This window comes from Capra hircus, chromosome 11 (genome assembly GCF_001704415.2).
Source record: "Capra hircus breed San Clemente chromosome 11, ASM170441v1, whole genome shotgun sequence".
NCBI lineage: Eukaryota > Metazoa > Chordata > Mammalia > Artiodactyla > Bovidae > Capra > Capra hircus.
Window position 1 is genome coordinate 105964040 of NC_030818.1, and position 129659 is coordinate 106093698.

The 129659-nt window shown below is 62.6% G+C and overlaps 16 protein-coding genes across 38 annotated transcripts in view; 7 read left to right on the plus strand and 9 right to left on the minus strand.

Annotated features, from left to right (window-relative positions):
• TOR4A (torsin family 4 member A) lies at positions 30683-33209 on the minus strand. Of its 2 annotated transcripts, XM_018056235.1 has the most exons (2): positions 32782-33209; positions 30683-32066 (listed from the first exon to the last, which is right to left on the minus strand). In XM_018056235.1, the coding sequence occupies exon 2, from the start codon at positions 32027-32029 to the stop codon at positions 30809-30811; it is 1221 nt and encodes a 406-aa protein (XP_017911724.1). In that variant the 5' UTR covers positions 32030-32066; positions 32782-33209; the 3' UTR covers positions 30683-30808. The 2 variants fall into 2 exon arrangements, with proteins under 2 accessions (XP_017911724.1, XP_017911723.1); XM_018056234.1 differs by lacking the exon at positions 32782-33209 and having other exon boundaries at positions 30683-32343.
• NELFB (negative elongation factor complex member B) lies at positions 35585-44850 on the minus strand. Its single transcript, XM_018054752.1, has 14 exons — positions 44772-44850; positions 43156-43760; positions 42718-42881; positions 42448-42547; positions 41882-42112; positions 41071-41256; positions 40360-40472; positions 39725-39827; positions 39464-39559; positions 39062-39204; positions 38882-38988; positions 36852-36993; positions 36624-36732; positions 35585-36442 (listed from the first exon to the last, which is right to left on the minus strand). The coding sequence occupies exons 1-14, from the start codon at positions 44848-44850 to the stop codon at positions 36296-36298; spliced, it is 2325 nt and encodes a 774-aa protein (XP_017910241.1). The 3' UTR covers positions 35585-36295.
• STPG3 (sperm-tail PG-rich repeat containing 3) lies at positions 45832-47198 on the minus strand. Its single transcript, XM_018054753.1, has 6 exons — positions 47092-47198; positions 46847-47001; positions 46610-46744; positions 46426-46514; positions 46052-46346; positions 45832-45965 (listed from the first exon to the last, which is right to left on the minus strand). The coding sequence occupies exons 1-6, from the start codon at positions 47196-47198 to the stop codon at positions 45832-45834; spliced, it is 915 nt and encodes a 304-aa protein (XP_017910242.1).
• FAM166A (family with sequence similarity 166 member A) lies at positions 49044-52641 on the plus strand. Its single transcript, XM_005701758.3, has 7 exons — positions 49044-49099; positions 50689-50903; positions 50994-51256; positions 51352-51478; positions 51649-51743; positions 52018-52135; positions 52503-52641. The coding sequence occupies exons 1-7, from the start codon at positions 49044-49046 to the stop codon at positions 52589-52591; spliced, it is 963 nt and encodes a 320-aa protein (XP_005701815.2). The 3' UTR covers positions 52592-52641.
• TUBB4B (tubulin beta 4B class IVb) lies at positions 52581-55045 on the minus strand. The gene is made up of 4 exons (XM_018056236.1): positions 54886-55045; positions 54497-54605; positions 54310-54420; positions 52581-53790 (listed from the first exon to the last, which is right to left on the minus strand). The coding sequence occupies exons 1-4, from the start codon at positions 54940-54942 to the stop codon at positions 52730-52732; spliced, it is 1338 nt and encodes a 445-aa protein (XP_017911725.1). The 5' UTR covers positions 54943-55045; the 3' UTR covers positions 52581-52729.
• SLC34A3 (solute carrier family 34 member 3) lies at positions 58984-68541 on the minus strand. Of its 6 annotated transcripts, none has more exons than XM_018056239.1 (14): positions 64661-66215; positions 64113-64208; positions 63897-64020; positions 63583-63672; positions 63080-63208; positions 62856-62999; positions 62676-62787; positions 62392-62587; positions 62119-62208; positions 61936-62023; positions 61224-61391; positions 61030-61146; positions 60745-60869; positions 58984-59571 (listed from the first exon to the last, which is right to left on the minus strand). In XM_018056239.1, exons 3-14 carry the CDS (start codon positions 63979-63981, stop codon positions 59107-59109), a joined length of 1809 nt encoding a protein of 602 aa, XP_017911728.1. In that variant the 5' UTR covers positions 63982-64020; positions 64113-64208; positions 64661-66215; the 3' UTR covers positions 58984-59106. The 6 variants fall into 6 exon arrangements, 5 of the variants coding, with proteins under 5 accessions (XP_017911728.1, XP_017911727.1, XP_017911729.1 ...); XM_018056238.1 differs by having other exon boundaries at positions 64113-64349; XM_018056241.1 differs by lacking the exon at positions 58984-59571 and adding an exon at positions 59778-60206 and having other exon boundaries at positions 64113-64349.
• CYSRT1 (cysteine rich tail 1) lies at positions 68631-70868 on the minus strand. Of its 2 annotated transcripts, none has more exons than XM_018056243.1 (2): positions 69595-70868; positions 68631-69301 (listed from the first exon to the last, which is right to left on the minus strand). In XM_018056243.1, the coding sequence occupies exon 2, from the start codon at positions 69295-69297 to the stop codon at positions 68899-68901; it is 399 nt and encodes a 132-aa protein (XP_017911732.1). In that variant the 5' UTR covers positions 69298-69301; positions 69595-70868; the 3' UTR covers positions 68631-68898. The 2 variants fall into 2 exon arrangements, with proteins under 2 accessions (XP_017911732.1, XP_013832751.2); XM_013977297.2 differs by having other exon boundaries at positions 68631-69304.
• RNF208 (ring finger protein 208) lies at positions 72312-74147 on the plus strand. The gene is made up of 2 exons (XM_018056245.1): positions 72312-72470; positions 72677-74147. Exon 2 carries the CDS (start codon positions 73176-73178, stop codon positions 73974-73976), a length of 801 nt encoding a protein of 266 aa, XP_017911734.1. The 5' UTR covers positions 72312-72470; positions 72677-73175; the 3' UTR covers positions 73977-74147.
• Positions 74669-85074, minus strand: NDOR1 (NADPH dependent diflavin oxidoreductase 1). The gene is given in 16 exon segments (XM_018054754.1): positions 74669-75603; positions 75606-76433; positions 76986-77124; positions 77209-77303; positions 77409-77527; positions 77617-77763; positions 77841-77955; positions 78056-78299; positions 78724-78943; positions 79043-79164; positions 79420-79629; positions 79707-79808; positions 79895-79993; positions 80957-81054; positions 84435-84512; positions 84850-85074. Coding segments are annotated over 16 exon segments (3063 nt in total). The 5' UTR covers positions 84985-85074; the 3' UTR covers positions 74669-75291.
• TMEM203 (transmembrane protein 203) lies at positions 85112-86636 on the plus strand. Its single transcript, XM_005687362.3, has one exon. It carries the CDS (start codon positions 85355-85357, stop codon positions 85763-85765), a length of 411 nt encoding a protein of 136 aa, XP_005687419.2. The 5' UTR covers positions 85112-85354; the 3' UTR covers positions 85766-86636.
• TPRN (taperin) lies at positions 88784-96156 on the plus strand. The gene is made up of 4 exons (XM_005687357.3): positions 88784-90723; positions 95237-95468; positions 95559-95665; positions 95766-96156. Exons 1-4 carry the CDS (start codon positions 88801-88803, stop codon positions 95826-95828), a joined length of 2325 nt encoding a protein of 774 aa, XP_005687414.3. The 5' UTR covers positions 88784-88800; the 3' UTR covers positions 95829-96156.
• Positions 97448-98998, minus strand: SSNA1 (SS nuclear autoantigen 1). The gene is made up of 3 exons (XM_018056262.1): positions 98891-98998; positions 98305-98504; positions 97448-97974 (listed from the first exon to the last, which is right to left on the minus strand). The coding sequence occupies exons 1-3, from the start codon at positions 98940-98942 to the stop codon at positions 97867-97869; spliced, it is 360 nt and encodes a 119-aa protein (XP_017911751.1). The 5' UTR covers positions 98943-98998; the 3' UTR covers positions 97448-97866.
• Positions 98917-108620, plus strand: ANAPC2 (anaphase promoting complex subunit 2). 2 transcript variants are annotated; one of them, XM_018056256.1, is made up of 13 exons: positions 98917-99255; positions 99503-100125; positions 101272-101404; positions 102212-102386; positions 102731-102850; positions 103073-103190; positions 103786-103967; positions 104341-104482; positions 104977-105052; positions 105126-105329; positions 107635-107764; positions 107972-108207; positions 108350-108620. In XM_018056256.1, exons 1-13 carry the CDS (start codon positions 98941-98943, stop codon positions 108560-108562), a joined length of 2667 nt encoding a protein of 888 aa, XP_017911745.1. In that variant the 5' UTR covers positions 98917-98940; the 3' UTR covers positions 108563-108620. The 2 variants fall into 2 exon arrangements, with proteins under 2 accessions (XP_017911745.1, XP_017911747.1); XM_018056258.1 differs by lacking the exon at positions 108350-108620 and having other exon boundaries at positions 107976-108109.
• Positions 110012-111813, plus strand: TMEM210 (transmembrane protein 210). Of its 2 annotated transcripts, XM_018056261.1 has the most exons (4): positions 110881-110968; positions 111073-111208; positions 111426-111455; positions 111592-111813. In XM_018056261.1, the coding sequence occupies exons 1-4, from the start codon at positions 110881-110883 to the stop codon at positions 111767-111769; spliced, it is 432 nt and encodes a 143-aa protein (XP_017911750.1). In that variant the 3' UTR covers positions 111770-111813. The 2 variants fall into 2 exon arrangements, with proteins under 2 accessions (XP_017911749.1, XP_017911750.1); XM_018056260.1 differs by having other exon boundaries at positions 110012-111208.
• Positions 111900-113901, plus strand: LRRC26 (leucine rich repeat containing 26). Its single transcript, XM_018056259.1, has 2 exons — positions 111900-113427; positions 113506-113901. Exons 1-2 carry the CDS (start codon positions 112737-112739, stop codon positions 113814-113816), a joined length of 1002 nt encoding a protein of 333 aa, XP_017911748.1. The 5' UTR covers positions 111900-112736; the 3' UTR covers positions 113817-113901.
• The window catches only part of GRIN1 (glutamate ionotropic receptor NMDA type subunit 1), a 28406-nt gene continuing 12645 nt past the window's right edge, over positions 113899-129659 (minus strand). For 2 of the 14 annotated variants that reach the window (XM_018056251.1, XM_018056253.1), the window contains 16 exons: positions 125259-125380; positions 125014-125188; positions 123410-123554; positions 123230-123313; positions 121034-121175; positions 120808-120935; positions 120460-120624; positions 120267-120385; positions 120042-120154; positions 119821-119969; positions 119553-119710; positions 118840-119001; positions 118615-118724; positions 118348-118493; positions 117074-117184; positions 113899-114723 (listed from right to left, as the gene is read on the minus strand). In XM_018056251.1, coding sequence (XP_017911740.1) covers positions 114655-114723; positions 117074-117184; positions 118348-118493; positions 118615-118724; positions 118840-119001; positions 119553-119710; positions 119821-119969; positions 120042-120154; positions 120267-120385; positions 120460-120624; positions 120808-120935; positions 121034-121175; positions 123230-123313; positions 123410-123554; positions 125014-125188; positions 125259-125380 — 2098 coding nt within the window. In that variant the 3' untranslated portion in view covers positions 113899-114654. The other 12 variants (XM_018056254.1, XM_018056255.1, XR_001918902.1 and 9 more) reach the window with 10 other exon arrangements.

Genomic DNA, 129659 nt, shown 5'->3' on the forward strand with positions numbered 1-129659 from the left:
TTGAATCTATTTCTCACTTCCACTGTATAATCATAAGGGATTTGACTTAGGTCATGCCTGAATGGGCTAGTGGTTTTCCCTACTTTCTTCAATTTAAGTCTGATTTGACAATAAGGATTTCATGATCTGAGCCACAGTCAGCTCCCAGTCTTGTTGTGTTTTTTTAATTAATTTATTTTTAATGCAGGATAATTGCTTTATAGAATTTTGTTGTTTTCTGTCAAACCTCAACACGAATCAGCCACAGGTGTACATATATCCCCTCCCTTTTGCACCTTCTTCCATGTCCCACCCAATCCCACCCCTCTAGGTTGATACAGAGCCCCTCTTTGAGCTTCCTGCGCCGTACAGCAAATTCCCATTGGCTATCATTTTGCATAAGATAATGTAAGTTTCCGTATTACTCTCCACACAGCTCACCCTCTCCTCCGCTCTCCCCGTGTCCATGAGTCTATTCTCTACGTCTGTTTCTCCATTGCTGCCCTGCAAATAAATTCTTCAGGACCATTTTTCTAGATTCCTATATATGCGATAGTGTATGATATTTCTCTTCCTCTTTCTGGCTCGCTTCATTCTGCATAGCAGGCGCTAGGTTCACCCACCTCATCAGAACTGTCTCAGATGCATCCCTTTCTATGACTGCGTAATAGCCCACTGTGTCTGTGCACCGCAGCCTCTTTACCGTACGTCTCTCGGCGGACGCCTAGGTGGCTTCTGTGCTCTGGCTGTTGTATATGGCGCTGCAGTGAACAGCAGGATACATGCATCTTTTTCAGCTTTGGTTTCCTCGGGCTGTATGCCTAGGAGTGGGACTGCTGGGTCATGCGGTGGTTTTATTCCTCGTTTTTAGAGGAATCTCCATACCGCCTCCCACAGTGGGCTGTATCAGTTTACATTCCCACCAACAGTGCAAGAGCGTTCCCTTCTCTCCACACCCTCTCCAGCGTTTACTGTTTGTAGACTTTTTGATGATGCCCATCTGACTGGTGTGAGGTGACATCTCATTGTAGTTTTGATTTGCATCTCTCTAATAATGAGCAGCGTTGAGCATCTTTTCATGTGTTTGTTAGCCATCTGAATGTCTTCTTGGATAAATGTCTGTTTAGGTCTTTTGCCCGCTTTTTGATTGGGTTGTTTGTTTCTCTGGTATCGAGTTGTATGAGCTGCTTGTATATTTTGGAAATTAATGCTTTGTCAGTTGTTTCATTTGCTATTATTTTCTCCCCTTCTGAGGGCTGTCTTTTCACCTTGCTTATAGTTTCCTTTGCTGTGCAGAAGCTCTTAAGTTTAATCAGGTCCACTTGTTTATTTTCATTTTGTCTCCATTACTCTGGGAGGCGGGTCATAGACGATCTTGCTTTCTGTCATCGAGCGTTCTGCCTATGTTTTCCTCTGAGAGTTTTATAGTTTCTGGTCTCACGTTTCGGCCTTTAATCCATTTTGAGTTTATCTTTGTGTTGGTGTTAGGAAGTGTTCTAATTTCGTTCTTTACAGGTAGCTGGCCAGCGTTCCCAGCACCATTCACTGAAGAGGCTGTCTCTGCCCCGTTGAGTCTTCTTGCCGCCTTTGTCGGAAAGAAGGCACCCACAGGGGCATGGGCTTGTTTCTGGGCGCCTGTCTTGCTCGTTGGTCTGTATTTCTGTCTTTGCGCCAGTGCCATGCTGTCTTGATGACTGTAGCTTTGTGTCGAATCTGAAGTCAGGAAGGTTGATTCTTCCAGCTCCATTTTTCTTTCTCAAGATTGCTTTGGCTATTTGGGGTCTCTTGTGTTTCCATATGAATTGTGAAAGTTTTGTTCTAGTTCTGTGGAAAATGCCGTTGGTAATTTGGCAGGGGTCACACTGAATGTAGATGGCGTTTGGTGGCACGGTCATTTCCGCAGGAACGTGGACTCTCTCTCCATCCGTCTGCCATCTTTGATTTCTCTCATCAGTGTCTCATGATTTTCTGCGCAGCTGTTTTGTCCCTCAGGTAAGTTCATTCCTAGATATTTCGTTCTTTTTGTGGCAGTGATGAACAGGACTTATTCCTTGCTTTCTCTTCTGACTTTTTGTTGTTAGTATATAGAAATGAAAGTGATTTATGTGTATCGACTTTGTATCCTGTGACTTTGCTGAATTCACTGATCAGCGCCAGTAATTTTCTGATCGTGTCTTTAGGATTTTCCCTGTGCAGAACCATGTCATCTGCAAGCAGGGATAGCTTTACCTCTTCTTTTCCAACATGGATCCCTTCCATTTCTTTTTATTCTCTGATTCCTGTAGCTAGGACTTCCAGAACTAAGTTGAATAATAGTGGTGAATGGGGACACCCTTGTCTTGCTCCTGATCTTAGAGGGAATGCTTTCGGTTTTTCGTCATTGAGAATAATGTTTGCTGTGGGCTTATCATATATGGCTTTTATTATGTTGAGGTAGGTTCCTTCTATGCCCATGTTTTGAAGGGTTTTAATCATAGATGGGCGCTGAATCTTGTCAAAGGCTTTTTTCTGCATCTACCGAGATTATCAGACGGCTTTTACCTTTCAGTTTGGTAATATGGTGATCACACTGATTGAGCCGCATATGCTGACTCCCTGCAGCCCTGGATACCCTCCCTGGCCAGGGTGCATGAGCTGCTGCTGGGCTGTTGCTCCCTGCTTTCCACCGTTCCCCTGGGGGCTCTGCGTCTCTGTTCATCGGTGACGTTGGCCTGCAGTTCTCCTCTGTGTGTCTTCACCTGGCTTTGGTGTCAGGGTGCTGGTGGCCTCACAGAATGAGTTTGGAGGTGCTCCATCCTCTGCAGTGTTTGTGAAGAGTTTTAGAGGGACAGCCATTAGCTCTTCTCTAAACGTTTGATAGAATTCTCCTGTGAAGCCATCCGGTCCTGGCCTTTTGTTTCTTGGGAGGTTTTTTTAATCACAGCTTCAATTTCAGTGCTTGTAATTGGGTTGCTCATGATTTCTATTTCTTCCTGGTTCATTCTTGAAAGACTGACCTTTTCTAAGGATCTGCCCATTTCTCCCAGATCATCCACTCACAGCCTCGCACAAGCCTTGGCATTTCGCACTGTCTGCTGCAGCCTCTCCTTTTCATTTCTAATTTTGTTGATTTGATTCTTGTCTCCTTTTTTATTGATGAGTTTGGCTAAAGGTTTGTCAATTTTGGTTGTCTTCTCAAAGAACCCGCTTCTAGTTTTATTAATCTTTGCTGTTATTTCCTTCATTTCCTTTCCCATTTGTTTCTGTTTTTATGATCTCCTTCCTTCTGCTATTGGTGGGAGGAGGGGGTTGTTCTCTTTCCAGTTGTTTTAGCTGTAAAGGCAGGCTGTCTATTCAGCGTCTTTCTCGTTTCTTGGCGCAGCGTCGCGTCGCTATCGATCCCCCTCTTAGAGCTGCTTTTGCTGCACCAGTAAGTTTTCAGTTGTCATGTTTTCTCTATCATTCTAGAAATTTATTTCCCTTTTGATTTCTTCAGTAACCTGCTATTTATTTAGAAATGTATTGTTTAATATTCATGTGTTTGTGTTTCTACAGGTTTTTTCTTGTAATTGATATCTAGTCTCATAGCACTGTGGTTGGAGAAGACGCTGGATCCGATTTCAATTTTCTTAAATTTACTGAGGTTTGGTTTGTGCCCCAAGATGTGGTCTAGCCTGGAGAATGTTTCACGTGCCCTTGAGAAGGTGTGTTCCACATTTGGACGGAATGCCCTGAAGATATCGACGAGATCCACCTCACCTAATGTGTCATTTAAGGCCTGTGTTCCCTTGCTGACTTTCTGCTTGATGGTCCGCTCGTCGGTGCGAGTGGGGCATGAAGGTCCCCTGCTGTCACTGTGTCCCTGTCAGTTTCCCCTTTGACGTCGGCCAGTGTTTGTCTTATGTACCGAGCTGCTCCCGTGTTGGGTGCGTGGTATTTATGATTGTTCTGTCTTCCTCTTGGGCTGATCCCTTGATCACTATGTAGTGTCCTTATCTCCTGGACTCTTCTTTATTTTAAGGTCTATTTTGTCAGATATGAGGATTGCTACTCCAGCTTTCTTTGGCTTCCCATTTGCATGGAAGATATTTTTCCATCCTCTTGCTTTCAGTCTGTATGTGTCTTTAGGTCTGAAGTGGGTTTCCTGTAGTCAGCGTATATGTGGGTCTTGTTTCTGTATCCATTCAGCCAGTCTGTGTCTTTGGGTTGGAGCATTGAATCCGTTCACATTTAAAGTTATTATTGAGGTACACGTTCCTACTAGCATTGTCTTAACTGTTTGGGGTTTGATTGTGTAACTCTTTTTCTTCTCTTGTATTTCTTGACTCTAAGTCCCTCTAACATTTGTTGTAAAACTGGTTTGGTGGTACTGAATTCTCTTAACTTTTGCTTGTCTGAAAAGCTTTTGATTTCTCCATCAGTTTTGAATGAGATCCTTGCCGGGTAGAGTAATCATGGTTGCCGAATTTTCCCTTTCAGTACTTTAAATATATCCTGCCATTCCCCTCTGGCCTGCGGAGTCTCTGCTGAAAGATCGGCTGCTAAATGCGTGGGGTTTCCCTTGAATGTGGCTTGTTGATTCTTGCTGCTGCTAATATTCTTTGTGTTGAGTCTTTGTTAGTTTGATCGGTGTCTTGGCGTGCTTCTCCTTGGGTTTATCCTGGATGGGACTCTGTGCCTTTGGGACTTGATTGACTATTTCCTTTTCCATGTTGGGGACGTTTTCAACTATAATCTCTTCAAATATTTTCTCATGCCCTTTCATTTCCTCTTCTTATTCTGAGACCCCCTATAATACAAATGTTGGTGTGTTCGATATTGTCCCGAAGGTCTCTGAGACTCCTCAGCTCTTTTCGCTCTTTTTACTTTACTCTGATCTGCAGAAGTTATTTCCACCATTTAATCTTCCAGCTCACACATCCGTTCTCCTGCTTCAGATAGTCTGCTATTGATTCCTTCTGGAATGGCACCCACTCCAGTGCTCTTGCCTGGAGAATCCCATGGACGGAGGAGCCTGGTGGGCTGCAGTCCATGGGGTCGCTAGGAGTCGGACACGACTGAGCGACTTCACTTTCACTTTTCACTTTCATGCACTGGAGAAGGAAATGGCAACCCACTCCAGTGTTCCTGCCTGGAGAATCCCGGGGACGGGGGAGCCTGGTGGGCTGCCGTCTATGGGGTCGCACAGGGTCGGACACGACTGCACCGACTCAGCAGAGCAGAGTGTCTTTAATTTCAGTGATTGCGTTGTTTGCCTCTGTGAGTTTATTCTTTAGTTTTCCTAGGTCTTTGTTAATTGATTCTTGCATTTTACCCATTCTGTTTTGGAGGTTTTTATCATCTTTCTTATCATTATTCTGAATTATTTTTCAAATCGTTTGCCCACTTCCTCTTCATTTATCTGGACTTCTGCGTTTCTAGTTTGTTACTTCCTCTGTGCAGTCTTTCTCTGCCTTTTCATCACTTTCTATTATTGTGTTTGAGGTCTCCTTTTCCCAGGCTTCAAGGCTGGATTCTTTCTTCCTTTTGAAGAAAGATTGGTGCAGTGGTTTGTGTAGGCTCCTTATGGAGTGAGATTTGAGCTGAGTTTTTTTTCCCCTCCGATGGGCAGGGCTGAGTGAGGGGGTGATCCTGTCTGCTGATGACTGGGTTTGTATTTTTGCTTTGCTTGCTGTTTGGATGAGACGTCCTGCACAGGGTGCTGCTGGTGGTTGGGTGGTGCTGCGTCTTGTGTTCAGGTGGCTTCCTTGGTGTGAGTTCTCACTGCTGATACCCCCAGGGTTAGCTCTCTGGTAGTCTGGGGCTTAGAGTCAGTGTTTCCACTCCAAAGGCTCAGGGCTCGATCTCGGGTCAGAAACAAAGATTCCACAAGTGGTTTGTTATGGCTTCAAGTGAGAGTAAAGCAGATATTCAGAACCAAGCAACCAAAGATAAACCCCAGACAAATGGCAGCTACAAAATCAGTCAAATAATGATGGAATATACATGTATGCATATACACGTATGCATATACACGTATGCATATATACCTATAAGCAAAACCAAAAGAGTCCAACAAAAATAAAGTACAATAGATTGACCTGGTGAACAAAGGGAACCAAAAGTTATATCTACCAGTTAAGAACAAAACCAACCAACACACAAACTGGAAAATATCCTACAGCGAGGCGCCAAGCAGGGAATAGAGCTATGAAAACAAGAACTGGAAAATATGTTGAGAGGAAAGGAAAGAAAGAAAAGAAAGAAAGAACAGATAGGCAAAGTTAAATAGAGGTAGATAAGATTTATAGGCATTAAAGATTAGCTTCAAGGAGAAAAGAACAGTAGGAAAGGCAAACAAGGGAATAAACATAGAAAAAATAATAATAAGTTTGAAAAAAAATTTTTTAAGAGGAAGAGGAAAGAAAAAAAAAAGGAAAACTCCACAGAGCTCCAACAGCCTAACGCACAGGCAGAGATTTATAACGACAATAAAAAGTGTGATTGAAAAGAAAAAAAGAAACTCTAAAGCTTACTTAAATTTCATAGTGCCAATAAAATTGACAACTACAAGAGGGGGGAAAGAAAAAAGGAAAGAAAAAGGATAAAAATCAAAAAGAAACTACAGAACAAGTCAAGACGTAAGAATAATAAATGTTTCTCTCGAGTCACTGCTGTCAGCGTCCTTTCCCTCGCTGGCAGTCACAGTCCACCCCAGCTCCCCAGGATGCCCTCCAGCGCTGTGCTGGTCTCTGGACCTGCTGTGCGGCAGCTCAGATTCTAATCCGGTCCTATTCCTGTGCGTTCTTGCCTCCAATGTCCGCAGCCATCAGAACTAGTGCGTTTTCTTTTGTGGGAGCTCTCAGTGGCCTTTTATATGTTCCGTAGACACAGAGTCTGCCTAGTTGATGGTGTGGATTAAATCTGCAGCTTGTACAGCTGGTGGGAAAGTTTGGGATCTTTGTCCTTAGCCACACTGCCCCCGGGTTTCACCTGTGGTTTCATTTCCCCCTCTGCACATGGGTCGTCCTCTGGGCTTCGCTCCTGCGGCCGCCCTGGAGGGCTTGGGTCTTCCCCTGTGAGGGCCAGATGCGGAGGTGGCGCGGCTGCCTGGGTCTCAGGGGCTCTGGCAGCACCAGGGACTCAGGGGAGTTGGCGGCGAGGGCAGCAGGAAATACAGAGCTCTAGACGGGCGTGGCAACCAGTATCGGCCAACACGCTCCAGTATTCTTGCCTGGAGAACCCCCTTCTCCCTGACAGGTGCCTGGCAGGCCACAATCCACAGGGCAGCAAAGAGTTGGACACAACTGAAGTGACCCCGTGTGAACACATGCAAGACGGTTTTTGCCTGTGGCACCCTGCCCCAGTGAGGGCTGAGCGTGAAGGTGGCATGGCTGCTTGGGTCGCAGGGCCCCTGGCGGTGCCAAGACAGCAGCGGCATGGGCTGCCTCCACTGCAGGAGTTACAGGCCGATCTTTCTTCGAGCCTCTTGTAGCTGGCGATCAGAAGGCCTCTTTGGCCAGTTTTTCTCCACAGCTCTGCCTGTTCAGGCACGTGGGGGGCTCCCTCGCCTGGGGTCCTTCTCTGTTGTTTGGCATGTCAGGCACATAGAGGGCCCCCCGGGTGGGGTCCTGCTCCGCAGTTCAGTGCGTCAGGGGTTTGGCGGGCCAGCCTCTCTGCTGCTCAGCTGCAGGTGCCGGCTGTGGGGAGAGGCTCTGGTGCTGGCTGCACCTCCTGCCCCTGAGTCAGCAGCGTCGCCTGGCTCCACGGCTGCCTGGCTCTCCTCCACAGGCGTTTCCCACCACGATCTCCTCCCTCACATCCCCTCGACCCATCTCTCCGCAGTCAGCAGCAGCCCTCGCCCTGGGGTTGCTCCACGATCCCTAAGCTCCAGCTCCCAGCCGCCGCACCTTCCAAGGGGCCTGCAAAGCTGTCCGGGGTGTGTGGCTGCAGCAAGGACTGCTGATCTCATTCCGCTTCGGCTGCCACAGACCAGCGGCTTCACTCTCAGCCTTCAGTGTTTCTCCTCCGACTCAGACAACTGCCCTGATGTGGGGATCGGACCCCCGCTTCAGTCCCCCCACCCGCCGAGGGCAGGTCCGGTCCTAGCAACACTCCTGTTCTCCCTCACCCCGCCGAGTTTTGCAAGGTTCTGTGCACTCTCTCCTGCTGGTCAGGCCCTCGGTCGGCTCTCGGCTGGTGTCCCACTTGCACTTCTGGGTCTGAAGCCGCGTCCCTGATGTGTCCACGGAGAGAGACGTGCTCCACATCCAGCTGCTCCTCCGCCATCTTGCACAGCCTGGTCTGCTTTTGCTGACTGTATGGAGCGTCTCCACCTTTGGCTGCAAAGAGTACAATCAGTCTGATTTTGGTGTTGACCATCGGGTGATGTCTATGTGTAGTCTTCTCTTGTGTTGTTGGAAGAAGGTGTTTGGTGGCTCAGACGGTAAAGCGTCTGCCTGCAATGCGGGAGACCCAGGTTCAATTCCTGGGTCGGGAAGATCCCCTGGAGAAGGAAATGGCAATCCACTCCAGCACTCTTGCCTGGAAAATCCCATGGACGGAGGAGCCCGATAGGCTACAGTCCATGGGGTCACAGAGTTGGACACGACTGAGCGACCTCACTTCACTTTCACAGTGCAGTCTCTTGGCAAAACTCTGTTGGCCTTTGCCCTGCTCCATTCTGTACGCCGAGGCCAAACTTGCCTGTTACTCCAGGTACCTCTTGACTTCCTACTTTTGCATTCCAGTCCCCTGTGATGAAAAGGACATCTTTTCTGGGTGTTAGTTCTAGAAGGCCTGGTAGGTCTTCACAGAACCGTTCAGCTTCAGTTTCTTCAGCATTACTGGTTGGAGCATAGACTTGGACTACTGTGATATTGAATGGTTTGCCTTGGAAACGAACAGAGATCATTCTGTGGTTTTTGAGATTGCACCCAAGTACTGCATTTCAGACTCTATTGTTGACTATGATGGCTACTCCATTTCTTCTAAGGGATTCTTGCCCACTGCTGCTGCTAAGTCGCTTCAGTCATGTCTGATTCTGTGCGACCCCAGAGACAGCAGCCCACCAGGCTCCCCCGTCCCTGGGACTCTCCAGGCAAGAACACTGGAGTGGGTTGCCATTGCCTTCTCCACAGCAGGAGATATAATGGCCGTCTGCCTCCAGTCCATCTTAGTTCACTGATTCCTAAGATGTTGATGTTCACTCTTCTGTTACTATAGTCCATAATATTCTTGAAATATTAAACATATGAGGAAACAATGATTATCAAGTGTTTAAGCAACAGCAGCAGCCACACTGCGTCATACGGGCAGACATTTGTTTGCTTTTACCCTGGAAAATACACACCAAGACGCAAAAAAGACTATAACATAAATGATTTAGAAATAAATATTTTTTTAAAATGTGTGAACTCTCTACATATGAAACAAGAAATCACTGCAGAGGAGTTTTTTAAAGATGCAGACTCACAGACGCTAAGCCGAGCTCAGAGGAGAGAAGATTCGATATTACAGTTATTCACAGGTTCCATGAAACCCTAATCAGAATCCTCAGAGTTCAGGAGGAGCTTGACAGGCTGACTCTAAAATTGTTGTGAAAAATACAAAGGACCGAGAACAGGTGGGGACTTGGTGGGAGTAGGTGCTGCCCGAGACCCCAGACTCAGCACTGCCCACAGTGGGCCTGAGAGGTGGCCCAGGGTCGGCGAGACCCGGCTGATGCCAGAAGCCGCCTGGCTCAGGGCACACTGAAGAACACATCGAAATTACAACAAAATTCAACCCCACATCACATGACACACAAAACTCAATTGGTCAGGGGAGGTTTGCAGGCCAAGCAACTCTCATTCTTGAGCATAATATGGGTGCCTGCCTTCCTGCCTTCAGGGGTAAAAAGGGATTTCTTAAAAAGGACACAGAAAGCCAAAAAAAAGAAAAAAGTAATATACATGAAAACATTAAAATCCGGGAACATCTGTTCATCAGCTACAGGAGAGGAAAGACAAGGAGGAACATACCATCAGCAACAGGCTCGTCTCCAGAACCCACGAACGTGTGAAAAGCGGAAGCGTTCATGGTTCATTCGTGTCTGACTCTGTGACCCCATGGACTGTAGCCCGCCAAGCTCCTCTGTCCGTGGGACTCTCCAGGCAAGAACACTGGAGTGGGTTGCCATTTCCTTCTCCAGGGGATCTTCCTGACCCAGGGATCAAGCCTGGGTCTCCTGCATTGCAGGCAGATTCTTTACTGTCCAGGCCACCAGGGAAGCCCCCCAGAATCTGTGAGGCATTTAGAAAACAGGAGGAAAAAGACAGCCTCCTGTATAGCGCGGGGGGCCGCACTCAGCACCTGGCGATAGCCCGCGATGGGAGAGGGCACGTGTCCACACACAGGCTGCTGCCCGCCGGATGCCGACACGGCTTTGCAAATCAACAAGGTTTTAACAAGAAAAATGTTTTACGAAAGAAGACGACAACCGACTTCAAAATGTTTAAGAAACTTGAACAGCCACTTGATAAAAGTCATCCAGGAAATGCAAGCTAAAACCTCCAGGCGACGCCTCTACAACACCGACTGTCGACAGTCGGTCGGTGCGGCTGTGGCTCGAGAGGGACTCTCCCGGGTGCTGCGGTGACGCCGCGTCTCTGGGGACAGTGCAGCTTAGTGACTGAGACCCCAAATCCACCCCAAGGTATACACACAGTTCTCCTCCCTAGGGCTTCCCTGACAGCGCCCCAGGCTGCGTGACTTACACAGCATAAGCGTGTTACCTCTCGGCCCTGGAGGCCCGGCGTCCGGACGCCGCTGCGGATGGCCGGCTTCCCCCCCGCCTCCCTGCTGTGCACGAGCTTTGCAAGTAGCACAGTGGTGAAGAGCCCACTTGCCAGCGCAGGAGACACAAGAGACACGGGTTCAATCCCTGGGTCAGGAAGCTCCCCTGAAGGAGGAAATGGCCACCCACTCCAGTGTTCTTGCCTGGAGAATCCCATGGACAGAGGAGCCTGGCGGGCTACAGTCCGTGGGGTCACAGAGAGCAGGACACTCTGAGCACTCCCCTCTGTGCATGTCTGCCTGGGTCTAAACTTCCCATTTTTATAAGGACACCAGTCACGCTGGATGAGGGCCCACCTCAAAGTCCTCAACTTAATTCGATTACCTCTGGAAAGACCTTTTCTCCAAATAAGGTCATATTCTGAGGTGCTGGGATTTATATCAACATATTAATTTTGGGGGGACACAGTTCAAGGCGTAAGAGCACCCAAACCGCTGCGTATGCCCGTACGCAGAGATGTGTGCAGAAACACTTAGGGTGGCGTTACAGTAGCAGAAATACTGCAAACGCCACGTACCGGCAGCGTGGCGGATAAAGAAGATGCCTACAACGAGCTGCTTGCAGTGACGGAAATGGAAACTCGGCTGCACGTCGCAACAGGGGCGCGTCTCCCAAGCACTGTGCTGATCCGGGCCCAGACACAATAAACACACCGCGTGGCCCCATGGGTGCGGAGCTCCGCCCACAGGCAGAGCGAAGCAGAGGTGGAGAGGCATCCAGAGCGGAGGACTAAGGAGCTCAGAAAGCCTTTCCCGAGGAACCTAGCACACAAGCAGAAACTTCAGGACCTTGGGAACTGATCAAAGGCATCGGGAATGCTTATGCAAGAAATACGGTGGGGGCTCAGAGAGCACCCATGGGAACCTACAGCAACTTTGCCGGGGTCGTCCTGCCACACCTCCCCCCAACTGTCCTCACACGGGAGAGGCAGCTGGACAGGCCACAGGCGCAGCTGCCCCACTGCTGGGGCTGACCTGCCAGGGAGTGACCCGAGAAGATCTGTTACCAGCCAGGTTGGCCGCGGCAAGACTAAAGCCAGGAGACACGCAAACGGGAAAGCGTAACACACACACAAGGGGGACAGTCACTAAAAGCTGTCTCTGAGGGAGCCCCCTGCAGCCTACTGGTTAAGGGTTCCGGGCTCCCACCGTCACGGCCCAGGTTCAATCCCTAGGCAGAGGCCTAAGATCCAAGCCATGTGACTCGGCCAAACAAAGGAAACTATGTTTAAAAAAAAACCCAAACCTGTTTCTGACGGAGGGTGGATGCTGGACTCAGCACAAAGGGACTTCAAAGCAGGTATTTTAAGTATTTTCAAAAACATAAATGATGAAAGAAGAATTATATTTACATTTCTGAGTGTGTGTGTGTTGGGGGGGGGGGGTTGCTTCCCTGTGGCTCAGCAAGTAAAGAACCTGCCTGCAGTGCAGGAGACTTGGGAGATTCAGGTTTGACTCCTGGGTCAGGAAGATCTCTTGGAGGAGGAAATGGAAACCCACTCCAGTATTCCTGGCTGCAGAATCCATGGACAGGGGCGCCTGACAGGTTACAGTCGATGAGGTCGCAGAGGCAGACACAACTTAGCAGCTAAAGCAACAACAACAATATGGACTGCAGATTATTAACAAGTGCAAAGAAGCGCTGAAAAGGGCACCTGGTCTCTTCCTGCCGCCAGTCTGAGACTCAGAATGTCAACGTGGGATTAAAAGCTACAGCACAAAGGTGACTTCCCTGTGGCCCAGTGGTTAAGACACTGTGATTCCAACGCAGGGGTTGCAGGTTTAACCCCTGGTCAGGGACCTAAGATCCCACGTGCCATGCAAGCCAAAAGTAAAATAGAGAGTAATTTCTGAAAGGCTGCAGCGCACAGTGGAGGCCGGGACGCAGAGCAGACCGCGCTCCCGCTTCTGACACCTTGGGCACACCCCAGTGAGGCCGAAGCCCGAGACCTGGAACCACTTCAAGACCCACCTGGACGTCAGCCCCATAACTGGACAACTTGAATCCCAAATGGGTCGCCAGACTTGCCCTCAGCGACTGTGGGCTATTTCAAGACCTGCAAAAGGAGACGTTCATTTCGAGAAAAACTCTATGCATTTTGTACATTCCGGAAAACGTATCCCCACAATGCTCTTGTGGGTGCATAATCCCATCACTTCTAGAAAAAAAATTGAGGAACCCTATAGCCACCCAGTAGCCTCCAAAGGCGAGAGGGTGAAGACCACCAGTTCACACCCCCGGACAGTCACCAGGCGCTGGGCTAGTCTCCCTCCCGCTCCTCTGGCACATCGTGTAGCAGAAACGCTGCCGAAGGTCACGGACGAGCCCCAGAGCAGCACGCGGGGGGCGCGTGTTCACCTACGGCTGAAGCTGCACAGCTTTGAGCGCGGAGGAATGCGGCTGCGGGCGCTTCTCTCCCGAGCTGTACTGACCCCTTCTGGAGGCTCTGAGTACTGCAGCTGCGCCGCTGGCTGCAGTTCGTCCGTCGAGGCTCCAGGGGACCCAAGCCCTCCCTCCGGCTGCCGTCTTCGCCGGCAGTCAGGGTCTGTGTGCGGAGCTTCACACCGGAAAGACCCAGGTGTGTCCGCAGCTTCCACTGCGGGCTCCATCGTTTTGGCTTTGATTCATCCTTGTGCAGCAAGAGCTGACTCCCAGCTCGGCATTCTAAAGAAAACGTCCCTGTGCGACCCTTCATCTCAGCCACTGACGCTTCCGGAGCAAGTCTGAGGCTTCGCTCCTGGATCTTCAAAATGCTTTCGTGGACTTCCATCATTTTCCACTGTTTGCAAACATTTCTTCAGTAAGAGAAGGTGCTTTGGTTCTAAAACTTTCAAGACTGAAAATAATATTTCTTTGTAATAAGTGATTCAAAGACAGAAGAAAGTAAATGGGAATCTGGAGATAAAAGACAAACTGAAATGAAAAATCCACAAGATTCTGTCAAGAACGACGGGACATCCCCATGAAAAAAAGGTAATCTAGACCTAAAACGCACCCTTCATAAAAAGTAACTGATAATGGATCAGACCCCAAGGTAAAACGCAAAACTACAAAACTACTTCCAGGTAACACAGGAGGAAATCTAGATGACCTTTAGTTGGGCGATGACTTTTGATATACAAAACCAAAGGCACAATCCATGAAAGAAAGAATTGATAAACTCATTACTTCATTAAAATTAGCACCTTCTGTTCTGGGAAAAACACTGTCCAGATAATAAAAAGACGAGCCACAGACAGAGAATATCAGCAGAAGACTTACCTGATAAAGAACTGTTATTAGAAAAACCCTGCTATCCAAAACATACCGAGAGGGACATCCTTCGTGGTCCAGTGGTTAAGAACCCGCCTGCCGATGCAGGGACACAAGTTCAGTTCCTGGCTGGGGAGGAGTCCACGTGCTCTGGAGCAGCTAAGCCCACGTGCTTCAGCTAGAGAACCCGTGAGCCAGGATGGAAGGCCCTACATAACACAACACAGGTCTTGCCTGCCACGACTAAGACCCAAATCGGCCCCAGAAAAGAAAAGACAAGAGAGGGCCGTTATCCCCAACCTGCTCTCTAGACTCACTGTGATTTCCATCAAGACCTGGAAACTTTTTTTCATTTCCCCAGAAATTGACAAGCGAAGTGAAAGTCACTCAACGTGTCCGATTCTTTGCGACCCCATGGACTATAGTTCTCCAGGCCAGAACACTGGAGCAGATAGCCGTTCCCTTGGCCAGGGGATCTTCCCAACCCAGGGATCGAACCCAGGTCTCCTGCACTGCAGACAGATTCTTTACCAGCTAAGCCACTAGGGATGCCCAGAAATTGACAAGCTGACCTTAAAACTGGGCTCCTCGGGTGGCGCTAGTGATAAAGAACCCGCCTGCCAATGCAAGAGACATGAGAGGCCTGGGCTTGATCCCTGGGTGGGGAGGATCCCCTGGAGGAGAGCACGGCAACCCACTCCAGTATTTTTGCCTGGAGAATCCCGGGGACAGAGGAGCCTGGCAGGTTATACTCCATAGAGTTGCACAGAGTCAGACACGACGGAAGTGACTTAGCACACACAACCTTAAAATTACAGAGAAAGGCAAAGGACCCAGAACAACAGCAACAACAACAAAAGTCTTGAAAAGGAAGAGCACCGTGGGAGGACTCACATCTCCCAACTGGAAAACTGACCACAAACTTAAAGATTCGAACAAATGTCTTCCGGCGTAAGGTCAGACATACGGATCAATGGGAAAGAACTGAAATTCCAAAACCAAGCCTGTACGTTAACGGCCAGTTAACTTTTTACGAAAGTATCCTGACAGTCTGGTTTCCGTTTCTGGTTACTTTTCTGGTGGGGGCGCCACACCGCTTGGTGTGCCGATCCTTCTTCCCAGAGCAGGGGTCCAGCCCACGCCCCCTGCAAGGGGCGTGTGCAGCCGTAACCACTAGACCACCAGGTGTCCCAGGAGGCACAGTTTTGTGTCAGCTTGCTGGGGTACAACCCCCAGTTATTCAGTCAAAACATACCATAGGTGTTGCTGTAAAGTGCGGGGGACTGCCCGTGAAGGGTTAAGTCTTGGGAGCTGCTCGTTATGCAGAGCCTTAGGCACGTCCCTAAGCTCCCTGTCCCGCCCCCCTGAAGAATTTACTACCCTTAAGGCTCCGGGACATCTCGGTCTTGCAACATTTCATAGAAGATAGATTAGCTTATTGATAGAAGATAGATTATCTATTTGTGATCTGCACACAATGGTAAGGGTCTTGTGATTGTATCTGGAGATTAATATACAATCTTGTGAATGTCAGAAGTCACGTACTTTATCCTATATATACTGCAGCACAATAAAGGAAGGCATCAGCCATTTTGGTCTGATCCTCTCAACCCCATCTTTTGTCTCTCTCTTATTTTTCTTAGCGGGGACGCTCCGTTCTCTCCCTGTGCAGGTGCGACTCTTGCTTGTGCTGGCCGCGGCAGTAAAGTCCATAATCAGTTGATTCCAGGTAAAGCAAAGGGTCCTACATGACCTGCTACTGTTTAGTCACCCAGTCGTGTCTGACTCAGCTGTGACCTCCATGAACTGTACCCACGAGGCTTCTTGGTCCGTAGGATTTCCCAGGCGAGAATACTGGAGTGGGTTGGAATGGGTCTAATTCAGTTCTTTAAAAGCCCCTAAGAGAACAGCTGAGGCTTCCCTGAAGAATAAGAAATTCTCTCCACGGATGACTCATGCCAGAGGTTCAGCCTGCCATTTCCAACACCTGCTCTAAGTCTTTTTAACTCGCCTGGATAGCCATCTTGTCGATTCCTAGAAACTAATTCCTTCACACATATCCCCCACTGTCTCTTTTTCTCTGGTTGAACCGTAAGTGACACAGGTGTCAAGAGAGCTCGATGAAGAAAGCATACTCTTTTCAAAGAATGGTGCTGGGAAAATTGGATATCAACAGGGAAAAAGATTAATTTAGACTCTCATCTCACAGTTCAGTTCAGTCGCTCAGTCATGTCCGACTCTTTGCAACCCCATGGACTGCAGTGTGCCAGGCCTCCCTGTCCATCACCGACTCCCGGAGCTTGCTCAAACTCATGTCCATTGACTCGGTGATGCCATCCAACCATTTCATCCTCTGTTGTCCCCTTCTCCTCCTGCCTTCAATCTTTCCCAGCATCAGGGCCTTTACAAATGAGTCAGTTCTTCGCATCAGGTGATTAAAGTATTGGAGTTTCAGCTTCAGCATCAGTCCTTCCAATGAATATTCAGGACTGTTTTCCTTTAGGATGGACTGGTTGGATCTCCTTGCAGTCCAAGGGACTCTCAACAGTCTTCTCCAACACCACAGTTCAAAAGCATCAATTCTTCAGTGCTCAGTTTTCTTCACAGTCCAACTCTCACATCCATACATGACCACAGGAAAAACCATAGGCTTGACTAGACGGACCTTTGTTGGCAAAGGAATGTCTCTGCTTTTTAATAAGCTGTCTAGGTTGGCCATAGCTTTTCTTCCAAGGAGTAAGCGTCTTTTAATTTCATGGCTGCAATCACCATCTGCAGTGATTTTGGAGCCCCCAAAAATAAAGTCAGCCACTGTTTCCACTTTTTCCCCATCTGTTTGCCATGAAGTGATGGGACCAGATGCCATGATTTTAGTTTTCTGAATGTTGAGCTTTAAGCCAACTTTTTCACTCTCCTCTTTCACTTTCATCAAGAGGCTCTTTAGTTCTTCTCTGCTTTCTGCCATGAGGGTGGTGTCATCTGCATATCTGAGGTTACTGATATTTCTTCCGGCAATCTTAATTCCAGCTTGTGCTTCATCCAGCCTAGCATTTCTCGTGACGTAATCTGCATATAAGTTAAATAAGCAGGGTGACAATATACAACCTTGACATACTCCTTTCCCTATTTGGAACCAGTCTGTTATTCCATGTCCAGTTCTAACTGTTGCTTCCTGACCTGCATACAGGTTTCTCAAAAGGCAGTTCAGGTGGTCTAGTATTCCCATCTCTTTAAGAATTTGCCACAGTTTGTTGTGATCCACACAGTCAAAAGCCTTGGCATAGTCAATAAAGCAGAAAATAGATGTTTTTCTGGAACTCTCTTGCTTTTTTGATGATCCAGTGGATGTTGGCAATTTGATCTCTGGTTCTTCTGCCTTTTCTAAATCCAGCTTGAACATTTGGAAGTTCATGGTTCACGTACTCTTGAAGCCTGGCTTGGAGAATTTTGAGCATGACTTTGCTAGTGTGTGAGATGAGTGCAATTGTGCGGTAGTTTGAGCATTCTTTGGCATTGCCTTTCTTTGGATTGGAATGAAAACTGACCTTTTCCAGTCCTGTGGCCACTGCTGAGTTTTCCAAGTTTGCTGGCATATTGAGTGCAGCACTTTCACAGCATCATCTTTTAGGATTCGAAGTAGGTCAACTGGAATTCCATCACCTCCACTAGCTTTGTTCATAGTGATGATTCCTAAGGGCCACTTGACTTCATACTCCTGGATGTCTGGCTCTAGGTGAGTGATCACACCATTGTGGTTATCTGGGTCATGAAGATCTTTTTTGTACAGTTCTTCTGTGTATTCTTGCCACTACTTCTTAATATCTTTTGCTTCTGTTAGGTCCATACCATTTCTATTCTTTATCGATTCCATCTTTGCATGAAATGTTCCCTTGGTATCTCTAATTTTTTTGAAGAGATCTCTAGTCTTTCCCATTCTATTGTTTTCCTCTATTTCTTTGCATTGACCGTTGAGGAAGGCTTTCTTATCGCTCCTTGCTGTTCTTTGGAACTCTGCATTCAGATCCTTATATCTTTCCTTTACTCCTTTGCCTTTCACTTCTCTTCTTTTCTCAGCTATTTGTAAAGGCCTCCTCAACCATTTTGCCTTTCTGCATTTCTTTCTTGAGGATGGTCTTGATCCCTGCCTCCTGTACGTCACTAAACTCCCTCATAGTTCATCGGGCACTCTGTCTATCAGATCTAATCCCTTGAATGTATTTCTTACTTCCTCTGTATAATCATAAGGGATTTGATTTAGGTCATACCTGAATGGTCTAGCGGTTTTCCCTACTTTCTTCAATTTAAGTCTGAGTTTGGCAATAAGGAGTTCATGATCTGAGCCACAGTCAGCTCCCGGTCTTGTTTTTGCTGACTGTACAGAGCTTCTCCGTCTTTGGCTGCAAAGAACATAATCAATCTGATTTTGGTGTTGGCCATGTGGTGATGTCCATGCGCAGACTCATCTCTTGTGCTGTTCAAAGAGGGTGTTTGCTGTGACCAGTGTGTCCTCTTGGCAAAACTCTATTAGCCTTTGCCCTGCTTCATTCTTTAGTCCAAGGTCAAGTTTGCCTGTTACTCTCAGTATCTCTTGACTTCCTGCTTTTGCACTCCAGGCCCCTTTAATGGAAAGGACATCTTTCTGGAGTGTTAGTTCCAGAAGGTCTTGTAGGTCTTCTTATATCTTCATATAACCGTTCAACTTCAGCTTCTTCACCATTCAGGGCATAGACTTGGATTACTCACCTCACAGTTTATACAAAAATTAGTACAGAATTGATTCACAGACCTAAATGTAAGAGCTAAAACCATAAAGCCACATGGAATAAAACATAGCAAATCTTTATGATCCTGGATTAAGCAAAGACTTAGCTACAACAACAAAGGCATGATCCAACATAGAAACAAATTAATAAATATCACTTTATAAAAATTAAACACTTCTGTACTCCAAAAGACATTTTTAAGGGCACTACCCAGTATCTTGTAATAACCTTTAATGGGAGAGAATTTTTAAAAAGAGTATACATATGTTGAATCACTTTGCTGTCCATCTGAAACTAACACAACATTGTAAATCAACTATATTTCAATAAAAATCTAAGAAACAAAACACTTTTAAATTATTTAAAAAACTGAGAGAAAATATTTACAAATTATGTAGCTGGTAAAGAGACAGCTAAACTACATAAAGGCCTCTTGCAACTCAAGAGTGAGGCAAACAACTCAAATAATAGAAACGGCTGATAAGGACATGGAAAGATGCTCAGCACCGCTGGTTATTAGGGATGCAAATTGAAACCACACACTAGTATCACTGTAAGAAAAAAGACTGGCAGTAGCAAGCGCTGGCAAGGATTCAGGGAAACCGTCACCCTCACACACTGCTGGTGGAATGGGAAACGGCAGTCACTCTGGAAAGCAGTTAGGAAGTTTCTTCAAAAATTACACCCACAAAAATTTATGTGACTCAGCAATTCCACTCCTTGATATTGGTTCAAGATAAATGAAAACCCATGTCCACACAAAGGAATTTTTGGCTACTGTTCGTTGCACCATTTATGCGTAAAAGCCAAAGAATGGAAACAGTGCCAATGTCCATTAAATGGTGAGTGAGCAAAGGCAGTGCCTTTGATCCATTTAATGGAACCCTATCTAGCAACAGAAAGAAAGACACCATCTGCCAATACGTCCTAGGGCACGGGTGAACCTCAAAAACGTGCTAAGTGAAAGAAATCAGACAAAAAACCACAGAAGATTCCATTTGCATGAAATGCGTTTTCAAAAGGGCAGCCTATAGAGACAGGAGGAGGATGGGTGGTTTTCAGAGAAACAGGTGGAGACAGGGACTCGTGGAGAGTGAGCAGGACGGCTCTTTCTGGATGACGGGAACGCTCTAAGCCTGAATCGCAGTGATATTTGCACAGTTCTCACACTCACCAAGAACCAGTTCCTTCTGCTCAGGCGCTAGTCATGTCCGACTCTTTGACGCCAAGACCGCAGCTCGCCGGGCTTCCTTGTGGTCCACCATCTCCCGGAGCTTGCTCAAACTCACGTCCGTCTAGCTGGTGCTGCCAACCAAGCTTATCTCATCCTCTGTCGTCCCCTTCTCCTCCTGCCTTCAATCTTTCCCAGCATCAGGATCTTTTCTATGAGTCAGTTCTTCGCATCAGGTGGCCAGAGTATTGCAGCTTCAGCTTCAGCATCAGTCCTTCCAATGAATATTCAGGACTGATTTCCTTTAGGATGGACTGGTTGGATCTCCTTGCAGTCCAAGGGACTCTCAAGAGTCTTTTCCAGCACCACAGTTTGAAAGCATCAATTCTTTGGTGCTCAGCTTTCTTTATGGTCCAACTCTTACATCCATACATGACCACTGGAAAAACCATAGCTTTGACTAGATGGACCTTTGTTGGCAAAGGAATGTCTCTGCTTTTTAATATGCTGTCTAGGTTGGTCATAACTTTCCTTCCAAGGAGTAAGCGTCTTTTCATTTCATGGCTGCAGTCACCATCTGCAGTGATTTTGGAGCCCAAGATAATAAAATATCTCACTGTTTCCACTGTCTCCCCATCTATTTGCCGTGAAAACGGGCCTGGATGCCATGATCTTAGTTTTCTGAATATTGAGTTTAAGCCAGCTTTTTCACTGTCCTGTTCCACCTTCATCAAGAGGCTCTTTAGTTCTTCTTCACTTTCTGCCATAAGGGTGCTGTCATCTGCATATCTGAGGTTATTGATATTTCTCCCGGCAATCTTGATTCCAGTTTGTGTTTCTTCCAGTCCAGCGTTTCTCATGATGTACTCTGCATAGAAGTTAAATAAGCAGGGTGACAATATACAGCCTTGACGTACTTCTTTCCTCATTTGGAACCAGTCTGTTGTTCCATGTCCAGTTCTAACTGTTGCTTCTTGACCTGCATACTGGTTTCTCAGGAGGCAGGGAAGGTGGTCTGGTATTCCCATCTCTTTCAGAATTTTCCAGTTTATTGTGATCCACACAGTCAAAGGTTTTAGCATAGTCAATAAAGCAGAAATAGATGTGTTTCTGGAAGTCTCTTGCTTTTTCCATGATCCAGTGGGTGTTGGCAATTAGATCTCTGGTTCCTCTGCCTTTTCTAAATCCAGCTTGAATACCTGAAAGTTCTTAGTTCATGTACTTTTGAAGCCTGGCTTGGAGAATTTTGAGCATTACTTTATTAGCGTGTGAGATGAGTGCAATTGTGCGGTAGTTTGAGCATTCTTTGGCATTGCCTTTCTTTGGGATTGGAATGAAAACTGACCTTTTCCAGTCCTGTGGCCACTGCTGAGTTTTCCAAATTTGCTGGCATATTGAGTGCAGCATTTTAACAGTGTCGTCTTTTATGATTTAAAACAGCTCAACTGGAATTCCATCTCCTCCCCTAACTTTGCAGTGATGCTTCCTAAGGCCCACTTGACTTCACACTCCAGGATGCCTGGCTCTAGGGGAGTGGTCACACCACTGTGCTTATCAGGGTCGTGAAGCTCTTTTTTGTTCAGTTTTTCTGTGTATTCTTGCCACCTCTTCTTTAGCGTCTTCTGCTTCTGTCAGGTCCAGACCGTTTCTGTCCTTCATTGCAGCCATCGTGGCGTGAAATATTCCCTTGGTATCTCTAATTTTCTTGAAGAGATCTCTAGTCTTGCCCATTTTATTGTTAAAAATCAATTAATTTTCCACTTAAAATGGGTAAATTTTGTGGTATGGAAATGATACCGCATTCAAACTGCTTTTTTTTTTTTTTTTTTTAATAAACAGACAAGAAAACTACAGCATAAAATAGAAGCTCAACCGGGCTGACTGAGGCTGTGACCTTAGGGGCTGAAGCACGAAGAAACGAGGTGGTGATCATCCTGAGAGGTGGGCGTTAGGGAGCAGGGTGGGAGAGGGCGCGGGGCGAGTCAGTGAGTAGAGGGGAGGCCAGCAGGTCCAGGAGCCTCTGTCCTATTTCCTGACCTGGGTGGTGAGCACACGAGAGTTTGCTTTACAGCAAAGCTTTATTTCATTCCATTTCTGGCCACACTGTGTGGTTTTGCGGGATCTTAGCTCCCCAGCGATGACTGAACCGGGGCCATGGCCGGCGGAGCACTGGGGCCTGTGCACTGGGCTGCCCAGACAGCACGCACTTCGCTTCACACACGTTTCTTGATGTGTGTTATGTTACACAACAATACCAATCAAAGATGTATTGGTTCTGAGAATAAGTCAAGCAAAATGAGCAAGGCCTGTCTTCAGCAAAGTAGAGACTCTACTGAAAGACATTCAGTCAGGCCTTAATAAGTGCCAAATAGTGTAAAGGGATCGTCATTTCCCAAATTGATTTGCAGAGTCAATGCAATTCTGATCAAATCCTAAAAGGCTTTTCAAAGAATCTGAGAACTTCCCTGGAGGCGCAGCGGCTAAGGCCCTACACTCTGCGCTCTGCTTGGGCTCTGCAGTGCCGAGGGCGCGGGCTCTGTCCCCGGCCGGGGAAGTTGCTCTGCCACGCCTCCAGATGGCCCCTTGGTTGTCACGGCCCCTGCCAACCTGCCCTGCTCCCTGTGAAGTCGAGCTCCCCGTAGAGTCGAGCTCCCTGTCCTGTTCTCTGGATTTGCCTTTGGTCTGACACTTCTTATACCCTGAATTGCAACTCCTCCGCTATTTTCAAATAGACTTGCCTTTGCTGGTAAAGTGACTGGCTATCACTTATCAAGGTTGATCTATATGGCGTCAGAAGTGGGCTCTGAAGGAGGTGAGCCCCAGGAGACTATGGACCTTGGAACTGAGAGAGCTCCTCGTGCTCAGCACTCCCCTGGGTCTCGTCCTGGACTCCACTCTCCACTCTGTCTGCGTCTTGAGCTCTCTGACTTGTTCGGGCTCTGGAACGGCTTTGTCCTCTCACGGGGAGGCTTCATCCTTTCTGGGTCAAGGCGCCATCCTTGGTGAGGACTGGGCTGTCTTCTGGATAGTGCAGTAGTAACATTATGGGGGGATGAGCTAACTGGAATCCAGTGATTTGTCTTATTCCTTTTGGAATCTGGTCTAGGACTCCAGCAACTTTCTTGGGCTTCCAGAACTTAGGGGAAAAGATCCTGGGCATCCAATCCCTCTGAGGGCAGCCCTCCCTCAGGGGTTCTGGCAGGTCCATGTTTAAAAGCTTGGACCCTGACAGGCTCTCCCCCCGCAACATGTTCATTTTTTATAAAGTGGGCCAAACAAACTAAAAGTAATCTGGAGTTAAGATGGCCATTCCAGGGAACTTCTGATCTTCCCAAACTCATTTTTCTTAAGATTCAGTTGGAGCGCTGTGGTTCTAAAATTAAACAAAAGGAATGGGATATTTATTTTCATTGGTACCTGGAAATTTCCAAATCTGCGCAAAAGTCTTAATTGCTTGTTTGCAAGATAACATTTCTAAATTGCCTGAGCAGCTGAAACACTTGGAAAGAAGAAAAGAGTTTCCGAAGCCTCGGGCTCCTTGAGACCCTCCTCCCGCAGCGGGTTTGTCTCTGGCGCCCTCTTGTGTCGTCTCCACTTCCTTCTTCTCAGACTCCACCCCTTTGTCTCAGACTCCACCCCTTTGTCTCAGACTCCACCCCTTTGTCTCAGACTCCACCTCTTTGTCTCAGACTCCACCTCTTTGTCTCAGACTCCACCCCTTTGTCTCAGACTCCGCCCCTTTGTATCTGACCCCACCCCCTTAGTTTCGTCCTCTCCCCTCCGCTGTGGAAACCTGCCCCTTTAAAATCAATCTTCTTAGGATCCTACTGCTAAACCCCTAACTATGGAGCAAATAAATAACCAGAAAGAAACATTAAAATAGCAAATACCTCGATTTCTTCTAATACACAAATATACTCCAAAACTCCTAGGAGAAAACTCGCTTTCTGTTACTGTTTGTTGAAATCTCGATAAGTGATGAATCATGTTGTAAAGGGGAATTTTGTTTTAAGTTAGTCCACCTTAAGGGGCGCCATTAAAATGGATTCCAAACGTCCTGATGGACCTCACCAGATGGTCAACACTGAAATCAGATTGATTACATTCTTTGCAGCCAAAGATGGAGAAGCTCTGTACAGTCAGCAGAAACCAGACCGGGAGCTGACTGTGGCTCAGATCGTGAACTCCTTATTGCTAAATTCAGACTTAAATTGAAGAAAGTAGGGAAAATCACTAGACCATTCGGATACGACCTAAATCAAATCCCTTATGATTATACAGTGGAAGTGAGAAATAGATTCAAGGGACTAGATCTGGTAGACAGAGTGCCCAATGAACTATGGACGGAGAGGTAAGAACGCCTTCTCGGGCCGCCGCAGTCACCCTCTGCGATGGCCCACGCTGTCTGTGGAGCGTGCTTCTCTTGGTATCTGATTGAATTCACTTCTTACCAAAAGAAACAAGAAAAAAAAGAAAGCCTTCCTCGGCGATCAATGCAAAGAAATAGAGGAAAACAACAGAATGGGAAAGACTAGAGACCTCTTCAAGAAGATTAGAGATACCAAGGGACATTTCACGCAAAGATGGGCTCGATAAAGGACAGAAATGGTATGGACCTAACAGAAGCAGAAGAGATTAAGAAGAGGTGGCAAGAATACACAGAAGAACTGTACAAAAAAGATCTTCACGACCAAGATAATCATGATGGTGTGATCACTCACCTAGAGCCAGACATCCTGGAATGTGAAGTCAAGTGGGCCTTAGAAAGCATCACTATGAACAAAGCTAGTGGAGGTGATGGGATTCCAGTGGAGCTATTTCGAATCCTAAAAGAGGATGCTGTGAAAGTGCTGCACTCAATATGCCAGCAAACTTGGAAAACTCAGCAGTGGCCACAGGACTGGAAAAGGTCGGTTTTCATTCCAATCCCAAAGAAACGCAATGCCAAAGAATGCTCAAACTACCGCACAATTTGCACTCATCTCGCACACTAGCAAAGTAATGCTCAAAATTCTCCAAGCCAGGCTTCAAGAGTATGTGAACCGTGAACTTTCAGATTTAACTGGATTTAGAAAAGGCAGAGGAACCAGGGATCAAATTGCCAACATCCTCTGGATCATCGAAAAGGCAAGTGAGTTCCAGAAAAAACACCTACTTTTGCTTTATTGACTATGTCAAGGCCTTTGACTGTGTGAATCACAACAAACTGTGGACAATTCTGAAAGAGATGGGAATACCAGACCACCTGACCTGCCTCCTGAGAAACCTGTATGCAGGTCAGGAAGCAACAATTAGAACTGGACATGGAACAACAGACTGGTTCCAAATGAGGAAAGAAGTACGTCAAGGATGTATATTGTCACCCTGATTATTTAACTTATATGCAGAGTACATCACAAGAAATACCAGGCTGGATGAAGCACAAGCTGGAATCAAGATTGCCGGGAGAAATATCAATCACCTCAGATATGCAGATGACACCACCCTTATGGCAGAAAGTGAAGAACTAAAGAGCCTCTTGATGAAAGTGAAAGAAGAGAGTGAAAAAGTTGGCTTAAAGCTCAACATTCAGAAAGTGAAGATCATGGCATCCAGTCCCATCACTTCATGGCAAATAGATGGGAAAACAGTGGAAACAGTGTCAGACTTGATTTTTGGGGGCTCCAAAATCACTGCATATGGTGACTGCAGCCATGAAACTAAAAGACGCTTACCTCTTGGAAGGAAAGTTATCACCAACCTAGACAGCATATTAAAAAGCAGAGACATTACTTTGCCAACAAAGGTCCGTCTAGTCAAGGCTATGGTTTTTGCAGTGGTCATGTATGGATGTGAGAGTTGGACTATAAAGAAAGGTGAGCACCGAAGAATCGATGCTTTTGAATTGTGGTGTGGAAGAAGACTCTTGAGAGTCCCTTGGACTGCAAGGAGATCCAACCTATCCATCCTGAAGGAAATCAGTCCTGGATATTCATTGGAAGGACTGATGCTGAAGCTGAAACTCCAATACTTTGGCTACCTGGTTTGAAGAGCTGACCTTTGAAAAGACCTGATGCTGGGAAAGATTGAAGGCAGGAGGAGAAGGGGATGACAGAGAATGAGATGGTTGGATGGCATCACTGAGTCGATGGACATGAGTTTAAGTAAACTCCGGGAGTGGGTAATGGACAGGGAGGCCTGGTGTGTTGCAGTCCCTGGGGTCGCAAAGAGTCGGACACGACTGAGCAGCTGAAATGAGCTGAACTGAATTCATATGAGTGAACTGCTTAAGTATTTGTAAAACTCTCACGGAAAACCAACTGCTTCTATGCTTCGCTCTCCAGACACAATGGGCCCCTTTTCTCCTCCCCTTTAGGCCGTCATATGTGCCTGTGCGCCAAGCCGCGCAGTCGTGTCCCACTCTCTGCGACCCCATGGACTGTAGCCCGCCCGGCCCCTCTGTCCATGGGACTCTCTAGGCAAGAAGACTGGAGAGGATTGCCAAGCCCCCCTCCTGGGGCTCTTCCCGACGCCGGGACTGAACCCGAGTCCCCTGCGTCCCCTGCACTTGGCGGGCAGATTCTTTACCACTCGTGCTGCCTGGGACGCCTAAGCAGTCTGCGCCCCACGGTTTGGTAAAGTGCATCTTTCCATCAGAGGTTGGCATTTACGTTTTTCTCCCTACCTGGCCCCTCGAGAGTTCTGAAACTGTCACTGAATATTAGCTCTTCATGACAGTGGACATATTCGCACAGGTTTGCTGGGGTCTGTTCCCCCTGGAACAGAATACCCAGTGCACGTGGCTCCTGCCTCTCTGACCCACGGCTGAGAAAGGGAGAAGCGGTTCCGCGCTGCTTCTATTGAAAATAGCTGGCGGGGGTATGGCCTGGTGGTCCAGTGCTTAGAACTCCCCATTCTTGCTGCCAAGGGCCTGGGTTCGACCGCTTGCTGGGGAACTAAGATCCCACATGCCGTGTGGTGAGGCAAAAACATAAAAAGTTTAAGAAGATAACCAGTTGGAATTAACATATACACACTACCGCACAGAAAACAGATCGCCAGCAAGGACCTCCTCGGTAGCACAGAGGGCTGTACTTCGCTGTACATCTGAAACTAACGGATCATTGTAAATCAATCATATGTCAATCAACTTGTTTTAAAACTCAAAGGAAAAAAAATCACTGGGCTCTGGCAGAGCACCCCTTTTGCTGTGCACTCTCGGAAGATCAAGACCCCCACACAATGCCCCAGAGGCTGGAGGTCCTAGAAAACGTACCCCTAAAAGGACCCCCTCTGGCCTCGCCTGAAGGGCACTGCCAGGGCCTGGTCACTAACTGCTGTGCCACCCAACTCCAGGCTCCAGGTCGTGTCCCCAAATCCCAGCTGGACCTGCACGCCGTCTGCAGACTTGAGGATGAACGCCCATCAGGACCCGAGGCAGGGGACACCAGCTGCCCCGCAATGTCCGGACCCAGCCTGTGCACAGCCCCACCACTCCCCTCCTCGGAAGGACAACTCCCTCGTCCGTACTTCCCAATCCCTGGAGAAAGGGGGCTTCCCTGGCGGCTCAGACGGTAAAGAATCCGTCTACAATGCAGGAGACCTGAGTTCGATCCCTGGGTTGGGAAGACCCACCCAGAGAAAGGAATGGCTACTCACTCCAGTATTCTTGCCTGGATAATCCCATGGACAGAGGAGCCTGATGGGCTACAGTCCATGGGGTCACAAAGAGCTGGACATGACTGAGTGACTAACACTTTCCTTTCTGGAGAAGGGGGCCACCTGTCTGATTGCCCGATTTGCCGTCGGAAGTCTCAGCCCACCCAACGAAGCAAGGACTCTTTGGTTCAGTCTCTAGGTCATTTCACTGGAGCTCCAGACGCTGCTGTCTGTCCAGACTGCTCCTTGGGCCCACGTGATACAGCTAGGAAGCCAAGCCTGCCTAAATGTATCCTGATAGAGCTAGGGAGTTGAGCCCACCTAAATATTCCTTGCTTCAATGTGACCTGACTCTGGGATGGGGAAATAAGATCTTCTGAATGCCTGCTTGGAAAGTTCTATGGAGCTGCCCATGCAAGGTGAGTCACCTGTAGATTTGCTGACCCACCGGCATATCTAAGGAACTTTCTGGTGTGTAACCACATCTCTGAGCCTCGGGGAAGTGACGTCAGTGCCTCTGACTGGTGAAGGGATTCAGGTTCCACCACGCTTGTCGAAGTTTTGTGTACATACACTCCATGCGTGCGCCCTCTCCTGTGGCAGTTTGGGGGAGAGCCATTACGCCTGGGCAGCCTCCTGTCTTAATGGCTGGAAAACGGAACGGTGTGCCCTGCTGTGCCCACTGTTCTGTTCACCCTGCATAACTGAACGGAAGCCTCACGTGGACCCATCCCGTTAAACGTCTGTAACTGCTTTAAGCAGGAATCTGCAGGAGGCCCAAGGACTGCAAGGAGATCCAACCAGTCCATCCTAAAGATCTGTCCTGGGTGTTCATTGGAAGGACTGATGCTGACGCTGAAACTCCAGATGCGACGAGCTGACTCACTGGAAAAGACCCTGATGCTGGGAGGGATTGGGGGCAGGAGGAGAAGGGGACGACAGAGGATGAGACGGTTGGATGGCATCACCGACTCAACGGACATGGGTTTGGGTGAACTCTGGGAGTTGGCGATGGACAGGGACGCCTGGCTTGCTGTGGTTCACGGGGCACAGAGTCGGAAACAACTGAGCGCCTGGACGGAGCTGAGATTCTGCCTCTGCCTCTGTAGGACGACCCTCCCTCCCATGGACGGAAGTGAGCACCAGTGAACGTGTGTGTGACTGATCCACGTTGCTGTACACCTTTCCCTGTCAGACGGTAAAGCATCCGCCTGCAATGTGGGAGACCCAGGCTTGATCCCTGGGTCGGGAAGAACCCCTGGAGAAGGAAATGGCACCCCTCTCCAGTGCTCCTGCCTGGGAAACCCCATGGACGGAGGGGCCTGGTAGGCTACAGTCCATGGGGCCGCAGAGTCAGACGTGACTGAGCGACTTCCCTTTCCGTTTCCCTCTGTAGGCAGACCCTTCCTCCCGTGGACAGGAGTGAGCACCAGCAAACGTATGATCAGGAATCCCTCCTGGACGCTAGGACAGTTAGCCGACTCCAAGGCAGTCTCGGCTCAGCCGCGGTCAGTAACCCATCGGCCACAGTGGTTTTGGATGAACGCGTGCCTGTGATCACTACCTGCTGAGCAACAGGTGTCTGCAACGGCAAACTCCTCTTCCTGAAATGGTTGAAAGCCTCTGGGGAAGTAGAGACCCAGAGAGAAAATCAGAGCAAGCACGGCGGCCACAGCACCGTCACCTGGCAGCCCGCCCTTCCGGGTGTGTCCAACTGGATGCCTGCAGGTCCGGCTCCGGTTTAGAACCAGCTTGCAGTCTGGGCGTCCCCGGGAGCCCCGGAGCTGGGAGGAGGGGCCTTTCGGGGCAGGACGTGCTCCCTCCCCATCCCTTCCTGCTGGGGCCCAGGGTCTGCGTGCTGGCTGGACAGGCCAGCCACTTCCCTCTGCCTGGAGGGTCCCCATCCCCTCCTGGACAGACGGCTCACCGTCTGCAGCTGACCACCACGAAGAGGGCGGGTGAAGGAAGGGGCTCTGACCCTGGGGGACCCTCAGGGAGGGGCCTGTCAGGGGCTCTAGAGGTATCAGCCCCTATGGGCCTTGAGGTCTCATGAGGGCAGGGGCCAGGCTGAGTACGGAGGTGGGGTCTGGAGCCCCTGGCACAGCCCGCTTCCTGCTGGCAGCACCCCCGCCCCCTCCCCGGCCCCCTTCTTGGGTCGTTGCTGCTCCCAAGTTGCATTCCAGGCCCCCTGCCTCCCGGGTTGCACCTTCCTCCCAGTGGGCTGCTCCAGGCTGACCCTGTGCCCATCAAGGAGCAGCGCTGGAACCACCACGCCGGCCCCCTTGGGAACCCAGCATAGGAGGTGGCCCAAAGCTCAGCGCTCACCGCCCCCTCCCCTAGGAGCCACCGAGGCTCCTGCGGTCTTGCCCCTGCTCCGAGGCCGGAGCCTGGAGGGCCTGAGGCTGGGGAGGCGCCAGGCTGGCAGCAGCCAGGACGGCAGGCATGAGGCCCGGCCCCAGGCCTGGGGCACACTGGGGACCAGGGAGGGGGCCCTGTTAGAGGCCTCCCAGGAGTCCCGCACCCTGGAGCCGGCGGGGCGGCGAGGCGGGCAGGACCTCCCACGTGGGCCCCCAGCCTACTTGGGTCACCCCCCTTCTGGAGCATTCAGGGGGCTCCCCTGGATCAGCTCATTGGGTGGCACGCCCACCCAGCCCTTTTCCTCTCGGGGAGCCCCTGGGCCCAGGAGGCCATAAGTCCAGGCCGGCCCAGGTGGTCCTGCCAGGGAAGTGGCCAGGAAGGCGAGGTGGGGTGGGGTGGGGGGGTCCGTGCGAGAGAGTGCGGGTGTGGCCACTGCAGGTGCTCTGGAGTCGTGCTCATATCCAGCTCTGCGGGGACCACTGTGAGACCCCTGGGGGGCTGCTCGCTGTCTGTGGCCATCCGTCCACTAGACCACAGGGACAGACAGCCCACTCCTGGGGTGTGGGCCTCAGGGGACACACTGGCGTTGGAGATGCAGGCTGAGTTACGGACCAGCAGGTGGCAGATGGGGGCTGAGGGGCTCGGCACTGGCAGAAGAGGTCAGAACTGACCCGGCCCAGCCCCCCCACTCCAGGTCCCAGCGTGAGCCGGTGGCAGGCCGCTGCGGACAGATTTATTCGGGCCTCACAGGCCACAGCAAACCAACCCGCAGTGCCCCCCCCTCCAACGACCACGGCCACAGCGATGTCCCGTGGTGCCCGCCGTGAGCCACCGTGTCCAGGCGCGCCTGCGCTACAAGAGGTTGACCGCGGCCACCACCTGCTTGCAGCCGGTGACGGCGAACTCGCGGCCGGCCACGCGGTAGTAGCTGAGCTGTGCGGCCAGCAGCTCGGCGCGGGCCTGCTCGGGGAAGAAGCCCTCCCCGGCCATCTCGTCCCGGAAGCAGTTGACCACGTCCCGCTTGTCCAGCAGCAGGAAGGGCACGATGGCCGCGGCCTCCCACAGCGGGTGCTGGCGGACCAGCAGTGTGTGCAGGCTGGAGCGCAGCTCCTCCTCGGCCGCGCGCAGCTCCTCCGCCCCGTCGGCGCGCCCCGCGCGGGACGCGTTCTGCAGCACGAAGCGCGTGACCTCAGCGCCGCCCGCGCCGCTGAGCAGCACGTAGACGGCGTTGTGGAAGCGCGGCGGCCGCTGCGGCTGCAGGAGGCCGTGCAGCTCATCCAGCAGCGCCGGCGGCAGCAGCTCCGCGTCGTCCAGCACCAGGAGCGGGGTCTTCTCCTCCGCCTCGGCCCGCGCCAGCACGTCGGCCACGCGCCGCGCCAGCTCCTGGCGGCAGCCGGCGGCGGCGCGCGGCTCGGGGCAGTGGTGGCGCGCGTGGTACTGCAGCACCAGCGCGCCGTCCTCCAGCACCGCGCGGAAGTGGCGCGCCAGCAGACGGCCCACGTGGCTCTTGCCCACGCCGCTGGGCCCGTGCAGCGCCAGGAGCAGCGGGCGGCTGTGCACGTGCGTGGCCAGGTAGTCTCGCAGCAGAGCCACGAGGCGGCCCACGGCCGCCGGCTGCCCGAACACGGCGCGCTGCAGCGTCTTCTCCAGCCCGTCGAGGTCATAGCGCAGCGCGTTGTCGTCCAGGTTCTCAATGGCGTTGAGCACCTGGAAGCCCACGATGGCCACAAGCAACAGCAGGCAGCGCTGGGCGCGGCTCTGGCGCTCGGCGCGCGGCCCGAACTTGCGCGAGGTCTCGGGGTAGAGCACCAGGCGACTGCGCCGGCGCCGCTTCCGCGCGGGTCTCGACGCCCGCTCGACCGGCCCGTCGAAGGTGAAGAACTGCGGCTGCTCCTGGTGGACGCGCGGCGCCGCAGCCCCGGGGTCCGGCGCCACGGCCGGCGGGGGCGGCCGCCGCTTGCGCAAGAGGCGCACTTGGTGGCGCAGGCGGACGACGGCGCGCACCGGGGCGATCACGCTCGGGCTGGGGGCGACCGGGGCCGGGGGCTCCGGGCTGGACTGGCCGCGGTCCATGGTGCAGGGGCGGCGCTTGGCATGCAGGTCGCCCTCCCTGCAACAGGAAGGCGGGATGGTCTGCAGACTTCCGCCTGGCCGACTGGGACCCTCCCTCGGGATATCACCCCCGCTGCGAGGCCCCCGGAGGGCGGCCCGCTGCCTGGAGACCGGGACCAGCCTCAGCCCAGGAAACGCCTCCCCGCGGGGCCCCAATGCAAATCTCTCGGGTCCTCGCATAAACAGCCTCGGGCCTTGAGGAAGTGCCTGCGCGCGGTGGGGGTGGGGGGCACAGTTTATCGGCCGGCAGGCCGCCCGGGCTTCCTGGAGGAGGAGTTCGTGCCGGCCAGGCGCCAACTAGGGGTAAAGCAAGGTCAAGGCCGGCCCCGCCCCTGCCGCCGCTCGCCTGCCGGGCGCCTAGAAGGGGGCCAAGGCGAGCAGAGGTCTGAGACCCCGGAGCTCGTTGGTGTCCCGCACAAGAACCCTGGGCTCCGGGGGTGTGGGGGGGATTTCTCTCCAGATTGCTCTCGAGCTCCGTTCCCGAGCTGAGCCCAGGCTTCCCAGCCCCAAACGAGGATCCTCCCAACATCCCTCCCGTGGACACACGAATGGAGGGGGCGGGGGCGGGGTGGGGTGGGGTGGGGGGAGCTCCTAAAGCGTGGTGGTCGGGGGGTGGTGAAAAGATGGACAGAAAGACAAAACTGGAGAAGGAGAGATGGTCCATGAGGAGACAGCTGGAGAACGGCGGGGGATGCCCTGGCCCACCCCAGTACCTGCAGCTGCGTCAGATCAGGCTCTCACTGGCCCCCAGACCGGCACGCCTGCCCACGCCCGAGGCTGGGGCCTGCCACTCAGGGAGCGGACTGCGCCGGCTTCCCTGCGCAGGTCAGGGCGGGGTGAGGGGCCTCACCCGGTCAGCGACACCTGCGGGCACCCTGGGAGCGTCCGGACTGGAGAAAGCCCTGGGGAGGTTTCCGCTTCTTTGCAAAGGAAGTGAGTCAGGGGTGCGGCGCGGGCGGGACTTAGGCTGGACGGCGGCGCCAGAGGGGAGGCCTGGCAGGCTTGCCCAGGTCCCCCGCCGGCGGGTCACCTACCCTCCTCAGCCCTGCAGCCCTCCCAGACCACCTCACTCTGCCCAACCCAGGACACCCCCAGGATGCACCTCCCCTCCCCTGGGGCCATGGACCCCAAGCTCCCCAGGGACACCTCCTGCATCTGACACCCCAGGGCCCATGGTGAGGGGGATGGGTGTGTCCAGGCCGCCTGTTCGCACGAGCGGAGGGGGTGGGGGGGTCCTCTCCCTCTTCTGCTCCCCCAAGCCCAGTCCAGGGGCCCCGCAAAACAGGGTTCATTCCCTTTCTTCCCCGTCTTCTGCCAGGACCCGAGCTCCATTGTCCCCACTCATCTCTGCCTTCGTGCCCTGTACCCCAGCCTAGAGTACCCCCCGCCCCGAGACAGGGCAGCACAGACTGGGACAGAAGCCCTAGGACTGGGGAGAAAGCCCCGCACTGGCTCAGGCCCCAGCAAGAGAGCAGATTCAGCAAGAACTTGGGCCAAGAGTTGGCAGGTGGAGACTGGGTCCTTCCCCAGCCACCAGCTTCACGCGGCCCCACCAGAGCAGGCTGGCCAGCCTGGAGCGCCCTCTGCTCAGGAGCTTGTGTCTGCAGGCCACCCGGGGCAGGTCTGCTAACCAGTAGTGCCCCCTAACCCTAACCCAGCTGTGTACCACGGGCGCTGGCGGACCTGAGCCCCCCATCCTGTCCTGCCCACAGCCCCTCATCCTCCCTGTCTTTGCTCCTTCACACGGGTCCCTCTGCCCAGCGCACCCCCCCCCCCCCCCCCCCCCCCCCGCCTCCCTAGCTTCCCTCCACCTCTTTGCACAACCTGCATTCAGGGAAGTGTCGGTCGTGGGCTGGGGGTTCCGCCGGGCCCAGAAGACGGGGCCCTGCATGTCTGCGTGTCTGCGCCCTCAGGCAGCCTCACTGAGAAGCCAGGGCTGCTCCACACCCTGCCCCCAGCCTCGGACCTGCCCGTCCCCAGCCTGCTGCCTCCGCGCTGAGCCAGGGGCCCGGGCACCCCTTGGGCGTCCCCCGTGTGGCCCCCACTCAGGGGGACAGGACGGAAGGGTGTTTGTGGTCCGTTCGGGCCTCTGCTGGGCGTGGGGCCCTTCGGGATCTTCAGGCTTCCTGTAGTCCCCACACTTCTGCCTGAGGGGAGGGCAGGAGGCTTGAAGGGCAGATGCAGAAAAAGATTGGGGGGGGGTAGGGAGGAGTGCGGCCAGGTCTGCCAAAACTTCTGGGGTCCAGAACCCCCCCTCGGGGGTAAGGAGGGGGTATGGGGTCTGGCAGAAGTCAAGTCAGGCCTCGGAGGGCCCACCGCGGCCGGGTCAAGGGTGAACCTGAGCCCTTAAGGCCTCTCCCCTCTCCCCCCTGCACTCTGCCCCGCCTCCATGGGGACGTCTCCCCTTCACCCCCCACCCCACACCACTGCACCCTCCCTAGGAGGTACTCCCACCCCCACTCCAGCCCACGCCCCACCCAGCCCAGAATTCGGGTCCTCGTCTCTAACCTGGTCTCCGCAGACCCCTCCTCACCTTGCTGCCCACCCCGATCCCTCTGCCAGTCCAGTGTGGCGCTAAGATTCCCAAACGGCTGGCCTGGAAGTGGGCAGAGCCCCCACCTCTCACGTGCTCCTCTCCTCCCCGAGTTTCTGCGTGGACACTCCCTTCCTCAGACCAGACTTCCCAGCCCCCAGCCTCCCGCCGCCCTGCCCGGTCCAGCCTCAGGAGCCTCGCAGCCCTGAGGGTCCCTGAGCTCAGCTGTGCCCTCCCACCTGCCCACTTGGGCCTCCTCCTTCCTGCAGCCCCCCACCCAGTCCTTGCAGCTCGTGCCCTCTACCCACCAAGCCCCCAGCCAGCAGGACACCACCCACTCTTGTCCGGCCCCTGGTCCCTGTTGGGGCAGGAGCCTGGCCCTGCTGGCCTGTCTGTCCACACTGACCGCGAGCCTCAGGTGGGTCACGTGGGCCCCGCCTGGGCGCTCGCCCCTCCCCGGGCCTAGTTCCTTCCCTTCCCTCCTCGGTGACCTGTCCTGACTTCCTGCCCAGGACCTGGCTCCCTGCTTCCTGCGGGAAAAGCCACAGCCGGAATGGATCCGGTGCCCGAAGCCCAGACCTTCCTCCTCCCTGAGAACCCTGCACCTGTGAGGGGCGCCTGGCACGGCCCCCCACTCCCACTCGGTGACACCCCAGCCTGTCCCTCCCACACCCCTTCCCCATTCACTCACTAGACACGCGGGCTCCTCCTGACCCCCAGGCCTTGCCTCCCCGCCCCACAGAGCACACCTATCAACATCACAGTGGCCTCCACACAGCCTGACCCTCAGCAACGGGCCTCCAGGGCCAACCCTCTCGAGTCCTGTGGCCCCCAGTGCCACCGAGCCCCGGCCCCACCATCCATAGCTGCTGTCCCCCGGGGGCCAGGCATCACGGCCGTCCCCAGGGAGACAAACACGCCAGGAAAGCTCTCACTGGCCCTCGCTGCCGCCACACCTGTGTGCACAGGAACCGCTCAGCTGCTGGATTTACCAAAACACCTTTTATTTACAAAAGTGAACTCGCACTGTGAGCCACAGCTGACCCTCGCCTGGCCATGTGCTCCAAGGGCAAACGGAGGCTGCGGGGTGGGGGCGGCGCTGGGTCTTCCTCCCTAATGCCTGTTCCCCGGGGCTGGGGGAAGGGGCAGGAGCTCCTTAGAGAGAGCTAGGCTTTGTCTGCAGACGCCCCTGCCAGCAAATTGTGTGATTCTGCCAATCGGTGGTGCCAACCATCCTGGCCTGCCCTCTTCCCCATGGGGCTCAGGCCCCACCCCACCCCTGGGAAAACAGGTCACTTTTTCCCAGTCCCAGCTATGGCCTGGCCCGTCTGTCTGCCCAACAGCAGCGGAAGCCTCCGACTCGAGGAGGCAGCTCTCCGAGGCATGGGAGCAGGAGGGCCGGGGAGGCCTGGAGCAGGGCTGGGGACCGGAGAGCAGCGGGAACGTGGGGCCCCACACAGGAGGTGTACACCACCCAGGACCCAGTTCAGGGCAAGGCTGAGGTGCAGAGCAGGGATGCCCTGCCCACAGGAGGCCCCAGGGTCTCGCTCAGCCCACACCCCATCCCAGGAATGGCCGACGCGCCTCCAGGAGAGGGTCTGCTCGGGCAGGAATGCGGAGCCTCCTCTCCAGAACGACTGGGGCCACACCCCCACCAGGGGCCCTGCCCGCCCTGAGCGGCCCTAAGCAGAGCCTCAGAGCACAGCGGGGGCAGGCACAGTGGGCAGGGGCAGCTCCAGGGCTGGCGTCTCTGGGGCCTGGGCTGGGCTAGGCTTCCGGTGGTCCAGCTGCTCGAGCTTCTCTCCAAGCTGGGAATACAGCTCCTTCACTGCCTCTCCACTCTGCGGGGGAGGCCCAGGGCACGTGTGTGTGTATGTGCGTGTGCACGCGCGCACGCACGCGCGCGCACACACACACACACACACACACACGGGCAGGCCAGCACGGGGACACGCGCACGCGCAGGGTCGGGCCAGCACAGGCAGCGCAACCCGTGGGTGCAGGCAGGTGTGGGGGGCGCACCTGGCCCGTGGGCTCCAGCGCCTTCTGCAGCGCCTCCAGCTTGGACGGGGCCACTCGGTGGTGCAGGTGCAGCAAGAGCCGCAGGACATGCCGCTGCACGCTCTCCTTCCTGGGGGAGGAGCAGGCGGCTGCAGGCTGCCCTCGGGCCCCGCCCCCGGCCCAGAGGCCCCGCCCCACCCCCACCCCACCCCTCTTCCAGCTACCGAGGACAGGACCGCGAGAACGCACCTTGGGGAGGCGGTGAGGAGGAAGCCGTCGAAGAGGCTGCTGCAGAAGTCCTCCAGAGCGAACTCGTCAGCCAGCAGGGCCAGGCTGCCCGTGAGCAGGTGCAGGAAAATGTCCCCGAACGCCAGGTCGCCGAAGGTCCCCACTGCAAGCACAGCAGGCGTCCCCCAGCCGCCCCAGCCTCCCCGGCCGGGCCTGAGCCTGAACCGACCCAGGCAGGCAGGCAAGTGCCGGGGGCGTCCGGCGGGCCTGGGCCTAACAGGGAAGGTCCCAGGGTGAGGTGGGGAGGGGACAAGATCCTGTCGCTGGGGTTCCGCCCAGCGGCCAAGGGGACTGGGGTGAAGTGGGCTCCAGCAGACACACAGTGCCGAGGCAGACCCCCCCACGCCACCCGCCACAGCTGACGCAGGTCTGCACAGCCTCGCCTGGCTCACAAGACACTGAGCTGGGCATGTCGTTAGTGTGCCGAGGGACGTGGCCAGCAAAGCCACCGCCGGGGAACAGGTGCCCTGGATCCCCCGACACGCCCCATGAAGCCCTGCAGACCCCAAGACCTGAGGGGCAGCAGAAGTGAGCTGAAGGAAGGCCCCTGTCTGACTCCTGATCCGAACAGACCATCTGCACGAAAACATCACGCGACAACGGGGGAAACCATCAGGGCCTGGACCCCGACTAACCGCGCCCCAGTCACGGCTGTGAGAGTCCACGTCCCATCAGGACACCTGCTGGGCTATTCCGATCTGGTCTGCTGGGGTCCAGGCTCTGTCCCGCCCGTCACTGAGGGGACGGAAGCCACACACAGAGCCCCCTGCAGGTGGGCAATGGGCCTTGGGCTTCACTAGCCTGCACTGGAGTTCATAAAAGACTCCCACCAAAAAACGCTTAAAAGCAAAGAGAATTTTTAAAAACCGACACCCATTTTTACTAGAACCTCGCAGTAACAACAAAGGAGCAGCTTCCTCTCCAGAACGGAGACCCGCACCCGCCCAGTGCGTGGGATCAGACCTGCACCCGGTCCATCAGGTGGGCGATGCTGAGACTCCACCTCCAGGATATCCCACATCCACACACACGCGATTCAACAAGAAAGACACAACAGTTCCCAAATGAGCAGGAAGAATTTGGTCAACCCAAGTGCCTAGAACTGTGCTCCTGGAAGGCTCCCAGCCGAGAACTCCCCTGCCCCAGAGAACTCCCCATGCTGATCCTGGAGCCGGCAAACCTGCCCCCCTGGGGTATGGGCCCCGCGGGGAAAGTTGGTCCGCCGTGCCCCAGGCAGGCCCCTTAAGAGAGAGAGGTGGACGGCGAGAGGGCCAGGTCAGAGCCAAAGATACGGGAACGGGAGAAGCTGGGCGGATGAGCTGCAAAGGGGCCAGGGCCAAGGACGGGGTTTCTGGGAGCTGGAGGGGACAAGAAGGGTCTTCTCCAGGGCCTCCAAGAGGAGCAAGCCCCACCCACACCTGCTTTAGCCCTGAGAGACCCAGTGTAGACAGCCGGCTCCCAGAAGCGTAAGAGTTAATTAAGTTCCCGTTCATCAGTTGGGTGGTGGCTGTATAGAAACTAACACCCACGACAGGTAGTCTCCTCCATAAAGAAAAGCCTGGAAGCAACTCGCAGCATTAGACCCGCCAGTAGCCATGTGCACGCTGAGCGCGCAGTGTCACGCCCTCTCTAGAAGCCGCAACACCCCGACAGGACTGAGCCAGCAGAGGCCCTGCATCTGTTGTGTGCTGGGCAGGCTGGGTGCCCCCGACTGGCGCCCGCACCCTGGCTCAGCCTGCAGCTGGCTCCTGAAGGGCCCCCGGATGCCCCCAGCCTTCCTGGCTTGCAGGGCCCCTCCAGCGTGCAGAGCGAGGTTCCCAGGAGCCTCTCCGCCACCTCAGTGGGGAGCTCTCACGCTGGTCTAAGGGCTTGGGAGGCTCCGGGCCCCTAGCCCGTTGGGAAAGACGGCACCGGCTCTTGGGGAACGCAGGCTGTGGCGGGGGCAGAGGGCGCCTGGGGAGGACGGCGGCGTCCCGCGCCCGCACACTCACCGAGCCCCGGCAGCAGGCGCAGCAGCGCGTTCTTGTTCCTCTGCTTGGTGATGTGCAGCACGTAGTACAGCCCCACCTCGCAGGCCATGCGCTGCTCCTGCAGGAACCTGCGCCCCAGAGCCGTCAGCCCCCGAGCGGCCCCGCGGGCCAGCGCCCTCCCCGCCACGCCCGCAGCCGTACTTGGTGAAGCTCTCCGGCAGCGTGTTTGGGTACGTGACCGGGGCCTTCTCCTCGGCCGGGAGCTTCTGATCCACGTTGAACGTGTGGTCGTCCACCACGAAGGACATGAGCATGGGCAGGAACCTGGTGACGAGCTCCACCTCCTGGGGCGCAGGCCCTGGAGCTGTCGCACGGCACGCCCGCCCCGGACCCCAGCCTCCGGCCACCCCCCAGCCCACCCCAGGACATGAGCATGGGCAGGAACCTGGTGACCAGCTCCACCTCCTGGGGCGCAGGCCCTGGAGCTGTCGCACGGCACGCCCGCCCCGGACCCCAGCCTCCGGCCACCCCCCAGCCGCAGGCCCAGCGCCCCCAAGCCCCACGCCAGGGCCCCTCACGCAGGAGCCCGCCCGACCCTGTTACCATCTTGGGCTCCTTGAAGACCTGGCTGTCGATCATGTCCCACGCGCCCTGGCCCAGCGCCAGCAGCCGGAGCAGCAAGAGGAGGTCCGGGCTGTCCTGCAGGGAAACGCAGGCCTCGGCAGCTCGCCCAGCGTCCTGCCCTGACCACACGCCCCCAGGGCTCAGGCCCACGCGCCGTCTGCCTGGAAGGGGTGTGGGCTCGCCCCAGGGTCACCCCCACACACGCCCCGAGGCAGCGTGCGGCTGGCCGGGCGCACTCACCCTGGGCAGCACCTCCTGGCCCACCAGCTCCTGCAGGTGCTTGACGGTACTCAGGGACAGGGTGTTGATGGCAAAGGGGTCGCACAGGATCATGGACAGGTCCCTGTGAGGACACGCCCACAGCGTCAGCCAGGGCGGCTTGCGGCCCGCACAGCCACTGGCCCGGGAGCCAGCCCTCCCTGCGGACCACGTCACCCCACGCCGGCCCCCTCTCTAAAAGCTCACAGCTCCCAGCTTTCCTTTAACGTGCTCAATAAGCTGAAAGACCAGAGTTTTTTAAAAAAATTAAGGTCTCATTTTGGTCAAGGCTCTGATCCAGGCTCCACAAATTCAGTCAGGTTCTCTCAAGCGCGATCCCAGACCCGGGACAGGGGCCACCCAGACAGCACCTTGCTGCTAGCCAGACTGCCACCTCTGGATGCAGCAGGCCTGTCTGCTCACAGGCAGGCCAGCTCAGGTGCGCGGCCCGGCTGAGGCACCACAGCCTCACCCCAGCAGCCAGACCTCTCAGTCACGGGCTAGGACACCAGACGATCCCCCTAAAACGCATGGGAAAAAACACCGCTCCCGATGGCGGCCACGGCGGGCTCGGGTGGACGCCCGCGGACAGGCACCCACCCCAAGCGGACCCTCACCCCAGGACTTGCTCGTGCCCCTTCTTCACTCCGTCAAGGAAGCCCTGCAGCTCGCGGGCCCTCTTGCTGTCCACAAACCGCTCTCGGATGCAAGCGTCCAGGCACCAGGTGAACTGTGGGAAGAAGGCAGGGTCAGGGCTCAGCCAGAGACTGCGCCTGCACGCAGCTCTCCCCACTGCCTGAGCGCTCAAGCCTGGGCTGAGCCAGGGACCCCCACCTCGTGTCGCCAAGGACCCACTTGGCGTGAGGAACAGGACTGCACAAAGCAAACAGGCCCAAGGACCCACGTCTCCAGGGGCCAGGCAGTGCGAGAAAGAGGCCAGGTGTGTGTGTTCTGAAACGGGCCTTCCCGGGGTCCCCACTGCACGGTGGGCAGTGCCAGGTCAGAGTGTATAACACCACGAAGCCCCTAGGGACGCCGTGGGGGGGTCACACCGCGTCCACGTCAGGACAGGGCAGTGCGGAAAGCCCTGTTCCAGAACACAGAGCTCACCACCAGGGCTCTGAAGCAGGGGGAAGACAGACCCCAGGAAGAGCAAGGCGGTGGGGCTGGCCCGGATGCTGCGGACAGACAGACCCTGCAGCCGGTGGGGGGGGAGGGGGTGGCGCCGCAGGGCAGTGGGCCCGGGGTCGAGGGCCCCGCCACTGGGTCCCCCCGCTGGGGGCCGGGACCACAGCGCCCCAGGGGAGGAGAGGGCCCGGGGCGCCCACCTTGTGGCAGGGGTCCACGGAGCAGATGTCGCCGACGTCCAGGTCGTGCAGCGACATCAGCAGCTCGGCGCGCAGCGTGCAGTAGTGCACGTTGCGGGTGCGCAGGAAGAGCGTGCGCAGGAACTGCAGGACCATGTCGTACAGCTTCACGTTGCGCCCCACCATCCGCGTCAGCCTCTGCACCACCTGCCGGGACGCCAGGCCTCACACCCCGCCTGTCCCCTGGCCCCCGACCCACAGGACACCGGCTAACGCTGGGCGCAGGGACTCTGGTTTGGAGGACGGTGAACCGTCAGGCCCCGAGGCTCCTCTGAGAGGGCGTCAGCCCGGGCCCCAGACTCCACGTCGGGTCAGGCCTGCTGCGGCCGCCCTGCTCCCGCCTTCTCTCTGTGACTGACGTGTGACATCTAATGTGTGGGGTCCACCCCTCGGGAGCCTGAGGAGCCCAGGAGGTGCCCTGATCTCTGGGGTCACTGAAGGGTCCAGGCACCCGTGGCAATGAGTCAGTGCCCAAAACACATTCGTGCAGCAACAAGCGAATCAGAAACAGACACAGGGAGAGCTCAGGGCTGAGGGCAGAGGCAGAGCTCAGGGCTGAGGGCAGACAGAGAGCTGGCCGAAAAGGTCAGCCAAGCCACCCAGTGCAAAGTACACAGGAAAGACAGAAAAATCCACGTGTAGGGAGGCTGCTGCGATGCCCCTTGCCAGCCCCACAGACGAGCCCAGGCCTCCAAGAGCAGACAGGCGGGCATTCATGGGGGCGGGAGGGGGCTGGCCAGGGAGGCCCGCTCACAGCCCTGGCCCGCCTCACCTCACCCTGGCGCCGGGTCTTGGGGGAAGGGCTGAAAAAGTTGTGCAGGACAGAGAGCTCCGTGCTGAAGAGCGCGCTCTCCTTCTCCACGATGTACTGCTTCAGCAGCGGGGAGACTTCGTCGCCGAAGAGCGCCTGGTTGTCCTGCCAGATCTGCCGCTTGACCTCCACCGCGCAGGCCCGGTACAGCTCCTTGTCGGCCATCACCAGCTTCAGCTTCTTCTCAGGAACCTACAGGATCGACAGGCCACCGTCAGCAGCACCCTGCCCTGGCAGTCTCCCTCAAGACAACCAGCAGGCCTCAGCACCCCCCACGGCAGAGACCACATCCATCCCAGCCCAACTGATGGGGACACCTGGGACCGGGCCCCCATGCCATGGCGTGGGCAGGAACCACAGACAGCTTTTCCCCAGAAAGGGCTCCACACCCCGGAGCACATGCCAAGCTTCAGGGTCAGCTTGGCTCAGGGACAAGCCAGCGCAGGGAACCGTGCTCCGAAGCTGTCTCTACAGGGACAGGCAGCTCAGGAGCCCTCCCCGGAGGGAGCCAGCCAGGCAGCTGTTACCTTGGGCAAGTGTTTCATGACACACATCACCACCGGCTGCAGAGACGGCATCTTCACCAGAGAAAAGCTCTTCTCCAGCAGGTCCTCCAGTTTCTTATACCTGGGAAAACTCACATTACTGAGGAAGCAGCCACCTGCGGGTCCCCAGACTGGCAGTGCCACCGGCGTCACCGGCGGCCCCCTTTTTCAGGATGGCTGTGTAGCCATGGGGAGGTGAGCGCTGCTAACTGGGGGTTCCTGGCTGGGGAGGGGGCTGCCTGTCTCACTGACCTTTCCTCGGCCTTCCCCTCTGAAGCGATGGCTGACACACGCTCCAGCAGCTTGTCCCGAAGCTCATCAAAAACCGACTGGTGGAACTCCAGCCGCGGCGTCCCGTGCAGGTCCAAGAAAGGCAAGGCCGACTGCAGGGAGGGCAGCAGCACGCCGTTCTCTGTCTAAGGAAGCAGAGGTCGGCGTTGCTTCCTCGGCGCGGCAAGAGAGACCTCAGCCGCGGCCGCTCGTGGTCAGGCGCCCTGGCTGACCCGAGCGCTCGAAGAGGCAGACAGAAGGGTGTCTGCGCCGCGCCGGCTGTAGCAGCAGACGCTGGGAGCCGCCCGCCGGCCGTCGAAGCGGCCCGAGCTCGGCGTGTCCGGCCCCTCTGGGCCGCGGAGCAGACGGATACGCCCGCTTCACACGCGCGCCTGCCCCCGGCCCCTCGCGCAGCCCCACCTGGAACTGCTCGATGGCCTTGAGCGGCTCCGTGCAGTTGGTCAGCGTCTCCTTTAGGTCCTCGCCGTTGGCCACACCCAGGTCCTGCAGCCCCGCAAACAGGGCCGAGGCCCCGGTCCCCACCCGGCCCGGCGCCCCATCCCCGCCGCGCTCCCCCGGCGCTGCCGCGCTCGCCACGGGCCCTGCAGCGGTCCTCTCGCCCGGGCCTCGGGGGCCGCCGGCGCTCCGCTCCCCGGCGCCCTCCAGCTCGGCCAGGTCCGCCCGCAGCGCCGCTCCGCTCGCCCTGCAGCCGCCCACTTCCGCTCCGCGCAGCCAGGTCCGCCCGCCAACGGGCTCCCCGGAAACGCCGCCGACGTCGCGCAGGGGTTCCCGGGAGGAGCGCCGCGTCCCGCGCCCGGCAGAGACAGCGCGAAGGCGGGGCCCGGGTGACGCACGGGTCGCCGGCGAAGCGCCGCCCCCCGGGCCCGCCGCGCCCTCCTGCGCGGCCCCGCCCAGCCCCCCGGGCCCGGCTTCCTCTCGCCGAGCAGGACGCCGGAGCGGCCCCGGGGAAGCGGGCGCCAGCGCTGGGCTCGATCGCCGGGGGCCCGTGCCACCGGCGGGTTGGCCTGCTCCAGGAGATTCAGGACTGATGCTTTCGCCGGGTGCGTTTTGCTTAAGAAATCTTTGGCCGCGCGCCGGGGAGTTAAACTCGCACCCCTCTGCGTTAGAAGTGTGGAGTCTTAACCACTGTACCGCCAAGTGCCTTTTATTTTTTTTAATACTGATTTGGTTGTGCCGGGTCTTTGCGGCTCGCAGGATCTGCGTTTTAATAATCATGAAAAACCCTTTTGCTGACCTTAGCGCCCACAGGACCCTCTCATCCTGGAATTTGGTTTCCTCCCTGTCCAACCTGATGAAGCCCGCGCCACAGAACTGCCGCGAAGACCAAACTAACGGGAAGTGCGTCAAAGCAGGACGTGCCTAGCAGAGGCCTGGGCACACAGTGACAGTGGCAGTGGTGGCTGTCCTCCCATTGCCTTGAGCATCTGAGCCCCTGGCTAACCCAAAGCGCCAGGCCCTCAGGCTAAGGTCCAGCCCCACTCAACAGCCCCCCTGGCAACACAAGAAGCCCATAGCGGGGGGAGACACTGCCTGCTCTGCACCCTCCGCGGGCTCCCGTACTGAGCGTGCAACCCGCGGGCTCCCTTACTGAGTGTGCAAGCCCCTGGACTCCCACACAGCCCTCTGCAGCTTCTCGATCCCGCCAGCCCCCTCCTGTCCCATCAGCCTTGCGCCCTCCCAAGCTTGGCCGCGCCAAATGTAACATCTGCTCCATTTCCATGTGCCTTTGCTTCCAAGGTTTGCTCTGCCAGAAATCCCCTTCCTGCCGCCCAGCAAACTCTGGCTCATCCTCAAAAGCCTTGCCCCAGAAGCCCGCCCTCCCCAGCCCAGCTGGGGCGTTGCTCCGTCCTCCCTGCTGGTCCCTCTCCTGGCTTGGAGTCCTAGGAGCTGCTGGCGGCGCACCTGTGAGCAGGGCTCCTTGGGCCTGACCTCGGGCCAGGCGCCACTGCTCTGACTCTGTTGCCCTCTGGCCCGCTGGTCAGCCCAGGGCTCAGTGCCACAGCCTGCAGTCCCACCGTTCTGATTCCCAGGGTGCTGAGGCTCGACCCACAGCTGGTTTGGTGCTGGGGGAGGTCCCAGGTGCATGGCGCTCATGCTCCCTTGTTCTTGGCTTCCCTGTGGAGAGGGATGATGCCAGCACCGTGGGAGTAGCTCTCGCGGTGCCTGTTGAAAGGGTTGAGCTTGGACAGAAGAGACAGAGGAGGGGTCTGGCCAAGGGCTTCGCGGACACGGGGAGGCCCCTGGAGGAGCTGGTACAGGGACAGGAGGCACCGCAAACTGCAGGAGGCCCCTGCAGGGAGGCAGGCTTGGGGCCGACCCCTGGGCAGGAGGGCAGGGTGGTGGCGATGCGAGCCCATGCCAGGCCACTGCTATGGGTGAGGCAGGGCCTCACGGTGAAGCCCAGGGCATCTGTTGGCTGCAGCCTGGTCTACACAACCCTGGCTGAGCTCACAGGGTCTTTGGGCAGCTGCAGGGAGAAGTGGAGCCAGGCCCTAATGAGCAGGTCCTCTGGGCCTTACCTGGCTGGGGAGCAGGCTGACCCCACCTCAGGACAGCAGCTGACTCCCACCTCCACCCCAACAGTTGACTCCTCAGCTCGGCAAGCAGCCCGACCCTTAGGAAGACCAGCAGCTGGATCCCTCCGCTGGCTGGCACAGCTAGGTGGGGGCGTCCACATGGCCCAGAGACCCCTCCCACCAGGCTCAGGCTGCAACCCCAGCCACTCTAGAGAAGAGACCACTGAAGGGAAAGAGAAGGGGACCTGGCCAGGGGACAGCAGACGCAGCAGGCCCGCTGCGGGCCACTCTGCAGGACGGCTCAGGGGAAGGGCCAGTGGTCGCCAAGCACACACAACTCGGGCAAACCAACAGCACCTCGGTATATAGCAAGGGGATGGGCCCTCCTCGTCCACAGCTCAGAGGGGTTGGCTGCTCAGGAGAGTGGATCGGAAGTGCCCAGAGAGTCAGAAGGCCAGGCCGGGGGTGGGGGCACTGAGTTCCAGAGGGAGGCCCAGCAAGGCCCCGGGGGGCAGGGTTTCACGTGCTGACCCAGCAGGCCGGGTGGACCCCGCGGGCTCTAGAGCGCACAGAAGGGGCCAGTGTCATGGCGCTTGGGCCTCCGCACGCCTTGGATGACCACCCCAGGTGCCGAGGGGAACCGTGAGCTATAGCAGTCCTCCACGTCGTAGGCGGCCGGGCCTGGGGTGCAGGCTGCAGAGGGGAGGCGGGTGCAGTCACTGCGCCCACCCCTCCCACCCAGGCCCACCCCCCCGCCCCCCGCCTCCCCCCCGCCTTACAGGAGCCCAGCCAGGAGGCCAGCAGGGGTGAGCGGCCCATGGAGAAGGCGGGTGGGCACGGGCCCTTCAGACGGCAGCCCGGAAGGATGTTGTAGGTGCTGGGGCCAGGGCCCGTCTCTTCCCCTGTGGGCAGAGGGGCCTGCAGGAGGGGCTGGGTCCGGGGCCCTGCGCCCCAGCCCTGCAGCACCCCCTGGCAGGCTCGGGCCTCAGGTGGCCTGGAGGCAGGGCGGCCCCTGAAGCTGAAGGCTGGGCAGGCAGGCGGGCTGGGCAGCTGATAGTCAGCAGGTGATGGCCACTGTGGGGAGATGCGGCTGATGCAGGCCTGCCCCTCCGGGGGGTCCACCCAGCCCAGGACCTGCCAGGCCAGCCCCCACCTTCTGCTCTCGGTTGAAGTCAGCTTTCTGGGTGAAGGGGCTTTCACTCTGGAACCACACAGTCTGCCACGCCCTGCGGCCACCGCCCTCTGCAGTGGGGACAGGGTCACAGGGGTGCCTATGGCCAGGGGTCCCTCTCCAGGTGAGAGGGCGGGCGGTGGGGGGCGGGGGGAGGGGCACGCACCATGGGTAGGGTGCCTGCGGCCAATGCTGAAGTGGGGGTGTGGGGAGCACTCTCGCAGGGATGCATCTGGCACCTGATACTTGGTGGGGCCGGGAACATGCAGGTCGGTCAGGATAGGCGGGCGTTGCTCCAGCACTGGTGGAACAAGCCCTGGGCCTGGGTCCTCCCAGTGGCCCCCACCCGCCCCGCCTGCTCCCCCGACCGGCCCGGGGCTGGGGAGCCCGAGCCCTCACTTACACAGCTCCCTCAGGTTCCAAGTGAGGGGCTCCGGGAGGGGGCTGGTTTGCGTCCTGAGCCCCACCTGGAGCTCCTGCACCGCTGGGGGCCACATCTCCTCCCAGGCAGCCCCCAGCCCTAGCTCCAGGCCTGACAACAGCACAGCAGCATCGAGCCTGCGGGAGACACGAGCAGCCACCGTCCACGCAGCCGGAGGGCCGCCCAGGCCACTGCCCCCCCAGCCAGCCCACCGCGCGGGCAGTTACTGGGAAGTCACAGGTGGTTTCTGCTTCAGGGAGCCATGGGTCCAGTGTCTGCCTCCATTGATGTGAAAATTTGCCAGGAATTTCACCGCCTTCTGGTCAAAATTCATTATCAGGGCCTCTGGCTCCCCTCCCCTAGGGACATCACAGGGCTCTGTGACCTCACTGACTGGACATGGGTCCCCCGTTGCCAGGGACTCCCTGGGAAGCACTGTCCAGCCCAGAAGTGACCCCTCCGCTGACCCGCACGGTGGGTTGGCCTGGGATCAGCCACGGCCAGCAGGCCCCAGTGACTCTCAACTCCGCTGCCCTCTCTCCCTCCTCCCCTTTCTTGTTCCAACCCGTCTGATCTCCTGGACTTCGGGTATCCTGGGGCTCTAGGGCCCACTCTAATAGTGCTCAGGAAGGACTGAGGCCCTGGCAGAGGGTGGAGAGGGAGGCGGGGGCTGTGGGCTGCTGAGCCTGCAGGGCCAGCCGAAGGAGACGTGGGGGAGGGCAGAGGGGACTCCCCAGGGAAGGGGGAGGCAGGCCTGGCGGCTCAGGTGAGGCTGGGGGACACTGAGCCTGGACGTCATCACAGACACAAGGGCTGCTGAGGCTGAAACGCGAAGGCACGATGAGGCCGGGTGAGCGGGAGTCCAGGTGGGCGCCAGGCCCCCGCAGTGCCTTTCGGAGCCGACCAGCCGACCCGGCCTTGGCCTCACCCGGGCAGCGCAGCCAAGGATGTCCCATCCCCCAGTCCCCCACGCGCCCGTCTCTCCCTCTCCAAGGCCCCCCCATCCGGCGGCGCCGGGCCTGCCTGGCGCTCCTGTCGGTAGCGGTAGCGACTCGCTTGCGGAAACACACCTTTAATCAGGGCGAGGGGCTCCCTGCCTGCTCCAAGGTCGCTCCCTGGGGAGCAGCTCGGGTTCCCCGAGACGAACCCTGCCGCGGCGGATGACACGCACACCTGTGCTCCGCGGGCCGTCTCCTCGGGACCGAGTGGAAGCCGCGGGTCAAAGCCCGGCCGCCGGCGGCCCCACGTGAGAGGTGGTCTCTGTGCTGGTGAGGTCAGGCCGCCAGCGCCCTCACTCGTTTAACTGAGGCTCTGTCCTCACTGTGGGCACGCTTCAGGGGCTTTTCTGTTGGGTGTTAACTTCTCATGGGTTTGCTTTGGCAGCTTGTTTCTACCGATACCGTATCTGCACGCAGCACTCACTGCAGACACTTCCCCGGCTCTGTCACCTGTCTCGGCGTTGATTATTCTGTTGTTTGACATGTGCTTGAACCTGCTAACTGTCCCCTTTATGCTACCTGTCTTCATTTTTATGCTTAGAAAGCCCTCCCTACACACACACACACCCGAAAAAATCAGGATTTGTTTTAAATGGAAAATGGTGACAGATCAGGAGACATGGGTTCGACCCCTGGCTCGGGAAGACCCCCTGGAGAAGGAAATGACAACCCTTTCCAGTCCTCTTGCCTGAGGAAGTCCCACGGACAGGGGAGCCTGTGGGCTACAGTTCCTGGGGTCGCAAAGAATTGGACTTGGTGACTTAAAGAGCAGTGCCAGCTCCAGAGCAAAGACCCCCGAGGACAGGGTCCCAGTGGCCCCCTGGCTCAGGAGGCTTGCTTGCTGAACCTCGCGGCGGTGCCTCCAGAGTGGCCAGCGCCTCGTGCACGAGGAGGGGGCTCACTTAGCCTCACCCCGAGGGGCTGCTTTTCACCGGGCTCCCAGCCTCCTGCGGGTTGTGAGCGTCCTGGCCGGGGCCTGCCCCTCTCTACCCAGGGGGCTCCCCAGTGTGACAGCCCCAGCCTGTGGCCCCGCCTTGACGCGGGAGTGCTCACCAGTGCTGCAGGCAGGGCGACTCAGCAGTCAGTCCTCCTCACAATGGTTGCCAGGCAACAGGGCTCCTCTCTGGAAGGTGGCAGGCGCAGGCGCGGGGCTGGAGGCAGCCCCACAGAACGGAGGCGTGATGACAGCCACTCAGAAGCACAACCTCTTCTCGCCAGAACCTCACTACATCCCTGGGTAAGCACCACAGCCCTGGGGCGGGCCTGGGGTCCCGGGGTCAGCGGAGCACGGCTGGGGCGTCAGGGGACCCCAGAGCTGTCTCTAGGAAGCTGAGGCCAGAGCAGGGGTGGGGGGGGCGGGGGTTGGTCCTTGAGCAGGAGCTGGGAACCGGGGTGCCCGGGGAGTGGGGTGAGGCTGCAGGCCAGTCAGGAAAGCCGGGGCAGGTTTGCAGGGGCCTGGCCAGCCCGCCCTACCGATGCAGCCTTGCCAGGTGGGCGCACGTCTGCGGAGAGCAGAGGCTGGGGACGGCATGACAGCTGGGCGCACTGGCCTCTCCCTCCAGAGTGTGTCCCGCTTTAAAGAGCTGAGCTGGGACAGCCCTGGCCGTCCAGGGGTTAGACTCTGCTTCCACCACAGGGAGCAAGGATTCGACCCCTGGCCTGGAAACTAGGACCTTGCATGCCCTGTGCCCCCAAAACATGAAAAAATAAAAAGATAAAGAGGAGATGAGCACCTGGGGTGAACTGACGGGCATGGCCTTCAGGCCGCCTTGCTAGTGTCCCCACATCAAAAACGGAAACGGGGAGTTCTCTGGGGGCCCAGCGGTTAAGACACTGAGCTGCCACTGCAGGGGGCACAGGTTCGATCCCTGGTTGGGGAACGAGGATCCTGCCTGCCACGCAGCGTGACCAAAGGTAAACAGAAGTGGGCCTCCTCGCTGACGCACACTGACACACACTCAGACCACACGCCAAAAAAGGCCAGTAAGACAGAGGCAACCCCGGGGACGCTGAAGAGGCCCTGACCGTCAGGCTCAGCTCGCTCAGCTCGCTGACTGACCTGCATCCACGTGAGCAGGTGTTTTGATAGATTTTATTCTATATATGTATGTTGGCATCTGCTACCTGTGGCGCGCTGGGTCTCTGGGCACGGGCTCTCCCTGGCCGTGGCGAGCGGAGGCCCCGCTCGGCGGCAGTGCCCGGCTGCTCAGCGCAGTGCTGTCTGGCAGAGCACGGGCTCCAGGCGCACAGCCTTCAGGAGCTGCAGCAGGCAGGCTCCGTGCCTGTGGTTGCTCCGTGGCGCGTGGAATCTTCCCAGACCAGGGGTTGAGCCCGTGCCCCTGCACTGTGCCCCCAGGCAAGTTTTAAAAAGAAACACACACCCCTTGCTGGCACACAGGCCACTCCTCGGGGCTTAGCCGTGGCGCCCACGCCACTTCCCCACAGGCCTGAACCTCCCCCACCGGCAGCGCCCTCCCACGCCTTCCCGGGATCCTGCCGGCTCCCATGTGCCTCAGCCCAAGGCCCAGCCCGTCTCCTCCCTGCGACGCTTTGGCGGGCAGAGCTCCCTATTCTCTCTTTCCGCCCCTTGTTGGAAAATGGGTGGCGGATGGCCCGCAGACGGTGGGGAGGACGACGCAGCTCCCCTCCCGCGGGCCAGGCCTATTCTTGGTGCTTGGCCTGAGCGGCCCACTCAAGCCCCAGGAGCCCCAGGTGGCAGGGCTGCCGTGACCCCGCTCCGCAGGCGGGTGGAGGCTCTCGTCTGAGGCCAGCAGGCCAGACCCACACATGCTGGCGGGGCCCGGCCTCGCCCTCTCGCCTCTGCAGCTATGCCGGCTTCTACCCGCAGCTGCGCTACCGGGTGGGGGACACCTACGGGCGCACCACGGCGCAGCTGCTCACAGACCCCAGCGTGCAGAAGAGCCCCTGCTCCGTGCTGGCCCCCGTCGCCAAGCCCCGGTTCATCGAGGACTTCAGCGAGCCCAAGCCACCGTCTGTGCCCTGCCGTGACCTGACCGAGCCCTACGTACCCCACTACACTGGTGAGCCGCCCACGCCCCCAGCCCCGGCCCCGCCATGCCCCAGGATGCTCTCCTGCCTGCTGTGGCTCAAGGCTGCCCTGTCCCACACAGGTCTGAAGCCCTACAAGAACTTTGAGATGCTGGGCCGGTTCCCACCCCAGGAGGCGGATGCCCAGGGGTCCCTGGGGGGTGAGAATGTATCCAGGCAAGTCCCACTGCCTGCAGGCTTCATGCCCTATCCCCCCTACGCCCCCTGCCCCCCGGGCAGGAAGGGGGACTCCAGGGACCTTGGACACCCAGGGCTGCGGCTGGCATTAGGGGAAGAGGTCTGGAAGAGCACCGCCCCTGCCTGCGAGGCCCCCAGGCAGTACCAGGTAACTGAGGGACACCCCGGGAACATGGGCACCAGGCCCCACCCCAGCCAGACCTGGGCGGGGGCTGGGCGGTGACCTGCGCCTCCCCATTTCAGCTGTACCACTGCAGGAGGGATGAGTCCCCACCCCTCGCCCACTGGCAGGAGACACTCGACGTGGGCAGGTTCCACAGGCTGCCCCAGCTAGACCACCCCCAGCTGATCCAGCGCAAGTCCATCTCAGGTGCGTGCCCTCCCCACCAAGGCCCCAAGGGCCTGGGGGAGAGCAAGTGAGGCTGCCCGTGGGCCTTTCCCAAGGGTGGGCGCTCTGAGGGCCCAAGCCTACACAGACTGCCTTGAGACCCCCGGGGCAAGTGGGGACCTGCAGGGGACCCTGATCTCCTCCTTCCCCAGGTTACGCAGGCTTTGTCCCTCGGTTTGCCTGGGTGATGGGGATGAATTATCGCGATGGGGTCACACAGGCTATGGATGAGTTCGACAAGAGCCAGGTGTGTGGACACCACCCCTGGGTGAGCAAGGCCGTGTCCACCCTCTGGCTTCCCTGGAGGAAGCTCTGCCCAGAGAGGCTATCCCCTCCGCTCCGCGCCCCTCCCAAGCCATCTCCTTCTGACTAGGTCTTGGCTCCCAGGTCTGGAGTGTTGTGGGAAGGGAAGACCCGAGCCACTCACTTCCCAGAATGCCAGCCACACGCCCGCGGGACGTTCTGCTCCGTGGTTTCCAGCTGGGGAGGCAGGACACGGCAGCGCTGACCTGTCTCCCCAGTTTCTGCTCAGAAATCCCATCTGTGCCCTGGGCGAGAGGCTGCCCAGCACACACTGGCCCAGCAACGCCGTCTACAGAAGCCAGGGCCTGATCCCTTTCTACATGGGCTTCATACCATGTGAGTGCCGGGGGCGCCTCCTGGAAGACGTCGTGGCAACAGGCGTCGTGGCGACAGGCCACTGTGGGGCGGGGCCAGGGGCTGGGCCCTCTTAGCCAGGCCTAACCTCAGGCAAGGTTCCCTTGGGACAGGATAACCCAAAATTCCCTCAGTGCCTCCGCTTCCCCAGTGCGGAAGGGGCTCACTGACAACCCTGACTAAAAGCCAAAAGGCCAAGTGCCTGCAGACCACACGCTGGCCTCCTGGGGGTTTCCTGTGCACAGGCTGGGCCCACCTCTGGGAGGCAGCCCCAGCCCCCGCAGCAGCCCCGCGTGTTCCCCATGTGTGCAGTGAGCCCAGGGGCTCAGAGGCAGCATCCCCCTCACAGCCATGCAGGACAACTACGCACTGACCTTCGGCAACAGCACCCGCAGGGCCTATCGGAAGGAACTGGAGAGGCGCGGCCAAACACTATGAAAACGCTTTAATGGTGGTGGCTGTACAGCACGTGATGTCGAGACAGGAAAGAACACACACACAGTGAGACAGACTATCAGAGCGGGCTGTGAGTGAATAAAGAGTTCCCACGGCCTCAGCCTTCTGGCTCCGGCCGCTCTAGGCCACCTCCTCCTCCGCCTCCTCCTCGAACTCGCCCTCCTCCTCGGCCGTGGCGTCCTGGTACTGCTGGTACTCAGACACCAGGTCGTTCATGTTGCTCTCGGCCTCGGTGAACTCCATCTCGTCCATGCCCTCGCCCGTGTACCAGTGCAGGAAGGCCTTGCGCCGGAACATGGCCGTGAACTGCTCCGAGATGCGCTTGAACAGCTCCTGGATGGCCGTGCTGTTGCCGATGAACGTGGCCGACATCTTCAGGCCGCGGGGCGGGATGTCGCACACGGCCGTCTTCACGTTGTTGGGGATCCACTCCACGAAGTAGCTGCTGTTCTTGTTCTGCACGTTGAGCATCTGCTCGTCCACCTCCTTCATGGACATGCGGCCCCGGAAGACAGCGGCCACGGTCAGGTAGCGGCCGTGGCGCGGGTCGCAGGCGGCCATCATGTTCTTGGCGTCGAACATCTGCTGGGTGAGCTCAGGCACCGTCAGCGCCCGGTACTGCTGGCTGCCCCGGCTTGTTAGCGGGGCAAAGCCGGGCATGAAGAAGTGCAGGCGGGGGAAGGGGACCATGTTGACAGCCAGCTTCCGCAGGTCGGCATTGAGCTGGCCCGGGAAGCGCAGGCAGGTGGTGACCCCGCTCATGGTGGCCGACACCAGGTGGTTCAGGTCCCCGTAGGTGGGGGTGGTCAGCTTCAGGGTGCGGAAGCAGATGTCATACAGCGCCTCGTTGTCAATGCAGTAGGTCTCATCTGTGTTCTCTACGAGCTGGTGGACTGAGAGGGTGGCGTTGTAGGGCTCCACGACGGTGTCCGACACTTTGGGCGAGGGCACCACGCTGAAGGTGTTCATGATCCTGTCTGGATACTCCTCCCGAATCTTGCTGATGAGGAGGGTGCCCATCCCAGACCCAGTCCCCCCACCCAAGGAGTGGGTCAGCTGGAAGCCCTGCAGGCAGTCACAGCTCTCCGCCTCCTTCCTCACGACATCCAGCACCGAGTCGACGAGCTCCGCCCCTTCCGTGTAGTGTCCCTTGGCCCAGTTGTTCCCGGCACCGCTCTGACCTGCAAGAGAGGGCAGCTGGTTGCTACTCAGCCAGGCGTGTGCTCACCACTGATCACTCGTGCCAGAAAGGCCAAACAACACACCGTGTGGATGACACACAAAACCCACCCCGCAGGTGTAGCAGACAGGCCCCCAGACGGATACGGTAGCGACGTAGCGAGAAAACACCAAGGTGTCACGCTAACACGGTTCAACAACAAACCAGCCCCTCCCACGGGCAGCCTCTGCCAACTCCCAAGAGCAGACGAGCTGCCACTGCCTCCAGCTCAGCCTTCCCGGCAGGGAGATTACATCTGCCTGCTCCTTCCCGGCAGGCAGACAGCTGGGCCTTCTCGGCAAAGCCGCTTTGGGTGAGGGGATTGAATGGAGGAGGGCGTCCTGGAACCCAGCTTCTACTGAGGATACAGAGTGGATCAGAACTTCGGCTCTGCGAGTCCTGAAAATGACGACACTGGGCACCCCCTGACCATTGCGCCGTCCTGTCTATCGGCCGCCACCCACCCCGATCCGCGGCTCACCGAAGACAAAGTTGTCCGGCCTGAAGATCTGCCCGAAAGGCCCCGAGCGCACAGAGTCCATGGTGCCCGGCTCCAGGTCCACGAGCACAGCGCGGGGCACATACTTGCCACCTGGGGGGCGGGAGGGCGTCAGCGAGGGCAGGGCCGCGGGGCGGCACGGGGGAGGGGAAGGTGCGCGGGGCCTCACCGGTGGCCTCGTTGTAGTACACGTTGATTCGCTCCAGCTGCAGGTCGCTGTCCCCGTGGTAGGTGCCGGTGGGGTCGATGCCATGCTCGTCGCTGATCACCTCCCAAAACTACGGGAGACGCGGGCGGGCCGGTCCAGGGCTGAGTCACGCCGGAGGTGCCCGGAGCCGACCCCGCCCCGGACGGCGCGGCGCGGCGCGGCCCGGCCTTCCCTTCCCCCGCCGCCCGGCCGTCCCCACAGACCCCAGCCGCTGCCCGCCGCCCTGACCCCGGTTGCGGCGCCGCGAGGGGCCGCAATGCGGGGGCGCCGCCCGCCGGATGCCGCCATCTTTCCAGCCGCCAGTCCGCCCCGCCCGGAGGACCCGCGCCGGCCCAGACGTCCCCGCTCACCTTGGCGCCGATCTGGTTGCCGCACTGGCCGGCCTGCAGGTGCACGATCTCCCTCATGGCGGCGGCGGCGGCTGCAGCGGGGGCGGCTGCGGAGGAAAGAGCCGAACGAGAGCCGAAATGCGGGAGCGCAGAGTCCTACAACCGACGCTGCGCCGGCGCTTATATACCCGCCGCGCCCGCCCCCGCCAGCCTCTTATTGGGCGTCCAGAGCGAGGCTGGCAGGCGGCCTCGTTTGATTGGCTGTAACCCCGTCAATCGGGCTGCCCAGGGCCCGCCTTCGCGGCGCCGCTCGCCCTTTATTGGTCCGTCGCGGCCTCTGCACTCCCTATCCAAGTCCCCCCCCTCGCTCTGCGGTCTTCTGACCATTGGCTGTTTCAAATGATTGATTTGTGCTCCCATTGGCTGGCTCCGCAGAGCACGCCGACAGCCTTCCGCTATTGGCTGGCGGGGAGGGCGTCCTGGTAACCGCCGCAGTGCCGCGGGGACCGGCGCAGGCGGGGCGCGGGCGCGGGCGCGGGCTCGGGCGGGGCGCTGCGGGGGCCGGCCGAGCCCCGGGCAGGCGGGCGGGGCGCGCCCCGTGGCCCTCGCGCGGGCCCAGGCCTCGCTGTGCGCCTTTTAGAGGGCGGCCAGGCTCATCTTGCGGAGTCTTGGAGCGGAGGAGGGGCTCGGCGCCGTTCACACGGACTCCCTCGGGGATCGGGGGCCGAGGGGCAGCGGCGCCTGGCCCGCCCCCTGAGCTTTGGAGGCCGCCTGCCCCCTTCCTCGGTCCTCAGGCCCGCACGGGTCGTGGGCAGGTGGGCGAGCGCGTGGGGCCGCGGCGCCCGGCCGGAGAGAGGTGGGCGCGGGGCGGGCGGGGCAGGACGGGGCCCTGCCCGGCAGCGGCTTGCGGCTTGTTGTGGAGACCGCGCTGGCCTGGCGCCTGTTGCCTTGGTGCCTTGGCCCCAGGAGCTCACAGACCCGCGTGGAGACACGAGGGCCGCGCCCAGGTCTCTGGGCAACCACAGATAGGTACACCTGGCTGAACAAATGCTTGTACTTTTCCTTGAATTTTGTTTGGAGGGGAAATAAAAAACAACTTATGAAAAAAAAAACAGTTAACTTGCATGTAGTCACACTTTTAATCAATCATTTTAAAAACAGTACGCTTGCGTTACGTTTTCGTAATGTTCGCCATGGACAGTCTCGCTGTGGCCACGGGTCCTCTCTCGATTCTGGTTTTCTCGGTGAGGTTCTTACCCTCCTTTGCTCTCCAGCCCGTGGATGTTGTAGGCAACCCCTGGTCATTTCTACCTAGAGAGATTGTGCTTGCTCTTCACCGTGTACTTGATGACACCGCCGTTTCCTGGCGTGCTGCAGCATTAGGGCACTTCACGGTATACTTAATCTGGGGGTGAAACGGTTGGGAGATAGCACCCTGGCATAGGGTCTTTCCATACCCTGAGAGTGGTCTGCAGCTGCAGTCCTGAACCTGACCTGAAGCGTGAGTCAGCATGTCAAAGTAATAGTTCCTGAAGGGCCTAGGGGACCAGCCCCTTCCCCTGCACCAGTCCAGGAAGGTGGGCCCGGCTGGTGCTGGCCACAGGCAGTGGCTTGTCGTGTGTGCAGGGTCCCTGCCTGGCATCTAGCTCTGCAAAGTAGCTTAGCTGCCCAAGCAGGCCTGCGAGGCCCTGCGCTGCAGCAGGGAGGCTGCACCGAGTCGTCACGGATCAGCAAGAAAGGGAAAAGCTCAGACTTTGCTCCAAGCGAGCCAGTGAGCTGGGGCCCTTTGAAATGTCTGTCAGAGCCTGCCCTCCTCGCCCCCCACCCTGGGCTGAGACCCCCACTGGCAGAAGTCTCTGCTTCCTGTGACCAGTGCCCGCAAGGCCGGGAGTTCAGCGTGGCACCCCTGCTTTACAGGTAACAAAACAGTTGTGTCACCCCCCAGGTGTGAGCCCCAGGGCCCCTCTTGGCACCAGGTTGCCCACCTCACTCTCCTAAAGTGAACACTGGCCGGAAACGAGGCAGCAGGCCTACCCGTGGCCCTCGGCCAAGGACCACAGTTGGCACTGCTGCACAGGGCAGGTGGGGGGGGAGGCCCTGCAGGTCCCCACCCTTGACCAAGGGCGTGCCTGCCGCAGGGTGGAGGTGGGCTCCAGTGAGCCACCGGGTCCAGGCTGGGGGAGGTCTGGGCCCAGTGGGGCTCTGTGGCCCAGCGGGACGCAAGGCAGAGTGGGCGGGGGCTGTGGGAGTGCCGGGCACCTGGCCCTCCCGCCCGAGCCTGCAGCTGTTGAAGGCGTCCTCAACGACAGCTCTGTTTACCGGTGGCCATGGTCCCAGCGGGAGGCTGCATTACCGCCTGGTTCATGGCCTCAAAGGACCCAGCAGTCAGCCTTTGTGGGCGGCCTCACCCGCCCCCGGAAGGAGAGGTGCACGCACTGGGTACTTGCTTCCCTTCTCACTGCCTTCCCACCACGGGGAGGGCGAGCCCCCTCCCCCACCGTGTCCCTGGGGAAACAGCCAGGCCCAGCCCCTCCTCAGGGACTTCCATGGGAGTCAGGCTGATGTCAGAAGGGCAGCTGTGTCCTGAGGTCACAAAAGTGGGAGGAAGTCAAAAACAGGTACATGGACCTGCCCCAGGGGTCTTGTTCCCACGAGGCCCCTTGTGGGTCTCAGAGCAGGCGGCTCGCTCCTCCAGAGGCCAGGGTGAGCCCCAGGCTCAGGAGACCTAGAGGCCTGTTGGGAGGACAGGAGACATGGAGCTGAGAGGGGCTGGGGGACACGGGAAGGGGGGGGTCTGTGAGAACCCGAGTGAGAGGACGCCACTGGGGACAGGAATTGGTTCTGGGGTCCCGGTCTCATCTTCCTGAACATTCACACCTGTCCCCCTATCGGGTTTGGCTAGGCACACCTGGGGGGCTGGGAAGGAAGGTGGCCCCCATCTTCAGGGCAGCATCCCTGGATCAGAAGGTGATCACTGGTCGCAGCTGCAAACGGAGAAACAGGCAACCCACCCCCGCCCCCCCACCCCCGCCCCCACGCGGGTCCGAGCTGCCCAGCCGTCTGCACATGGGCACACCAAGGCGCCCGAGTTCTGGGGGAGAGACTGGATCTGCCAACGCTCTCCTCTCAGGGCTGTGGCGGCACGGGGTCCGGCTGGTGTTGGGGGCAGCCCTGAACCGGAGCGGGGTCAGGTTACCAGCGCCGGGCTCCAGACAAAAGCCTTCCTATGTGGAAACCCGCGGCGCGGGCAGGGGGAGGGCGGGGGGAGGGGGAGGGGAGTCAGCCCCGGGTGGGCACCTGGCCCAGAGACGTTTTACCTAGGTGCTGCCTCCAGGGGCGACCTGCGCAGGGCGTAGCGGGCAGGACCCACTTCCTGGGGTGGGGGCACTGAGCACCTGCTCTGCCCAGAACGGCGGGGTGGCGCCCCTGGCCGCCCCGGTGCAGGCCGGCGGACATGGGTAACCGCGCACTGACCCGCCGGCTCTGCGCCCCCGACCCGCAGTCCCGCGCCGCCCCCGCATCCCCCGTGCCCCGCAGCGGTGGGCGCCGCGCCGCGGGAGGAGAGCGGGGACGCGGGGGAGCGGGGCGCCTCGGGGCCACCCGGTCCTCACCCGTGCCCCCCCCCCTACTCCGCGACGCACCTGCGGAATTCGGGGCCCCGCAGCGGCCACGTGACGCCCTCCAGGCCGACCGCCGACAGGGGCTGCAGGGCGCCGGAGCTGCCCGCGCGTCCGCCCTCCCTCCCTGCACCACAGGGAAGGCCCCGGGCGCGTCCAGCCTCCCTGGACCCCGAGCTTCTTGCTGCGGGGTCTCCCCGCTCCGGATCGGCCACACTCAGGGCCTTCTGCCGCCGGCGGCCGTGGAGAGAGAGTCACAGCTCGGGCTTCGGCTGTTTGGCCGCACCTCCGGGGACTTCCAGCTCCTACTCGGGCTCGGCGCTGGCCCCCCGAGTGTCCGCTGGGGGGCGGCAAAGGCACTGCCCCACCCCCAGCTCTCTACCGGGCGGGGTGGGGGTGGGGTGGGGAAAGTTTGGGGTCGAAGGTGGGGTGGAGGGAAGTTGGGTGTCGAGGGGGGCCCTCCCCATGCAGCCCCGGATTGGGGAGAGAAGACGGCCCACACTTGGGTACAGGCTTTTTTTATTTGCAAAGAAGGCGACCCAGGTGACTGAGAAGTCCGCAGCTCCTGGGATCCCCCTGGGCCGCCAGAGGCCAGTGGGGCGAGAGGGTGAGGCACGTCCACCCTTCACAACTGCTGGGAGGCCAGAACCTGGGGGTTCTCGTAACAGTGGGCCTCCTTGGCCACAGCCTGAGGGGGGCTGCAGGCCTTGCAGGGGCAGCAGCGTCTCACCAGGAGGTCCCAGGGCTCCAGAGAGCGGAGCCAGAGGGGCAGCCAGGCCCAGGAGCGCAGGCGGCGGGGCAGCCAGGCGGGCCGGTGCCGCTGCAGGACGGTGACCAGGGCGAAGAGGAGCAGCAGCACTACCGGGGGCGCCCCGACTGCAGCCAGCACTGCGCCCCCCGCCAGGGAGAGCCCAAAGGCGGCCAGTGGCAGCAGCAGGAAGCAGAGCAGCAAGTAGGCGACGGCCACCCAGCGGTAGCTGGCGGTCAGGTTCCCAAAGTGCTTGGCCAGCGGGATGGGCAGCCGGAGGAAGGGCACCAGGTACCACAGCAGGATGCCCGCCAGGTTGAAGAAGAAGTGGATGAGAGCGACCTGGAGGGAGGGAGGACGGGCGGGTGGGACTCAGGAGCCTGGGCTCCGTGGGAGCCATGCTCCTCCCCGTCCTGGCAGAAAGGGGAGGCGTCCAGGCCTGTCTGAGATGGCCACGCTCTGTGGTGGTGGGCACGCTCTCCCCACACCCCGCTGTGCCTTGCAGGTTGGGAGCCCAGTGCGGCGTTGCCATGTGGTGACTGTGTCTCTGACAGCCCTGCGGACTCCACCTTCCCCTGAGCCGGCTTCACTCGCCCATGCTTCATCCACGGCGACCCTACTCATGCTCATTCCTCAGTGGGCTTGGCCACTCAGCCCCAGGCTCTGGCCTGGCTCCTGCGAGGAGGAGTTGCAGGGCTACACATGGAGGGAACACAACTCTCTCCACGGGTTGCTGGAGAAGTCGAGGAGTCGCTGTGGTGGGTGCATTCCGGAGGGCTTCCTGGAGGAGGGGGATCAGGGCCCTGCACTGGGAGGTTCTAAATGGACAGAGATGGAGCCAGGCAAGAGAGCAGGTGGGAGTTGGGGAGCGCTGAGGTTCATCTCTTCTTGTGGGCAGCAGCCCAGTGAGATCCAGGCCTTCTAGAGCCGCACCTATGAGGGCGCTGGGATGGAGGCAGTGGGGCCCAAGGGGCAACCTGTAGAGAATCAGGGGGACTGGATGGGACTGGGCGTGGGGCTCAGAGCTGGGGGGCTGGCGGGAGGTGTCCTGGAGGCAGAATTGGGACTGGGTAGGAGTGCACGGAGGGAGATGGGGAGTTGTCCAAGTGGGGACCTGTGCCGTTTAGGCCGCTGCGGGGTGGAGGGCATCCCAGAGGTGGTGAGATGGAGGGGCTTGAGGCCACAGCGGCCCCTCAGGAGAGCCGCCAGCTGGAACCGGGAAGAAGGCCTGGGGCTACAGGGTCCTGGAAATGACGAGGTTGCAGGGGAAGAGGGGAAGGCCTGGGACCCCGAGGAGTCCCACAGGGCCCTTGGGGTCCCAGGAGGCGAGGCTGTGGGCTTGAGTGGGCAGCCAGAGGTGGAGTCCAGGAGAGCCGAGGCCTGAGGCCCCAGGACACACGTCCCACCACCAGCCTACAGGACTGGACAGGAGGGGGTCTGACCCAGAGCGGAAGCCCCAGCCCACACTGGGAGTGGAGGGGCCTGCAGGCCGGGGAGGGTGCAGGAGGGCGGTACCTGGACGGCGCTGAGCAGCATGTCCGAGGGGCTGGCCAGAGCTGCCAGCAGGGCCGTGGTGGTGGTGCCAGTGTTGGAACCCAGGAAGAGAGGGTACGCTCGCTCCAGGCTGATCACCCCGACCCCTGGGGGAGCCAGGGGTCATCACAGGCTCTGAGCCCCACCCACCACCCACCGGGGAAGAGAGGGTACGCTCGCTCCAGGCTGGTCACCCCGACCTCTGGGGGAGCCGGGGGTCATCACGGGCTCTGAGCCCACCCCTCAGGTGCTGCGGGCTCTGCTCACCGATGAGCGGCACGATGGCTGCAGTGAAGACGCTGCTGCTCTGGAGCACGAAGGTCAGGCCGGCGCCCACGAGCATGGCCAGGTAGCCGCTGAGCCAGCCAAATGGGCGGGGGAAGTCTGCGAAGCGAGACCCATTGACCCCGAGCCCCGCTTCCCCGCCCCCACCTCCGCGGCGGCCCCGCTTCCCGCCGCACCAGCGTTGATGACCGTCCTCACGGCCTGGGCGACGCGGCCCCGCAGAGTGGAGTTGAGCAGCTTGACAATGAGGACGAGGCAGGAGCAGAGCACGAGCAGGGAGGCGGCCAGCAGGATGAGGCCCACGGCCAGGTCCGCGAGCGCCGTGCCGGCGAACAGGTGGCGGCCTGGGGCAGGGCGGGGGCAGGTGAGCCGCGGCCAGCGCGGGGCGGGCGGGGAAGGGCGGGGGCGCGCGGGGCGGGGGGGGCGCGCGGGCGGCGGGCGCCGGGGCGGCGGGGGCGCGCGGGGCGGGGGGGGGACGCGCGGGGCGGCGGGGCTCGCGGGGGCGCGCGGGGCGGCGGGCGGGGGGCGCGCGGGCGGCGGGGGCGCGCGGGGCGGGCGGGGACGCGCGGGGCGGGGGGGACGCGCGGGGCGGGGGGGACGCGCGGGGGCGGGGGCGCGCGGGGCGGCGGGGGCGCGCGGGGCGGGCGGGGACGCGCGGGGCGGGGGGGACGCGCGGGGGCGGGGGCTCGCGGGGGCGCGCGGGGCGGGGGGGGCGCGCGGGGCGGGCGGGGACGCGCGGGGCGGGGGGGGACGCGCGGGGGCGGGGGCTCGCGGGGGCGCGCGGGGGCGGGGGCGCGCGGGGGCGCGCGGGGCGGGCGGGGGCGCGCGGGGGGGCGGGGGCTCGCTGGGGCGCGCGGGGCGGCGGGGGCGCGCGGGGCCGGGCCTCACAGGGCACGGGCCCCTCAGACGCAGAGCCGTTCTTCCCAGGGCAGGGGCCCCCCGCCGCCGCTCCGCAGTGGCTGCTGTTCCCCGCGGCCTGGGAAGACACGGTGGTGGGGCTGAGGACGGGCTCAGAGTAGGCGGGGCCGGGTAATTCAGCGGGTCTGGGGTCAGGGATCAGCGGCGCCTCACCGTCTGCTCCCTGGTGCCGCACCATCGCTTAATAAGGCTCCGGTTGGTGGCGTTGCCGGTAGCACTGCCCATAAGGACATCAGCGTCCAGCTGGGAACAGAGGATCCGGGACTGGCGTCAGTTCCTCAGGACTGGCCTGGGGCTCGGACGACTGCAGCCAGGTCCACCGTGCTTGCCCCACCCGACCCTGGGCCCAGACTGGTCTCCCCAGCAAAGCCCTTCCAGCAAGGCCCTGGCCTGTGGGTCCTGCCAGAAAGGAGCGAGCCGCCTCACCTGCACGATGAGGTGTGTGAGCGGCTGGGTCAGCACCTTGAGGATGTCGGGCGCGTGCCCCCCGGGCTGCAGGTTGGCGGCACCCAGGATCAGCGCGCTGAGCCTCTCCAGGGGGGCTGCAGCACTCTCCAGCGGCAGCAGAACCAGCGCCGTGAGCCAGTTGAAGATGCCGTGCACAGCCGAGCCGCCGAAGGCTCTGGGGTCACACAGAGGCAGCTGGGTGCCGGCCTTGGCCACCACCCGGATTGCCACCCCGGGCCCTGCCTGCCCCTTACCCCGCTCACCTCCGAAACTCGTCCCGGTCCCCCGACTGTGCCATCGAGACCAGGGTGCTGGTGATGGATGTGCCCACGTTGACACCCATGATGATGGGCACAGAGGCCCGGACGGTCAGCACTGTGGGGGCACTGCGTCAGCTAGCCGCCGCCACCCCCCCACCATCCCGGGAGGGGAGGGGCACTCACGCTTGGAGGCCACCATGCTGACCACGATGGAAGAGGATGTGCTGGAGCTCTGCACCAAGACAGTGACCAGCACACCAATGACCAGTCCCGCTACAGGGTTGGACAGCACCACGTTATCCTTGAAGATGTCTCCGGTTACTTTGCCTGCGCCCGGGAGACAGGTGTCCTGAGGCTGGGGAGGCCGGGCTGGCCACCAGCCCGCAGCCACCTGGCGGGTCACTCACTGCCTAGCAGCTGGAAGGCGGAGCTGAGGATGTCCAGGGAGCAGATGAAGAGGTAGAGGCCGCCCAGCAGCCCGCAGGCCTTGAGGAAGCCGGTGAGCACCCGCAGCGCCCTGCCGGCTGCACTGAGCTCTGAGGACACAGGGCAGGGCGGTCCTTGGCGGGTCCCGCCCTCCCGTGCACCCCTCCCAGGCCCCTTCCTTTTCTCCCTATTCCCAGGGCAGGGCCTCAATCCCCCTTGTCTGTCCCTTGGCAGAATGCTTAGGCTGACAGCCCTATGGGGTCTCCTGGGAGCCTGACTGCCCACAGGACGGAGGAGGAGGGCCAGCGCAGTGGGCAGCCGTCCTGCTGAAGGGCCGGGTGCCCTGGTTGGGGTCTGCGGTGCGCTTCCGTGGGGCCTGTTGGAGCAAAGCCCCTCCTCGCTCTCTCCTTAAGAACCCTCTCCAGACTCACACCCGGCAAGGTGGAGCCGTGCTGGATCGACTACCCGCTACCTCCAAACCTACCTGTCCAGGCCTGTCCGGGGTCCTTCAGCTGAGGGAGGGCCCAGGGGTCCATGTCTCTGTCTTCCAGTATGGAGGCAGAACCAGAGATCCCTGCAGGGGTCGGGGTCAGCTAGGGCCAGGGACCTTCTGGACACCTTCAGCCCCGAAGCACAGGGGCTTGGGGTGAGGGATGACAGCGGGAAGGAAGGGTCTGGCCATGGGCTCTCCTGGGGACCGGCTGGTACCCCTCTCCCAGCTTCCCCAGTGTGATGAGTCAGGGGCCAGGAGGGTGGGCAGGGACGCCGGTGGAGGTTGGGACCCTGGGTCTCTGGTACCTGCGTTTCCCAGCCTCTGGTCCACCAGGCCAACTGTGTCCAGAGGGGCGGGAGGGGCCGGGCCACCGGTGAGGGGATGCGGCATGGATTTCAAGCAGGAACAGACCCAGGCCCAAACCCAGATCTGCCGGGGAGAAGGGCAGTTCACCGCTGCCCCCTGCCCGCCAGCTCTTGGGGTGTCCTGGCCTGAGACCTTCCCACCGTCCCCCTTCCCACCTGCTGTTGGCCTCAGCGGTCGGTCTCCCCCTTCCTCCTTCTGCAGGGGGATGGCTACAGTGACCCCAGGTGGCTGTTAGGTGAGCTCAGTCCGGTCTGGGGGGACAGAGTGGAGGAAGCCCTGGCTCGCTGCTGATTCTGGCTGGAGGAAGGGCTGGTGGGTGATCCAGGGTGCTATGGCGTAGCCTGAAGTGGCCGGGACTCTGGGGCGTCTCCGATTGGGTGTCACAGAGACCACTGCAGACGGTCACAGCTTAGACTTTGGCATTTGGTACCAAACAGCAACGTCTCCACTTGATAAGGGCCCATTCCCAGTGATGGGGAGCAGGACAAGAGGCTTGACGTCCCACCCCACCTCAAGGCTCCCTCCTCAGCCTGCTGGGCCTGGACCCCCAGGGTCTGGGTCCTGGGGAGCCTGTGGTAACCCCTCCCTCTGGCTGCCCCCAAACTGGTCTCTCAACCTCAGCTGCTGGAGAGTGAGGTGGGCGCTAAGCCCTGGGCCCTGACCCCAGTGTCCTGGGCCCCCGCCTGGTTCTAGAAGCTCCTACCTGTGTGGGCAGTGAGGGGCACCTTCGGGGAGGAGACACGGGCCGAGAGCAGCTGCAGGTCAAAGATCGGCTGGGCGCGCACATGACCTGCCGTGTACCGAGCCCATTAATGTTTACCCAGGAGCCAAGGGCCCCCCAGGGGTACCATCGCAGCCCTGGGTGCCGGCCTCTTCCAGGCCCCACCGTCATCCAGGGGTGAGCAGGGCTGGGCAGCCGGCCCCCAGAGCTGGGCTCCCGCACGGGGACGCCTGAGGGACATGGCAGGATGCTGCATGCTGGCCGCCTGTGGCAGGCAGGATGCTGGCACTCTGGCCGGCCGTCCTGGGACCCCCGGGAAGGCTGCTCTCATCTCTGCAGGCCTTCTCGTGCCTGTCCTGCCACGGTCACGTGGCCAGAAGGAAGCTCTTTGCACCAGGTGGGCGGGGAGGGCAGCAACCCCGAGGTCACCCAGTTCAGGGCTGGGCCTGGCAGAGCTCCCACCCAGCGGCGCAGCCCCAGAGGGGGCCAGCAACGGTCACAGTCACAGGCGTCCCTGCCTTCTCCCACTCCAGGCCACACTGCTGCTCAGCCCAGCACCCGAGCCCACCCGGTTCTCTCCCCAGCTGGTCCGGCCCCCTCATTCACAGGTGCCTCTTTCTGGAGTCGGGCCCCTTCTCACTCCGGGTATGTGGGGAGGGTGAGCAGCCCCACGGGGGCCAGCCCCGCCCCAGCCGGCTGCTGCCTCAAGCCCCTGCCTGCTGTCCACCAACCACCGGGGCTGGGGGACTTTGTCCCCAGGAAGGAGGAACTTTCCGACTGTCCTCTCAGCACATTCTCTGGCCTGTCCCTCCCATCCTGCCCCCCACGGCTGGGGCGGGCCCCTCGGCCCTTCCAGGGGTCCTGAGCGACAGCCCCTTCCCGCGGGGGGGAGGTGGGCGTGTGGCAGTCAGACCGGTGGGGTCTGTCTCTGGTCCCTCTGAGGGTCTGTGTGGCCACCCCCAGGAGGCAGAGGATGCCACAGGCCCGGGGAGGGGCCGGCTGTCATGAGCGCCCCTCAGCAGTCAGCCCCTGGCCTGGAGTACCTTGCACACCTACAGCAGCAGCAGCCACCGTGCTTGTCCTCCCCAAACAGCACCTGACACACCGGGAGCTGGGGGCAGTGAGCGGGTGGGCTTCACAGAGGGTGAAGGCAGAGATCCTCCAGCTGGGCTCAGGGCTCTGTAAGGAGGGGCCCTCCTCCAGCAGGCCAGGAGCGGCCTCTGCTGGGCCTGCCCCCCAGCCTGCAGCCCCGGCCCGGACACTGGCCCCCAGACAGTTGCAGGAGCTGCCTCTGAGCTGCGTCCAGACCTGCCCTGGGCTCGTGGGACTCTGACAGCAGCGCCCCCGCAGGGCACACAGACCCCCATGGGGCCTGGGGCCTGGCCTGGATTCCAGCTCCTGCAGGGGTGCACAGCGCTGTGGGCACAGCTCACCACCTTAGACGGTGGCCCCAGGGCAAGAACACGGGGCTGTTTCGGGAAGCCTGTGCCTCGTGCTGCAGGCCAAGGCTCCCTTCCGAGGGGCGGCGCCGAGCAACGCTCAGAGCTGGGGGCTGCCTGGGGGATCCCAGCAGAGGCTGTGGCAGGCCAGGCAGCAGCCTCCGGGCTGGGGGAAGCGGGGCAGGGGGTCCGACGCGGGGAGGAGCCTGGCCGGTTGCTGAGTAACAGTGGGGCTGCCCTTGCAGGGCCCGGGAGGATGCGGCTCCAGGCGAGACGGCCCCCGCCCGGCCCTGATGGCCAGGAAGGCGGCCAGGTCGAGGTCCAGCATGGCCACCCCTCCACGGGGCACGGGCGTGCTCTGGCGGCACTGCGGGCAGGGGACCCAGCGCTGCTCGGGGGCCGGTGCAGCCAGCCGCCGCACGCACGCCTGGCAGACAGTGTGGCCGCAATAGAGGCGGCGGGGCAGGTGCCCGGCGAGGTCATAGGCCGAGTAGCAGACGACGCAGTCACCGCGCTGGGGCCCAGTGGCCGTGGCCTCTTCAGAGGCTGAGTGCCCCTCTGGCAGCAGCATCCTGGGGAGGGATACGGAGCGGGTAAGGTACGGCCTCTGCAAGCATCTCTCGGGTTTGGGCTCAGCAGGGGAAGTGCTCCCCCAGCCCCAGAGGACCGGAATCCAGGCCTCTGCAGGCCTGAGAGGTGGGCAGTGGCCCGTGGGGCTGGCCGACACCGGGGCCTGGGCACAGCCTCAGTCCTCGTGACTGCCGGTCGGGCAGCGCCCTGGCCTGCGGCCCGGTCTCGGTGGCCCTTGGGCACCCTCCCAGGCTCATACCCACCCCCCAGCCACTTGCTCGAGCCCCAGATCTGTCTTACCTGCATCTGCTCTGCCAGGTGGCTGTGTCCAGAACGAGGGTGGCCAGGGGCAGGCTGGGGGGACCTGGGGCGCCTGGGGCTCCCTTCCTGGGGCTCACGTTACTGGCTGAACATGGACCAGTCAGCGAGGAGGCAGGTGGTGGCTGCGGGCTGTGTGGGCTCCCCTTTCAGCCTCAAAGCGCTTGCAACTGGATCCACCAACACCGCCAACTGGGCTGGAGACGCCCCCGCTCCACCCCCCGACGCTGCGCAGCACTGCCCAGCTTCCTGCCTCGAGACCCGGCCCTGTGCCCACTCACACTCGACCGCCACTCACCACAGGAAAGCTTTCTGGCTCCCACCTGGGTGCTGCGGGCTCTTCAGCACTCGGTTCCTCCAGGAAACCTGCCAGGACCCCCACAAGCTCAGAGCCCCGAGGGGCCCCGCACTCCGTGGCTCAGCCACTGCGTGTGTGTCCGTGCTGAACTGTCACAGTGCCTTTTTGTCCCCTCGGCGTTTCCATCACAAGCTAGCCCCACGAGGAGGCCCGCAAGCACAGGCGTGGAGAGACCACCCAGAAACTCCCAGGCGCAGAGTGCTGTGGAAAGCCCCTGGCGCCCCTTCAGAGGCCACCTCCCCCTGGCATACACCTGGCCAAGGCCTCAGGGCCAGCCCGGTGGCATAGCAGGATGGGGTGTGTCAGGGAGGGCTGGGAGGGGGTCAGACCCCAGAACCTCCCCCACTGGAGGAGGCCAAGGGCCAAAAGGCCCCTCCTCACTCCCACCACCCTGGCAGTCCTTGGCCTCCTGGGCTGGTTGGATGGGTTTCTGTGGCCGCCCCGGGTGGGGTCATCTTCCTGTGGGGGCCAGCCAGGGGCAGGGGCCGGGAACCTGGCATGTCTGAGTCCCCATGTAGTCAGGCCAATGACATGTCTACCCACACCCAGAGACCGGTCCTGCCACACGGCCAGTCACCAGGGGTCAGGGGAGGGCTGTCACCGGGACCCGTCCATCCTGCGAGGCCAGCTCGCCTCCTCCAGCTGTCTGCCCCATCCTGGAAACATCAAGGCACCTGGTGCTGGCCCGGACGCTCCCCCTGCACACGCGCTTTCCTGCCTCACCCCAGGCCCGAGGGGCTCAGCACCCCCGGCCTCCCACGCAGGCGTGCCGTGCTGCCCAGACAGCTGGGAGACTGGTCTGGCCCAGCACTGTCTGCCCACCTCTACAGAGCCCGGGCCCCAGAGGCAGGACAGTGGGGAACAGCACATGGCAGACGCCAGGGACCAGGGTGATCTGTGGGAAACCAGAAAGACACAGAGGCAGGGCGCCGACTCGCGGGCGGGCCGGGCCAGGTGCTGGGCCCCGGGCTCCCACCCCCGGAAACCTGCCCGCGCTGGTCCCACCCGCCACAGTGCTGCCAACCGGGCCCTCCGCCGGGAGGCTTGTCTTGGGCTCAGCACCCTGTTCCACGCACAGCATCCTCCTGCTGTCTAACTTGCCCCCAACTGGCCTTCCTGTCCAGCCCACGGGCCAAGCTGAGGCCGCAGGTCAGGTTGTCCTGAGGCTGCCCCGCCCATGACTGTCCCGCAGAGGCTGGCGGTCTCTGGCGGCATTTAGCCCGGGACCCTCCCCAAGGGGACAGTGGCAAGGAAGCAGTGTCCAGGATGGAGCTCACACAGCTTTATTGCTTGGGCCTGGGCCTCGAAGAGGCGGTCAAGGGTGCCCCCAGCACGGGCAGTGCCCAGGGCTCCATTCCAGGGGCCTGGGCCGATGTCAGCCTTCCCGGTGGGTTGGGTGCAGCTGTCCAGGCAGCGGAGCGGCCAGTGCCCGTGACGACGCCACAGTGGCGGTCCCAACTGTCCAGGCCCTGGCCACGGCCGCCTGAGCGGAGGCCGGCTGGCGGCGCCAGGCCCCGGGGCCAGCGGGGGCCGGGCTAGGAGACGACGCAGCAGCAGCTGTGGCAGCGGCAGAAGCGGGGGCAGTGGCAGCAGGGGCAGCAGGGGCAGCACCAGCAGTGATGGGCAATGTCGTCGCCGCGCCCCACGGGCGGCGGGCCGGCGTAGGCCAGTCCTGCCGGGCGCTGCCCGCTGCCACAGGGCTTGCAGGGCTGCTGACAGGCCGGCTGGCCCCGGACGGAGGCAGCCTCCTTGGCGCCCTTGGGCCCTGGGGCCTCCTCCAGAGGCTCCCGGGTGCAGGAGCTCACCGGCAGAGGCTGCGACTCTGCGGAGGATGAGCCCGCCTTCAGCTGCTGCCCCAGCTCAGGCCGCAGGTGAGCCCTCGGGATGCTTATGTGGGCATACGGGTTCTTGACGAGTGTCTCATGGGGGTCCATGGCCCTGCTGGCAAAGGTGAGCAAAGGAGACAAAGTCAGCTCCGGGGAGGGCAGCAGCTGCATCCCCAGGTAAGCCAGGTTGTGGAAGCGCCTGAGTGTGCAAGGCCTGTGTGTGTGTGTGCAAGATGGCAGAGTATAGGGGCCATGAGGGCCAGCATCTCTCAGCTGTCCCCAGGTGTCCGCCACCCTCCCTGAGTGGCAGGGCCCTGTGATGGAGCTGGAAGTGGGGCGGGGGCTGGGAGACACAGCTATGCTGGTCTGACCGCGGGTGGGGAAGTCCCTCAGCCCAGGACCCACCTGGAGCTGTGGTGGCGGCGAGCTGTCCTCTTGCCCAGGTCCTTGCGCCTGTGAGCTGAGCCTCCAGTAGCTGACTTTTTCCTCCTGGGGAGGGGCGGGGCCTCGGGCGGTGCTCAAAGACAGGGTTCACAAGATGCCAGGAGGCCCCAATCCTGCAGCACAGCGGCCACCCACCTTTCCTTTCCTGGATGGGCGGTGGCCAGGCCTGGGCTCCCGGGGACCCTGCCAGCCTGGCTGATTCAGCCTTGACCCATCTGGGGCATGTCCAGGCCCTCCGGGAGCCGGCAGGTCAACGCAGTGCAGGACAGGAGCCTGGGTCAGGCCCGCAGATGACCTGGGGCCTGGCCGTCACCCACAGCCTCAAAGCCACTGCTTTGAAGCAGAGGGAGAGGGCTGCACGGTGACCTGAGCCTCTCGCCCGCAGGCAGAGACCAGGGCATTACTGAGCACGCTGCTCTGCTCGGAGGCTTACTGTGTTTCTAACTGATGAAAGATGTTTGGTTTGCATACCTTTGCCGATAAAACTTACTTATCTCACTACTGGCAACATGAGTTTCATACACAAGTGGCGTTTCCTGCTCATTTCTGAAACTAGTTTTGCTCTGGTCGGGCGGGGGTCGGGGGGCCCTGTGGACAACCCCCCGTCTCTCAGGGGCCGCATCCTCGGCCCTCCCACCTCCCCCAGCTTCACGTCCTAGGCGGCGCCTGGCGCCTGCCACGCCCTGGGGTCGCTGTGTGCGGGGTCACAGCGGACGTGCGCTCTCGGCGCAGGGCCTGGCACTGGCGAGCTCCGCCTGGGGCGGCCGGGCCCGCACCCCTCGTCCTTCGCGCTCGGGGGCAGGGGGCGCCTCCGGGAAGGGCGGGGTCCAATCAGACGTGGTCCAGAGGCCAGCTGACCCGCGCGGCCGGTGTGGGGCCAGTCAGACCGGTCTGGGCACAAACTCTACCGACGCGGCACGGGATGCGGCGGGAACGGGGCCAGAGCCGGACTCGGGGGGCCGACGGCGCAGGCCCACCGCGCAGCTCAGGGCCCACCGCGCAGGCTCCGCGGGCTCCGCCCGCCGCCCCACAGCGTCCGCCGCGGCGGAGGGGCGGGGGCCGGCGCGTGCGCAAACCTGGCCTGGAAGGACGCGGGCGGCTGGTGCGGACTGTAGTCCCCAGAAGCCTCCGCGCTCGAGGGTTTGCCCAAAGACCAGGCTCGGGGTCAGCGGGCCCCTTCCCGCCGGACCCGGGCTTGGGCCGCCCCGGCGCTGAGCTTCCGGGCCCGGGCGGGGCGGGGGCTCGGGCACGGGGCGGGGCCTCCAGATGGGGCGGGAGGGGCCTGAGTAGAGCAGCTCCCCGGGCTGGACCCCGAGCCCTCCCCCGGCCGAGGCTGCCTCAGTTTCCCGGCCTTCGGGCCAGGGCCCCTCGCTGCCCCTCCCTTGGGCACCTGCTCACGTGCACAGCTCTCACACTCGAGTGGTGGGTGACACTGAAGGGCAGGCACTAGACTGAGGCCTCAGAGAGAGCAAAGTTGGGCCTGTGGGCCCAGAACGCCTTTCCAGCCTCCTGCCCACGTGGGGCCCTTCATCAGGAATGCCGACCGCGCTGGGCTCTGCTGCCCTGCAGGAGCTGGACTTAGGTCTATAGCCAGGGGCAATCTGGCCTGTAACAGAGCAGAGCAGCTGTGGCTAGAGGGGCTGGGTCTGTCCAGGGTCAGAAGCAGGGCCCAGTGCTGGTCAAAGGAACGCCGGCAAGCCACGTCGTGGCTACGGCAGGTTAAGGAAAGGCACTCTGGAGGCCCAGGCCGCTCCAGTTCCCTGCCCTCCCTCTCACCTGACAGCTCCTCACAGGCAGAGGGTGTGTCCTGGGGGGGCAGGGAAGTCTGACGAGGAAGCAGCTGAAAGGAATGGGGCCTTGCTGGGTGGGGTCGGGTTAGCCCACAGCTGTCTGATGGCCTGGCACCTGCTGACCTGCTAGGGTGCCGGAAAGGCCTCCCCGCCCATCCATGTAGTGCATGTCCTCCGTGAGCTGCCCCGTGGGGCCTGTCCTGCCATCGGTCTGACCTGCTGCGCACCCCTCACACCACCCATGTGTCCCAGCGTCCTGTCCTTGGAGCACTCTCCCAGCCAGAGTTCCTCCATCGTCCACGCCTTCGATGCACACTTGCCCACCCCTGCTCACCCTCTTCTGCCCTCAGCCGGCCTGAGCTGGGCACCTGTGAGCCGGAACAGCCCGGAGGCATTCTCTAGGGGCCGAGGGGAAGGCAGTCCTCCAGAGACTCTGCCTGACGGTGGGGCCCCGGGGCCTGCTTTTCTGGGACCACCCTAGGGCTCCCTCTCCCCTTCCTCCCTCTGGTATTGTGAGATCTCAGAGTACTCCTTCCCTTCCAGAATCGGGGCAGGGGGCTTGACCAGGACCCAGGGTCAGCAGGCGGGGCCGGAGGTGGGGAAGACGGGAGGCGGCCTGCCGTGGGGATCCCGACTCCCACGGGGCCAGCGGGGGGAGGGGGAGGACGACCCCCAGAGCGGGCGCCAGGCCCGCGGCGGCTCGAGGGGCGGCAGAGAGACTGGCCCCGCCCCGCGGACCCCGCGCGGGTCCCCAGACGGGGGGTGGCGCTGCGGGCGCCGCGCGCACTGCGGTCCCCGCGCCTCCGCCGCAGAGCGCGCCACGCTCCGCACGCACCTGCCGCCGCCGCCGCCGCCGCCGCGCCGAGCCCCGCGCCCGCGCCCCACGCCCCCGGGAGCCGCCGCGGCCCGGCCATCGCCCGAGGTCGCCGCCGGAGCCTTCGGAGCCGCCGAGCCAAGGCTCGGGCGCCGCATCCAGGCCTGCCTTTGAGACAACCTCTGCGGAGGCGGCGGCGCGCGGCCCGGCCCGGGAACGCCAGGCTGGGGCAGGTGAGTGCGGGCGGGGCGGGACAGCGCGGGGTCTTCGCTCGCCTGCCTCCACTCCTGGGCAGAGGTCGGGCCTCGGGCGCGAGGGGCTACGGAAGGGGCTGGGTTCCGAGTCTGTCGAGGGTCGGGGTCAGAGGTCGGGCGCCCTGTCTTTTGTGCGCGGTGAGGGTGGGCCCAGGTGCTGACCTCACGCCGTCTCTCACCTGCAGCTCCGGCCCAGCCCCGGCCTCTCCTGTGCTTCCGCCGCCAACCCCGAGCTTGCCGCCCGGGTCCTTTGGCGGCCAGCGCTCAGGCTAGCTGCCTTCCCTGGGCGCCCTGTCCTGGAGCCATGGGGCCCACCTAGCCCCTGCCTGCCCGGATGTCCGGGCCCCGGGACGGCTGATCTCGGCTACAGGGGGACCTCCTGCAACGCCCCCTGGCCAGCCTCAGAGGCCAGAGACCCTGGGTGAGCCCCTGGGCCCGACCCCCGGCCCAGGGCAACCGCCCACACCCCCCTGCCCCTCTCCTCCTCCCCCACCCCTTCCTCCTCCCCCCGCGGACCGGACCTGAGAAGCCACTGTGGCCGCTGGGGGGGGCCCTTCCCCCCAAGCTTTTGCCCGCCTCCTCCAGGAGTCCACAGGGCAGCCAGGATGCTGTCCCCTCGCTGCCCCCCGGCCCCACCCAACTCCCCCCGTCCCCCGAGCACCCAGTCTGACTGGAGACAGCCGGATGCCGGCTGACCCGGGGCCTGAGGCGGGCGGTGGCTGGCCGGGCTTCCTCATGTCCTGCCTGAAGGGCCCGCATGTCATCCTCAAGATGGAGGCCATGAAGATGGTCCACCCTGAGAAGTTCCCTGAGCTGCAGGCGGCCACCCCCTGCTTCCCGCCCGCGCCCCGGCCCGCCCCGGCCCTCGCGCCCAAGCGAGCCTGGCCCTCAGACACAGAGATCATCGTCAACCAGGCCTGTGGGGGGGACATGCCTGCCCTGGAAGGGGCGCCCTGCACCCCGCCCCTGCCACGGCGGCCCCCCAAGGGCAGCGCTGAGCTGGGCTTCCCCCGGGGGGCGCCGGCGGACGAGGTCATCGTGAACCAGTACGTGATGCGGCCCGGCCCTGCGGCCCCAGGGGCCCCTGCGGCAGCGGTGGCCGCGACCCCGGGGGAGCCTCTGGAGTGCCCGACGTGCGGGCACACGTACAACGCCACGCAGCGGCGGCCCCGCGTGCTGTCCTGCCTGCACTCCGTGTGCGAGCAGTGCCTGCAGATCCTCTATGAGTCCTGCCCCAAGTACAAGTTCATCTCCTGTCCCACCTGCCGCCGTGAGACTGTGCTCTTCACTGACTACGGCCTGGCTGCGCTGGCCATCAACACGTCCATCCTGAGCCGCCTGCCGCCCGAGGCGCTGACCGCCCCGTCGGGTGGCCAGTGGGGTGGCGAGCCCGAGGGCAGCTGCTACCAGACCTTCCGGCAGTACTGCGGGGCTGCGTGCACGTGCCATGCGCGGAACCCGCTGTCTGCCTGCTCCATCATGTAGCGCCCGCCCGCCCGCCACCGCCCGCCGGTCCCTGCTCGCGGCTGCTTCAGGGATCTGGCCCTGCCCTGTTGCCCGCTAACCCCTTGCCCACCGCAGCTTCTGGCCCCACCCGCGTGGCATTGTCGCTGTGGCCAACTCTGCCATTAAAACTGTTTGCCAAAGCCTGCACCTCGTGCCCTGCGCCGGAGCCGAGGCCTGCTCACAGGCCCGGGCCGGGGGTGGAGTGGGCACCCAGAGCGGCAGCCCTGGTGGGGTCCAGGCTGAGCAACCAGAGTGAGGCCAGATACTGGGGCCTGTTCTGCTCAGTGGGGCCCAGGCGCGGCCTGCGTGTGCGTGTGTAAGCCACCTGTGTGCTCCGGGCAGGCCTGTGGGAGCAGCTGGGCGGAGCAGGGCCGGCTGGACAAAGGGAGGGCACGGGAGGGCACCTTCTCTGCGCTGGGCCCTGGGTGTGAGTGCAGCCGGGGGCATGAGGCAGCCCACCTGGGCCGCGGAACCCGCCTGACTCCCTGAGGCGCTGTGGACACAGCCCGAGGGCCCGTCTGAGCTGGGGCTGGGACAAAAGCTGGCTGCAACCACAGTGGGGTGCAGGGCCTGAGGGCCTCCTGTCCGGTACTGGGCGACTGCATCTGAAGAAGGGACTGTCGCCCAGCTGGTGAAGGAAGGGTAGAGGGGAGGGGGTGCAGAACAACAGCCTCAGTACCAGTGTCTTTTTATTGAGAGCTGCCCCTTGTACCGACGAGCCCGCGAGGCAGGGCTGTGACAGTGTCCCTCAGGCGCAGGCTGCAGGCTCAGGGAGGAGCAGTGCGGCAGGGTCGGGAGGACAGCGCCCGGCTGGTGGGGCCCTGGGCCCTTGAAGTGGAGGGGTGTGTGCTGACACCCAGCCTGCTAGGGGCCGCTGGGCTCCTGAGGCGGCCCTTTGTGGGCTGGGCCTGTGTGGCAGGGGCCCCCCAGGCTGCCTGACCTTCAGGGAACACTCGGGTCCATGGTGCCCCCTCCTGCAGAACGGCCGGGTGGGAGGCCCAGCAGCGGGGTGGGGCCTGTCCGGCGAGGGGCTCTCAGAGCCCTGGCCAGGGCCCTCCTCCAGTGCTGTGCTGGGCACAGGCGGCTCGTGTCTGGGCAGTAGGTGACTCGGGCTAGGTCAGGATGAACGCAGGTTCCAGGGCGGCCCTGTCCAGGCCCCGGGATGAAGGCTAGCGCCCTGGTCAGCCCTGGGTCCTTCAGTCGTGGTCATCGGGCCTCGGCACCTAGGCCTCCTGTCGGTCGGCAGCCGTGGCTGGCTCAGGCCCGGGCCGTGCCGGCCACAGGCGCGTGTCCGTCAGCGGCGGGAGCCGCCCAGCAGCACAAAGAGCAGCCCCAGCAGCATGAGCGGGGCGAAGACGAGCAGCAGGCCGAGCGCCTCGAGTGCCAGCAGGCTCAGCAGTGCCAGGCGGCGGGCGCAGGGCCCGTGTCCCCGCAGGGCCCAGAGCCAGGCACCCAGGCGGGGCGGGCAGGGCAGGAAGGGCAGGCAGCCGCGGCCACCCAGGGCCTCTGGCAGGAAGCGCAGCTGGTAGCGGTGCTCCAGGGCGGCCCAGGGCCCGCGGCCGCGGCGGGCGGGCAGGGGCGGGGTGGGGGCGCGGGGCGCGGGGCCCTGTCCGCCCGCAGCAGCTCCTCCTGCAGCCGGCAGATCTCCCACTCGAGCACGGGGGTTTTCTGGCGACACAGCGGGCAGCGTGCGTGGCCCAGGCCGCCGGGGGCGGCGCCCAGCAGCCGGTGCAGACAGCCAGTGCAGAGGCCGTGGCCACAGTTCAGCAGGGCCCGGCGCTGCTGCCCCAGCCCGTAGGGCTCCGTGCAGACAGGGCACTCCTCAGCCTCCTGCTGCGCCTCCTCGTCCTCTGTGCGGCTGGCCCAGGGCGGGGCCGCGGCCCCCAGCAGGGGCTCACTGTCCGGAGTCCTGGCACCCTCGGGCTCCCCAAGGGCCCCACTGCCCGGCCCATCCTCTACCAGCACTTGGTGCAGTGGGTCCACGTGCTCGGGGCCCAGAGGCCGACTGGCGAACCCAGAGCTGCGGCCAGCAGGGCCACCAGCAGGGACCCCAGGGCACAGTTCAGGGGCGGTGCCTCCAGGGCAGGGCCCGGGATGGGTGGGTGGGGACCCCAGGGTGGCAGAGGGGTGGCTGGGGCCTTGAAGGTCAGCGTGGCCCTCCACAGCCGGGGCAGGCTCTGGCACTGACCTTGCAGCAACCGCCGCCTCCTTCTGGCTCCGGGCCCCACTCGAGGAAACTTCACTTGGGTCCCCGTGCCCCTGCTGGCTCCTGGGCCCGGCGTGCCGTCTCTGACAGGATCTGCCCAAGCCCAGCCGTGGGCAAGGCAGTCCCTGTGTCAGCCAGGGACGGCCAGCTGGATTCCAGGCGGTGGCCTTGTGGGCAGGCCAGTCCAACTCCTCCAACAGGAATTCCCCTCCCAGGGGTGGGGACGCCAGTCAGACCTCCCTCCCCACCAGCCTGAGCCACACCCCTTCCCTCCAACCCAGGCCACACCCCCTCCTTCCCTCCTGAGGGCCCTGGGCAGCTGTACCCTGAGCTGGTAAGGGATGGTCACACCAGCCTGGCCAGGTGCCTTTCCTGCTTGGCCCTACCTCAGGGCAAGGGCAGAGTCTACACAAGGTGGGCAAATGGCCGGCACCCTCATCATCAGACTCACGCACCGGAGTGTGGGCTGAGCCACGGTGCCCGTGCCCAGTGGAGCGGGCTGTTCCATCCAGACCCGCTCTGGACCACCCACCGCCCGAGGCCCACTCCCACACAAGGAAGAGCAGGTAGGAAGTGGCCACCAAGAGCCCGGCATTTATTGCTGAGGCTTTCCTGGAACTGAGCAGGCAGGTGTGTGCTGCCCAGGGCCTCCTCCCTCTGCTGGGGTCTGTGCAGGCGAGTTGACCACCCTCCCAGCTGGGAGACAGGGCGAGAGCCAACAACGGCCTCCAGAGAGCGTCGGGCAGGGTGGCTGCGGCCAACAGCAGGATGGCCCTTCAGGCCCACGTCTCAGTCTGGAAACGCCGTGTCCGCTGCAGCTGGGCGAGGTAGGCGGTCGCATCGGGGCCAGAGAGCCCGCCCTCCTCCCGGAAGATGGACAGCAAGGTGTCGCACACATCGGCCGGCATGTACTTGGCGTTGCTGGAAGGGCAGGCAGGACAGCGCTCAGCACAGCCGGCGTCCCCACGGGGCCCGTCCCTCCAACCACCCGCGGCCCAGGCTCACCCTGCCAGGTAGAAGTGGGCGCCCCGGCCGTCCAGCAGCTCCCACACCAGCGGCCCGAGTGCCCGGAGCCGGTGCTGCACGTACAGCTTCTGCTCCTGCGGGGCGGGGGGCGGGGGGCGCTCTGAGCCTGCACCCTGGGCGCCCCGAGCCTGCACCCTGGGCGCCCCGGCCCGTGCCGCTCCCCGGCCCTGCACACACACCTGCTCCCGGGAGAAGGCCGTGACCAGAGTCAGGCAGCCCCTCGCCTGCAGCTGCTCCCACTCGGCCTCCCAGTAGAAGTCCTGGTCCCGCCGGCGGCAGCCGAAGAATAGCACGTTTCCTGGGGGGAGGGGGCGGGAGCAGGGCCTGAGCCTGGGCCTGCACCCACGGAGCTCAGCTGGCCGCCTCCCCACCCCAGACTCTGCTCACCAGTCTCGCCCTGGGCCACTCGCTCCTGGATGACTGCTCGGAAGGGGGCTACGCCGGTGCCAGGCCCCACCATGATCACAGGTACGTCTGGAGTCTTTGGGAACGTCAGGCCCCCAGACCGCACCCACAGGGGCACCCGGACAGGTCCTATGGCGTGAAGGAGGCGGCTTGAAGAGGCTCCCAGGCCCAGGGCCCAACCCCCCACCCCAAAGAGCCAGGGTCACCTTGCACAGGGTCCAGGGACGCCAGCCAGCTGGAGCAGAGGCCGCGGCGGGGCTCCCGGAGGCGGGTCCGGTACTGCACCACGGCCACCAGGATCTGCAGCCGCGAGGGGTGGGCCTGGGGGACGGGACAGTAGGCAGCCTGCCCCGTGGGACCCCTGCCTGGCTCCCTGCCACCCCCCCCCCGCCCCCACCGCTGAGACTGGCCCTCCTCTCACCCGCAGAGAGGAGGCGATGGAGAAGGCCCGGGGCCGGATCAGGGGCAGCAGGTCCAGCAGGTAGTCTGGGGGGATGGCAGCAGCCGTGTGGGGGAAGTCGCATAGCACCTGGGGGGGCAGTGGCAGGGCAGCCTCGGCTGGCAGGGCCACACGCACTGCAGCAAGGCGCCCAGGCCCGCTTGCCAGCCCCTGCCCACCTCCAGGCCCGTCCCGTGGGGCCAGGCCCTCCCCGGCCCCTGCCCACCTCCAGGGCCATCCTGCGGGTCCAGGCCCTCCCCTGGCCCCTGCCCTCCCCCGGCCCCTGCCCACCTCCAAGCCCCTCCCCGGCCCCTGCCCACCTCCAGGCCCGTCCCGTGGGGCCAGGCCCTTCCCAGGCCCCTACCCTCCCCCGGCCCCTGCCCACCTCCAAGCCCCTCCCCGGCCCCTGCCCACCTCCAGGCCCGTCCCGTGGGGCCAGGCCCTTCCCCGGCCCCTACCCTCCCCCGGCCCCTGCCCACCTCCAGGCCCGTCCCGTGGGGCCAGGCCCTTCCCCGGCCCCTACCCTCCCCCGGCCCCTGCCCACCTCCAAGCCCCTCCCCGGCCCCTGCCCACCTCCAGGGCCGTCCTGCAGGTCCAGGCCCTCCCCCGGCCCCTGCCCACCTCCAAGCCCCTCCCCGGCCCCTGCCCACCTCCAGGCCGTCCTGCGGGGCCGGGTGCAGTACTCGCAAAGCTCCTCCTGGCCCCGTGCAGAGCTGAACTCCCGCAGCTTCTCCCGCTCCAGCTCGTGGGGGGAGAGACAGGCCAGGAGTTCAAAGAAGGAGCGGCGGGGGACACTGGCAATGTCCAGGTACTGGGACACGAGGCGCCGCATGGAGCAGGGCTGGGGCAGCCGCGCGGGGCAGGTGACGCCTGCAGGGGATGGGACACTGTGGGGGGCGGGCACGGGGGACCGGGCACCGGGGGGCGTGGGGGAGACACAGTGCGAGTGCCGCGGCCTCGGGGGCTCACCCGGCTCCCGGGGCTGCAGTGTGAAGTGCTGCTCGGGGTCCAGGCCCAGCACCTGGCAGAACTGCTGGACGTGGCTGGCCGTGTTCTCGGGCTGGATCAGCACCACGTCGCCGGCTACAAAGCTGTGGGGGAGGGACAGCCAGGGCCTGGGGAGGGGCCCGCCTGCGGGGTGAGGACACTGGGGGCTCCGGGAAGCTGCAGAGGAAGGAGGCAAGCGGCCAGGGAGGCTAGGGGCCCCTGGACAGAGGGGTTCTGCCTCCCCAGCTGTCGTCCCTGCTCTCGGCCCTGACGTGCACCCACTTCAGGAGAAGAGCAGCTCAACCCTGGACTGGGGCTCCCGCGCAGCCCCTCCACGGGCCCCCGGCGCTGACCCGCACCTCATCCCAGAGCCCGAGATGTCGAACTCAATCAGCCGCACGTCCTGAAAGTGCGAGGGCCCCGTGACCCTCTGATTGCTGACCATGGGTGCCAGGAACGGCTGGAGCTCTGAAGGGGGCCCCTGAGGGTCTGTTCCGGCCACACACAGCTCCTCAGGGCCCGAGGTGGGGGTGTCCTTGAGGAACTGCAGGGTGAACTTGGAGGGCCAACTGTGAAAGGGCAGACACTCTCAGACCGCTGGCCAGGTCTGCTGTGCGGGTGGGTGCCACCCCAAGGCCACACTTACGGGACTCCAGGAGGGCTCAGGTCGAGGTTCAGAGGCACAGGGTGCGGCCCCAGCACCTTCTCCCACAGATCCTGCAGCCAGGGGTCGATGGCGGCGTCGGGCCTGCAGACAGCAGGTACACACCCCTCTGGCGACCCTGCTCCCAGCTGGGCCCGCAGGAGGGCACCCCCACCCCGCAACCCACTCACCCCAGCTCGTGCTGGTCATCGCCCAGGCACACGGGCAGGAGAGCGCTGCCCCCGAGCTGCAGCAGCCGGCGGTGCAGCTTCTTGGCCACAAAGTTGAACCTACAGAGAAGACAGAGCTGGTGCTGGCCCCGGCCCTGCACAGGCGGGAGGCACACGCCCAGTGGGCTGCACAGGGTGGGGGCTCCCAAGGCCCCGCAGGCTCCTTTGCTGGCTCCCTGAAGGACAGAAGGGTCTCTCACCCGCCCCGTGGGTGTGCCCGGCAGTGGGAACAGACGTCTACGTTTTGCAGTAAACAAAGCCCCCAGACCCTTCCCAGGCGAGGGTCACAGGCCACCCACTTTCCGTCCTTTTCACCCGGACAGCTCCGGGCCCCGGGCTGCGTTTGACTCTGGAGGCGTCTATACCCAGCGACCCCTCCCTCAGCTCCGAGCTGGAGAGTTAGGAGCTGTAATGTTGCAGGAGCCCCACGCCGTGTGTACCCCTGAACACAAAGCCCTCAGTACTTCCCTGGGAAATAGTGCAAAGCAATAGCACTCTGCTCAGGACACAGACGTGTCGTGAAAATGGTGAGAGAAGGCAAAGCGGAGGCAAGCAGCGGTGGCCACGGACGGCTCCCGGGGCTGGGCTCTTTGCACCCTGCCTGCTCTCACCTCGCTGCTCTCCATGCTCGCCGTAAGCTCAAACCCCTCCCCGAAGGCTGCTTATGAAGGCGGGGTGAGCCAGGCTCCCTTGTTGCCCTACGTCACATGTTGACAGAGGACGCTGGCTCAGGCCCTGGGGGCTGGCTCTGGACACCAGTTCCTGCCTGGACCGTGTCTCAGGTGTGGCCCCAGCCAGCCCCCTCCCCGCCCCAGCTGTCCTGCTCACTTTCTGCATGAACCAGCCTATCCTTCACGCCCAGGGCTTCTGGCCACGGAGGAGGTGTCACCAAGGAGTGTCTGTGGGGCCAGGAAGCGTGGCCAGGGCCACAGCCTCAAGGGGGTGCCCTGGGGGCTAGGTCACGCACCCCTCCGCCAGGCCACTGTGTGGACGCAGGGGACAGGCCCACCCTCCCTCACTCACTTGGCGTAAGACGAGTCCCCGAGACCCAGCACAGCAAAGTCCATCTGACGGAGGGCGGTAGACGGCAGGCTCCTCCGGAAGATGAACCTCCAGAAACTCTGCAGTGGGAGAGGGGCGCTCAGGGCCTCTCCCGGCCACGGGGCCAGGCCTCCCCAGGGCCCAGGCTTCCCCAGGGCTCTGCTCTCCTAAGCAACGCTTTTGTTATAAGACCGCTTCTCGTTCTACCGTAGCAGTGAACAAGTTGGGCAAAGGCAGAAAATGGTAAAGAGGAAGAAAGCCGCCCTGGCAGCAGTGCCGGAGCTGGGCTAAAGTGCTCCCTGCATAGGGCCGGGGGCGCCAGGTGGGGCTGTCACCAGCAGGGCAGCTGTCGGCCCGCCGCCCCCCACCCCCCCAGCATGCGGGCAGCACGGCCCTGGCAGCTCTCAGCCCCGCCTCGGGCCTCACAGCCACAAAGAGGCTCTGGGCCAGCACGGCAGACCCTGAGGCCCCTCTCTGGTCTGGTTTCCCCACTCAGTGGAATCTTCCCTCCTGGGCCTGGAGCTACCGGCCATCAGGCTGCTCCGTGTCCGTTCCCTGACCCCGTGCAGCCAGCCTAGGTCCCACGCTGTTCCCCTCCCCTGGGGCACCCTCGCTTCCATGCGGCCACTCATCCCAGGTGGCCCCCAGGTCGGAGCCCGAGTCCCTCTCCTTCCCTGACCACAGGGTCACCACCGGGCAGCTTGTGCGGGAGCGCCTCCCATTCCAGGTCTTGGCCTGGCCTTCCCGCAGGCCCAGAGGCGCTTCTGAGATCTCCTGCTTAGACCTTGTCTCCTGAAGGCTATGGAAAGCCTCAGGTACTTCCTGAGAAAGGGTCCAGGGAAGATGCGATTCTCACAGCTTCGGTGTGAAAACACCAGGCTTCCCCTTGCACCGCTGGCAGACAGTGGGGCTCACTTCAGGCTGAAGCTGTCTTCTCCAGGCCCCTGAAAGTTTGCTCTGAGATGGTCCAGCTGGGTGGTCGTGGCTGGGAAGCCAGTGTCCCTCTGTGGCCTGCTCTGATCCCAGATGCCTGGGCACTCTGCATGCCCAACAGCTGAAACCCACACGAGTCAGGTGTCAGTAGGGGCCCGGTTCACGCCCTGCCAGCCCTTCCTGGGCACATGGTGGGCTTGTTGGCCCGGGATCCAGCCTTCAGCCCTGTTGACACTTTCCGCGGTGATTCTCTCACTGGTCTCCTTCCTGCTGCGGGGCTGCTGGGAAAATCTCGGGCTCCTGATGTCATCTTTCTTGTTCCCTAACTTTGCTATGGTTTCTGGGAGAATTTCTCAGCATTATCTTCTGATCTGGGATCATTTTAAGGTGGTCTCCTCAGCTCCTGCTCTGCCCAGGCTTGCGTTTCTGGCCCCAGGGCGCTGGCTCGCCCACCCCCCACAGATGGGAGCTCTGCTCTGCCTGTTCCTCTGGCTCCGCGTGTGCTCCTCCTGGTCCCCGTCCTTCACGGGGGTCTTTCCTCGAGCACGTGGTCGTTTTTTGTGGCCTATCTGTGCTTCAGAAGATGACAGAAAACCTCAAGCTCAGGCCTGTCACCAGTGGGTTTCTTGGCCAAGAGAGGGGCCTGTCCGGCCAGTGTCTGATGGCGACCAGGAGGCTGGGGTCCCCTGCTCCTGTGCCGTGCTGGGTCGGGAGGCCCCCATCCTGACTGCCTCCGTGGTGTCCATCCTGGCATCTGGCCCTCCGGTAACCACCCTCATCCTGGTGTGACCGTCTCCACGCTCATGCTATTATTTCTGGGGCAAAGTCAGGACCTCTGCCCAGCTGGCCCCACGGGGGTCTCTATCCCCCACCCCTTCCACACCCTGGTCTCTGGCACCCACCACACGCCTCCTGCCCTGATCTCCCCAGACCTGCCTCCTCTCCTGCGCCGCCTCCTGTAATGGTGTGCCCACTCCAAGCCTATTCTCAATTTTCTGCTTTTTTCACCTACCAGCATTTATACAGGCCTGGTTTCTCTCTCACAGCTATTCGGTTTAATCCCTTAACCCCTCACAGCATAAGCGTTTTTGAGTTGTCTCACGTGCAGACGTCCTTAAACGCTTCTGTGCCTGAGGCTGCCAGCCGTCCCTTTGCTGACCTCACTTCATCTCCTTGCAGCTTTGGGCACCAGAGACCACCCTCTGGAGACAGTCACCCTTCTGCCCTCGGCCCTGGAGATGGTCCACTCCCCCTTCTCGCTGGCGGGGCCTCTTTCCTGCTCCTCCCTGGCTTTGTGTTTAAGGGCAGCCCGTCCTGGGGGAGGGAGGCACCTCCTTCCTCTCGCCTCCATGTTTTGGCCACTGCAAAACGTGCCTCCACTAAGGATTCTCATTGGAGCTCCAGGCCGACTGTGCATCTCCACCTGGACAACATCCGGGCACCTGACCCTCCTGATTCTCTTGCTTCTGTGCGTGGAACCGTCATCCATCCTAGTAGCTAGGCTCAAATCCCTGTCTTAACTCTACCTTCTTTCTCATCTTTGAAATCGATTCCACGATTGCACATTCAATCAACTCTACCTTCTTAGCACCTCTGGAGGGCGTCTGCCCCTCTCTGCTCTGCCACCATCCTGCCCCAAGCCTCAGGCTCTTGGCTGCACTGTGCCCACCTCCCACCACCACCACCCCTGTTCCGGCTCTCCTGCAGCCTGCTCCCCCTGCAGACAAGGGCTGGTTTTGCTGGAATACACACATGACTGCATCACCCCATGGGTTCCACGGCCCTTCATTTCAAACCCTTCTGCCTCCCCATGGCTGTTGACCTCTTTGGGATCCAGCCTGGCTGCCCGCTCTGTTTCCCTCCAAGCCTGATTCATTCCTTGGCTCGACCGTCCTGAACCGCTTTCCACTCTTCCATGGCTGGGCTCTTTTTCTCCTCTGCAGAGGCTGCTCCCTCGTGCCTGGTGCCTGGCTAGCCCCCACTTATCCTTCAAGACTTAGCCTAGCCTCTTTTCTTCTAGAACGCTCTCTCTGAACCTCCAGATTGAGGGGGCAGCCCTTATTAATGCTCCCATCAACATCAAGCACTTTCTCTTGCAGCGTGCATTTTTTTGACATTGTAACTGCCCGTTAAACATTTGCTTTTGCTGTTTTGAGTTTCACGAGGGTAGAAACGTGACTACTGGGTTCATAGCTGGATTCACAGCATGAGATTATGCTTGGAATACAATGTGTGCCCAAAACATGGTCAAAGAATGGAAGAATGTTCCCTGAAGCTGAGCTTTGAAATACACACAAGACCCATACCAGATTTATAAAAAGCCCTGGAAAAAATACGAAAAATTAAAGGGGTCCAGAGTTTATTAGGAAGGACACCCAGAGCTCCCCGCTCCACCCAGAGATCTCCTCCCATATCCACAGGAGAACAATTATCCACTGTGCTTCTCAAGTCTTCCCAGGCAACGAAACCAGGGTGCGGGGCAAGGGCAGGGAGCTGAGCTCCTGAGCGCACCTCAGGTCAGCCTTACCTTCATGTTGTCCGGGGGGTCTCCTTGGCCTGCAGTTGCACAAACAAATATCACCACGGGCTCATTAATCAGATTCACCTCAACAAAAAGACACACATGTAAGGCCTCGGGCTGTAATGGCCAGGCATCCTCCCAGCAGCCTGGCTCCCCCTCCTTCTCTCAGAGGAATGGGGCAAAGGGACTCAGCGCTCGCGAGCGGCCGGCCTGCCTGCCTTCTCTTTCAGGCTCCTCGGCTACCGCTCCCCTGTCTCCATGCGTTAAACTGGCCGCTGCTCCCAAGCGTTCCCGGCCCCTAAATCTGCCGTAATGGAAGGGCCCGCTCTCAGACGAAACGCAGCCCCCTGGGGTCGAGCGCTTCGGGGGCCGGCGCCCCAAGCCCGCCGGGTACCCCCGCCGAGGTCCGAGGAGCCCTCACCACGGGGTAGGAGTCCAGGGCTTCCACCCGGCAGCTGAGCTGCCGGCGCCTGGCCTCGCGGCCCAGCCTCTCCGACACATCCTGGGCTGTGCCCGTTTGGCTGCCGAAGAGCACCAGGAGTCGCGCGCTCGGCATGGGCTGACCCCGGGGAACCCCGCAATCCTGACGTGACCCGCAGCACTCGCCGCCAGCCCGGGCCCCCGCGCCCGGCTCCAACTTCCGGCTTCTGGCGTCGGCCGGAAGTGACGCCCTAGGGCCGCGCCCGGCGGGGCATGGCGTCCGAGCGTGGCGGGCGTCGGCGGGTGGTCTGTGAGGGGTCCCGGGTCGGGGCCGGGGGGGTCGGCCGCGCGACGGGGCCGAGGGCCGGGGCAGGTGGGGCCGCTTGCTGCCTCTCGTTGGCCGCGGCGGCGGCAGCGGCAGGCGCCAGCGAGGCTAGGAGGGCGCGGCCGCGTAGCTCGGCAGCTGGGACGCTCGGCCGGGCCCCGGCCCGCGCCCAACCGGCGCGATGCTCTTCTCGCTCCGGGAGCTGGTGCAGTGGCTGGGCTTCGCCACTTTCGAGATCTTCGTGCACCTGCTGGCCCTGTTGGTGTTCTCTGTGCTGCTAGCCCTGCGTGTGGACGGCCTGGCTCCTGGCCTCTCCTGGTGGAACGTCTTTGTGCCCTTCTTCGCTGCTGACGGGCTCAGCACCTACTTCACCACCATCGTCTCCGTGCGACTCTTCCAGGATGGAGAGAAGCGGCTGGCCGTGCTCCGCCTTTTCTGGGTCCTCACAGTTCTCAGCCTCAAGTTCGTCTTCGAGATGCTGTTGTGCCAGAAGTTGGTGGAGCAAACGCGAGAGCTTTGGTTCGGCCTGATCACGTCTCCGGCCTTCATTCTCCTGCAGCTGCTCATGATCCGCGCCTGCCGGGTCAACTAGCCTCGCAGAAGATAGGCTGGAGTGCTGGGGCCCACACGGAGTCCCCGTGTCTGCCGCACCAGAGAAATCCTGAGTCTGAGGGCCAGCTTGTGCCCTGCTGCGTGCCTGGTTTTCGATCAGTCGTGTCTGAAATTGTTCTCTCAGCTGGGCTAAAAAGAGAAGCCTTGATTCTTAAAGTGTATTTTCTCTTACTTCATGCTTTGAATAGCTAATCTTGAACTGAGATCCCGAGAAGGATCCTGAGAAGGCCAGACAATCCTGAACTCCTGACAGAAACTGCATATAAGTAAAATATCCTCATGGGCTCTTGAGTATTTTCATGGATCCTGGCAAAGTACGCCGTGTGCAAAGGCTGCAAAGCTGGACTTGGGATATGCCCTGGCGAGCAGTGCTGACCTGAGCGCTTGCTGTCCCCATCTCCCCAGACAAGACTTTCTTAGATGCTTGAGCTCTAGCAAGTGTAAACCGGCTTGTGTCTTCTCCCCAGTGGCGCTGCGGAGGGTAGCTTTTTCTTCATTCCAACCCAGGCAGACAGGAGGATGTTAAATAAGCGTGACCCGGACCCTATCCAGAGATCTGTCGCCTGAGAAAAGAACTTGCTTTCAAGGCACTGCTTGGCTTCCTGTCCCAGCTTTTCCACCACCTTGTGGCCGGCAGTGTTAGTGCACCTGAGACGTTTAGGCCACTCTGAGGGACCAGAGAGGAACAGGTGTTCTGATGCGAATGGGCATTGAGACCTACACATGGGAAGTTTGCAGTTGGTCTCAGCCCACGCTTGTCACCCTGAGGGCTTTGATTTGATGCCAGTTAGGTGCCAAATGAGAACATTTGCTGAGATGAAAATAAAGTAAGAGAGTGTTTTGCTGAAACACACAGTGGTTGCCTGACCTTTCGAGGATCAGTGCTGAGCCACTCCCCGCTGTGTGGTGTCTGCGGTCTCAGAGCTGAGGTGGTGAGAGGGGGCTGGAAGTTGGCTCGAGCCTCCTGGTTGGATGGCGGCGTAGCTCCCGCGGAGCATCCCTGCTCCCTGCCTGGGAGCCAGAGGGAAGACACCCTGGGGGTGGGCCCACTTTGAGGGCTAACAGGCGTGTGCCATCAGAGGCCTTGTAGGCCTCACTGAACTGCAGAGCAGGAGTCAGCAGGCTGTGACACGGGGCCTGTGTTTGTACTGCCCCTCAGCTAAAAATAACTTACATTTTCAAAGGGTTGTGAAGACACCATGGCAGAGAGTGAGTGTGGCCTGCAGTGTACGGGGCTTGTGATCTGGGCACGGTTGGCCTTTGGGTCAGATCACTTTTGTTTGTGTGCGTGCAGGGAGAGGCTGTCCTGGGCATCATAGAGTGTTCAGTGGCACCCCTGACCCCCACTTACCAGATGCCAGGAGCACCCCTCACTTGTGACAGCCCAGTGTCTCCAGACATTGCCACATCTCCTGGGGGACAAAGCTGTTCCTAGTAAGAACCACTGGACTAAATTATTCCCTGTCTCGCCCTTTACAGAACATGTTTTCTGGACTCTTGTTCTAGTGAAACAGCTTCAGGACCCTTTTCCTAGGATGGCTGCTGCACGGCCTGAGCCACTGAGATGCTTGAGTCGGAGGCTGGTCTAGTTTGTGCCACAGCTACAGAAACATCTCCTACCCAGCATCGGCATAACCTGTGTCAAAACCAGATGCAAGCTGACCCTTGGGGGTGGGTTTCCTTTTAATGTTGCTTTTAGTCCGTGTGTTCTGTCGCTGGCCTGTTGGATTCTGGTAGTTCGGGATCAGGTGATCCTGTCAGCCTACAAGGGATGAGTGCAAGAATGTTCAGCTTCCTTTCGGGAAGGTGATTTGAGGAGAGTCCTGAAGGAACACTTGAGCGCTGGAAGGCTGAAATCCAGTTTCTTTTCTCCAGCTGGATAGACTGGGCTGTTACAGTTATTGTAGTGATAGCTGCAGACTGCCACGGGACACAGAAGTGGAGAAAGGCCCTGGGGCTAAAACCTGCCCCGGTCTTTGCAGAGGCCCAGGTGCTCTTGGAGCCTTGTCTCTGAAAAGTGAGTGTAGTGGGAGGCAGGAGTGTCATTTGTGAACATCTGCTGACTGTAGGCAGGTGCTGGAAAGGCAGGTGACAGTTGTCCTTGCCCTTGCCCCCAATTTGTCCTTCTCTCCTTGGCTCCAGCAGGCCTGAAAGGATGTAGTGAACTTTGTGCAGCCCTCCCGGGGCAGTGAACTTCCTCATGGCAAGTACACGGAGAAGGTGTGCCCTCAAAGTCAGTGTTGGGACTGGGCGGTTTATCAGGTGAATGGAATGTGCCCCGGCTATTATTGCCCTGTGTGCCTTGGACTGCTGTGGGCCTGCTTGTGTGCGTTATGGGCTTCCACACTCCCATCCGTGTTTGGTGGGCTCTGGATGACCAAGGGTGGATAGTTTCCACTACTTGTCTGGGCAACAATAGTGGATTCTAGGGGCCAGCAAAAATCAGAGATTCCTGAGAAACCGGTTACTCAGCACTGGGTGGGGCTCCAGCCGTTGCTGTCTCCACTAAGTCCCGCAGGAGACCAGGACCGCAGGTGGGCAGTCCTTGGACCCATAGGCACCTGGGCCAGGAAGAGGGAGGCTGGCGTACAACCGGCGCACCGCTCACGGGAGCGAGACAGCCTTCCAGTCCTGGGTTGGCCCTTCTTCCACCGCGCTTTCCGCGGGATAACAGGCGGACAGACCAAGGGCAGCCAGGGTCACCCGCGACGCGGGGCCGGGGGTCCGGCCTGCCTGAGGGGCAGAACCCGCCCCCTCCTGGCTCCGCCTTCCGAGCGCGGCCGGCCTAGGGAGCAAAGGCGGAAGTGTGGGCCTCCCTTGAGGGGCGTGAGGCGTCACGGGCGTGTCCCAGGGGGCCTCCCCAATAGGGACCCACTCCGGTGCTGGGCGCTGTCCACTGAGCTCGGCGGGAGGGCGGGGTCGGGGAGAACGCTCTCCAATCAGCGTGGTCGGCTACCCTCCCTGCCATAGGTGGGGCCGCGGGGCTGGGGCGGGCCTGAACGGGCCTCTCCCCCAATGGGCGGCGGCCCGGGGGTGGGGCCGCTGCGCGAAGGCCGGCGGCGGGCGGCGGCCGCAGTCCCGGGCGCGCGCTGGCTCCGGCGGCCACTCTGCAGCATGGCCGGCTTGGGGCGGCCGGGCCCAGCGCCCCGCGCCGCGATGCCTGCCTGGAAGCGAGAGATCCTCGAGCGAAAGCGGGCTAAGCTGGCGGCCTTGGGCGGGGGCGCGGCGCTGGTCGCTGGGGCGGGCGCGACGGAGACCGCGGGGCCGGCGACCGAGCCGCTGGTGCTGGCCGAGAGCCTGGGCCCGCTGCGCGAAAACCCGTTCATGCGGCTCGAGTCGGAGCGGCGGCACGGGGCGCGGCGCGGCGGGGGCGCGGGCGTGGCGGGGCCCGGAGCGCGGCCCGCGGAGCAGCTGCTGGAGCTGTACTGCTGCGTGCCCGGAGTGCGTACCATCCGAGCCGACAACATCCTCATCATCGAGTCGGCGCCCGGCTTTCCGCCCGCGCCCGCGCCCAGCCCGGGCCTCGGTCCTGGCGGGACCGCCCGCATCCGAGCCGCGGAGGTGCTTGTGTACGAGGCATCGCCGCCGCCCGGCCGCGTCAGCCGCCTGCTCCAGAAGTTCGACCCGCCGGCCGCGCCGCGCCGCCGCGGGAGCCCGGAGCGCGTCCGCCCCACGCCGCCGCCCTCTCCGGGCCCGGCCGTTCCGCGCGTGGGCGAGCGCGCCGCCTGCTTCCAGTCCGATCCGGAGCGCTGCGGCTCCGGCCTTGGCCCCAGGCCCCGGCGCAGCGACTTCCTGCACAAGACCAGCAGTAACTCTTTCACTGTCCACCCGCGGGGCCTGCGCCATAGCGCGGGCGCTCGCCCACTCCCCAACGGGCCCGCGGCCCCGGAGTCCCGGGCCGGCGCTGCCAGGGGCTTTGAGGGCTCCGCGCCTGGGCCAGGCGAGTGGAAGCCAAAGGTGGAGTCGGGGGAGGCCCCCGCCCACCAGTCCCCCAGCCAGGGGACCCCCAGTGCCACTCCAGCCGCGGCTCCGGCCCTCCCCACGCTCAGCCCTTCCAGTGCCACTCCCAGCCAGCGCCAGCGGGTCTCCGCGGCCGCCAGCGCCAATGACTCCTTCGAAATCCGGCCAGCCCCCAAGCCAGACATGGGCAGGATCCCTGCTGGGGATCTCCAGGCCCGGGCTCTGGCCAGCCTTCGAGTGAACTCTCGAAACTCTTTCGTAGTCATCCCCAAGCGCAAGACCTCTGGGGCTCCTCCTGGGGAAGGGAGGCGGTCCATGGCGCCTCCAGAGGAAGAAGTTGGCTGGGCCTCCCAGCACCCGGAGCCTGAAGCCCAGCAGGTGCCTGGAGTGGATGATGTGTTTTCAGCGGGGAGGAGCCCCTCCAGGATCGAGGAGAGGGGCAGCCCCGCACCCGCCACTGCCCTTGTGGACCCTGCCATCAGGTGGCAGAGGCCGCCCTCACCACCGCCGTCTCCACGGGCCGCCACTGAAGCTGAGCCTGCCCAGGGCTTCCAGACTCCTGGCTTGGCCAACAGTGGCAGGGAGCCTGGGCGGCCAGGGCTGCCCATCACTTTCATTGATGAGGTGGACTCGGAGGACGAGGTTCCCCAAGAAGCCAAACTGCCCTGCTCCGGGGCTGGCGTGCCTCCCCAGTACCACCCACATCCGACCAGGCCTGGGCACTTGTCAGAGCTCCAGCGTCGGGGTGGCAACACCTTCACAGTGGTGCCTAAGAGGAAGCCAGGGGCTGTGCAGGCCAATGGCGTGGCCAGGCCAAGGGAGGCCGAGGAAGAGGAGCCAGGCAGAGTTTCAGAGCCTGCTGCCGTGGGGACCTCGCCGAAGAAGCGCTACCCCACCGTGCACGAGATCGAGGTGATCGGTGGCTATCTGGCCCTGCAGAAGTCCTGTCTCACCAAGGCTGGCTCCTCAAGAAAGAAGGTGAGTGGCGGGGAGCAGGGTCCCCAGCAGGGAGGGGGAGAGGTGGCAGGTCACAGATCTGTGGGTGTAGCATGTGGCCTGTTCTCAGGACACCTGGGCTGGGTGCGGGATGGCGTCTACGTGGACCAGAGGGGGCCGGTGGCTGTGCACGCTCCAGGAGAGTCTGGGCTGGGGGAGTCCCTGGCACGGGTTCCAGTGGGATCCTGGGGACCCAGGGGCTCTGTACATTGAGAGGCTGGTGGGGACTGTGGGTCTAGCCAGGGCCGTGTCTTCTTGTTGACTCTCGTGGTGCTCTCTGGAGTTGGCTGGGCAGTCCTGTCCCAGGTGGGCCCTAGGTTTGAGGAGTGGCCTGGCATGTTCTTCGGGTCCTGGCCTGTGCAGGTAGCAGGGGCCAGGGTGGAAGTGGGAAGGGGCAGGAAGCCCTTTGATTTGGATGGGGTGGGACTCCTGCTCAGCTCCCCAGAGAGCATACCGGCTTCCCGCTTAGCAGGACTTGGCTTTGAGTGAGGGTTGACAGGCTGGTCTGAGCCTGGGCTGAGCTGCTGGGGAGTGAGGAAAAGGCTGCCCTCACTGGGGAGGCCTGACACCCTCTGGGCACGAGAAGACGTTCCTCAGATTCTTCCTGGTCCTCTCGGCAGCAGGGTGTTACCCCGGGGCGGATTCCAAGGCCAGCCCCACAGGGCTGTGATCAGCAGGTGCTGTGGATAGATGCACTCTCCTCCTCTGCTCGTCCTGAGGCTGCCTCCGCCCTCCGCCTCCGTGGCTGGGGCCGTGGGGGGCGGTGGCATGCTGGCGTCATGGAGCCCCCTCGCCCGCCGTGCTGCTGGCGTTGTCTAATTAGACGTGGCACCGCGCCCGTCTGCTTCCTTTGGCCTTCCTGCCTCAGGGTCGGCCTTGGCACTGCCTCACTCCCTGCGTCACCCTCCTGCCGCTCCATCTGCCCGGTCAGGCCGCGCCTCTCCCCCGCCGCGCTTCCGGCGCCCCCCACCCCTGCCCCGTCCTGCCCTCCTGACCTTGCCTCACCCTCTGTTCGCGTCTGGCAGCCACGGTCACAGCCCCACGCCCGTGCCTGTTCTCTCCCTCGTCTGCTCCTGCGTCCTGACCCTTGGCCCCAACTGCTGCTGGAGGCTCCTTTCCCCTGCTGGCCTCGGGTGGTGGAGGCGGTAGCTCCCACCCTGCCATGCGGAGGGTGGGCCTGAGGGCACTGGAGGCCGCGGAGCTCTCTGCTGAGCCCCCGTCCCAGCCCCATGGCCCCACGGCCGTCACGCTGGGAGCCTTCTGCTGTCTCCTGGGCCTGAAGGGCTGCAGCCCAAAGCCGGGGCAGGGCTGTGGGGGTCGCCAGTGGCTGAGTGGGGGTGAGAAGGACGCGAGGAAGTTTCGAGAGGAAGAAGGCCCTGGCCTGGCCTGGCCCTTGGACCAGCCTGGTCCCTGTCCTGGTGCCAGCCTCAGGGGTAGGGGGTCCAGATGGATGGTGAGCAGCCTGGCTAGGGCCCTGCCATAGCAGCACGAGCTGCTGGGAGTGGTTTATGCCTGGGCGAGCACCAGCTGCCCTTTCCAGGAAGAGCGGAACGCCCGTTGGGTGGGACGGAGGCGTGGGGCCACCCAGCCCTTCACAGTGACCCGGGCCACTCCGGCCGTGGCCGCCCCCTGTGGTCCCGCGGCCCCTGTGCCCACTCCAGCCAGCCTGGGGCTTCATCACCCTCCCGGTCCCCTCCCACCCCACGGTCCAGGGATGTGGGGGTCTGGAGGCCAGCAGGACATCGGGGGCCTCCTGGGCGGGGTGGGGGCTAGACCACCGCCTCTTCCGAGGGACAGGGAGGCGCAGCTCCTCACGTGGGCGTGGGCGCCCAGCCAGCCGTGCACCCTGGAGCCGTGCCCGGGGGGCTCACACGGCCCCCAGTTAGTTATTTCTGGGCAGAAGCACAGATACCCTTCCTCTCCCTGGCTGCTAGGGGAGGGGGCGGCCACGCCCCTCTTGCCCTGCCCCAGCCTTAGGCTCTCTGGGTTCGCACTGTGGGCCTCTCCCCTGGGAGGTGCCCATCTGGCGGCTCCTCCCCTCCCCTCTGCCCTCCTCACCTGTCCATCACCCACCCAGCCCAGCACGATGCCCACAGGGCTTGAGCCTCCATGCCCAAGCCCCCGACCACCCACCCCTCTGGTCCTCGGGTCTTTCTAGAGCCCGGGACCGCTGGAGCAGGCCCGGTCCCTCCTCTCAGCTTCCCCACTGATGGCGGGGAGAGGGGTAGGTAGGGGTGGGGCTGCCCTTGACTCAGGGCATCCCACCTGAGCCGTCGTGGGAACTCCTCTGGGGCCTTGTGGGGTGGTCCTGTGGCCCCCTGGAGCTTGGGCTGAGTGGGAGACGGTGGGTGCAGGGGTACGGAGTGGGGTGGGTGCTCACCCCCGGCTGGGACTGCTGGAGCCCAGCTCCCAGCCCAGAGTGCAGGGTGGACACTCTCCAGTAACCAGCTGGGCATGGCGGACGGGCTGCGGTGAGCGTGAACTGGGCGGAGCCAGGACCCACCCGCTGGCGACCCGGGGCGAAGTCCCCACCGGGTCAGCTGACCAGGCTTGTGCAGGTGCCTCTGGCTGCAGCCCCTGCTGCTTCTGTTCTCCTCGGGTCTGGAGACAGGTCCCACCAGCGCACAAGTCACGGGGCGTCCTGTGACCCACAGACCTGAGCTCACGTGGAGCCTGGGGACGGAAGGGAGGTGGGACGTGACCTGCTGCGTGCCCCAGCTGGCTGAGGCAGGCCTGTGGGCCCACCCCTCCCGTCCGGCCGCTGCCTGGCCAGGCCGTGCCAGGCTCAGGGCCTGTTTGCGCCCAGCCCCCTTGGTGTCCTGCTTGCAGCTGGTCACGCGGACTAATGAGAGCGTGCTAATCCGCCGGGCCCTGGCAGCAAGCCCGTCCCTGTCCCCAGTGGCGGGGGATGGGCGCAGAGGGCCTGGGGTCCTCGGGACAGCGCTGTGTATCCAGGGGCACGCTCCCTGCGGGCCTGGGCTGGGCGACCCCTGTGCCGGAAGCCCCTTCCTGCCTTGGGCTCCTCCTGGGGTCTTTGGCCCCAGGTCTCAGAGGGCCAGTTCCTGGGGCAGTGGATGGGGGGTGGCCAGTTCTGTCTCGGGACGAGCACCTCGATCCCACTTTTGCCTGGCCCTGGTGATGGTATGCCCATCTCCCTGACCGCTCGTCTGTGCCTGCGGGCCGGGCAGAGGCAGGCAAGGCTGCCCACAGCTGTGTGTGCCCATGGGAGGTGGCAGGACCCTGGCTCAGCAGGGCAGTGCCGGCTGCTCCTGGGCAGCCCTGGGCGTGTCCCCCAAGGCCGGGCCCTCTGCTGCCCAGGACCGCAAGCCCAGCTCTTCTGAGACTCTCCCCCACCCTCTGCTGTCCCCAGGCCCAGGGTTCTTCGCCCGGGGGCCTGGCTGCCTCTTCGGCTCCTTCCAGGGGAGGAGGAGGAACTTGAGCTGGCTGTGGTGTCCTGTGCCCTGGAGTTTAATATTTCGAGCTCCTGTAGGGCTGCTCACATCTGCTGCGGGCAGGCGGCTCCCGTATTCATTACCACCCCGCCTGGCCGGCCGAGCCCATGAGCAGGCGGCAGGGGCCTGGCCCTGGGCCCCAGAGAGGGAGGGTCCGGACCCTACGGGCCCTCCCCACCCGCAGCACAGTCTGAGCTCTGAGGCCTGTGGGCGGAAAGCAGAGGACTTTCCCCAGCATAGACTCCTGGGGCCTGTTGAGCGGACAGGGCAGGTGAAGACCGTGTGGGCAGGCCGAGTGAGAGAAGAGGGCCACTGGCCCCGCCCAGCACAGCTTCCGGCCGCCTCGCTCTGCAGAACGGTGACAGCACCCAGTGCCCCTTCCTGGGCCTGGCGCAGAGTGGCTGCCTGAGCTCATGTGGGCCCTTGGGGGCCTGGTTGTGGGCGTGCCAGGCCCTGGCCCAGCCGTGGTGGTCTGTGCTGAGCAGGGCGGGTAGGATCATCCCGGTGCCTGGCAAGCTGGGCTGTGAACGCAGGCCTGGAGGAAGGCCCCAGCCGACAGGAGGAGCTTGCTGGAAGCACAGAGGTGGGCTCCCGGGTGCGGCCTCAGCTGGACCTGTTCCTGCTGGCTAGTGTCAGGCTGAGAGATGTAGCTGGTGCCCTGGCTCCCTTGGGAGGCAGACCTGCGACCCTGGGGACCGCCTTGGAGGGATCTGGAGACCCCCTGCCTTAGGGCTCCTGGTGCTGGCTGGGGTCTGGGCCTTGGGACCGATGGTCACTAGGAGTGAGGGGACCCTGGGGTGGGAGGGGGCAGGAAGGGAAGGGCGGGGCCCAGGCTACAGGCAGACACCGCGGCCTGAGGGTCCAGGTGCAGGGTCTTCTCTGATGAGGGGCAGCCCCCACCGTGAGGCCGATGGAGTGCTGGGCTCCAGCTCTGGTCTGACGTCCCCACTGCACCCTGGGGGCCCCCTGCACCCAGCTCCGTCCAGCTAGAGGACCCCCAAGGCCCGCAGCAGGGCCTTCGCTGACGCGCCGCCTGCCCCCAGATGAAGATCTCCTTCAACGACGAGAGCCTGCAGACCACGTTTGAGTACCCCCCTGAAAGCTCCCTGCAGGAGGCAGAGGCGGCAGAGGAGGAGGAGGAGGACGCGGTGGAGGACGCGGAGGCTTACGGCCCTGATGGTGCCGCGGAGAAGCCCCTCACGCTGTTCCTGCCCCGGGCCACGTTCGTGAGCAGCGTGGGGCTTGAGAGCCCACGGCTGCCAGACGGCAGCTCCGGTGAGTGCCCGTCAGGGCGGGCAGGCAGGATGGGGTGGGGCGGCCCAGGCCGTGGGACTGCAGCCACACGTCCACCCATTCGGCCTGCAGGCTTGTCCAGCTACACGCCCAAGCACTCCGTGGCTTGCAGCAAGTGGCCGGAGCAGGTGCTGGAGCGGGCTCCGAGTGCGGAGGAGGCCCCGTCCAAGGAGGTCATGGTGAGCAGGGACAGGTGGTAGATGGGCGCCCAGGGAAGGTGGGCAAGATGGGGGCTCTAACGCCTGGATGTGTCCTTGACTGCCTCCACACCCCTCTCAGCTCACCCCCGCCAGTCAGAACGACCTCTCGGACTTCCGAAGCGAGCCAGCCCTCTACTTCTGACCTCCCACCCCCCGACCAGCACAGCCAACGCTGAGCCCTCCAGCCTGCCAGGCTGTGCCCACCCATGTCCTGCTCGCCCTGCCTGGGGCCTCGCGAGCAGGCTGGTGCTCAGGGCCCGAGCCTGGGGCGCCCGGGACCCCCGACCCTGGTTTGCAGGCACTGCCTGTGGGGAGGGCTGGCTCCTGCTGTCAGTTGGGTCCGGGTGGAGGCCGATGGGACTTGGATCTCCCCACCCGCACCCCCACGTCAGCCACTGTTTCTGATGATCGGCACGCCTCCCTGCCTCTGACGACGGACTCAATAAATGACGCCGGATGAGCTGCCTCTACTTTCCTGCGCGGTCCTGGGCTGGGGAGAGGGTGTGTCGAGGTGCGGTCCGTGAGGCTACATCGAGGCAGCATGGCGGAGGCCGCCCGCCTGGGGTCGGGTGGAGGACCGTCGTGGGCGTGTGTGCCCAGGGAGGTGGCCCTGAATAATGCCCCACGCCGCGTAGCGTGGTCCAGGCCCCTCCCTGCCCGCGGCCCTCACTTCCCTGCTTCCCCTCCCAGCCACGCTTTGGCTGGGCGAGGGTCTGCCCTGTGCGTACCCCCGGTCTCTAGGGCTCCCCCTGCCCCCCAGAAGCAGGTCAGCGAGAGCTGTGGTGGGAGGCGGGACGCCAGGCAAGCTTTCTAGGGGCTGGAATCCTACAGGCCTGGGAGCGGGGGCACTATAGCTGTCGGGCCTGAAGGGCCAAGGGCTGGGGGTGGACAGAAGCGCAGAGCAGGGAGCCTCACTGCTTCATCAGACTGGGAAGTTCCCAAACCTGCTAGGGCCTGCAGAAAGGCCATGGCAAGCTGACCACTCGCTTGGGGTCCCGCTAGCAGGGAAAACTGCCAAGAGGTGACAAGAACGGGAGCGGCTCCCGGCTGGACTGGCTCCCGGCTGGACTGGCTGCCTGTGTGGAGCCAGGCCATTCACAATCCAGCCCTTGAAGGCTTGTCTTTTCCTCTTGGAATGTCAGGCCCAGGAGAAAATGCCACCTGGCCAGGCTTGGGAAGGAGGAAGGTGTTTTCCTGGAAGGGGTGGGCCCAGACTTCTGTAGACCTTTTCAACTGACACACGCTTCCCAACCTGCCCAACCTCAAGAGACAGCAGTTGTGAGGACCCCAGGGGGGCTGACAGGCCAAGGAGATGGGCCCAGAGGACTCAGGAGGGATGGCTGGGCCCCAGGCTGCACAGACGCCACTCGTGACCAGAGAGAGGGAAGCATGCGTGCTGTGCTGCCCCGCAGCGTTCGGGGTCACTGGGCTGGAGTGCAGCTCTTCCCGGGGCTCTAAGGCCCAAGAAGGTCCCCTAGACCCGACCTTATGCTAGAGGCCAGGAGCAGCCGCACCTTCAGTGCAGTGTGGGCTGTGCACTAGGCTCAGAGGAAGCAGATGTGGCAGAGGTCACAGGAAACGTTCAGGGGCACCCTTACCTCTATCCCAACAAGGCTGGACACAGGGAAAGTCACTGCAGGCCCTCTTCTCTGCTTCACAAGGAACCATATGACAGTCGGGCCAGAGTTTTGTGTTCTGACTTGGGCAGGGCGGTGCGGTTTGCGTCTGTCAGCCCCACACGACACAGGTAGCAGGGTGGCATAGATTTTTACAAAGACAAACTTTATTGACAGTCACAGGCCTCCAGGGCAAGCTCTGAGGTGAAGAAGGGCCCCAGCCCCTCCTCCACTTGCCTGGGCACCTACTGGCTGAGGGAGGAAGTCTGGGGACTCCCGCCCTGCGAAGTTTAGAAGCAGGCCTTCCCTGCAGCCCAGGTGGTGTGGGGGCCCTGCAGAGCTACGCTCCCCAGAGCCTGCGTGAGTGCAGGACTAGGACCCCTCACTGGGCAGGCTACACCCAGGGCCATCCTGTCACCCAGAGCCACTGAAGCTTGGCAGTTGCCTCTCTTGGCACCAAAGACAACAAACGGAGAAAGCTGCTTCCCTGAAGAACAAAGGTGCTTTAAACACAGGCTTGCGGGGGGCGCTGAGCCGCAGGCAGGACCCCCACCCGCGGCCTCATCAGCTCTCTTTGCCTCCACTGCTCTTCTGCTCTGAGGCTGTAGCCTTCGTCAGGTTCCCCGCTTCTCGCTTCAGGACACTAAGCAGAGTCTGCGAGCTCTCCAGGATCTGCGGACAGAGACGCCAGCCAGTTAACACTCTTCCCCCACCCCACCCCACCCCACCCCACCCCCACCCCCCGCCCCGTCGGAAAGTTGCCACAGCCTGGCGCCCTCTCCTGCGCCGGGCCCAGCTCCCCTCTGAGTATAGCCCAAAGCCCACTGCTCACACCCTGGGAATCCAGGCCCCAGTCGGCTCCCGCTCCCGCTGCTGCTCAGTCTGGAGCCAGCGACACGGCGACAAGACGCCAACAGTAGGACCCAGACCTCGCTGTCACTCCACGGGGGCCGACGACCTGTCTAGGCGCCCCGGGGCCAGCACCCGGACCCCGAGCCCCACCTTGAGGTAGGCGGCTTCTGTCTCCGCGATGGTCCGATCGAACTCGTTCCGAGAGGCAATCTTGCGCGCCAGGTTCTCGTTGACTCGGGCCAGCTTCTCCGTCAGCTGCCTCACCTCGTTCTGCAGCCTCTGCTTCTCCTCCTCCTCCTGCTGTATCTGCCGGCACAGCTCCTCCCGCTTCTGGCACAGCTCCTCGATGCCTGGGGCGAGCGGGGAGCGGGCGCGGTGGGCGCCGGGGGCCGCGGTGGGCACGGGAGCGCCGGCCCCAGCGCGCGAGGCGAGCGGCCAGCGAAGGCCCGGGCGCCCAGACCAGGCCGGCGGCCGGCGTCCCAGGGCGTCTGCCGTCTCAGGAGGCCCCGCGCGAGCCCCCGTGCTGTCTGTGGGGCTGAGCGCGCCCAGGCCCCCGCACCCTGCTCGCGCCATAGACGCCGGCTCTCGGGGCGGCCACTCCGCGGCTCCGCCCGGCGTCCGGGCCGCTCCGGCCGGAACAGCCGCGCGCGGCGGGCCAGCGCCGGCCCGGGCCCGCAGGCCGGCGACCCCGCCGCCCTCCCAGCCTGCCCGCCGGCCTCGCCGCGCGGCCACTCACACTTGACCAGCTCGTTGTTGTAATTCTGCAGCGCCGCGCCCTGCTGGGTCATGGTCGCCGCCGGGCCCCGCCGCCCCAACCGCCGCTGCAGCCCCCCTCGGCGCCTGCGCACGATGTCCGCTCGCCCCGCCTCCGGTCGCGTCACCGCCCCTGCGCCTCTCGCCGCGCACCGTGTGCGTCATCGTCGCGCGCGCGCGCCCAATTTGACGACATCGCGGCGCGCCTCGCCGAGCGGCTCTGAGAGCTGGTGGGCGCAGATGGCGGCGGCGACGGAGGCGGGCCGTGACGCGGGGCCTGCGCAGGAGCTGCTGGCGGCCTGGAACACCGTGAGCACCGGGCTGGTGCCTCCGGCCGCGCTGGGACTGGTGAGGCCCGAGATGAGGGCGACGGGCCGGCGCGGGGTGCCCGGGGCCCCGAGCCCGCCCTCGCCCGTCCTGGCTTCCCTGCGTGTTCCGCAGCCCTTCCCTCGCGTGGGCCTGCGTCCCTGCGAGGAAGGGCGGCGGGGTTCCCGTGGCCTTCCATCCGCGCTGTCCCTTTCCCGCTTTTTCTCACCTGTCTCCACCCTCTCCGCCTCCGCGCTGCGTCCCCTTCTCATGGTTTTCTGTACTGCAGGCGTCCTCTCGAACCAGCGGTGCCGTCCCTCCAAAAGAGGAGGAGCTCCGGGCGGCGGTGGAGGTGCTCAGGGGCCACGGTCTGCACTCGGTCCTGGAGGAGTGGTTCGTAGAGGTGCTGCAGACCGACCTGCAGGCCAGCATCTCCCTCGAGTTCTGGAATGCCATCTCTCAGCGCGAGAACTGTGCGGACGAGCCCCAGTGCCTTCTGTTGCTCCTGGATGCTTTCGGTCTGCTGGAGAGCCGCCTGGATCCCTACCTGCGTAGTCTAGAGCTCCTGGAGAAATGGACTCGCCTGGGCTTGCTGATGGGCACCGGTGCTCAGGGGCTCCGGGAGAAGGTCCACACCACGTTGCGGGGCGTCCTGTTCTTTTCCACTCCCAGAGCTTTTCAGGAGATGATCCAGCGCCTCTACGGGCGCTTCTTGAGAGTTTACATGCAGAGTAAGAGAAAAGGGGAAGGAGGCACAGACCCGGAACTGGAGGGGGAATTGGACAGCAGGTATGCCCGCCGCCGGTACTACCGCCTTCTGCAGAGCCCGCTGTGCGCGGGGTGCGGCAGTGACAAACAGCAGTGCTGGTGCCGCCAAGCGTTGGAGCAGTTCCACCAGCTCAGCCAGGTCCTGTGAGTACTTGGCCTGCGTGTCCTGTGTCCCTGTCCCTCCTGGCTCCTGCTTGCCCCTCTGGGTCCCCCCGGCCCCTGCAGAGAGCTGGTGAGCTAGCTGGGGGTGGTCTCTGCCGCTCGCCCTGGTTCCCAAGGGTTCTCAGGATGTGTGTCTTCTATGAGTTTATGCCTCTTGTCTTTGCCTAGGTGCGTCTGTTATTCACCCTGGCTCAGGCGAATTCACCTTTGTACTCTGCTTACGCTAAGACTGCTCGATTCTACGATTCCCGGGCTGTGCAGAATTCTGCTGTGCTTGTTGTAGGCTCTCGGAAGTGGAATGATGTTTGTCTTGGAATTGAGAAAGATACGCTTGCTATTTCTTCTCTGTAGAGCAAGTCAGAGATTAGACCAGCATGCTGGGCAAACTGATGGCCTTTCTAGCCTTGTAAGGAGGGAAGGATTCTGTTGTCAGACCCAGGCCCTGTCGTGCGGGTCCCCGGCTCTCTGGGTGCTTGCTTGTGTAAAGTCCCTGTTCGCTGTCGCTGGTGTGGCTGCGTCGGGTCTGGACTGCGGCACACGGGGCCTTCGCTGGCCTGCACGGGCTTGTCTCTCACTGTGGCGTGTGCACTTAGCTGCCCCGCGACACGTGGGATCTTAGTTCCCTGACCAGGAATTGAACCTGTGTCCTCTGCTTTGGGAGGATTACTAACCCCTGGACCGCTCAGGACGTCCCGTGGCCCCTTGTGATGACTTTGTCAGTGTGAATGGAGTGGCGGCTGCACAGCCGTCAGAGTCTTCTCACTGGGCTGACGGTGTGGCGTGCTCCCCAGAAGCTTGGTTCTCTTGGGCTTTTCTGCCATCATGGGTCAGGATCAGCACTGAGAAGCAGAGACTGCTACATCTGTGTTCACGTGGCCGGAGTAGTGACATCTCTAGCTATTGTTTGAGGGCCATTGTTAGGAGGTGGACGAGGCCTTGGCCCCAGTAGCCAGAGGTGCTGACCCCTTGGGGAGAGCGGGAGGTGCCTTACCGGTGCTGCCATCTCAGCAGCTTTGCCTTGAGTTCCTGGGGGCGGTTTTGCCCCAGCGGGAGGGCTGCAGGAGGCTGTGCTGAGGGTGCGCGGCGGGTGCGTGCGCTGCGTGCGACGTGGGCGGGGCTCTCCTCCAGGCACAAGCTCAGTCTGCTGGAGCGGGTCAGCGCGGAGGCTGTGACCAGCACCCTGCACCAGGTGACCCGGGAGCGGATGGAGGACCGTTGTCGGGGCGAGTACGAACGCTCCTTCCTGCGCGAGTTCCACAAGGTGAGGCCTCTCCCGAGGATGAGAAGAGGCTGCTGGCAAGAGTGACTAGGTGCCTTGGCTTTAGAAGTGGGCAGAGTGTGGTGACCTGGGTGAATCAGGACGCTGCTGGTGACTGAAGCTGTCTTGGTGCTGGGTGGAGGCTGGTCATCCTGGGCCCACCCTGGCGCCAGCGAGGAAGAGCCTGACATGCTTCCTGAGATCTGTGCAGGGCCACATGGCCAGAGGCAGCCCCAAGGTCTGGGCTGTCCCAGCGCGGGGCCTTGGGGCGTCCATGCTGTTGGGGCGTGGCCTGGGGGCTGCCCTGGGCTGCACAGCGTTGTGGGAGAGCCGGGCCCAACCGTGGGGCTCTGAGCCTGCCTCACTTCCCACCCTCCCCACTCCGCTGCATCCTGCCGCCTGCCTCCTGAGGACGCTTGTGCGCTGCAATGCTGAGGGCGGGGGTGGTGTTCAGTGCAAGGGTCCCCGAAGTGGGCTGTAGCGCGCCTGGAGGCCCGGGGGTAGCTGTGCTGTCCCCAGGCAGCAGACCGTCCGGGCCGTCTTGCTGGTGGCTGGGTGGGCGGTCCCCAGGGTGTGTCCGTCCACTCAGATGCAGCGCCCTGTGAGAGCCGCTGTGGTCAGAGATGAGCCTGGTGCTGGTGTGCATGGGGTAGGCCCTGGGAGGCCCCTTCAGGCCCCCGTCTGCTGATTTCACTGTGCTCTTGGTCTGGGACAGGTCCCCGGGGTTCCCAAGGGCCAGCCCGCGGCAGGTAGCTGCACCTCTGCCCTGGGCTTGGGCCCTGGAGCCCCACAGCTGTGCTCTCCTGACAGTGGATCGAGAGAGTGGTTGGCTGGCTGGGCAAGGTGTTCCTGCAGGACGGCCCCAGCAGGCCCGCGTCCCCGGAGCCGGGCGCCACGCTGCGGCGCTGGCGGTGCCACGTGCAGAGGTTCTTCTACCGCATCTATGCCGGCCTGCGCATCGAGGAGCTCTTCAGCATCATCCGAGGTCAGCCCGCTCGCTGGGGGCCCCTGCCCTCGCCCCTGCCTGCAGCCCAGGACCCCCGCGTCTGGAGCACAGCCGGGCCCCACCCCGCATCCGCATTGGGCAAGAGAGGCGCTGAATCTGCCCCCAGCTCTGCCCTAGCCCTTGGGCTCTGCTCCGCCCATCTGCCCCTCAGGGTGGCTGTGCTCAAGGGTGCGGGCCCCTGAGAGCACAGGGGCCACAGCAGACCCCGGGCAGGGTCTCTCCCTGCAGCCTGTGGAGGTGTGGCCGCTCACCCTCCAGATCTCTCTCCAGCTGTCTGTGGGCACACCACGTGTGCACGTGCCAGGATCAGCCTCTCCCCACAGACTTCCCGGACTCGAGGCCCGCTGTGGAAGACCTCAAGTACTGCCTGGAGAGGACAGACCAGAGGCCGCAGCTGCTCGTGTCCCTCAAGGCTGCCCTGGAGACGCGGCTGCTCCACCCAGGTAGAGCCTGGGAGGGGTCAGGGAGCTTTTCTGCGGCCCTTGGGGGGTGGGGTTCTGCCCCGCCCTGTGAGGACAGAGCCACTCTTCAGTACGGGTTAAGGGGGCAGTGCCTCAGATCACGGGGGTCCCGGGGTGCCGTCGCAGTGGGGTCTGCAGGCCACCTGGCTGGGGCGTCTGTCTCCGTGTCACCGTGTTGCTCGGGGTCTCCTGTCCCGACCGCAGGCGTGAACACCTGTGACATCATCACCCTGTACATCTCCGCCATCAAGGCGCTGCGCGTGCTGGACCCGTCCATGGTTGTCCTGGAGGTGGCCTGTGAGCCCATTCGCCGGTACCTGCGGTGAGCGCGGGGCAGCTGAGGGAACCCTCAGGGCCCCCAGCCCCACTTGTGCTGCTGAGCCCCCTGCAGGCCTTGGTGGAGTGAAAGGACGTGGTCCCCTGGGCACCAGGTGTCCTCCCAGGTCGGGCAGCCCAAGCTGGGCACCTTCCTTTTGCCAGTGCTGGCTGTGGGCCTGCAGCCCAGGGCCACCGCACCCGTATGCAGGCCCAGGGCCAGGTCAGCACAGACAGACGCACAGACTCAGCTTTGCCTCGTTGCGAGCTGGCCCAGGGCTGATGGGAAGGGTGGGTCTTGTGTTGGCCTTTCCACCCCAAGGAACAGAGCCTCTTGACTGTTGGCCAGGGAGCGCAGCCGACCAGGAGCCCCTGGGGCAGTAGAGACTTGAGCCTGCTGACCCCTGGCCCTGCATGGCCTGGTCCGGATCTGTCTTGTCATCTCAGCCCCTGATGCAGAAAACGGTGGCTTTTTAATTTTGGGGGGTGGCAGTGGAGTCTGATGGCCCTGCCTTTATCTTGTGACTGGTGGGTGCTGCCTGTGGGGGTCGGTGGGGTCACTGGGTCAGCTGGAGCAGGCAGCGAGGGCTCGTGTCCACCAGGACGCGGGAGGACACAGTGCGGCAGATCGTGGCGGGGCTGACCGGGGACTCGGATGGGACGGGGGACTTGGCTGTTGAGCTGTCCAAGACGGACCCTGCAAGCCTGGAGACCGGGCAGGACAGTGAAGACGACTCTGGCGAGCCGGAGGACTGGGTCCCCGACCCCGTGGACGCAGACCCAGGTCAGTGTTGGGCAGCTCTGCGAGCCCCGGGGTCGTGGGGGGCCCGGTCGGGTCGGAGCTCTGGTTGTCGCTACACGTGCTCGAGCTTGAGGAGGTCCTTGGTCCATGCCCGACCTGGCCTGGTTCCCCAGGGTGCTCCCCCTGGCCGGCTGGGCCCATGTGGGTGGTGGCCCCCATCAGAGCCCTAAGGGGTGCCCTGCCTGCCCCACCCCCCACCCCCTGGCCCTGCTGCTTCCGCTGGAGGAGGGGCAGGTCTCTGCACATCCGCACCAGGGACCCAGAGCCAGGCCTCACGCAGGGGTGCAGTGGGCAGGCTGCTCGGCACAGACGGCGCCACCTCCATGTCTGAGGCGCCCGTGTGCCTGGCCTCCAGGGAAGTCCAGCTCCAAGCGGCGCTCCTCGGACATCATCAGCCTGCTGGTCAGCATCTACGGCAGCAAGGACCTCTTCATCAACGAGTACCGCTCGCTGCTGGCCGACCGCCTGCTGCACCAGTTCAGCTTTAGCCCCGAGCGGTGAGGCCTGCGGGGGGTGCCCTGCGTCCAGGGGAGGCGTGACCCCGACTCGGGACAGCAGTCCTCTGTCAGCCCCAGTGCACGGCGGAGACGAGCGCGGTCCCCGGCCCGGCAGGGGCCGGCCCGTGCTTGACCACTGCCCCGGGCGCCTGGGGATGGCCGGAGAACCAGAGCGCAGGGTTAAGGCTGAGGACCTGAGGTCCTGAGTGGGGAGAGGCTCGGCGCCGGAGAGCTGATCCTAGGGGCTTCCTTCCAGAGCCAGGGGAGGGCAGTGGGGGGCGGGGCCCTGGAGCCCGCCTGTGCTCCCCGCCTCAGCCCCACACACCCGTTCCTGGCTAAAGACATCTGGGGGTGGCTGCTCCCAGGGCTGCCGCCTGGCCTCCCGGGCTAGGGACGTCCCTGCTCTGGGGACAGGGGCACAGGGCAGTGGGCGTTGCCCTGCAGGGGCTGCCTGGGGCGGGGGCGCTGAACCCCTCAGAGACGCATCCTTGCAGGGAGATCCGCAACGTGGAGCTGCTGAAGCTGCGCTTTGGCGAGGCCCCGATGCACTTCTGTGAGGTCATGCTCAAGGTGGGCGCCCGGGCCCCACGCAGCCACCTGGTCCCCGCCCCTGCCCAGACCCTCAGGAGGCCCGTTTCCCCAGGACATGGCGGACTCACGCCGCATCAACGCCAACATCCGGGAGGAGGACGAGAAGCGGCCCGCTGAGGAGCAGCCACCCTTCGGAGTCTATGCCGTCATCCTGTCCAGCGAGTTCTGGCCGCCCTTCAAGGACGAGAAGCTGGAGGTCCCTGAGGACATCAGGGAGGCCCTGGAGGTCTACTGCCGGAAGTATGAGAAGCTGAAGGTAGGGCTGCGCTGCTGGGGCCGCGGGCGCCTCGGCGAGTCCTGTGTCTGTGCTCTGGGCTCCACGCCCTCTGCGCTCTCCCGGGAGTCCGCCTGTGCACACGTGCCATCTGGGCGTGTGCGCGCTCCACGCTCCAGGGGCCTGGCGGTGCTGGCGTGAGCCCTGACCCTGAGCTGCCTCTGCAGCGCCCGCCCGCCTGTTCTCAGAGCCCTGCACTGGGTGCTCGGCCCAGGACCCCGCTGTGTCCCCTCCGTGGGCGCCTCCAGGAGGTCTCCTGGCTTCTCTTGGGGTGTTCGGCGGCTCCTCTGGGTTTGCTGTGAGCCGGTGCTGGGGCAGGCTGGGTTAAGGCTGAGGACGTGAGGTCCTGAGTGGGGAGAGGCTCGGCACCGGAGAGCTGATCCTAGGGGCTTCCTTCCAGAGCCAGGGGAGGGTGGCGGGGGGCGGGGTCCTGGAGCCCGCCTGTGCTCCCCGCCTCAGCCCCGCACACCCCTTCCTGGCTAAAGACATCTGAGGGGCCCTCCCCAGCCTCCCTCTGTGCCCCAGTGCGCCTGTTAGGAGAGGCCCTGCCAGCTTCCTCTGGGGCGTCCCCCTGGGTCTGAAGGTGGACTCAGACACGGCCCCCTTCTCAGGTTGGTGCGTCCTCCAGCTGGGTGCTGGGGCGCCTGGGGGGCTTCTGCTCCCCGCAGCAGGTCTCCTGCCCGAGGCCAGTGCCGCACACGCTGGGGTGGCCATGGCCTCTGCTGCAGACCCGAGTTGGGGTTGAAAAGGTCACGGTTCTGAGCCGCAGCGCCTGGTTAGGACCCGGCCAGCTGCTGACCGTGGAGAGCTTCAGCGTCACGCCCCCTTCAGAGCCGTGGGGGCTGCATTACTCGGGAGCAGCGCTTGGCCCAGAGTCACCCTACCAGTGTCCCCGGTGGCGGCCGTAACAAAGATGACAGACAGGTGCCTTGAACATGACGGCCGTTTTCTGAGTTGCAGCAGCTGTCGAGCATCTGTGATGCCAACAGAAACTCAGGTCAGGGTGTCAGTAGGGCGTGCCCCTCCACAGGCCTCTTGGTGGCTCTGGGCTGTGGTGCCCCACTCTGGCCCTGGCTCACGTTACCCGGCCTCTCCCAGGGTCTGTGTGCAGAGTCCCCTCTTCCTCCGAGGACCCCAGGCCCCGCTCCGTGTGACTGAACCTTGACAAGCTGCCTTTAGGGACCCAGGCCAGCACCCCTGCCCTGCTGCTGAGGCCTAAGCCTGTGTGGGCATCCACGCAGGTCTCAGCGTCCAGTGCCTGGACCAGGGCGCCCACGCCTCTCCTGGGCCCCCCATGCCGGTCCCGGGACTGGCTGGCTGATGTGGCTTTGACACAGCTCACCTCTCAGGCCCCGCGGGCTCTGCCACAGAGTGCGTGGAGTGGTGCGCTCCTTTGGGCTCACCGGTCCTCCTCGGTTTCCCCCTCGATTCACACGAGCAGTGAGGAAGCTGCAGGCTGCTCCCCCTACGCGTCACGTGATATCTCAGCCCAGCGCCCCGCACCTCCCTCCAGCCCTGCTCGCCCCAGCGGAGCTCGTCTCTGCCGCTCCTTCAGCGGTCGCCTTGCAGTCGTGTCCAGCGGCGCTGCGACAGGCCTCACCGGAAGGGGCCTTGGGGTCGGGTTTCCCCCGGTCGTCTCCCCAGGGCAACCCCAGCTTTCACGAGCATGCAGCTCAGAAGGTTCCAAGTCCTCCCCTCCCCCAGCGCCGCAGCCACAGGCACGTTTCTGGGAAAGGTGCTTGCTCCAGCATCATGCTCCGCCCGCACTGAAGTCCACCGCCACTCCGCGGTGGCCGTGACAAAGCCTGCTCGCCAGGTGGCAGAGTGGTACGACCTGCTCCTGGCCCTGCAGGCCGGGTCTGTGGTGGAGGGCTGGGCGGGGCTGCGGGCCTCCTGGAGGCTGCAGAGGAGGTCCTCCCCCGTCTTCCAGCCCCGCTCTGCTTCCCGTGTCTGCGTGCCACCCACCCTCTGACAGGTACACTGGTCTACTAGGTTAGGGTCCGAGTCGCTCCCAGACCTTGTCTTCCCTACCGATATCCACAGGTCAGGTCAAGGTCTGAGATCCTGGGATCAAGAAGTGGGCGTGTCTCGGAGGGATACGTGGCCTGGCTGCTGGGTGCTGCTGGCTGAGGGCGGGAGCTGGGAGCCCACCGGGCGCTGGTGTGGCTGCCACTGCAGCTGTTACCCGCCGGGTCGGGATGGGAGCCCTTTCCCGCCTGCTCCCAGGCTGTAAAGCCTGGTTCAGCGGGACCCGCCGAACGGCCCGCGCTGACCCTGTCTTCCCCAGGCCATGCGGACGCTCAGCTGGAAGCACACCCTGGGCTTGGTGACAATGGACGTGGAGCTGGCTGACCGCACCCTGTCCGTGGCGGTGACCCCGGTGCAGGCTGTGGTCTTGCTGTATTTCCAGGACCAAGGTGAGCTCCCCAGCTGCGCCCTACCCCGCCCCCACCCCGCTTCGGCCACACCCCCAGGAGAACACGGCCTGTCTCCCGAGGAGGGCGGGCGGGCCCGGGCGGCTCCCCGCCCCCAGCCCCTCCCCCAGGTCCTGCCCGTCCCGCTGAGCTGGGCCCGTGAGGGGCACGGCGGAGCTCGCCCGCCCACGCCCCGCCGCCTGCCCGCAGCCAGCTGGGGCCTGGAGGAGCTGAGCGAGGCGGTGAAGATGCCGGCCGCGCTGCTGCGGCGCCGCCTGTCCGTGTGGCTGCAGCAGGGCGTGCTGCGCGAGGAGCCGGCCGGCACCTTCTCGGTAGTGGAGGAAGAGCGGCCGCAGGACCGGGACAACATGGTCCTGGTCGACAGCGACGACGAGAGCGACTCGGGCCTGGCCTCGCAAGCCGACCAGAAGGAGGAGGAGCTGCTGGTGCGCCCTGCCCGCCGCGGGGGCGGGGCGGGGCGCCGGGGGCGGGGCGGGGCGCCGGGGGGCGGGGCGGGCGCCGGGGGGGGGGGGGGTCGCGGCGCGGGGGGGGGGGGGGCGGCCGGCCTGACCGCGGCGGTTCCCGCAGCTCTTCTGGACGTACATCCAGGCTATGCTGACCAACCTGGAGAGCCTGTCGCTGGAGCGCATCTTCAGCATGCTGCGCATGTTCGTGGTCTCCGGCCCCGCGCTGGCCGAGATCGACCTGCAGGAGCTCCAGGGCTTCCTGCAGAGGAAGGTGCGCGACCAGCAGCTCGTCTACTCCGCCGGCGTCTACCGCCTGCCCAAGAGTTGTGGCTGAGCCGCCACCGGGCCCTGCCCGCCCCCCGCCAGAATGCGAGTAAAGAGATGGTTCTTCATCCTCCGTGTCGTGTCGGCTCTGTGGCCCCAGGGTGGGCGTGTGCCCCAGTTCTGCACACTGGCCTCCCCGCATCCAGGCACCGCGGGGCCCCCCAGCAGGTGGGGCTGCACCCCTGTGTGGGCTCCAGGCCGGGAGGAGTCCCGGCACGTGAGCGTCCAGTCACCGTGGCTAGCGAAAACCCACGTCAGGCTCGTGGCTCCAGCCAACGAGGGGCCAGCCACCTGGGAAACAGACCTCTTGGATCTCCACCCAAGGGCCCCCAGCCCTGGCCTCACCCCTCTGGCCCTTGGGAGAACTCTGGTTCCCCTCCCTCTACTCTGCCTGAGGGTCAAGTCCCCCAGTGCTGGGCTGAGAGCCCCATGGCTCCTTTGCAGGCCCAGTGTGTTGTTAGAACGTGTGAGGGGGGTGAGCAGACAGGCGGCCCGTCGCGTCTGCAGCACGAGAGGCTGCCTGCATCCCTGCTGTGGTCCAGCGGTCAGTGCTGGGGGCTGACGGTGAGGCATGCTTCCTGAAAAACCCATCCCTCCCACGCCCGAGGTGTGGTCGGGGGCGCCCGGGAGCCTGGCAGTTCCTCCGAGGGAGAGGCCGTGCCCAGGGAGCCAGCTGCCCCCAGGGCTGTGCACAGGCCCTGTCCAGCCACTCTGGGGGCCCAGCACTGGCCTCGCCCCAGCTCCCAGGAGGCGGTGGGGTGGGTGTTGGTGCCAGGCCTGAGGCCTTCAAGCTGTGCTAAGCACCATGGGCACCGCAGCCCAACCTTCATTCATCCAGCTTGTCTGGCTGGACCTGCTGAAGCCTGGTGGCACTGCCCCCGCCAGGTGACAAAGGCCCCCTTCAAGACAAGTGTCTGCTCTGCCCACCCCCGTCCGCAGGGCCTCCCGGCCCCCCGGCTCCCTCGATCTGCACCCTGGCGCCCCCGCCTGCCCTGCTCTGCTCAAGGGCCCCAGTGCTGGCTCTGCTTCCAGGACTCCTCTTTTTTGGCCACACCAAGGGTCATCTGGGGTCTCGGTTCCCCGATCAGGGACCGAACCCCAGCCATGGCAGGGCACCCGGAGTCCTGACTGCTGGCCCACCAGGAGCTCGCTCTAGAACTCCTTATGCCCTAGGGTGGGGTTTGCTGTGGAGTTTGAAGGAAGATGTGGAGGGCCTCACAGAGCCTGAGTGGTCTGCGGATGCTGAGAGGCCGGCGGGTGTACCCCTTGGACTCGGCCTGCCGGGGGTCTGTGCTGTGGTCACGGGAAGAGAACTTCCTGCCTGGCACTGGGCCGGGCCTGTCCTCGTTTTAGCCTGGGTGAAACCGGCTGGACCTGCCTGGCAGGGTGGCATTGCCAGCCCCTGGGTGTGGACACACCTGCCCCAAGTCCCTCTGGCCTCAGTGTGTGGGCGAGTGTGGTGAGACCCAGCGCCTCAAGCTGCTGCCTCACTCATCGGGTGCAGAGGTGTGCCAGGAGCCGCCCCCAGGAGGCGGCACCATGCGAGGGTCAGGGAGGTCCCCGGTGACCAGGGGTTGGCTGCAGCCCCCAGTGCCCTGAAGGGTCAGGTGTGGGACAGCTATTTCCTCCTGCTGCCTGAGTTTGCTTGGCAGGTCCTTAGGGGAAGAGGGGAAGGGCTGAGGTTAACCTTGAGCTCCCGCGAGCTGCAGTTGCCTGGTGTGCGGGAAGGTCACACGGGGAACAGACCGCAGAGCTGGCCATGAGTTCTAACTAACAACACAACTAACCCAGAGCTCCCGACGCTGTCGTAGTGCTTTCAGAGCTGACTGCTCCTCGAGGGTGTTCTGCAAACGCTGCCGGGTCCAGGCCCAGGCCGCCTGCCTGTCTCAGTCTTTGGGGGAGTGTGGGGACACTAGGCAGCTGCACCCCAGGCCAGCCTCTCGCCACCAAGCTGCTGCAGCCCTCATCCTGACAAACGGAGGCTGGGGCTTGCCCACTGTGGACCTCTGGCTTTCCAGGCCGCCACCTCCCTGCCCCCAGGGGCAGAAGTACAGATGGTACTGCTTCAGGTGAAGTGGTCCTCCCCCAAGGCCAGGGCAGCCCTGCTGCCGCCCTGCCTCAGATCTGGCCGGGGCACTCCAGGCCGCCCTACCAGCCCTGTCCATCCTGGAGCCTCCTGCCCGGGGCTCCCCGAGGCCCCCAGCGCCCAGGGCAGCGAAGCTCCAGGACAGGCCCTGCCCCCGCCCTCCCTGCCTCACAGCTCCATTGTGAGGTCAGCGCCTTCCGCCGAGCTCCAGCCAGAGGCGTGCGGCGGGCCGGGGGCTGGACATGGCCGCCTGTCCCCAGCCCGACTCCTGCCTGCTCGGCGGCCCCCTCGGCCTCATATGTCTGTCCCTTTTGCTCGTCCCTGCTGCAGGTGCGGCCCCCCCAGCCAGGCCCGGGGGCCATGGGGGCGGGGTTCAGGGGTCAGCCACTGGCGGGTGACGCGGGCCCTTGGCCGCCCGGGCCGTGTCTCTGCAGCTGGAGGCTACTGCGAGTGCAGCCTTGGCCTCAGCCGCGAGGCCCTCATCGCCCTGCTGGTGGTGCTGGCAGGCATCAGCGCTAGCTGCTTCTGCGCCCTGGTCATCGTGGCCGTTGGTGTCATTCGAGCCAAGGGGTGCGTGAATCCCAGGGCTGACTGGTGGCGGGGTGGGGACTGTGGGTCAGGCTGTTCTCCCAGGCTCCCGGTCTCACTGGGTGAGGTCAGCAGGAGGGCTTGGGAAGGATGTCTCCCAGACTGGGTTGGGGAGAGGTGGAGGGAGGCACCTCTGGGTGCCTGGAGGCCAGCTGAGCTGTTCACAGACTCACGCCTCACCTTTGTCCCCCCACCCCAGTGAAACGTGCCCTGCACACATGGACAGCAGGTGAGTGAGACCTCCTCCTCCCAGGGGAGGGCCCCAAGGGTGAGCTGTGCCCTGGGAGGTGGCCGCTGCCTGGGAGGTGGAGGCCTAGGTGGTCGGGGTGGCCTGCAGCCGGCCTGACCCGGGCCGTGTTGCGCAGGATGGTGGGGCACTTCGGGCTGCAGGAAGACCGTATGGACCTGCGCACGGTGCACGTGGAGTCTCACCTCATGGACCCCGACACGGCGGTCCCCATGATACAGCCCCTGGAAGAGCATGGCCTCATGACCATCACCATGGACTCGACTCTGGAGGAGCCGCCCCCCCCACCTGAGTAGGGCTCTGGGCGCTAGCGGGAGGGGAATTAAACGGTATTTAGTTACTCTGTGCTGTCCTCCCTGGGCCCCTCGGGGGGCGTCCGCGGTGGGGGGGCCCTGCACGCATCTGGTCGCCCCCTTTCTCTTCACTGGGGTGCCCGCTCTAGGCTCACGCTGTCCACCCTCCGGGCAGGGGTCCACACCTCTGGGTGTCTGCCCTTCCTGCATGCCTCAGCCCGGCTCCTCCCTGCCTCTGCCTGCTGCTTTGTCCCGTGAAGCCTGCAGGCCCCGGCCCCTGCCCCACCCCGGGAAAACACTAAGACAGGACCTGTGACTCGCCTGAGCCCAGAGAAGCAGCATGTGACGGGAGGACTTGGGCCGCGTGCCCTGCCCCACCCATGAGTTTCCTTGAGGTTCCGGGAGAGCCCTTGTTTGGGGGGGGGGGGCAGGTGACTGCCTCCCCTTCCTCAGGAGTGCTGCCCTTCCGCCCGCCCCCACCACATCTCCTGGTCGGCGGGCTCAGGGGCCCCTCAGCCGTCCACCATGGGGATGGGGCGGTGCTAGGTGGGGACTGCTGTGTGCGCCCTGGGATCACTTGCTGAGTGGAGACAGAGGGGGCTGTGCAGCAGGGCGCACTGGCTCCTAAGTTGTGTCGCTGCTGAGTTGGGCAGGGGAGAGATTGTGGGGGATGGCATGGCCCAGTTGCTCAGGCCTCCTGGGGTCACGGGATGGCGCACCACACAGGTGAGGAGGGGGCGCGGTCTTTACAGCGCTGCTGGCCCGGAGCCAAGTGGAGCTCAGAGCTTTGGGACAGGTGGCTGGCAGTGCCCTGCCTTTGGCTGTGTGCCCAGCCTCCACCCTAGGCGCAGGACCAGCCGTGGGACAGGAACTGTCTGTGCTCAGGCCGGAGAGTTGATATTTGTGCGGCCGCCGCAGGGTCGGACAGGCTCTGGCAACACGCGGACAGCGGACCTCCACGACTGTCCCCATGCGGAGTCCCTCCTTTCCCTCGTGGGGGCCGCCGCCGCCGCCGCCGCCGCCGCTGCAGCTGCTACTGCTGCTGTTGCCATGGCCAGTCTGGACCCAGGCGCCCGCCGCAGCCGCCTCCTGGGGAACCCCGGGCGCCCTAGACTGCCCCGAGGCCTGCGTGTGCGCGCCGGGGGGCCAGGCCAACTGCTCGGGGCGCGCGCTGCCCGCCGTGCCAGGGGGCTTGAACCGGCGCGTCCGCGTGCTGCTGCTGAACCACAACCGCGTGCACGCGCTGCCTCCGGGCGCCTTCGTGGATGCCGGCGCGCTGCTCCGCCTGGACCTGCGCGAGAATGGACTGCGCTGGGTGCACGCGCGGGCCTTCTGGGGCCTGGGCGCGCTGGAGCAGCTAGACCTCAGCGCCAACCAGCTAGAGGGGCTGCTGCCCGGCACTTTCGCGCCACTGCGCGCTCTGCGCGCCCTCTCGCTGGCTGAGAACCGGCTGGCGCGCCTAGAGCCCGCGGCGCTGGGCGCGCTCCCGCTGCTGCGCGCGCTCAGCCTGCAGGACAACGACCTGCCTGCGCTCCCGTCCGGGCTCCTGGCTGGCCTGCCAGCTCTCAATACGCTGCGCCTGCGCGGCAACCCCTGGACCTGTGGCTGCGCGCTGCGCCCACTCTGCGCCTGGCTTCGCGGACACCCGCGGCACGCGCCAGGTGAGCCCTCGGGGGCGCGGGCGGGCAGGGCGGGCCGCTACCCCCGCGACCGTCTGACGCCGCGCCCGTGTCCCGCAGAGGCCGAGACGCTGCTTTGCGTATCGCCGGGGCGCCTGACGCTCAGCCCCTTGACCGCCTTCCCGGACGCCGCCTTCAGCCACTGCGCGCGGCCCCTTGCCGCCCAGGATCTGGCCGTGGTCTATGCTCTCGGGCCCGTCTCCTTCCTCGCTAGCCTGGCCGCCTGTCTGGCCCTGGGCTCCGCGTTCACTGCCTGCGGCGCTCGCCACCGCCGCCGCCGCCGCCGCGCCGCCGCCCGCCGCCAGCAGAGGCGGCAGCCGGATCCTGGCCCCGGCACAGCCTCGCCTGCGGCCACCGCCGCCCAAGCTTGAGGGGCCGCGGCCGCCCTCGAACCTCTCCCCACCCGCTTGCCCCTCCCGCATTCCTGACGGCGTCAACAAGCGACTCAGCTCGAAATTTTCGCGACATTCCTTTTGGCATCACCACTGCACACACCGGGCGGGGCGGGGCGGGGGTCGGCGCGCGCCGGGCCCCTGGGCTGGAGGGCCCGGGCCGCACGGGGGAGGCGCGCCCGGACGCGGAAGGGCCGGGCCTGCACGCGGCGGGGCTGAGGAGGCAAAGAGAAGGCTCAGCCCTCGCAGGGTCCGGAGAAGGTGGGAGGCAGTGGGGAGCCCGAGCGCGCCCCAGGGAGGCGCTGCCAGCGGGTGGAGTTCAGGGTCTGCAGTCCAGGAAGGGCAGGGCCAGCTCAGAGGATGGGGTGAAGCGGAGAAGGGGTACAGGCAGGAAGGGGGAGGTGGGGTGGAGGCCGTGCGGTGCGAGGGCGTGGGAGGGGTGGCCCAGCCAGCCCGGGCCAAGGCCCACCGTAGCTCTGGGAGTGGCTGGGAAGGATGGGGCTCCAGTCTCTGCGCCAAGCCCCTCTGCCGGGCCGAGTCAACTGCTCCCCCTGCCGCTCAGAGACCCCAGGGCCCTGCCTCTGCCGGAGCGCCCTGAGGCCCTGCCCAGCCAGCTCAGCTCTGGCCCGTCCTCAGCGGCTCTCGTCCGAGCCTCAGTCCAGCAGGGGCTGCCCCCCGGCAGCAGGGCGGACGGACGGACGGGAGGCACGGGGTGGGCAGTCTCTGGCAGGCGGGCTTCCCTCAGGCCTTCCCGAGCAGCACGACCCCTCAGTGTCCTTGGCCGGGCTAACGGGGCGGGTGGGCGCCTCCGGGCGCCTCACACCACGGTGCTGACCGAGGGATCTGAGAGGTTGAGCGGGCCCGTGATATCAGTGGGATGGTACTGCTGCAAAATAGAAATACAGACAAGGCGCCCGTTAGCCCGGCCGCCAGGGGCACGCGCGGGGCCGGGACGGGTGGGCCGGCCGGCCGGCCGACCGGCGGGCAGGCGGGCGCGGCCTGGGGGAGGCTGGGGGGCGCTCCTCCCCCGCCCCGTCGTGCTCCGGGACTCTGCGTGGGCCGGGCCGCTGTCCCGTCCGTCTGTCTGTCTGTCTGCGGGGGAGGGGGCAGAGGAGGGCGGGCAGGGCGTCTCAGCTGTCCCTATGCCGGGCACACATCTGCAGCTGGCCCTCCTCCCTCTCAACAGCGCGTCGCGGCAGCACTGTGTCTTTTTGGTTTTGCAAAGCGCCGCGTCCACCCCCGGTGCTCTATAAATAAGAACCAACAATCAATACCCGCTGGCCCCGCCGGCCGCCAGGGACCCAGCCCTGAGCGCCCAGTGCCGCCCTGGCCCAGACCAGCCACGGGACAGGGGCAGCGCATCTCAGCGGCCGCACTGACCCCACCCCTCCCAACAGAGCCCCCCACCCAGGCCTCCCTCCGAGCAGGTGCCCAGCCGGAAACGGTGGGGGGGCTGGGCTGCCCTCCCCTGCCCAGCCCCCAGCTGGCAGTGTCCCCAGTCATCCCTGCAGGGCCGGCCAGCCCCAGATGCCACGTGGCACCAGAGCTGGCCTGGAGGGTGGTCCCCGGGGAGGCTCGGGCAAGGAGTCTGCTGGGAGCGTGTCCCGGGACAGGCACCCTGAGGGTCTCTGAGCTGCGCCCAGGCCAGCTAAGGGGCTTGTGAGTGGGCTCTGGGCCGGGACGGGGGTGGGATTCTGTTGCCCTCGGAAAGTGGCCCACTGCCTATGTAACTCTCCTGCCCCTCCTTTCGCCTGCCTGGCCCCAGAGCTCTGTCTGCTGGGCGCCCCCTCCCCGGCTGCCCCACCACTGGTCCTTGCTGGCCCTCCCAGCCCCCGGCGGGGCCCCTGGCTCAGGCCCCACCCAGTTCCCGAGCTGCAGGGCTCCAGGCCTGTGCTCAGCCCCTCGGGCCGCCCCTGTCCAGCCACTCTGCCTGTGCTGAGCCCTAGCAGTGGAGTAGCCTGGCCTCACGGGCCCCTTTGGGGCAGGCGGTGACCTCACCCCAGACCTGGATGGCTCTGCGCTGCGCCCTGTCTGTCCTGCGCCTGCCCCTCTTCCCTCGCGCTGTGGGCAGGGGCTACAAATCCTGCTTCCACCTGGATCGTAAGGCTGGGGTGATGCTGCCTGTGAACTGGGGGCTCCTTGTGGACAGGAGGACAAGCCGCCCCTGAACCGCGGGGAAGCTGATGGGCTGAGGGCTGTGCTGGCCCTGGGCGGGCCCTCCTCGCCCGGGGACGCTCCCAGCAGGGCTAGGCCAGTCTTGGAGGCCTGGGGTTCAAGCACACACACCTGGGACAGAGACAGGCTGCCCAGGCGGGAAGGCAGGGAACCCTTGGCTCAGGCTCTGAAGGGGCTGGGGGTCAGGCGCTGAAGCACTGCTCCCCTACATGGGGGTCTCCCCTCCCTGAGCCTCGGTGCCCAAGGCTTGCCAGCCACAGCTTTCGGGGCCACCCCCCCGCCCCATTCTCAGACCCCCAGGTGCTGCCAGCACGCCTCCCGCAGGGCCCCTGCTCGGCCTGGGGTGGGAGCTGCCGCCTCTGGTCCCACCCGTTCCCCATCTGACGGCCCCTGTGGCCAGGGGCCTGTGCCAACTCCAGGCCCCAGCCGTCCACCCAGATGGAGCCGGGCCCGGCCCCCCAGCCCCGGCCCACACAGAGACCACACGGAGGGGATGCGACAGGCATGGCTCTGGTGAGGCACGAGAGACAGGCGTCTGGGTGGCAGGGCTGGCAGCCAGACAGATGGACGGTGGGACGCCACAGGCTCCCCTCCACGGACGTCGCAGGGAGGGAGCGAGGGCAGTGGGCCTCTGCCTGGGAGAAGCTGGAGGGACGGGCGCGACAGGGAGGTGGTGTGGCCTCCTGACGGCTGAGGAGCCCGGGACGGGGTGGCCCTGTGCGCCCGGGGCTGCGGGCACAGCCCTGAGTGGGGAGGCTGGCCGGCTGACCAACGACATGACATGGCTTTAAGATGGCGCGTGGCATCATGGCACGGGGGGCAGACTAACGCAGAGACACACGGGGAAGACAACCCAGCGGGCGGGCCCGCGGGCGAGGGCCGAGAGAGGGGCCCAGAGTCCGAGAGAGGCCCTAGTGTGCCGGGCGGGCAGCGGTGAGCGCAGAAGGGCCACGCGGGCGGAGGCGGATGGTGGGATGGCGAGGGCGGGCCTGACGCACGGGACACAGACACGGGGGCGAGGGGAGAGTCGGACACGTGGGACTGGGCGCTCTTCCCCTTACCGTGTCTTTGGAGGACCTACGTCTCTTGAAGCTGGAGGCCAGGGTGGAGGTGATAGCCCTAAGTGTGGCTTTCTTTTTAGGGTCGGGCTCTGCTCTACCACTCTTTCTATCCTAAAATGAACACGCACAAGTGATTAGACGGCCGAGGGCGGCGGCCACACCTGCCCTCGCCTGCTCCTGGGGGCTGCTGCCCAGCCTGGCTGGCCGCGCGGGCCCTCGCTCCTGCCTGCCTCCCTGTCCTGGACGGACCAGCCACCGGCCCCATGCTCGCAGGGGGCCTCTGCTGCTGCCGGGGTCTCCGGCCTGATCTTCCTTGTGCTGGGACTGGGTTCGGGGAGGCGGGGTGGGGTCCTCAGCTGGCTGTCTTCCCTGGCTCCAAGGTGCCCCTGGTGTACGGTGCCCCAAGGAGGAGGAACCCCCTGAACACCGGGTGAGTCACCCCCACAGGCCCCACCAGCCACTCTGACCTCAGAGGAAGCGCACCGAGATTTAGGAAGGGGCTGAAGGGACTAAAAGCAGGTGGCGAGATGGATTGGAGTGACAGAGAGACAGAGGCGGCTCCTGGGACCCTGGCCTCAGGTCTGATGGCCAGGTGGGCCTTGCGCCCGCCACAGGGAGCAGCGGCCAGGTCCCAAGAGCAAGGGTGGGCAGACGAGAGGTGTGGGGACACCGGTGACCCCGGCCCCGGCCCTCCCTCTTGGCAACACCGGCTTCCTCCCAGGACACAGGCTCTGGGGAGGCACCCGGAGGAAGAGAAGAGCTGGGGCTGCCTGTGGGGCACGAGCCCGGCCCAGGTGGGCTGTGGGCAGCCCGTCCCCTGCTGCCAGCAGAGCCCCACGGGTGCAGCCTGGGGTGCCCAGCAGGACCGGCGGACCAGCTCAGACTGCAGTTACATGGAGCACAGCAGGGTGGCAGGGAACCGGGTCCTTGGAGGGGCGTGGGGCGGCGAGGGATGGTGGACTGCGCCTTGGACTCACACACTACACCCAGCTGGGTCCCTGTCTTACCCTGCCTCAGTCTGCCTTCCTATGGAATGGGCCTCGGTGGGCGACTCTGGAGACAGAGGGGCCAGGTGGACGCTCGGAGCCCGGCTTCGCAGAGGCGGCCACCCACAGGCGGCCCCCAGCACTGCGGCCTCGGCTGTGGCTCCCAGCTCCAGTCCTCGCCACTTGGGCTTCTGGGAGCCAGAGCCAGCGCTTCCGCCTGCGGGGATGGAGGAGGGCCGGGCCGGGCCGGGCCATGGGCACCAGGCCTCGGAGGGCGGCCTGCCCTACCTGCAGGTTCTTTCTCCACACGTTCACTGCCGCAAACGCCAGCTGCATCTGCTTCCGCCGGGCGTCCTTGTGCCGTTTATAGGCGATCTCGATGAAGATCAGGAAGATCCCAGCCACGATGCCTCCAGCCACCAGCATGAAGACCCCTGGGGGGGACACCCAGTGTCTCAGCTGTGGCTGCTCCCGCTGCGGCCCCCTGGGGCGTCCATCCAGGCTTAGCAGGGGCCTTGACGGGGGGCGGGGGTGGGGAGGGGGGAGGGGGCCCACCTGCCATATTCTCGAAGGTGAGGGTAGCAGGGGCGTTGCTGCGCGAATCGCACTCCTGGTACCGAACCCACGTCTTGTCCAGGTCTTCCATGAAGCCGTTCTCGTGGGACCTGGATGGACGGGGCGCGTGAGCCCGGGCGGGGCAGGGCGGGGTGGGCCCGGGAGGGGCTCGCGGGGCGGGGCGGGGCTCGCGGGGCGGGGCGGGGCCGGGTGAGGCCCGCTCACTTGAGGATGGACAGGGAGACGTTCTGCTTCCAGGGGCTGTCCTTGCGCATGCCGATGCCGAAACCAGAGCGGAAGAAGAGCTCGCCCGTGGTCACCAGGTCGCACTTCTGCGAGGCCTCGAACTCCAGCACCGCCGAGTCCCAGATGAAGGCGTGCAGCTTGCTGCGGGCAGGGGCGGGGTCACGGGGGCCACGCCTCCACGTGGCCCTGGCTCCCCGCGAGCCTTCCTCCTGCCAGCTGGGGACCCACCGTCTGTCCCCTCCCCGTGGCTCCCACACGGCCGGGACACTGAGTGTGGATGTGGACGCCCCCAGCCGGTCCAGCCCTCCCTTCACTCGCGCCCCGCCCGCCCCGCCCGCCCCGCCCTCACTCGTCGAGCGCGGCCTGGATGGCCCCGCCCTCTCCCGCCCCGCCCCTCGCTGGCCCCGCCCCGCCCTCACTAGTCGCGCACGGCCTGGGTGGCCCCGCCCTCTCCCGCCCCGCCCCCTCACTGGCCCCCGCCCCCTCACTGGCCCCCGCCCCTCCCTCGCTGGCCCCGCCCCGCCCTCACTAGTCGCGCACGGCCTGGGTGGCCCCGCCCTCTCCCGCCCCGCCCCTCGCTGGCCCCGCCCCTCCCCTCGCTGGCCCCGCCCCGCCCTCACTAGTCGCGCACGGCCTGGGTGGCCCCGCCCCGCCCCGCCCCGCCCCTCGCTGGCCCCGCCCCGCCCCCTCACTTGTCGCGCACGGCCTGGATGGCCTCCGCGGCGCTCTCGTAGTTGTGCTTCTCCATATGGCGGTACATGGTGCTCAGCTCCACCTGCCGCCGGAAGTAGATGTCCACCGAGCTCTGTTTCACCGTCGCGTAGATGAACTTGTCCGAGGGATTCCGCAGCTGCGGGGTCAGAGAGCCAGGCTCGTGGCTGCTCCCCGGCCGCGCCCCACCCCACGCAGCGGAGGGCCTGAGCGCCTCTCTCCCCAGCCCCCAGCCGGGCCCGGCCTCACTCGCGGGTCGTTGATGCCGGTGATGCGCTCTTCCGGCCGGTCCAGCACCAGGAAGGCTGCCAGGTTGGCGGTGTAGGATGCCACAATGATCATGGCGAACCCCGCCCACACCATGCCCAGGATGCGCGCCGAGAAGCTTCTGGGGGCGCCTGCGGGCAGAGGACCGTCAGCTCGGGGCGGGCGGCGGGGCGGGACGGGGCCCTGGCCTGGCGTCGCCTCACCTTCCCCGATGCCTGAGTTGAGCAGGACGCCCCAGGAGAACCACATAGCCGAAGACAGGGTCAGCGCATCCTCCTCCTCCTCCTCGCTGTTCACTTTGAACCGGCCGAAGGGGCTGCGGGGGCGCAAAGGGCGGGCGGGAGAGGGCGGGAGGGGCAGCCTGCCCCGGCCCTCGCCCGCTCTGCCCGCCCGCGGGTAAAGGAGTCTGGTCCCCGGGCCGCGCTCACCTGAAGCGGTCCAGCAGGTACAGCATCACGGCCACCACGTGCACAGACAGCCCCACCAGCAGCCACAGCGTGCTCTGGAAGGGCTGCATGAACGAGTCCAGCGTGCTCCGGGGGATCTCCTGCGGGGCCACAGGCCGTCAGGGCCGCCCCGCCCCCCCGGGACGCCGCCCCGCCCCGCCTGGCCTTCGCTCACCTTCTTGACCAGAATGGTCAGGCCCTGGTACTTGAAGGGCTTTGAGAACTCGATGTACTGCGCGCGCTCGTTGTTGATGGTCAGCGGGGCCACGATCATGTCCGCCTGCCCGCTGAGCAGCTCGCCCATCATCCCGTTCCATTCCTTTTTATTGCTGTTGTTCACCTGTGGGGCGACCCGCCGGTGGGGACGCGGACACCGCGGACCCCACTCCCCAGACAGGCTCCCACCCCGACCCATCTCATGGGTCACCCACTCCAGACTCCTCCCAGGCTCAGGCCCCGCCCGCCGAAGACCCTCCAGGGAGCAGGCCCCGGTCCTGCGCCGGCTCCTAGGGACCACTCCTACCCGCTCCTGCGTGCCGAACTTGCCGTCGGCCACCAGGTGAACCTCATAAGTGAAGTTCATGGTCCGCGCCAGCTTGATGAGCAGATCGATGCAGAAGCCGTAGCAGCACTGAGGCACAGTGTGGCGCGCTGGCAAACGGGGGCGCGGTGCGGTCAGCGAGGGGTGCGCGGGCACGTGGTCCCTGCCCGCCCGAGGCCAGTGCCCCTGGCCCCCGCCCCGCACTCACGGCTGCCCGGCGACGTGTCATTGGGCCCGGTGCAGATCACCTTCTTGACCGGGTCCCCGTTAACGGTGAACTCCTCCTTGCACGTGCCGTCGCTCAGCGTAGGCTTGACATACACAAAGGGCTCCTGGTGGATCGTCACGATCTGGGGACGAGGGGACATAAGGCCTGGACCACCAGCCCTGGGCTGTCCTGGGCGCTGCCCTCTTCTCAGCACCCAGAATTCCCTGGAGCCCCCCTCCCCAGATCCCTGACATTTCCCACACCACCGCCCCCCCCCACCATGCTGCTTCAGGCAGCAATCAGCCTGCTGCCCCGAGGAGGGGCACCAGACCCCAAGGCTTCGCCCAGTGCACAGAGGGCAACTGGCCTCCTGGAACACCGTGCCTTCTCTTGGCCATTTTTCCTTCAGGTCCTGGCCTACAGAACAGTCCCTTGGTCAGCGGAGCCTGCCAGATGTCCAGTGTGCCCTGAGCCCCTTCTCTGACTTCTTGAGGCTGAGGACCTCCCTGTCCCAGCCCAGAGCCTACCCCCTGCCCCCACCCCTGCCATGAAGACAGGAGCATGTCCACTCAGAGCCTGCCCAGGACTAGGGACACGAAGGGACTGCCCTTGTTGGCTCTTCCAGCTTCTCCTGGCCTCAGCCTCCACCCGCAGGGGGTCATTGTCCGATCACTGCCCTCTCTGCCGTGGCCTCTTCAATCCAGGGGCTCCTTGGGGCTCACGCTGGGCACTCTCTCCTCTCTGTCCTTCAAAGCCCTAAAGGCTGAGAGTAGGCAGGATAGACGCAGGCAGAGGAGCTGAGCCAGTCACTGCACAGGATCACGGGTCCCGGGGGACATGGTGCTGGGGTTGAGTCTATGAGGTGAATGGGGTTGGTGAGAGAGGCCCCTTCTCCTGCAGGGTGACCAGCTCCCCCAAGGGCAGGGGACTGGGAGCCCCTGAAGGGGCTTATTTGCCTTTAAAACTTTCATCCCCATTTCTATTATACAAGTAATATGCTCATGCTTTAAAAAAAAATCAGTGAGACAGAGGAGGGATAAACCGGGAGATTGGAATTGACATATACATACACTACTACATGTAAAATAGAGAGCTAATAAGATCTACTGCATAGCACAGCGAACTGCGCTCAGTGACCCATATGGGGATAGAACCTAAAAAGAGTGGACATATGTGTGTGTATAATTGAGTCACTTTGCTGTACAGAAGAAACAAACACTAAATCAATTATCCTCCAATGAGAACTAAGTTGAAAATAAACAGTTCAGTGTCAAAAAAATAAGCGACACACAAAAAGTCCCAAAAGGCCTTCTGGCTCTCGAATCCTGTAGGGGACCATCTTGGCCATCTGTTCTGTCTGTTTCACACTCAGGCTCTTCAACACAAGGCCTCTTTCCTGAGTGTTGGCTTGGGGAAATCCCTTCTGCCCACAGAGAGGGTTGGTGCCCTGCGGGCAGGTGCAGACAAAGAGGCCCAGTGAGAGACCATGCGGTGGGGTAGCTCAGAAAGCAGAGGAGGTCAAGAGAGGACCCGGGGGCACCACAAGAAGTGCGGTGTGAGGCTCCTTGCCTTTAGTGAGCTCGGGCACCAGCCTGGTGCTGGTGTGGGTCAGTCTGGGAGGGACTCTTGGGAGGCATCCTGGGATGAGCCTGAAGGAGCGCAGCAGAGTCGGGACGTGGAAGAGAAGCTGTGAGAGATGAGGTCCCAGGGGAGGGCTCCCAGAGGCCCAGTGAATCACAGAGGGGCTGGCCAGCGCAGGGAGACCCAGCTCAGAAGGACAGTCTGAGCCAGTCCCAGCAGGAGGCCAGGAAGGCCAAGGGTGGGCGGTGGGCTGAGACCACCTGGAGGAGTGCCGAAGAGTGGGGGGGCATCATCTCCAGGACTGGGGCTCAGCACTCAGAGTACTGAAGTCCACAGAAAGACCACCGGTCTGTCCCTCGTCCCCAGGGGAGCCCTGGTCCACATGGCTGCCCCAGGCTTAAGCGGGATGGGGTCAGGAGGGGCCGGGCGGCTGGGCTTCCTCTCCTGCACCCACTGCCTCTCCCAGCGCCTCCGCCGCGCCAGGTGTGTGCAGTGGGTGCTGGGCTGGTCCCAGGACCTTTAGTCATTTCAGGGCCCTCACTGTCCCCTCTGCACCCTCGGCACAGGATGGAGGCCATGGTGCACGGAGACTTGGGCAGGGAGGCGGGGCCCCACCTTCAGCCTGGTGGACATCTGATAGCCGCGCGGTTTCTCGGTCTCTCCGCCCGGCCAGATGATCTTCCTGTCGTTGGGAATGACCTGGGGGTGGGAGTATGAGATGGAGGTGGCCACGCAGGGGTCTCGGCCCCAGGGCCCTAAGGCCCCAGCCCCCACCCCCTCATGACCCCCACCTACGTGCGTGCCGTTGTAGATGCCCACTTGCACCAGCTTGCGGTTCTGCAGGTTCATGATGCTGTAGTTGGCAAACTTCCGGTCCCCGTCCTCATTGAACTCCACGCGGCCGGTCACCCCGTCTGCGTACTTGGAAGACATCAGCACCCTGGAGAGGGCAGTGTGGTTGGGCCATCAGGGATGCACTCCCTGCTCTCACTGAGAGCCGCCTGGAGGGCGAGCCCAGACAGACGGCACAGCCACGCCAGCCAAGCGGCTCCTCGGCTCTGGACCCTGTTTTGAGGGCTTCCTGTGGGCTGGGACGTTTGATTCTGACAGCTTTACAGGTGAGGTGGCAGAAGCCCAGGGAGGACGCGGTGGCCCGCTCACCAGTGAGTGGAGGAGGCTGGGTTGAGGTCTCATCTTCCTGCGTGTGCACACGCGCGCGTGTGTGTGTGTGTGTGTGGCGTGTCCACTGGGCCATATACGTGTCACACACCAGGTCTTTGTATGGGGTGCAGCCCTGTGCGTGTAGCCGTGGCACAAGTGTGATGTCCCGTGAGCCTCTCCGAATCTACACGCACACGTGTGTGCCTGTGTGCACATATGCTGCGTGTCTGCAGCTGTGTGTGCTCCCGCTGTGGGCACCGCGGCCCAGACTCTGCGCCTGCTACTTGGGGGTGGGTGCTGGTGACCGACTGGGCCTCCCCACACTAGTGGCGCGGTGTCCAGGGTTCTCTGTGTGAACTCCTGCGGCCACCCACTGTGTCTCTTGCCAACCTTGGCTCTCGGCAGACTCGGATGTGCTTAGTCACTCAGTCCTGTCCAACTCTTTATGACCCCAGGGACTGTAGCCCTCCAGACTCCTCTGTCCATGGGGATTCTCCAGGCAAGAATACTGGAGTGGGTTGCCATGCCCTCCTGCAGGGGATCTTCCCAACCCAGGGATCGAACCCAGGTCTCCCCCATTGCCGACGGGTTCTTTACCACCTGAGTCACCAGGGAAGCAGAGTTGGGTGCCATCCCCAAAATCTTTGTCTGACCTCCTGGGCCTGAGGAAGCTCCCAGTGCCCGCCCGAGGCAGGATCCTCCTCCCCAGGGCTGTTAGTCATCCTGGGGACTGGGGTGGGGTCTCACGTTGGCTTCAGTGTTTAAAGGTGGGGACAGGGGCAATGGAGGCAGCCGTGCTTCTGTGACATTCGAGGCGATGGTGTCAGTGTTGGAAATGGACCAGATGGTTATCACAGCGCGGATGGAGGTGAGGATGGAGTCAGGTGGGGGCAGAGAGGAGTGGGGAAGGAGACTGTGTCTGTAGGCGCAGCACGCTGGGCTGGAGCGACTCTTTCGGGTTCCGGAACGGTGGCCCGCCCACCCTAGACGGGCGGCCCCACCCCCTCAGACGGAGCGGCCCCGCCCACCTGGAAGAGTGGCCCCTCCCGCCTCGGACGGATCAGACACGCCCACCCCGGAAAGTGGCCCCGCCCACCTCTGGAAGAACAGCCCCGCCCACAGAGAACGGCCCTGCCCACTCTGGAACAGCCGTCCCACCCCCTCAGACGGAGCGGAGCCCACCTCAGAGAACGTCCCCGCCCACCCTGAGGGGCGGCCCCGCCCACTGGCCCGCCCACCTCTTGAAGAGCGGCCCGGCCTTCCAGATGTTGGTGTTGCCCACGCAGCCCCGCGGCGGGTCGGTGATGTTCTCCTTCTCGAGTAGCTCGTGCACGGCCTGGGCCACCACGCCCACGGCGTCGCTGATGTGCGCCGACTCGTTCTTGCCGTTGATGAGCTGCAGCCCGATGATGCCTGGGGCAAGGGCTGGCTTAGAGCCCGCGGGGGACGCCTGCCCACCGGGACCCCGGAGCCCAGCACTCACCGTCCGGGGCGTAGCGCAGGGCGTTCCCCGAGATCTCGCGCTCCCCCACCAGCCACACGTACCCCGAGCCCGTCATGTTCAGCATCGCGGCTGCGCGGTACACGGTGGCAGCGTCGTCCTCGCTGTGGGGCAGAGCGGGGTGACGGCCAGGACTCCAGCTCTCCCCACCCGCGGCCGGCGGCGGCTGCTCGACTCCCAGGTCCCCCTCCACAGTGTGGCCTTCCCCTGCCTCTTCCCCCGCCCCTGGTCTGCAGGGAGCCCTGGAGGCACTGCAGAGATGGGGGGCACCCCCCACCCCGGCCCCTCCCCCAGCCGGCACTGCACATGGGCCCGAGGACTAGCCCCGAAGTGATGGGGTGGGGCCCAGACCCCCAGAGCTTGCCAGAGGCCTCTTGCTGGCCCCCTGCTCTTGTGGACAGGGTCAGCATGACACAGACAGTGATGGCCCATTATTGACGAGTAACTTGCTCACCCGCACCAGGCACTATCCTGAATGCTTTCCATGCGCCTTTCTATTTAATTCTCACAGCCTCCCTGTGAGGCAGGCAGAACAGGATCCCTGGCAGGACAGGGACTGAGGAGCCAAGGCGCACGGTGGGAAGTGGAGGCTCGGGTCTGTGTCTGAGAATCCACCCCTGAGCCTGTGCTCCTGCAGCTTCCTGGGCAAGCCACACCCCTCTGGTTCCATGCCTGAGCGTGTGAACTGAGAGGCTGGGATCTTTCTGGATGCTGCTGGGACCAAATGCCAGGGCGCTGCCCTGAGCATCGCAGCAGAAGCCACTGGGGCACTGAGGGCACCTGCTCTCCCTTTTGGAGTCTGAACAAGCATCTCTGGGTGCCCAGCCCTGGGTGCTATCCCTACCACCCAGGGCAGAGCCCCTGGCAGGACAGAGCCCAGGCCTCACCTTGCAGGCACACGTTGCCCTGAGCTCCTGTGTTTCCTCACAGCTGAGCCTCTGTGCACCCCGCCCCCTAGGGCTGGGATCCCCCTGGTCAGGACAAGCACCCTGGGCCTGATGGCACTCCCACCTCCTCTCCCTGCAGGGTGGAACTTGACCCCAGACATGACGGACATTTTGCTTCTCTGATGCATGGGCAGCGGGAGACAATGCAGTTCGGGAGATGGTCTGGGGGGGGGGCATTTTCACAACGGCTGATGTGGGAAACCCAGGCAGCCCTAGGGACCCTAGGAGTCAGCCCCTAGTTTTCTCAGGGGAAAACGCAAACGCTCAGTGTTTGCTTTAAACAAGAACGCAGCCCCAAAGAGAGGTGCTTCAGGCTGCACCCAGCCAAGACGGCTGGCGGCACCAGCGCGCGCATGTCGGGGCGCGGCTCCCCCAAAGCCTGGTGGAGGGGCCTGTCTGCTTGACGCCATCCAGGTCTGTGAGGTTGCACTGGTGGTGAGCACACACCTATGCTAGTGTCTGTGTAAATCGATACCTTCAGTAAAGCAGTTGCAGACAAAAGCCTGATCGACATCAAACTGTTTTATGGAAATAATTGATCCCGTAAAGACAATTTCAGGAGGATTACTTTAAAAAAATGTTTTGGAAACAAATTAGAGATTCTGACATGCTCAAGAGAAAACTGCTCAAAAGTTAAGACTGGCTTAATGAAGTCGCCCTGCAAAATGCTCTCAACAGGCTTCGTGAGGAGGAGCCGGGGGGTCGGGTGGGGGACAGGGCGAGCTAGGGCGGCAGCGGCCCTGCCCAGGGGCCTGCTGGCATCCCTGGGCTCCAGGGGCGGACTGTGCTGGGCCAGCTGGTCCCCTGCAGTGGGACTCTGGCCTCTCTGCTCTGAGGGCCAGTGTGTGAGGGCAGGGGTTCCTTCCCGCTTGAATCCAGAGGCCACAAGTGGATTCAAGAGGTGGGCGTGTGGTCGGTGAACGCTGTGCCTCCACGGGCCGTGTATGTGCGTGTGTGGGGCCTGTGCCCTGGGTAGTGTGTGGCACACAAGTCTATGTTTGTGAGCATGTGTGTGCTGGTGTGGGGCGTGTGCCGGTGCGGTGTGTCTGCTCTTGTGTCTAGGTGAGCAAGTGTTTGTAAGTGCGTGTGTGTGTGGTGTGTGGCGGTGTGCCTGTGAGTGTATGAGTGTCTTGTGAGTGTGTGTGTGTGTGTGGTGTGTGGCAGTGTGCCTGTGTGTGTATGAGTATCCCTCAGTGTGTGTGTGTGTGTGTGTGTGGCTCTGTGCCTGTGTGTGTGTATGAGTGTCCCTGAGTGTGTGTGTGGTGTGTGGCAGTGTGCCTGTGTGTGTATGAGTATCCCTCAGTGTGTGTGTGTGTGTGTGTGTGGCTCTGTGCCTGTGTGTGTGTATGAGTGTCCTGTGAGTGCATGTGTGTGTGTGTGTGTAGCGGTGTGACTGTGTGTGTATGAGTATCCCTGAGTGTGTGTGTGGTGTGTGGCTGTGTGCCTGTGTGTGTATGAGTATCCCTGAGTGTGTGTGTGGTGTGTGGCGGTGTGCCTGTGTGTGTATGAGTGTCCCTGAGTGTGTGTGTGTGTGTGGCTGTGTGCCTGTGTGTGTGTATGAGTATCCCTGAGTGTGTGTGTGGTGTGTGGTGGTGTGCCTGTGTGTGTATGAGTATCCCTGAGTGTGTGTGTGGTGTGTGGTGGTGTGCCTGTGTGTGTATGAGTATCCCTGAGTGTGTGTGTGGTGTGTGGCTGTGTGCCTGTGTGTGTGTATGAGTGTCCTGTGAGTGCATGTGTGTGTGTGTGTGTAGCGGTGTGACTGTGTGTGTATGAGTGTCTTCCGAGTGTGTGTGTGTATGTGGCTGTGTGCCTGTGTGTGTGTATGAGTGTCTTCCGAGTGTGTGTGTGTATGTGGCTGTGTGCCTGTGTGTGTGTATGAGTGTCTAGCGAGTGTGTGTGTGTGTGTGGCGGTGTGCCTGTGTGTGTATGAGTGTCCTGTGAGTGCATGTGTGTGTGTGTGTGTGGCGGTGTGCCTGTGTGTGTGTATGAGTGTCCCTGAGTGTGTGTGTGTGGTGTGTGGCTGTGTGCCTCTGTGTGTGTATGAGTGTCCCTGAGTGTGTGTGTGTGTGTGTGGCTGTGTGCCTGTGTGTATGAGTGTCCCTGAGTGTCTGTGTGTGTGGTGTGTGGCGGTGTCCCTGTGTGTATATGAGTGTCCCTGAGTGTGTGTGTGTGTGTGTGTGTATGGCTGTGTGCCTGTGTGTGTGTATGAGTGTGGTGGTGTGACTGTGTGTGTCTGAGTGTCTGGCAAGTGTGTGTGTGTGTGGCTGTGTGCGTGTGTGTATGAGTGTCCCTGAGTGTGTGTGTGTGTGGTGTGTGGCTGTGTGCCTGTGTGTGTGTATGAGTGTCCCTGAGTGTGTGTGTGTGGTGTGTGGCTGTGTGCCTGTGTGTGTATGAGTGTCCCTGAGTGTGTGTGTGTGGTGTGTGGCAGTGTCCCTGTGTATCAGTGTCCCTGAGTGTGTGTGTGTGTGGGGTATGGCAGTGTGCCTGTGTGTGTATGAGTGTCTCTGAGTGTGTGTGTGTGTGTGTGGCTGTGTGTCTGTGTGTGTGTATGAATGTCCTATGAGTGCGTGTGTGTGTGTGTGTGGCAGTGTCCCTGTGTGTGTATCAGTGTCCCTGAGTGTGTGTATGGTGTGTGGTGGTGTGCCTGTGTGTGTATGAGAGTCCCTGAGTGTTTGTGTGGTGTGTGGTGGTGTGCCTGTGTGTGTATGAGTGTCCCTGAGTGTGTGTGTGTGTGGTGTGTGGCAGTGTGCCTGTGTGTGTATCAATGTCCCTGAGTGTGTGTGTGTGGGGGGTTGGCGGTATGCCTGTGTGTGTATGAGTGTCCTGTGAGTGCGTGTGTGTGTGTGCCTGTGTGTATGAGTGTCCCTGAGTGTTTGTGCCTGTGTGTATGAGTGTCCCTGAGTGTTTGTGTGTGTGTGTATGAGTGTCCCTGAGTGTGTGTGTGTGGTGTGTGGCAGTGTCCCTGTGTATCAGTGTCCCTGAGTGTGTGTGTGGGGGGGGTATGGCAGTGTGCCTGTGTGTGTATGAGTGTCTCTGAGTGTGTGTGTGTGTGTGTGTGGCTGTGTGTCTGTGTGTGTGTATGAATGTCCTATGAGTGCGTGTGTGTGTGTGTGTGGCTGTGTGCCTGTGTGTGTGTATGAGTGTCCCTGAGTGTGTGTGTGTGGTGTGTGGCAGTGTCCCTGTGTGTGTATCAGTGTCCCTGAGTGTGTGTCTGTGTGTGGTGTGTGGCGGTGTGCCTGTGTGTGTATGAGTGTCCCTGAGTGTGTGTGTGTGTGTGGCTGTGTGCCTGTGTGTGTGTATGAGTATCCCTGAGTGTGTGTGTGGTGTGTGGTGGTGTGCCTGTGTGTGTATGAGTATCCCTGAGTGTGTGTGTGGTGTGTGGTGGTGTGCCTGTGTGTGTATGAGTATCCCTGAGTGTGTGTGTGGTGTGTGGCTG

Bases quoted from the DNA above. Each gene is read 5' to 3' on its own strand.
- TOR4A (XM_018056234.1), bottom strand. From the start codon at position 32,248: ATGCGAGGACCCGAGAGATTTGCATTGGGGCCCCGCGGGGAGGCGTTT.
- NELFB (XM_018054752.1), bottom strand. From the start codon at position 44,850: ATGAGCGCCATGCACCTGGGACCTCCCCCAGCACCAAACCAGCTGTGG. The intron at 41,257-41,881 runs GTGAGGCGGGCC...GCGTCCCGGCAG, and splicing joins AGACCCGGCGCCAGGGTGAG to GTGGTGCAGAGGCTGACGCG. The intron at 39,828-40,359 runs GTGAGGGTCCGC...GTGTCCTCACAG, and splicing joins GGGCACGAGCAAGTCCTGGG to GGACCTGTCCATGATCCTGT.
- STPG3 (XM_018054753.1), bottom strand. From the start codon at position 47,198: ATGAATTTTGACCAGAAGGCGGTGAAATTCCTGGCAAATTTTCACATC. The intron at 47,002-47,091 runs GTAACTGCCCGC...TGTCTCCCGCAG, and splicing joins AAACCACCTGTGACTTCCCA to GCTCGATGCTGCTGTGCTGT. The intron at 46,515-46,609 runs GTGCGTGCCCCT...TCCCCACTGCAG, and splicing joins CCGCAGGCACCCTACCCATG to AGGGCGGTGGCCGCAGGGCG.
- FAM166A (XM_005701758.3), top strand. From the start codon at position 49,044: ATGACAGCCACTCAGAAGCACAACCTCTTCTCGCCAGAACCTCACTAC. The intron at 51,257-51,351 runs GTAACTGAGGGA...TCCCCATTTCAG, and splicing joins AGGCCCCCAGGCAGTACCAG to CTGTACCACTGCAGGAGGGA. The intron at 52,136-52,502 runs GTGAGTGCCGGG...TCCCCCTCACAG, and splicing joins CTACATGGGCTTCATACCAT to CCATGCAGGACAACTACGCA.
- TUBB4B (XM_018056236.1), bottom strand. From the start codon at position 54,942: ATGAGGGAGATCGTGCACCTGCAGGCCGGCCAGTGCGGCAACCAGATC. The intron at 54,606-54,885 runs GTGAGCGGGGAC...CGTCTCCCGTAG, and splicing joins GCAACCAGATCGGCGCCAAG to TTTTGGGAGGTGATCAGCGA. The intron at 54,421-54,496 runs GTGAGGCCCCGC...CCCGCCCCCCAG, and splicing joins GTACTACAACGAGGCCACCG to GTGGCAAGTATGTGCCCCGC.
- SLC34A3 (XM_018056239.1), bottom strand. From the start codon at position 63,981: ATGCCGCATCCCCTCACCGGTGGCCCGGCCCCTCCCGCCCCTCTGGAC. The intron at 63,673-63,896 runs GTACCAGAGACC...CGACCCCTGCAG, and splicing joins CCAGAGGCTGGGAAACGCAG to GGATCTCTGGTTCTGCCTCC. The intron at 61,147-61,223 runs GTGCGGCGGGAA...CTCGCTTCGCAG, and splicing joins GAGGACGGTCATCAACGCTG to ACTTCCCCCGCCCATTTGGC.
- CYSRT1 (XM_018056243.1), bottom strand. From the start codon at position 69,297: ATGGACCCCCATGAGACACTCGTCAAGAACCCGTATGCCCACATAAGC.
- RNF208 (XM_018056245.1), top strand. From the start codon at position 73,176: ATGCCGGCTGACCCGGGGCCTGAGGCGGGCGGTGGCTGGCCGGGCTTC.
- TMEM203 (XM_005687362.3), top strand. From the start codon at position 85,355: ATGCTCTTCTCGCTCCGGGAGCTGGTGCAGTGGCTGGGCTTCGCCACT.
- TPRN (XM_005687357.3), top strand. From the start codon at position 88,801: ATGGGCGGCGGCCCGGGGGTGGGGCCGCTGCGCGAAGGCCGGCGGCGG. The intron at 95,469-95,558 runs GTGAGTGCCCGT...TTCGGCCTGCAG, and splicing joins GCTGCCAGACGGCAGCTCCG to GCTTGTCCAGCTACACGCCC. The intron at 95,666-95,765 runs GTGAGCAGGGAC...CACCCCTCTCAG, and splicing joins CCCCGTCCAAGGAGGTCATG to CTCACCCCCGCCAGTCAGAA.
- ANAPC2 (XM_018056256.1), top strand. From the start codon at position 98,941: ATGGTCGCCGCCGGGCCCCGCCGCCCCAACCGCCGCTGCAGCCCCCCT. The intron at 101,405-102,211 runs GTGAGGCCTCTC...CTCTCCTGACAG, and splicing joins TCCTGCGCGAGTTCCACAAG to TGGATCGAGAGAGTGGTTGG. The intron at 103,968-104,340 runs GTCAGTGTTGGG...CCTGGCCTCCAG, and splicing joins CCCCGTGGACGCAGACCCAG to GGAAGTCCAGCTCCAAGCGG.
- SSNA1 (XM_018056262.1), bottom strand. From the start codon at position 98,942: ATGACCCAGCAGGGCGCGGCGCTGCAGAATTACAACAACGAGCTGGTC. The intron at 98,505-98,890 runs GTGAGTGGCCGC...CGCTCGCCCCAG, and splicing joins CAACAACGAGCTGGTCAAGT to GCATCGAGGAGCTGTGCCAG. The intron at 97,975-98,304 runs GTGGGGCTCGGG...CTCTGTCCGCAG, and splicing joins CAGAAGCCGCCTACCTCAAG to ATCCTGGAGAGCTCGCAGAC.
- TMEM210 (XM_018056260.1), top strand. From the start codon at position 110,607: ATGGTACTGCTTCAGGTGAAGTGGTCCTCCCCCAAGGCCAGGGCAGCC. The intron at 111,209-111,425 runs GTGCGTGAATCC...CCCCCACCCCAG, and splicing joins GGTGTCATTCGAGCCAAGGG to TGAAACGTGCCCTGCACACA. The intron at 111,456-111,591 runs GTGAGTGAGACC...CGTGTTGCGCAG, and splicing joins CCTGCACACATGGACAGCAG to GATGGTGGGGCACTTCGGGC.
- LRRC26 (XM_018056259.1), top strand. From the start codon at position 112,737: ATGCGGAGTCCCTCCTTTCCCTCGTGGGGGCCGCCGCCGCCGCCGCCG. The intron at 113,428-113,505 runs GTGAGCCCTCGG...CGTGTCCCGCAG, and splicing joins ACACCCGCGGCACGCGCCAG to AGGCCGAGACGCTGCTTTGC.